Here is a 102,500-nt window from a genome sequence, read left to right on the forward strand (position 1 = left end):
CAGCGCGTCCGTCGATTTAATCTCCGATTTTATCTCTGGTTTAATCGACGATTTTACGTTCGCCAATGGCGACGTGTCAATTATTTTGTTGTTAGCTTGCGCGGTAATTTTCGCGTCTCTTTTCGATATCTGTGAGTCTTTGGACGAGCTTTTGGACGACGCGGCCTGTGTCGTCACCATCGTTGTCATCTTTGGCTCGATCGATGCCTCAGTCCTGACTTTAGCGATCGACGACGGCATTGGATGATGTTCAATCGACACCTCTGTGATTATGCTACTCGTACGCGGTTCCTCAGATTCGTACTCGTCCAACAACTTGGTGGGCGTTTCCAATGGTATCGAGACGCTTTCCGACGGCAAGGCCTCCTCGTAATTCCTATCGTCGGCGTGCAGGCTGATAAAGATTGAATCATCCTGGCGATTTTTATCCTTCTCCATATTGAATGTGAACTCTACGCGACCGATACTCTCTAGGGACGGATGTTCGATTCCGCTATGAGTATCATCAGGGTCACACGAGGCCGCGATCGCCTCGTCATAGCTCTTTTTCCTCTCACGTTTCTTGAACAGACTCAACGTAGACGAAAACATGCCTTTATTTTTCGAATCCTTTTTCAAGGTCGAACCCTTGTCGATGGAGGCTCTCTCGCGCGATTTTGAACGGCTTCTCAGACTCTCCGTGGTGTCCTTTAGTTTCGAAGTCAGACTCCGTCGTGGCTTCGTACTGGGTGACGGCGATTCCGGGCTCAACACGCAACTGTCCGTTTTAGTCTGTTTAAGCACAAATACATATAGATAATCATTCGTCTCATATTACATCATTCGGACATATTATTAGCTTGATGTTTAAAATTTACGTTACTCTCTTTTCTATCTCGAGAATCTTTGTATAAAATTAGAATTTTGAGAAATTTTCATTCATAAAAAAAGCGAATAATTACTTTGAAATTACGTTCTAATAAATCATGTGTGAGTTATATCGTAAAATATACTTATATATTGTATAATGTTAGAACAAATGACAAAATATCCTATTCTAATTTTCTTTTTTCTTTTTTTAATTTTTTTCCACATTAAATTTCTCTCCTATAAGTGTGTATTAAACCACAATGATGATTTTTGCAGTTAATTAGAAATAAAATATTTTTACCCAAAATTATGTAATATTGTACTGCTGCACACCATATTTTATATTTCAATTTCAAAACTTTTTTTAAACTTACGAGATAAATATGACAAATTTCTTTTTGTATCAAAATAATAATAAAGGGGATAATATTTTCCTGCAAAGTAGGTATACCTTGCGTACCTTGAATAATGAAGCGAAGCTGCTCTTTCTGGAAACGGATGATGGACTAGGCGTCCGTGAGCCTTCGAGATCACGTACTTTCTGATGTCTCGGTAACTTGGGACTTCCGGTGAAGCTACTCGTTGTAGGCGTTGTCTGTACGATTTCCTTAAAGTTTTGCGCTTTTTTTCTTTTATCATTGAAATCGAGCGTCGCGGGTTTCTGAACTTCTTGGACTTGAATTTTTGTTGATTGTTGTTGCGGTATCATCGTTGATCCTTGTTCGCTTGATTTTCTAATGATTGGTACCTATGATTTCACAGTAAAATAAAAAATATATATTACAACTGTTTATTCGTCATACATTATGGAATAAGTATGATAGTAAATATTTCTTTATCTTATTCTCTCGCAAAAAAAAAAAAAAAAAAAAAAAAAAAAAAAAAAAAAACTGATACATAACGTCAAACTCAATATTTACAAGTTTTTTTTTTTTTTTTTTTTTTTTTTTTTTATATTAACAGAGAAAATTTAAATAATACAGAGACTAAAAAAATAAGAGAAAACTTTTCTTTAACACACATTCACATCATCATCATCATCATCATCATCATCATCTACATGTATGTACATATCTATGTGTCTAGTGTCTAGCGTCTAGTGTCTACGTGTGTGGTTTTATACAATATTTTAATAAAATTAATAAAATTTACGTAAAATTCATTCTAATATTTCTCGATAAAAAGCTAACATCTACATGTAAAATGAAAAACTTGGTGCATAACCAAGTAACAGCCAACCTCTATGTTGGCTTTCTCCAGAAATCTCTTTGTAATTTCCACCTCTCGCTTGAAGATCTCTTTCCGTTCCTCGCGACCACGTCTTCTAGGCTTGTCCAACGGATCTGGCTTCAAGTTACCTCCAACCATCGGCACCTTGATGCTGTCGGGAATCAGCGCCCTCGTAGTGTCAGCCTCCCGCTTTAAAAGTATCTTTTCAAGATCATCGGTTTCCGGTTTCGACGGCTCTATCAGATTGTCGGCTAGCGTTGGTTTGCTTCCGCAGAACGATGTCTCCAACAAACACTTGTGCGGACTGGGAGATCTAAACAAGTATATAGAAAACAAGTAAATACAAATACGAACGTGACACAACGACAGACAAAAACGAAAGAGCTTTGCACGTAGGACCTTTTTATTATGCGTTGTAAATTTGATTTTTAGCTAAAAGCATACATTGTATATAAGCATAAGCCTGATATATATACACATATATAATGTATTATGTATTACATTATATTTAATCTCTAATCTCTAGTATTGTGTATGTTGTTTCTCTTACCTGGAGGAAGTCGCCGATACAACCGAGAGTTTGCCGGAGACGCCAGAGCCTTGACTACCGACCGAAGACAATCTGGACGTTCTGCCGCTGATGTTGAGCAGACATATTTCCGAGCAATTGCTGTCCTTGCGTTCATGGTCTAGTTGCTTGCCGCTGTAATCCGACTGGGATCCATCTACCTCCTTCCGTTTTCGTCTCTTGGACTCTCTTCTGAGATCCTGCTCATGAACAGGATCTTGTAAATCCAACTCTTCTGTGGAGGATCTGAGATCTTGGGCATCTTCTTTGTAGCCCAAAGTCAGCTTGCAGCCGGGCGGAGGATCCGCACCTGCAAATCGCAATCTTTAAGTTTTTTTCTTTTCATTTTTTTTTTCACTCGGGTCAACGCAGCTTCTAAATACATACACATATATCTCTTAAAGCATCTTTGTGAAAATCAAACAATTTTAACATTTCGAAAGTTATTTTGTTTTATTATCGATACACATTATCGATACATTACATCTAATCGTCTACATTCGATCATCTCTATCATTCGGACAAACAATGTCGCGTTTAAGCTTCGTGCCTTCTACAAAATGTATATTATAAATTATAAATAATAAAGTATCATTGAACTTGAATTCGGAACAAATCTTCCGCTCATACTTGTCATACTTCAAGTGTGTGCGCGCGTGATGCACCCTCTACTACGTGGCTACTGGCTATAACCGTTACAAGTTGTAATTTGTTTCACAAGACGTGAATTTTTGTGCGAGTTTGCTTGCAACAATTGCTTTGCTAGCTACAATCCAGGCTACACAACGAGAAACAGAAGAGGAACATTGCTTGCTGCGAGTAGCATTGCGCATGTATAATGTATGTACATATACATGTGTGTGTGTGTGTGTGTGTGTGTGTGTGTGTGTGTGTGTGTGTGTGTGTGTGTGTGTGTGTGTGTGTGTGTGTGTGTGTGTGTGTGTGTGTGTGTGTGTGTGTGTGTGTGTGTGTGTGTGTGTGTGTGTGTGTGTGTGTGTGTGTGTGTGTGTGTGTGTGTGTGTGTGTGTGTGTGTGTGTGTGTGTGTGTGTGTGTGTGTGTGTGTGTGTGTGTGTGTGTGTGTGTGTGTGTGTGTGTGTGTGTGTGTGTGTGTGTGTGTGTGTGTGTGTGTGTGTGTGTGTGTGTGTGTGTGTGTGTGTGTGTGTGTGTGTGTGTGTGTGTGTGTGTGTGTGTGTGTGTGTGTGTGTGTGTGTGTGTGTGTGTGTGTGTGTGTGTGTGTGTGTGTGTGTGTGTGTGTGTGTGTGTGTGTGTGTGTGTGTGTGTGTGTGTGTGTGTGTGTGTGTGTGTGTGTGTGTGTGTGTGTGTGTGTGTGTGTGTGTGTGTGTGTGTGTGTGTGTGTGTGTGTGTGTGTGTGTGTGTGTGTGTGTGTGTGTGTGTGTGTGTGTGTGTGTGTGTGTGTGTGTGTGTGTGTGTGTGTGTGTGTGTGTGTGTGTGTGTGTGTGTGTGTGTGTGTGTGTGTGTGTGTGTGTGTGTGTGTGTGTGTGTGTGTGTGTGTGTGTGTGTGTGTGTGTGTGTGTGTGTGTGTGTGTGTGTGTGTGTGTGTGTGTGTGTGTGTGTGTGTGTGTGTGTGTGTGTGTGTGTGTGTGTGTGTGTGTGTGTGTGTGTGTGTGTGTGTGTGTGTGTGTGTGTGTGTGTGTGTGTGTGTGTGTGTGCGCGCGCGCGCGCGCGCGCGCGCGCGTACATACATTATACAGTGCTAACAGTTTGACGAAATAGAACAAGTGCTATTTTCTGTGCATAAAGCGAAAACCTGCTCAGCTCAGCTTCACGCAGCGTAGAACGCGCAGGGCAGCACGCAACAAATCACGCATCATGCCATCCAGCATGAAAAATCACATCGTATGAAATAGGTACGTACAACACATAAATCTTTAGAATCTAAAAACATCTAAAGACAATCGTTAGCGGAATTACAACATTCCAACATAAGATCATAACCGCTATATCATACGATATATTCACAGACTCGATTTTTATATTCTATAATATCTATGATATTTCTATATTTATTCGATCTATTTCTATCAGTTCAGTTGCGTTAGAATTTAAAATTATACAATTAATAATTTTAATAGACAGAATCGTCGAAATAAATCTATTCCGTAAGACAAGCTCAATATATTTTATTTGTTATTTTTTTTTAATTTTGCGTACGTATAAATGTATTATATGTATACACCCTCTGTCCAGAATCTGGTAAAACTAATTTTTTTTTTTTTTTTAATTTTCTCTGCAGCGCACTCATTTAATTACTGGTTGCGTTATAAAACTTGATATTTCAGTTATGAATTATTATCTAAAATTTCAAGGTGCTAGCGCTAGGATGCACCTTACGTCGTTATAATTTTGAGATTAAATGTGACAGTACCTTTTATTGGCGTTCCTTGAAAAAATACCAGTAGATATTATATGTATACAATATTTATTAAATTTTGTTTTAAGCCGCTTTAGGGCTTAAGCAAAACAGCTAGCTAAACGTGAAAAATGATAAAAAAATATGTACGGTAGTGATTTGGATTGTTCCAACGTTTTTCGATGGATCGAAGAAAGTGCGCGCATATGAGAACTAGGAGCGCAGAAGAGCCGACGGCGACGATCAAGGCAACGATCACTATTTTCTTCGATTCGAAAGGCATTGCCCATGAGAAATTCCTATCGGATGGTTGAATGCTAATTATAATATTGTTTAGGTGTTCTAAAATGGTTTGTGGAACAGAGTTCTTCGAGTTCGACTTGCATATCGAGAATATCGAGAATATCGAGAATATCGAGAATATGGAGAATGTCGAGAGCAAGAGTCGATCGCTTTGCACGATAATTTCAAAAATTTTATTTTTAAATTTATTTTCTTTTCCCGCTTTCACACACAAGAAAGATCATACATATATTGTATATGTACATTGTAATGTATGTGTATGTATACCATATTGTAACTCTTGACTATCAAATATTTTTATGATATCATATTTATGTATCGTATTTGACTTATGTTACATATGACATAAACGATTAAATAAACCAATATATTTAATATTTATTTATAAAATCACCTTTGCACATAGAGTTATGTATTTGTTGAAATTGCTAAAATAGCAAAATTTGACGGTACATTTATACCGTCTATTAAAAGAGACGGAAGAGTCGAATTTCGCGACAAAAAAAGGACAATCATCACAGAGTAAGTAATTTGCCAAAAATTGATCACCTGCGAGAAGCTCCCGCTCGGGCGACGAGTCTCTGGAATTACTATCCTCATGGTGCGAGGAACTGCTCGCTCTGCTGATATCAATTCGCGGCGTGCTGGGCGTCTTGAGCGAACTGCCAGGCGTTGCCGGCGTAGTAACCTCGACGATGCCCGGCATTCGCCCCGCCGTCGCCGCCGCCGCCGCCGCCGCCGCCGCCGCCGCCGCCGCCGTCGCCGCCGTCACCGCCGTCGCCGATTCCCCCTGCATTCAAATTCGTATCCTGGTTTGTCGTGGATCGTAGCACAGTCACACAGGGTTGGTTGATTGGTCGATTGTATAATTGGTTTGTTGGTAAGCTCAGATCGCGGGCCGGCTTCTCGTAGGGACCATCGAGGAGGTGTCGATTTCGAGATCGTATACGTACATCAAGATCTGAGTCGAACAATATACGGAGGAAGGAAGAGAGAGAGAGACAGAGAGAGAGAGAGAGAGAGAGAGAGAGAGAGGGAGGGAGGGAGGGAGGGAGGGAGGGAGGGAGGGAGGGAGGGAGAGAGAAAGAGCCAGGACTAAGTGACTTCAGTCAGAGGGAACTCGGAGTAGGACTCACGTTTTCCACTTCGTCCGACAGGTCTTCGAAGGATGCTATCGGCGCTGGTCCAAGCTTCCTTTGATGAGCGCTCGGCAATCCTGACGTCATTTTCGGGTGCTCAGACCACGATGATACTGGAAGAATGTGAAAAGTTTAGTAATCCTTTCAACTTTTCGCAACTTTTATCGTATTTTATCGTTTTCGTGTAAAAAGTGTTTTAACGAAGCTTTCAATTAAAGTACACAGCACCACTCTGATAAGTATTGTATATAATTTGAAGTTTGAAGAAAGAAAAGCTGTTATCGATTATTATGCTCTCTCGTGTTTTTACCGATGTTGCACAATACTTGTAGAATATGTATTATGTAATGATGTGTCAATATATGGTAGGTACCTACATATGTATATCGTCGCGCTATGTTTCATGCCGCGATTTCTCTTGATTTCGCTTGATAAAGCTTAAAAAATTTTGCTCCTAACGATGCTTATAATAAACAATAATAGAAATTGTATGCTATCACTTTTAGTTATAAATTGAAATTTACGACATACACGAACATTATATATATATAGTATATATATAGCAATATTAAGTACTCCCCTTTTTCTTGTTTTAATACAATTTTCAAATATCTATCTCACTTTCTTTACATATTTTATTAGCTATTTTATATAATTTTAATTTTGAGAGAGAGAGAGAGAGAGAGAGAGAGAGAGAGAGAGAGAGAGAGGGAGGGAGAGAGAGAGAGAGGGAGGGAGAGAGAGAGAGAGAGAGAGAGAGAGAGAGAGAGAGAGAGAGAGAGAGAGAGAGAGAGAGAGAGAGAGAGAGAGAGAGAGACTATGGTACTTATTACATAGTCACGCTAATTGTTCTACAATAGCAAAAAGTAAAAAAAAATAAATTTTTAAAAATCTAAATTGATAAAAATTATCACTGCAACTTTGTCAATGGTTTGCAGAATCATCTGATGTATACGTATATTGGCTTTTCCACCGTTTTTGTTTATTAGCACTATAAAACGTTTGAGCAAAAAATTATTTCATTAGAAACAATACTGTTTCGCAATGTCGCCCCAACAATAAGAAAAACAGATATTTGTCACGCTCACGGCAATTGTTCAAAAGTTCAAAAGTTCAAAAGTTAACCCAAAAGCTCGCGTTTCAACGAGTCGCTAATATTGCAAAATAAACAATAAGTGCAAGAAGCAAAATACAAGGCATAGAAAGTACAAGCGCAAAATAAACAATAAACAAATAAACAACTAATATGATGGATATTAAAAATACAATAAATAAATCACAAATCTCGAAAAGTTATGACAACCACGTTTATGACAAGCACGCAACTTACTTGATTTCCTTGTGAAAAAAGAGAAGCGAGAAAAAATTGCATTTCTTACTTAATGTTGGTCAAATATGCAATTTCTTAAACTCGTTAAACATTTATCTATTTATGAAATTTCACATAATATCACAGTGAACAAAATAGGGCGAGGAAAATTAAATCAATAAACTGTGTAAACTGGCGACATAAAATTTGTATCGTTATATGTATAACAATTTTTTTTTCAAAAATTTTGGAAAATATCTTTGAATTTAACACATAATTACACATTGCACATAATTAATTGTCGAAATTAACGAAATTATTATGATTTGCAGCAAGTCACAGAACCTTCTCGATGTCTTACAATTATAGAAATATGCATCGAAGAAATATAAGAGAAAAGAATCTTACGATAAAACGGTAGATTAGATACCTAGAGAACGGTGAGGTAAATACAAATACGACAAGATTTGTTGAGATTCTTTATTCTTTCTTCCATATTTCAACAACGTTTAAATCTTTTAATAGAATAAATTAATTATTAAAGTATTCCAAAGTATCCAAAGTATCCAAAGTATTCAAATATGAAATTATTGAATACAAATAAAGCCAGTTTGCGTTTGCGTGATTTTGGCATTCAAAGTGTTGCAGGAGAATATACCATATATCAAAGCCATATGTTTTGCAGTTTGAAAAAAGTTTCTCAAGTTTATTCTTGTTCTAAACGTAGCACATGCAATGTGGTAGGACATAGAATAATTATGTTTTTATCGCATGTAAGAAAAGCAATAGACAAAAATATTCCATTGATTTTTTTCAATGTTCTATTATATAAATTGATATCCGAGTCTCTACTTTTTGTTTCAAGTATACACATATATACATACATATTATAATATAGATATCACTCTAATTAAATCAAGGATATTTTTTTTTATTAGCCCATGTTTGACTTTCAATTTGCGCAAACTTTCTAAATCTGACTAACAATTCATCTATCTCAAAGTTTGCGGATGATCAGAAGGAATATAGAATTAGAAGAATATAAATACATTATATATGATATATGATATATGTACATATGTGAGGATAATTCAAAACAAACAATGCTTTCTATAAAACAATTTTTAGTATTTGATTTTTTTTTCGCGCGCACGTTCGAGTTTTTCCGCGATATCTGTTCCCATAATTAACACTCATATCATTTAGCTGACAATGAGAATATGGTTCGTGTCAGGTGAAAGGGAGTATACGTATATTTAGGGTTACGCGTTCTGAACATTCCGTACGTTCATAAACGTTTCCTCTCCGAGGAAAATTTTACGACGGCGACGACTAGTCGAATGACGACCATTCCATCCCGGAAACCTTTCGAGCCTTTCCGATTGATTCCAATCTATTACTTGAGTAAAATTTTTCTCATTGTCAGAGAACCTAACTTACTTAATTAGTCAGTCATATAATAATGACAAACGTGCCATAATGAAAATAAAAGAAAAAGAAAGAATCGTTAATACGTAACAAACGTTTTTGCTAAAGAAAAATCAAGTTTACACCTTAAACTGATCAAAATGTTCGTAGATGAAAAATGATAATCTACGACTTTATCTACGATTTTATTGTATATAGCATCTCAACTATTTCATTTAATAATAATTATAACAGTCTCGATGTTAATATACATGTGTATCTGCGTGACTCACAAGTACAATAAATCTTATCTTTCCTCATTCGAATTGAAAATTTATGAGAAATGAGTTACACAAATGAGTTGCCTCTGGATGGATCATTTGTATCAAGTTAGATGTGCTGCAAAATTTTGATAAAATTTGATGTATTATATATATATATATACAGAGTAATAACAATAAACAACTTTAAATTTTTCTGACAATGAAATTAATGCTCTATTATACAGAATCTTTTTTGGCATACAATTCGATTCGAAATTCGAGGGCCACAAAATGAGTGACAAAAATCTTTGTTTTTATCATTTTTTGGAATAACTCTTTATTTTTTTTTCTTTTTTTGCAACAATCAATGTACAATATGTAAAAATATAAAGCTTAAGTCATCAAAAAATGAATAAAATTTACAAGATATTTATACCTTATAATAAAATATATATGATGAAAAAAAATTCTTAACTAAATCTTAACGAACGTTTTAACGAAAAGAAGTTTCATGATAGTGTTTTGAAAAAAACTATCGTAACTGGATGTCAATTACAAGAATATGCGATAAAAGAAATAGGGATTCCATTAAAAAAATTCGAGGCGACGCCGATTCAAGATCAAGCTGATAATTTATGATGAATTTTATCTTATTCCCTTCTATTTTATTTTATTTTATTTTATTTTATTTTATTTTTGATTAATATCTCCATTATTAAAGATACAGAAGATTATTAACATTTTCGTCCAAACAAATTCAAAAGTACTTTCACAATTTAAAGTCTACACATTTATCGTCACATCTGTAATTGAAACTTATCCGCGTATAGTTTATGTACGCGAATAACATTTTAATGTATAATCGACGCAATTGTGATACATCTTGATGCATCTGACAACGATACAACTCATACGTTGTACCAGTCACTTTAATAAAATTTTTGTATTTTTGTATTTTTGTATTTTTGTATTTTTGTATTTTTGTATTTTCGAAATATAATCGAAATACGCATCGAAACTCTTTCGAGAAAAAACCTAACCCCCTCAAAGTAGTTCCGGTGCGTCTTAAGTGCACATATAAGTTAACAAGATACATAATGCACATCCTTCAGTATCAAAATTATATTCAAAGATATAAATATAAGTAGAATATACATATATTGTCACAGTATCATGAATAAACGTATCATTTCGAGTAGTACTGTCCATAATTTTTATTTTGCTGATAAAATAAAAAGCTGACGAAATTTAATAAAATTGTTAAAAATAATAAACGTATATGATGATAACTCATAAAGCATTTTAATTTGCTCGATTAATTATCGATCTACATATAATTAATTGTTTAGATAGATAAAATTTATTCATCAGTCTATATCTATTAGTCAAGAAAATAAAGTACAGACGTAAAAGACATTTTACTCACGAAAAAAATCCAAAATGGACTGATGATTCAATCGGTACCTTTATCGTTCAGCAAGCTCAAACGTAAGCTGAAGCGAAACACGTATAACAATAAACGCAGATATCAACCCGGTTTCCACAAGATGGTTTCTCAATCTTACAGGCAAATTTCAAAGGCAAAGATGAAAATAATTTCTCTACATTTATACTCGCGTGTGTGTGTGTGTGTGTGTGTGTGTGTGTGTGTGTGTGTGTGTGTGTGTGTGTGTGTGTGTGTGTGTGTGTGTGTGTGTGTGTGTGTGTGTGTGTGTGTGTGTGTGTGTGTGGTGAGAGATAGAAACGTGAGTGATTAACAAGTTTTTTTATTGTATATAAACATAGAATATAAACAATGTTTCTTTCGTATGAAAAATTGAAAGCAACACGACTATTTCAATCCATTGGTATAGAGCGAGTTTTCTAATTCATCGATCGATCGATCAATCGCATAGTGCGTAAATGTATATATAGCCACGTGTTGTATTTGCGCATCATGCAAATCGATCGATCGATCAATTGATCGATGAATTAAAAAACTCGCCCAAGAATATATACCTATCAATTGCGCTCTATGCGCTACACGCGATTGTGCTGTTTCAATCCATTAGTATAAATATACATATATATATATATATATATATATATATATATATATATATATATATCATTGCGTTCTGCGCTCTATGTGCTACACGCGATTATGCCTACGTCGCATATCGATTGTACGTACGAGATGTACTCGAACGTTCATCGATATTTCTCTAATTAGAGGAACAAATACATAAACTGTACAATATCGCATAACGTGTCGCCATTACAAATTAGTTTCTTTTTATATGTATACCTATATATGTATTTGTTTTCTGCCAATCTGTCTCTTTCTGTACTTACACAAGCCAGTATATGTATATACACAATACTTTCTTTCCACCATTTTTCCTTTTTGTTTTTTATACATGGTATATAGAGGTAACAACAGGATTAAAAGAGGATAGAAAAAATTATCATAAGATGGAATAATGCGCAATGCGCGCAAATTTCGCAGGACATTCTTTCACGACTCGCATAAAGTTTCTTCGAGATAGATAGAACTATTCGCGAAATATAACGAGGTATTCGATACTATTACCATATATTATAATATATCAGCGACGAGAATGGTGAATCTTTTACCCGAAGAAAGTAAGCCGAACTCCCGGACTCCCGGACTCCCGGACTCTCGGACTACTTGTAATAAAATCAGATTTCAATACCATCAGGATATCTGGATACACAGAAATTATTTCTTCTATTTATTTGCGACAACAAGTAAGCTGACAAAAACTTGAGAGATGTAAAATGTAAAACGTAAAATTGTCTGTTTATTATTTATTTCTTTTTTTTTTTTTGTTTGCGTCAGCGTCAGATATTAAAGAATCGAGTCATCAAAATCTACTTTAATTTTTCGTACAAGTATTATATCACTCACTCAAGATTCATCCCTCTTCGTTTCTTCAAAAAACTCATCGAAATAGACGTAGATACGTAGATTAAAGATCGAATTAAGCACCTCCATCAGCATTAGCATCAGCATGCATCAACACCAACCAACGGCAAAACCAGCGCCAGCACAAGCACCTCAACTTCCTGTTTCCGCGCACCCTTCTGTCGCCTGTCGCCTGTCGCCTGTCGCCTGTCGCCTGTCGCCTGTCGCCTGTCGCCTGTCGCCTGTCGCTGCACTGTCGTCGTCGACGCGCACACCCCGCGCACACCACCGTCGAAATCTAAAATCGTCGGCATCGTCGCCATCGTCGGCATCGCCGTTCGTTCTCGCCTCACTTATCACACGCGCATACATATCAAAGAGAAGCTTGATTTACGTTTACGTTCCCGTTTCCGTTCCCAAAAGTAGCAAAGTCGAAGCGGCGACACACACACACACACACACACACACACACACACACACACACACTCTCTCTCTCTCTCTCTCTTACCTTCCCCTCCGCTACTCACGCAATATATTGTATTATATACTACTAATCACTCCCTAACCCAACGTCCTAATTTTCTTCTCTCGTGTTCGCGCTTCTTTTCAGACGAACACACACACATATATATATACATATATGTGTGTAATAAGTAATAATATACTCCGATCGTAACTCTCGATTCAATCAAGAAGAAAAGAAAAAAAAAAAAAAAATAAACGTAACTATTACTTACCCCAGTCTCGTGTCCTCCATTGCCACGTCTATCGGGCGACCGATCGATCCCTTTTGCCAGCTACTCCATTTCTGTATATTCTTCCCTCGTGCATGCGAGGCTTACTTTCTCTCCGTTTTCTCGTTTCTTTTTTCACTTTTTCCTTTCCTTGTTCGTTCGCACTATCGTGCTCTTTTTTTTTTCTTTCCTTTTCTTTTTCTCTTCCTTCCACCTTCCACCCTTTCACCCCTTCACAATCTCTCTCTTTTTCTCCCGCTTACACGTTTTTCCCCTCGTTTTCACACTCTTGCGGCCTGAGCCCAAACAGATCTTCTCTAGCGTGGCATCTTTGCGCTTTGACAGTTTACATCTTGACTAGCGAACCGCGCCAGCTGTTCTCCGCAGGAGACGCGCTCTCTGGCCCCTCCGCAGCGGCACACCACGATCCACGATCCACGACCCACGACCCACGACCCACGACCCACGACGATTTGCGTCCTACTCAATTTTATTCACTCGTGCTCGCGCGACAAGCGTCAAGTCGCGCACGCTCCATGCGGTTAGTTATCTCAGGGGTGTACTTGATGCTTGGTCGCGGCGTTCACAGACAACGACGAATGATTTGAAAAAAAAAGAACGTACGATAGATATATTTTGTCTGCCATTTGACTTGGAAGAATCCGTCAATACTTACTTTTATTACTTTCCAACGATAAATTTCATAATTGAAGCGGGATCGACTTTTCCTCGAAAAAAATGTGACACCAAACAATTTCTATATAGTTTCTGGTGTATGGTTAGATTTATATGGTTTCTTAATCTTGTTTCTGATAAATTTGAAATAGTTATAAATCTATACATCTATTGTTTTAAAAATATCGAAAAATTAAGAACATAAAATATCGATTAAATATATGTATATGTAACTTTATTAAATTTATTATATTTTTAACTATTTTTATTTTAGTTTTCTATATTTTAGAAATATTTTAAGGCTGCATCTGACAATATGAATTGAACTAAAAATAACATCAAATTGATGAAACTTTAAGAAACTCTTCCTTTGTTATCTCGACGATATACTAAATAAAATTTCAAGTGAATTTACTATAATAAATTATGGAAGAGTAATAACTCTCATTTTATTTATGACTTTATTTTATATGTGTTCTTAGGCTGCATACACAATACACACACGGGCGATCGAGCAGAGTATACCCTCATACTGATTTTTCATGGATCGATGTATATTTCATGTATATTTAATTATTATATTTCATATATATGTATATATATATATATATATCGATTACATTTATTTTATTATATATACTGTATCTTGTATTTATTTTATTATATATTATATTTTATATTAACACATCTTGCGCGGCAAGCGACTAAAGTTGTTTTGTACGGGAAAACACCCGCGCAAAATGTGTTAATTTGATTTTTATATTTATTATATATTTCACGTATCGACGATTTATGAGGACAACGCGAGATTTCTTCTAGAATGTAATGAGTAAAAAATATTGAAAAATAGTACCAACAATTTCATTTTGTTTATATACGTATAGATCCTGAATTATCAAAATTTTTTGCAAAGTTTGATTAGTTTTCACAACATAATTTCAGAAAAATTAATTACCTATTATCCATGAAAATTTTACTATTTTCGTAACCGCAAACAATACCATGTATTTCTATTAGGACGCGTTTCACTTACTTTATTCGCAACACTCGCGCGCATCATTCCAGGTAGCAAGCACACGACATTTTGACGTCAAAATATGGTCAGTTCGAACCAAATATGACATGATGAAATGACGTAAAAATGATGGACTAAGGTCACAGATCGATGATGACATTTCAAGACGTTAAAAAGACGTGACTCGATGACCATTTTAGACCTATTAGTGACGTTTTAACGACATTTCATCATGAATCTTTTCCTTCTAGCGTAAATTTGTAAAAATGAAAAATTCATTCACAAATATTGAATATTCGTTAATAAAACTTTTCACTTTTCGCGAGTTCACGCTAGAGGAAAAGATTCATGATCAAGTCTCAGGTTATAGAGGAAATTTATGTTAGAGCCCTGGGATATTAGAGAATTGTGAATATCAAAATTATACACAAAATGTTTTAATAATTTAAGATATTATAAATAATTAAATGAGTTTATAGTTAAAAAATAGTAATACTTAGGCGATTTATAATAATGACTTAAGAAATCACGATATTATGACGTTTTTTTACAACATTATTAAGACGTCACAAAAAAGATGTTTTAAATTAGATATTATTTGGTCACGTGACGTCATTGAACCAGAAGTGACCAGTTTTCAACATCAAAATGACAATGGTGCTTGCTACCTGCGATCTGTCTTTGTTTAACTTTCAGTGTACAACAACAAGCTAGGATGAAATGATTCCGCAAGCGTCAAATAGAATGTGCTTCTATTAGCATTTCCTCCCTGTAAAGTGAGTTCTGTGAGTTCTGTGATAGCCAAAATTAATTTTTCAAATTTTTTGCTTTTAACGATTGCGATAAATTGTTGGTTATCGTTGGGCTGATTTTAACGTTTGTTAATTTTGTTAATTTAATTGTTATTAACAAAATAAATATCAGTGTGAAGTCAGAGCCTATATACCTATACACGATAAAAAGTTTTGGGTTAAATTTAACACATTTCTCGTGTTCCAATTTATCCACTCTAATTTTAATGTTAATTTAACAGCAGGCAAATATGTAAACAAATAACACAGATAATATGTAAAAAATTAACACAAAAAATGTGAATTAATGCAAGATTTACTTGTTTATTGTGTTGTTTTAACTCTTACAAGAAACGGTATAAATGTTAACTCAATGCAGAAAAGTTAAAATAATAACATAACGACAGTATGTTATATTAACATAAGAGTATGTTAAAAATTTAACACAAAAATTTCTACACGAGAAAATTTCAACAAAAATACAAAATGTTTTTTACCGTGTAATAAAAATTTTTAATTTTTTTTTTTTTCAATTATTATATGTCGAATCGATAGGAAATTGACTGTTGGTCCCAATTATTTTTGCAGAGTTGATCCTTTGTGAATTATTTATTAATTATTTATTAATTATAACAAATAATTATTTTCAATAGCGCACACATATACTGCGCAGATACAGTAATGAATTTTAGTCGCCCATGCGAAGTATATGCGACTAGAAATAGAAATTTAAAATTTTTTTTTAATTATTGTATGTCAAATTCGAAAGAAAATTGATTGTTGGTCCCAATTATTAATTGTTGTTAAATTATTTATTAATTATTTATTATTAATTGACCAATGACAGTTGAATGTGAAAAAAAGTCGAATGTGATTGGTTATAATTTTTTGCGGGTTAAGACTTACTACACCTATTAAAGGGCCATCTACAATAGATATTGTCACAGTATAAGCACACAATAGCGACAGGTATAAGCAAAGATATATTTCAGTAATAATACATTTTTGAGAGAGAGAGAGAGAGAAAGAGACGACAAATAAATTTTATCAATTTATTAAATATAATTATAAAATTATTCTTGTAGTCAAATGAAAAACAGCGCGCGTGTACTATTCTCAAAATGGCGATAGGTCATGTGACCAGGCAACATCAACATCAAAGGTGCCGACGCTCACTGTCGCTACTGTGTATACTTAAGCCTCGTCTACAATAGCCGTAGAACGTAAGGTCGCAAGCAAATTGACCAATGACAGTCAGGCATTTTCGAAAAATGGCCGGCCTAAAGAACTGCTGCAGATAAGACGCGGTGCGGTAAGGCCGGGTCTACAATAGCTGTAGTAAGCCTTAAGTCGTAAGAAATGAACCAATCATATTCATTATTCTTCTCTAAAGTCAATTGTAATTGGTTCATTTCTTACAGCTTAAGGCTTACTACATCTGTTGTAGACCCGGCCTAATGACTTTTGCACCCTGCACGCAGGATGCGGCAAAGTGACAAAGCGACAAAGCGACAAAGCGACAAAGCGACAAAGCGACAAAAGCGGCAACCCGGTGACCAATCACAGTTTCGCATTCTGATAATGCTCGCTCCATATTCCATTGAAGCTGATGTAAGGACTTTTGGCCACGTGGGCACAGGACGCGGAAACGCTTGCCGCGCGGCAAGAGGCGATGCGCTAGCCAATCATTTTATATATTTTCCATAAGAGCAAAAGAGTGATTGGCTATCGCATCGCTTTTTGTCGCGCGGCAAGCGTTTCCGCGTCGTTTGGGCAGAAGCCCTAAGCGCGCTACGAAAACGAAAACTCTAGAATCTGGTATCTATGCCGCTTCAGCTTCAGGCTTTAGTAGTATAAGCTGAAGGCTCTATGAAATAACTGTTGATTTAATTACAGTTATAAATGTATCTACATATTTTTATTACTATATGTAATTATACTTAACTTTTTTTATATCTCCACTTAGGACTTATTTTATTTGTGCGAAATAACCATAAGATTAACCGTTAATTTATACGAGATAACTCCCAGGATTGCACATGCATCATCGTTATTTTAATAACCTGTGTGGTTTTACTCTTTATACATACTATCGTCTGCTACGACTTGCCACTTGCCACTTGCCACGACAACAATCGTCGAAATCTCATATCTCGTATCTCATCCGATCTTCGGAGTGAATCGGAGATATGATTGAACGCATGTAATATAAAACGTTTGTTCGTTCATTCTAGAATTGTGAGATTCGAGCAATTATTATCGAGAGAGACCATACGGCCGTGCAGGAAATACGAAAGCTACAATAATGTCGCACATACATATTACATATTTATTGTGATACACTGATATAGCATATGCAGCTCGCGAAATATTTGCGGCAAAAATGCAGTGGCCCTCGCTCAGTGTTATCCTCTCCCAGGTATTTTTGGCATACATCGTGTATTCGATATATACCCTGTCGCTACTGTTCGTGTCACCTGCTTGCGAGGACGGCAAGCCGTGTCTCAGGTCATACCTAAGCGAACGACCGCAATTGAATTTGCACATCTACAGCTCCGTTAAAAGAAATCCCACGAGTAGAGATATCGATCTCGTGTACTCGAGGCAAAATTTCAATTATAATCAAGCGCAAACCATGTATGTAATTGTTTAAACGTGTAATTGTATTCTTTACCGATCATTCCTATAAACATTTACTAAGTTTTTACTAATTTTTTTATCTCTCTTCTCTGTAGAAATAGATCTAGAATCGAGAATCTAGAATTTAAGTACACAAGTTGAGTTTAAATATTATTTATAGGAATGGTCTTGATTCTATTTAAATGACAATTTAACGATATATATATATATATATATATATATATATATATTATATGTGTATGTCTTTTTTTCTTGCAGTCCAACGATATTGAATATTCCATACGAAACGCGGCGAAATGGAACATTATTTTTACATGTACTATTAGTCCCTGCTTTTGCAAAACAGGACAGATCTTTCATTGATTTGCAAAAAGTAATTACAATAAGACGATAAAATATACATGGATGTTTTTGTAACCAGAGCTTTGTAAAATTCTAAAATACTTAATTTTAATGGCATTTTACAGGATGTATTTACTTCGTATACTACAATTAAAATGACACAATACATGGTACCTGAAGCAGAAGCATTTAAACTGTTGGGCAAGAAAAATTCCAATATCAAGAAGGCCACGGAGATTGCTGTACGCCTAATCTCGCATATTAAAAGTCGTGTGACTTTTACAATAATGACAGATAATGTTATGCTCCCTGTATATAGCATGCCTGCTGAACTCATGAATCATATAAAGTACATACAAATTTTATTGTCAAACATTAGAATATATACATATGGAATATATACAATGGATGTTACAAATGTATTATTCTGTCCACTTGTCGCAGAATAATTGGCAAACAGACATTCTTGCCCATCGTCAACTACGATTTCTTACAAACGCGACACCGGGATTTTCAACGGATTACTTTGCAGAATAATACGATGAACGTAACGATAGAATATTCGCCTGTGTCTCTAGGAAAACTACGATTGGTGCTACATGTACAGGCGACCATGGACAACCTGAAGAATCTCGGTTTCTCCGACAAGGACATCGATGAAGTAAAGAACATTTTTGCAGATACCAACATTTACTTATTAGGTGGTACATTCTTCATCGCAGCTATACACGTGAGTGTATAATAAAGAACGTCGATTATTCTTGCGCTACAAAAGAACAACGTCGATTTTCTGTCGTGTTACAGTTGCTGTTTGATTTTCTTGCTATTAAAAACGATGTCAGTTTTTGGCGAAAGAAGAATAATCTTATAGGCCTCAGCAAATGGACTGTAATGTGGCGTACATTCAGTCAAACTGTGATTTTCCTTTACCTTTGTGATGAGGGTTCTTCTTTACTCGTTCTTATTCCAACTGGTATCGGAACTGTTATCGAGGTGTGTAAATATGTAAAATAAATACATAATACACAACGTAAATATATATATAATCAACTATAATAATATAACATATTTGCATATAGTGTGTATACATAATATATAATATATAATATATTATATATAATATATATATATAATATGTACATGTGTGTGTGTGTGTGTGTGCGTGTGCGTGTGCGTGTGCGTGTGCGTGTGCGTGTGCGTGTGCGTGTGCGTGTGTGTGTGTGTGTGTATGGATTATGCATATGTATCCTTATTTCTTTGTCAATAGCTGTGGAAATTGAAAAAGATATCCCGAGTGCGGCTAATTAGCAGCGATAGGATTTTGCCAAAAATACAGTTTAAAACTGACGACATCGATGCAGCAGAAGCCAAAACTAGAGAGTTCGATACTGAAAGTATGCGTTATTTGAGTTACCTGTTATATCCGCTAATCATCGCTGGTGCCATATATTCGCTTCTGTATCAACCGCATAAAAGGTGAACGATCGATTTTATTTAAAATGATAACTTTTTATATTAGATAAATTATTAACTGAATCGTTTTGTGCTACAGTTGGTATTCTTGGACCATAAATTCGATAGTAAACGGTGTTTATGCATTCGGATTCCTCTTTATGCTACCACAATTGTTTGTTAATTATAAATTGAAATCCGTGGCACATCTGCCGTGGAGAACGTTCATGTACAAAGCGTTTAACACGTTTATCGATGATGTGTTCGCTTTTATTATAACGATGCCGACAGCTCATAGAATAGCGTGTTTCAGAGACGACGCTGTCTTTTTAATTTATCTATACCAAAGATGGTAAATATATTTTATATTTTTATGTATTTTGTGCGCGTGCGTGTGTGTGTGTGTGTTGGGGGGGGGGGATTGTAAATACATGTATGTATCAAATTTAACATGTGCATATGAGAGAGAGAGAGAGAGAGAGAGAGAGAGAGAGAAAGAGAGAGAGAGGGCGCCTGAATAATAGAACTATAATGCGATACTGGACTATTCGCGCTGAGAGCCATTGAATGCTAAGATAAGTTCAAAAAGTAATGAGAGAAAGGAAAAATCGTAGACTAGAAGAATATTTGGAGCACTACATATACAAGTATGTAATATTTTCTTGCATCACTTTTTGACTGAGATTTAATTGCTTCGGGAACAATTAGCACAATTTTTGTAAACTTGCGTTCAATTACAAAATGTCTGTTTGTATCTAATGTTTTTTTCTTACAGTCAATTGATTTCTTACGGCAAGCGTGAATCATAATCAATATCTATTTTCTTATTCTTTGTTTCCGTGATTTTATGACCTGATATAAAACTATTAATTAATTTTCGGAATTATTTAAATCCGCCCAAGTCGAAAATCTATCTTGTATTATTACTTGCACTCAGCGCGACCGCATTGCAGCTCATAGCTTTGATTGCATGTGCATCAAAATAATATTGTCAAGTACAAAAAAGATTAAATATACATTATCCACAGGTTATATCCAGTGGATAAATCACGTATGGATACCGATACGATTACGGAAGAAACTATTGATCTCGTTGACAAGACGAACAAGAAAATAAATTAATGTATAATTTCCGTTGTTTATTATCATCATTGTTCTTCATGGTCTACTGGAGAATTACGTAATTTCATACATTGATACGTTATTACGCTATTCGACAAACAGTATTTATATCGCTAATGTGTGAAAATTTCGTTTATAATACACGATATTTGTTATAAAAAAATATATATATATATTTTTTATAAATTTTATATCACCACCTAACTTTAGTTTTTTTATAATTTATTCGATAACTGATCTTCGACTCGCAATAAACTCGTAATCAGATGAATCACAATTTCAATGCGTCAATATTTTGTCCTTAAGAGAGTTAGCAGGGAACGAGTCAATTTGTCAGAACGGTTGTCAGAACATTTGTCATTACATTTGTCGTTTATTTAACAAAATTGCATGTCATCAGACTACTTCTAGATACAAGAGTTTTATAATTTACATATACGAGAGAGGAATTGTGCTATGAATGTTCTATATCCTACGAATAGTTTATAGCAAACTTGTGTTTATGAAAACACTGATTATTGTGTTCAATGTTTGATAATGGAGGTTTTGCATCTCTTCTAAATGATAATGCTAGTGTTTTTAACATATAAAATAATCTCAAAAGTTTTTTTTAGATGCTGATATTTACTTATATATATATTCTTAGTAGCGCAAATCCAGATTACCAAACCGCGATATTATACAATAAACAATAGATTGCATTATGTACATCATACAGATTATGATTTCTAACAGTCTCTCTCTCTCTCTCTCTCTCTCTCTCTCTCTCTCTCTCTCTCTATATATATATATATATATATATATATATATATATATATATATATATATATATATATGGATTTATCTTTGGTTTAACAAACGCATAAAAGGACAGCTCTTATATTATATTGATTTCGGTAAGACATTTCCAGGCAAACAGTCTCTAATTCTCGTCTTCCGTATGCGTGTTTGTTGGAATAATAATAAAACTATTTCCTCATATAAAAAAATTCATTCTGTTAATTTCGAGATAATGCAATAATTGATTTAACGAAAAATATAAATACATTTATAATTTTAAAAAATCAACTTTTTTTCTTTAGATAATTTATTCTAAAACGATGGTGGGCTCTTTATTAAAAAGCAGAACGATAAAAGTAAGTTCAAAGATGATGAAGTAATGTTCGATATAAAGAAATTCTTGAACGGAAATTCTATGCACGGATAACCAGGATAAAATTATTAAGGATGAAAATGTGAATAGTGCATAATATTCACGAATATACATTGGTTAAATTACACGTTAAAAATAAGTTAATCGCTTGTTACATACAGAGTTGCGATAATGTATCTTTCTTTGGTGCTGATAAGAAAGGCGACTCATTAAAATGAATTATAGAGGATATTACATAATAAAAGTAATCTTATCAGATGGTCGAGTTTACCTGGTGAGATTCATTTAACATGTATTATTACCTAATGCATAATAGAGAATAGACTGATATATTTGTTTGTACAGATAGATTATATTGATAAAATTGCGACAAAAGATACAAATAAAAAATAGCCATCGTCAGGTCTAAAAAATTGAATTGATCATTACAACCACGACAACGTTGGAGTTATAACGGTCACTTATAATCTCATTTGGAACCAATATCGAGGAGACACATCCAACGTGAACAATGTTTCACATATTTGTTTAAAATTTCATGTGGGTAAGAATAAATAGTTATGTGAAAAATACGAATTATAAAGAATGGCCATTGCATGCATCTCGTTTCTCAGATTTATAGGAAAGTCTTGGTCATTGGAATGGCCAAGTGACTGAAGTACTTATTTGCATGCAGACGCTTTAGCACATGAACCATGGAAAAATCTTGATTGGATGCATAAAATGTAATACTTTCTTAATATAATAATAAAAACTTTATTATTAATATAATAATAATAATAATAATAATATAAATTGCCAATCTTAACAATATATTCATGTACTATTTTTTTCTTGCAGTAAATTAACAGACCATGGTTTCGATCAATGGTGGAGCAATCCATTATCGAGCAGATAACATTCAAAGATTCAAATATGGATATATAATACACTTTATCTACGAGAGCTTTGCCAGCAACATTGGGATAAACATGAATATATTATAAATCAAACCATCACGTTTTTTGGTGTAACAAAATATGGAGCGATGTACTTTCTTGTTGTGAACAATACCAACTATATTTTTTCACAGTAAGATGATCAAACTATTAACATTGCAATAAAATATCATGTGTTTGTGTGTGTGTATATATATATGTCAATGTTATTAGTATTATTCACATCGCAAAAATATTGTATTTAAAGTTCATCTACTGAATTGAACGAAATATATACATAGTTGGAATACTTATATCGTTTTGTACTATTTATTTCCGATTTATAATTTACTTCTCGCATATAAATAACGTGAAATAAAATGTCTATTTCTTTTGCAGACGATAGTATCAGATACTCTGACGATTAATAGGAAGTTGAACAACTTTAGCCATTAAAGCGTCTCGGTGATGGTGAATAAAGGACAAAAGATATCACTGAAGGATAATGTTGTGAGGTGCACCCTTAAGTGAAACTACACGATAGGAAGATACCGATATCTCATGATAGCTCTACGATTAACTAAAATAGGATTGTATTTGGAGTAGTTTTTTTATCCACTCGACATGTGGAATGGACGGTTGTCGGCGAGCGAATTTTTCTTTTGCAAACGCGATTCATCATTACTATTAACGCATGGGGGCAGATTTCGAGTTAATGCACAAGTTAGACTCGGAGGATCCGAGAGAGAGAGAGAGAGAGAGAGAGAGAGAGAGAGAGAGAGAGAAAATGATTAAAATTTTTATACAAGAACACACAAGAAAACAAAAAATGAAATAGATGACTTACTATAGCTGTACTACACTGAAAGTTTACTCTACAATGGACACAATAAATGCAAGTATCGCAAATTTTATATTTCACTTCTGTATTCTTCACCACTGTACGATGACCGACCATATACAATATGCGTATTTAAATGTAGTCATGGAATTTTTAATAAGTAAATTAATCGTTACTTACAATACATTGTAATTGCAGACGATACTTTAGTCGTCATAAATTATACAATGGTAATACGCTCGGGATCCGCCGTCAAGTAGCGAATATTCTCCGTTCCCTCATTGGCAAGACACGATAGCTGCAGTCGCATACACGTTGTAACCTTCGATAGAAGAGCGTCTATCCGCATACGATCTTCTTTGTTTATAGGTTGAGGTATCGCATCCAAAGCTTCCTCGAAGAAATTTCTGTTTGCAACAAAAAAAAAAAAAAAAAAAAAATCAGATTCTAATATAGATTGAACGCGCAAAATTTGTTCGAAAATGAAGTCATTCTTGATTTTGTTACAACTAAATTTGTTTTTACTTTGCTCTAATCGTGCTGTAAGCTTGCAGGGCGTTCCTCAAGAGTATTATGTCTGTCCGAGCTTGAATAATTCCGGCTGGTCGAAACTGCGTAACGCACGACATGAGTCGCGCGAGCTCCTCCGCTATAGTTTCTATTATGTGGGATAGAATTCTCTGTAATAGAGCTGGCGCGACTCGGCGTACCTGCGCGAAAAAAAAACGTTTAAAAAAAAAATATATATATATATATATATGTGCGTACAGTTTTATGACGTTTTGAGACGTGACAATTTATTACCTCCGCGTGCACGGCAATCAAGTTTGCCAATATTTCTTGGGCATACGGCTTTAGATGGGTCGGTTCTGTATCAAAGTCCCACTCCAAACCGCCTAAATACATGCTAGGTTCTATTGTACCAACGAGCGGATCGCAACGGCGTTCTAGATATGCGTCCAAAACGGCGCTATCCAACGTCTCCAATTGTGTCCAATCGGAATTCCATCCGACCGCTGTGGATAATTCAGGATAACCTTGCCCTTTCAAGGTATTTTCGATTCTTGGTAAAACGATATTTAATACGTATCGTATATTGCTTAACGAGATTAAGAGACATTGCTCCCATGTCTGCTCCATAAGAAATTTACAGATATTATATGCAAAAGAAAAAAATAATTAGCGTGTTTTTTTTTTCATAAACAAGCTGAACGTCGCGCAATTTATGCTACTCACAGGTCCTTTATGTTTATTCGTTTTGCTTTTATAACCGGAAGGTGAACCGATCAATTGTGAAACCGATGTTTCGTCGTTGTCCATAGCTTCTTCGCAACCGCTAAATGCCAATTGTTGTAAACATCGCGTAAACGATGTGAATAACATTTTGACAGTACTGTGATAGAGAATCTGGTGTGCCGGATTATTGAACAACGGCCCTTCTCTTGGACCGCAAGCAACTACCGTTTCACGCGCGTGTCTCGCTATCTCCACAACTGTTTCCTCAAACAAGTATGGCTATTCATAGTACAAAACCATTATATAATGATTTATTATGTTAACGGGATATGTAATAAATTTCTAATAAGAACAAAATTCATCGATATTTAAAATTTTTTACCAGTTTTGTAACACCACCGTCCTCGTTCGAATATTCTATCTGCCAAATTTCTTCTCGACTCAGAGCTATGATATTATCTGCTCCTTGCTTGAAGAGAGCAATCAAACACTGTATCCTATATATAGTATCGAAAAAAAAAAGAAAAAAGATGAGTAGGTTGTAGACAGATAATGAAACGATTAATTGAATTCTTAAATTGTTAACTTGAGAATATACCTTAAATTCAATATAAAGAATCCGAAAATATCGAGAGCTTCACTAGGTAAATCCAAATGTATCAGAGACGCGTACATTTGTCTGACGCAACGTAATATATGTAAAAGCCACTTTGCGTCTATATCGTGACTGCATGTATTCTTCATGGCCTCCATGGCACGTTGCATACTCGATAAAACTAAATTCTGCATGTCATGGACAACATATTTAGCGGATAGTTTTTTTTTTTTTTTTTTTTTTATAAGAGGATTAAAAATAAATTTACACGTAATGTAATACACACTTTAAAATGACTTTGCTTTTCCACATCTACCGCTACATGTAGTTGTCCCGTAAAATAACTCTGTCCCAATCTCCATAGGTCTGGCAATTGTTCGACCACGATATCGCAGATTGTTTCAATGCATGAGATTTGTGGCGGTGGGTTATTCCCAGTAATTTTCTCCAAGCTTGAATGCTTCATATTTAGCGGAGCGGACTTCTTATTTACATCCTCGCAATTGACTGTGTCTAGATGCTCGGTTACAACATTGACGATACATTTTTCTAGATAATTTGCATGTGAAACTAGAAAAAAAAAAAAAGGTTTGAAATTACTTTCTTTTTACATGTGTGTATATATAATATGTGTGTATAGCTTGTCTCAAATACAAAAACCTCTTTAACAGTAGTTTAAAATAACGTTTATTTTCGACTTTTACGCACCTATTGCGTCCCATGCTGGATCACCTTCGGCATCGAGATTGACAAGATTTCTGATAATCTTTTTACGCTCCTCTAAGCTAAATGACATCTCTTCTAATTTTTTACGTAACAGTACTTTAAAATTAGTAATTCTATCGTCAATTTCTTCCAATACCTTTCTAAAGACATCCACCTCTGTGTTTTTAAACAGGTTCTTAACTCTGGCATAGTCATTGATTACAAGATCGTAGTTGCCTCGTTTGATATTTCTCTCAATGTTTATCGGCATGCAAAAGAGAAATTTATAACGTTGCATAACAGCCAACGCGTTACGAGTGGCGTCAGCTCTGTCTCTTCTCGCTAATACATCGTCAAATAATTTATTAGCCTCCGACATAGACTGGCCGATAGCTTTTTCCAATTTTTCTGTAGGATCGCTCCCATAACTCCTCATGTCCGTTTCAAACTGATCCTTTAACGACATTATCGTATCAAGTTGCTCCATTACCGCTCCTACATTAGCCTGTTAAATACTCAATTTTGATTATACGTGTGACGATATGTTAGATGAGATGATGAAAAATTCTTTTTTCGATTATCAACGATCCATGTCATTTACTCACTTTCAAAAATGACAACTGCCCTTCCTTTTGAGAATTGACTTTTCTTCTAAGGTAAGCCAAACCAGCTTTTAAATCTTCCAAAGTAGTGGCATGATGATGCTGTAATAAAAACCATCCTGGATGAAACTTTTCGCTCGTAAGATCTCCACTTCCATCTCCGAAAAGTTCGATCAACTCATCCTCGGGAAACTTTTTACTTGGAAATAAAATTTAATTTTTCGTTGCAAAATATTATCAACGACTTATGTATCGTATCGTTGCAATTTAGATATTTACTCGTTTCCCTCTACGCTAAGTCCTAAAGGATCTTCCTGTTGATAGTTTGTAGGCGACAATGCCCTTCTACCCCAGCCCAAACTCTGCATAGGAGCTTCCTCTACCCATACAGCTGACTCCTTCATAGGGCCTATGGTCTCGTGGTAACCACGAAATTGCACCGTCGAACTTCCCTGTCCTCCGCTGCGTGTTGTCACTATTATATCTCCGCGACCTTTGCAAGGCCCTGACCTCGCTATAATTTTGTTCGACGACTTCCATTCGGCCGAAAGCAGACAGTCGCATCCGCATATGGTCAATCCTCAAAAAATTAAATGACTATATTAAAGCAACCTTTAAACATTGATATTACAATAATTAATTAACAATTTTATGTTTTAAAATACAAAATGCAATCTTAAAATAGAAAAACTAATTTTCACTCTTATTCGAGTCTTCCTCAAGTTGATCGTTGACAGGCCATGGACCGAATATAGTATATTATACATATATTCTTCACTTACTTAGATATCGAAGAAATTAATGTATTAAACTTTATGATTTTATTTAAATTTATATATTATAAGTAATATTATAGATGGATTGATAGTATCAATTTTTATCATCTACTTTGAATACAAAAGTAGGTAATCATTTTTCATATAAAATTGAAAAACATTTTATATTACACACAATTTATTCACACACACACACACATACACACATATATTTACATGATTTATCTACGTGATTACATTAAAAATTACAAAAATTTTCTTTTTTTTATCTTTTAATAAATTTTAATAATTACCATTACAAATGGTACTAACCTATAAGATCTTGAGCTTTATTTCCTAAAAATTCTCCGCGCATTATCACTCGAGTGCCAGGAGGGCCTTCTTTAGGCGATATTCCGGTGACCACGGGTGGCGGTCCCATCCTAGCGAAATATGATAATAATAATGTTTTAAATTTTAAATTTAAAAAACAAACAAACACGTATCCTTCGTTATCGATCACAGAGACCACGGACCACGGACCACGGACTAAGGAAAATACTTATACCGGATGCCGAATGATGCATTCGTGAAGATGCTTTAGGGTGATTCCACAATAGCTGTCGTAAGTCGGATGTCGAAGAGTTGACCAATCACAGTTGACTTAGAGAAGAATAATCGAATATGATTGGACAACTCTTCCGACATCCGACTTACGACAGCTATTGTGGAATCACCCTAAGGCCGGGTCTACAATAGCTTTAAGGTCTAGTAAGCTTTAAGTCGTAAGTAATGAACCAATCGTATTCAATTAATCTTCTCTAAAGTCAACTGTGATTGGTCAACTATTCCGACATCCTATCCATCCGACTTACGACGCAAGAACTGTTGTTCCATCTTTGTTACTTACTGAAAATTAAACAAAGACAGAGTACGTTGGGGTCCCCCACCTCCCACCTCTCACCTCTCACCTCTCACCTCTCACCTCTCACCTCTCACCTCTCACATCTCACATCTCACATCTCACATCTCACTGACAATGAAATATATATGTACCAGATATGAGGCACTGACACTGACACTGACATTTGACATCAGGTCTGTAGCGGTCTGTAGCATCTGTAGGTGGGAAACGTGGCAATGGTAACGTAGACATGGGACATAGATGAATACAAAAAAGGGGAGCTTTCTAGCAAGACACCAAGACACGGTGTAAAGTAAAGACCCGTAGAGCGTAAAGGCCTTCGCGCATAAAATTCCGCAAGAACGTAATACTTTACAATTTACAAGTTACGTTCCAAAACGTCCTCTTCGAGGAAAATTTAAAGACCTTTACGCATAAAATTCCGTAAAGACGCAAGACTTGAGACGAGAGGAAAATCTATGATGAACACTACGTTCCTTCAAAATTAAAATTATAATAATGGAAGATGTATGTAGACGAAATGTTATGAAAAAATTGTTCTGGTAGAGAGAGAGAGAGAGAGAGAGAGAGAGGGGCAAGAAAAAAGGATTGGTATGTATTTTGCGGAAAATTAAATCTACCACAAAATTACACACGCGACATACTAAAATTGTTATCGTTAGTAAATCTGTAAAAAAGAGATTACGATGGAAATTTTATTTACAGATAAATTTACAAAGGATATTATATACAATACATATATATTCGATTTAAAATGCCAAGTTCATATTTATATGCTGTCAACAACGAAGGGCGTGTTTTTGGGTTGTCAACATCTGGGAATATGTGGCGTGAATTTATGTATCTAGGACTAGAATTTAAACAGTTATCGGCTGTGCCACATTTTATGTGGGCGATTGGTGGTGATCGACAAGTTTACGTTCACGTTCATGGTTTAGACGTACCGATCAGAATTAAGGAAGAAACTTATGAGAACGAGGTACATATACATTTGCACAAATATTCTGCAATTATACATTATAAAAATATTCCACTCTAAATAAATAATACAACGTGCTAATGAAGAAATAAAAAAAAAAAAAGATCACTAACGATATATATTCTAGCGATGGTTGCCTTTGGAAGGGTTTTCCGGAAGATTACTTCCAACCGACAGATACAACTTTTCAAATCAAGACGGTACGGTCGATCGTAGCAGAGACAAAGTAAAGTTGCCGTCAATGGCATGGCAATGGGAAGGTGATTGGCAGATAGAAACGACGTTAGATGGCCAACCGTTAGATCATGATGTGTGTAAATATAACTCCACCATTCTAATGCCATTATATTTTTACATATTACCATACTCTTTTTCTTTTCTACCTTTATATGAAAATCTTATAACTATATATTATATATAAAACTTGCGTTGTTTCCTTGTAAAATAATCGAGTAGTTTTGAATCGTTGACAACAAAGTAAATATATACGATTACCGATTCAAGCGTTCCATTCATTCTAGCATTATATTTTTGTTGTGCAAAAACTCGACCATTTTTTAATGAGAAAAATTTTTCTCGTTTACATTTCTCAATGATAATTTTGTACAGCGTTATAGGCCAAATATAGGTATCGCTTATGCGATTGCATTTTTTAAAAATATTCTATGCATATCGAGGACACAGGTCTTTTGTATAACTTTCATTTAAATCTACATAAAATTATATTAATATTTAGCATATATATACTTGTATTTTTTCCACGCGAGTGTTATATATTTTTTTCATAAGGTTTTGTTTATGTATAGATTTGTTATCAGTTGCCCACAACCAAAGAGAATCTTGATCACAGAGAATCTGATATTTTGATAGGGATGGACATACGCAATTGATTTTCCAGCTACGTATACTACAAAAAAGCAGTGGAAATCCTGCGTAAGAAGACGCAAATGGGTTCGTTATCGGAGATATAGCGCTATGAACTCGTGGTGCGCTATCGCACCTCTTCATAAAGATCCAACCAAGGTGAAAAATGGCAAATGCCAAAACAAATCTTCTCATGTGTGCGACAATATTTTTAATCGCATAATTCAAGCAAGTAATGTAATACTTTCGTCTTTAGGAACCTTTTATCGATATCGCCGTGGGTGGAAATCAAATGCCCGGAGGTAGCTCTGGAAGTTTAGTAGTCTGGGCGGTAACCGCTCACGGGAGGGTATGATTTTTATTTAGCATAGCTTTCTTTCAAAGAAAATCAAATCAATTTATTATATATTATTATGATATTGTATAGGTGATGTTCCGCGTTGGGACTAGTACAACTTGTCCCGAAGGACAAAGATGGAGCTGTATTAAATTGGCAAATGGCTATGAAGTTTGTCAAATTAGTATTGGAGTAACCGGTCTTGTTTGGGCTGTGCTTACAATAGGCAAAGCATTGATTCGTACAGGCGTAACGAGAGACAATCCAATGGGTAAATAAACAAACATGATTACGTATGGTATAATAATTATGTTGACACTGCACGGCGGACCGTATTACCTATGTATTAAAGGTGAAGATTGGTCAGAAGTGGAGCCGCCTCAAAAGGACTTGCGATTGGTGCAAGTTAGTGTAGGCACCGATGCTGTATGGGCTGTGACGCACGACGGTGGAGTATGGTTTCGAAAGGGTGTTCAAGGTGAAATAAGTGGCGTTTGCGAGCAATTGGCTACAGGTACCGGTTGGGTTGAGATGTTGAGCAAAATGGCACTGGTATCTGTCGCTCCAAACGATCAAGTAATCATTTTAATTCTTAATTTACACAAAACAAAAAAATCTTTATATTCTTTATATTCTATGTATGTGCGTGCGTGTGTTTCTTTTATGCTTATATTATACAGAAAAGAAACAAAGCACACATCATGCATATCGGTGCATTTTTATGTATTCTAAAGGTTTGGGCTATTGGCTATGACGATCGACGTTTGTATTATCGTACTGGTATCGTACGCTCCGAATTAACAGGAAAAAGGTGGAAATTGATAAACGCGCCGCTTCAATTGAGTAGAGCAAGTAGTAACGCTAGTTTATCGTCTAGCAACAGGCATAGTACTTGCGGCACGCCACAACAGCAACGTCATCAGAGTTGGAGTTCTTTGGTAGAGAAACATTTAGTGCTCTTTTATATACTTATACATTTTTTATATCTTATACTAATCATAATTATGTAATAAAATAATCCATCATACAATTATCATATACCTGATATAACTGATGATGGTACATTTAATTTAATTGAATTTCTATTATTTCTATTATCTGTCTTTACAGAATCATAGTACTAGACCTCACAGTACTGGCGAAGGTACAATGTTAATTAGAGAATGGGAAGAACAATCACGTTCGGCACCAACACCCACGTCTTTAAAATTGTGGCAACGTACCGGGGACAACGCATCCGCAAAAAATATTCAACAAACATCTTTTCAAGATATATATTTAAATGAAGAAAGAAAAAGGTAAAAGTGCGCAACGGTGATTTACAATTATAGGACGGTGTATTATAATACTACATATACAAAGTAATATAAATGCATAATGATAACGACAAAAATTTCAATGTAATTTTGTTGTTACATTAATTCCTCGAATTATTTAATTTTTATATAACTATAATAATTGCAGATCTGCAAGTTCTGTAGACACGGGTGATTTAAATGAAGCGAGCGTTGCTAGTATAACTATATCTAATGAATCTTTAGCAAAAAGTGGAGAATCGATAATTGTATCGGGAAAAGGAATGAGCAGTACCGTTAAGGTTAAAATATTTTTAGAATCATTTAGGATAAAATATATGTATATATTGATCAAATGTGAAATGAAATATTACAAATATTACAGTATAAAAAAAAAAAAATAGAAATTATACCATGTAACAAATTGTTCATCTCTTAACAGATTAATCCTGCTGCCTGGAGTCCTGTACACTCTGTCGGTTCTATGGTAGGTGTGGAAGCACATCCAGAAACAGATGGAAGTGTATTTGATCCAGATTTAACTGGAGATTCTGGTGTGTATGGTGAGGATGAAAGCGCAGACATAATATATTGGACCGAATGCGACGTGCTGTGGTACAAGGTCGAAGCTGGGGCATGTTTTGTCGATTCGACAAATCCACCAAAATGGTAAAATTTTAATATAATTTTACTCTCAGTTTTTACTTGTTTTTGCAAGGTTCTTTCTTTCAATAAGCTATTTAATATCGGAATTCAAGTAACGCTGTGAAAAAAGAAAATTGACTGATTAAATTTATAATTATTTTGATTGAATAGGATCACAGATGGTAATGGTATAATACAAGGGGAAACTGGAGAGTTATGGAGAATATGTATTTTGGATGAATTAAAGGCGAGATTAAAAAAAATGTCATTTGATTCTTCAATAATATATGAGAAAGCGGTTGAAAAGTAAGCGGAATTAAATGATTAATTGATTAAATATCATATTATACAGGTTTTATTAATTAAAATTTTTGATTTATTTAACATCACTATAGATTATCTTGGGTAAAGAGTGGCGACGCTAAATGTAAAATTAAACATGGCAGTTTATACGAAGATTGTAAGATTGAGCTAGAATGGATAAGTAGCGATACTGGCTCGTTAGATTCTGGGACCTTAATAATATTAAATTCAGATGGCATAACAAGCATAGTATGTTGATTATAGAAATTGCAAATAAATTTATATAATGCATCAAATTCTGAACATTACATAATTTTCACAAAAATAATAATATTGCAGATACAATTTCCTGTTTCGGAAATTACATGTGTCGTTTGCTGCAGTGAACCAGGTAATCCAAGAATAGCAGTTTATACTCCCAAATTAAAACGTTCCAAAGTAATTAGATTACAATTTACGAGTGATATGGAAATGGAAGACTGGTTGGCGCATTTAACTTCAGGTAAGAACATTACGGTCTGAATTCATAGTCATTTGTCAAATCTTAAGACTTGAGAATTTCTTAAATCTATCCTAATGCGATCATTTCATTGGTTGAATAGAATAGCTCAACCAATGAAGTGGTCGCATTAGGATAGATTTAAGAAATTCTAAAGTTTTAAAATTTGAGAAACGACTATGAATTCGGACCTATGACTACTACATCGACAATCAAAACAAATAAAATAGAGAATAAGCGAGAAAATACGTGCAGATATTCTTCTTTTTTTTCCAGTATCTTGCCAAATAAATAATGTATATGGTAGACCTGGTCCAAATTCTATTTGGAGCACAACTGCGTTAGGTGATGTGTACGTATTCGATCCCGCGATCGCAGAGGTAAAGTTTGAAGTATGTTTATACAAATGACAATCAAATATGAAGAATCACTCTTTCTTATTCTAGTTTTATTATGTGTAGGAATGTCAATTATCCGAAGACGAATATATGCAAGAATTTGATGTAGCTGGTAAAGACATACCGTTTGAAACTATATTACAAAATGGTTTTGGATATGGTAGTACTCTAAAAATTACAGTATGCATTCATGACGACGCTGACAGGTAAATCAAATAGCTATACATTTTTCATGTGTTTTCAACGAGAAGAAAAAGGCTATAAGAGAGATTTGGACACCCTAGCATTAATAATAATAATAATAATAATAATAATAATAATTTTGTCAGATTGTCTTTTAATCTGGTCTGTTATACTACGACATTTGTGAAGCAAAGGACTATAATGGATAGTCATGATGTAGCTTTGCATTTTAATCCAAGACTCAAAGAAAATATTATTGTACGGAATACATATCAGAATGGTCAGTGGGGAGATGAGGAAAGAAGTGGAGGTAGCCCATTAAAGGCGGGTTGTGATCTTACGTTATATATCATTTGTGAAGAACGCGGTTATAAAATCTACATTAACGGTAGCGAATATACCTTTTATAGCCATCGAATATCTTCACAAAGTATTACGCATTTGCGTATTAAGGGATTGCTGACTTTATGCAGTATTACGTATAAATCCCCATTTGTAAGTAGAGCGTTTTATTTATTATGACATTTATTGTTACGTACATGTGTCGTTTCGTATCCATATAATTTAGTTGAATATTTTGTTCTTGGACAGGTAATTATTGAACCTAGCACCATGTTTTGGAGACAAATTGGTGGACATTTGAAAAAGGTTGAAACATGTTCTGTAGGCGTCACTTGGGGCATCGGCTACGATAGTACTGCTTGGGTATATACAGGTGGTTGGGGAGGCACATTTCTCAAAGGTATTTTATCATTTTTTAATAATATGATAAAAACATGTTTTACTAAAGAAAAGGAAAGAGAAATGATAGAATTACTTCGAGACTGACAAGTATGAGACACTGACTGAGAATGAGTACGATAGCTACTTAATTTAAATTAAATTTCTATTTTTTAATTTGACACAAGGTGTTAATATTGAAAAATATTATATAGGTTTAGGAACCAGCAATACAGGAATAAATACGATGGTAGATACCCACAATTATTACGTATATGAAAATCAACGTTGGAATCCAGTAACTGGATATACCGCGCATGGACTTCCAACAGATCGTTACATGTGGAGTGATGTAACTGGACGGCACAAACGCACGCGAGAGCATACAAAGTTATTGTCAATGCACTGGCATTGGGTAAGTGGAAATAAAGAGAAAATGGGAGAAAAGGAAAAGAGAAAACTATTTATTTACGCATTTCTCTCGCCTGTTTTTGATATGAAAGATGATAGAAAAGATACGATACATAGAAATCATATTCATTATTACAACATCTTGCTTTAATTCTCTACTTTAATACTCTAATAGTCTCTACTGATATATTTTAAAGATATCGGATTGGATTGTCGACTTTCACACACCCGGTGGGATTGATCGAGATGGGTGGCAATACGCTACTGATTTCCCCTCGCAATATCATGGTAAGAAACAATTTACCGATTATGTTCGACGAAGACGATGGTTTAGAAGATGTCAATTAACAACCAGCGGACCCTGGCAAGAACTAGGAAATACCAAACTCGTTGATGTCTCTTTATATGTACGTCTTTAATCGTTTAAACTTTACATCTTTCAACCAAATAAAGCATCCTAAATGTTTCTTGATTAATTAGGCAACTGGAAAGCCTGGCACAGATGCTCCTATTCATGTCTGGGCAGTTGCCGCAAACGGCGAGGCTTTATTCAGACGAGGCGTTTCGGAATCTTGTCCAATGGTATGACCAGATAAATTATATTTATTCAGGGTATTTATAAAAGAACTCCGGAGTTTCAAAAATTCATATTTAATTCATTAAGTGAGATACATTTATTCTGTTTGTTCGAGGGTGTTCAGCAATTCAAAAAGTTTTGTTTTATAAACATCTTGTATGATAGAGGACACGCATGCACACAACGCGCGCGTGTGTATGTATTTATTATATACATACTAGGACTAAATGACTAAAATTATTTGAATCGGGTATTCCGATATCCAGCTATGTCTATTAGCCGAAATTCATTGCTAGTATCTAGATATCACTGTTTGATTCGGGTAGCGAGACCGTTCTACTTGTGTATCTGTATTATCTGAATTATCCCGTATTTGTATCATTCGCTACTTTTACGGTCTAAATAGTTGACGTTTTTATTTATATTTAATACAAAGAATTAATAATTACACAATATAACAATTGAACAGTTTAGCGCGTTATTATTATACTATACTGTTACTCTATTCATTCTTTGTATTAAATATAAATAATTCACATTATGAATTATTTGGACGATAAGAGTAGCAAACGACACAAGTACGGGATAATTCGGATAATTCAGATAAAACAGACACACGAGTAGAATGGTCTCACTATTCGGATGAGACGGTCCAGGTATTGTATTTAGGTACTACCCATGCGTTTCGGCTAATGAATAGGCACTCGAATATCCGGGTATTATCAGCTGTAACACATACATATTAATTATTAAAGTAATCAAGTAGTAGACATAGCAATACTTTATTGACAATTTTTTATAGCATTTTATATATTATAGGGTGTATCATGGGAACATATACCAAGCGACCAACCTCTAATTAATATATCGTGCGGTCCATGTGGACAAGTATGGGCTGTTGGCAAAAACGGGTCCTCCTGCTGGAGACTAGGCATCAGTGCTACAAAATCAACTGGTATCAAATTCACAGAATATTATCATTAGAATATAGATAACAATTATTTTTTTTTTTTAACAGTTTGTGCAATAATTTAACATGTTTAATATACATTTTTTTCCACTCTCTTATCTTTTTTCCCTCCTTTCTTCTCATTTTGCCTCTCTTTCTCACTCACTCATATTCTCACACTTATTCTCACTTTCACTCACTCGCTTATTCATTCATTCATTCATTCATTCATTCATTCATTCATTCATTCATTCGTTTATTCATTCACTTAAGGTAGACAATATTCTGTTGATATTGTAGGTGTACAGTGGCAGACTGTCGAACCTCCTTCAGGAGCTCAATTGAAACAAATTTCAGTAGGACATGATATAGTATGGGCTTTAGATACAAATGGTAGATTATCAGTGCGCCGAGAGATACAATCCAATGTTTTTCCTGAAGGAACCCATTGGCAAACATTACCCGCTATGCCAAACGATCCTATTCACATAGGTATACAAAATATTTTCTTTTCTCGCGAGTTTATTATGTATCATTATATCTTCAAATTAATTTACATGCTTGTAGATATGTCAGTATTAAATGCGAAACAAGGATTCCGACAAGTATCCATCTCAAGAGAAAAGGGACAAGTTTGGGCAATTTCAGGAGCTGGTATTGTCTGTCGAAGAATTGGTATTACGGATGAAAATTCAGCTGGAACCGGATGGGTAACTGGTATAGGGGTAAGTGGCAAAAATTTTTTCAGACGGGGAAAATGTAGGATAAAATTATAATAAGATCCAGAATAGAATATACAATTATGTTTTAATATAAAATATAGATAAAAATAAAGGTACATTTTCTCTTAATATTGCGAGTAATATTTAAGAATATCACTTGTCTTATTATAAAATACATATAATATTGAATTCAATTGAAACATTTTTTATAAAAACAGCCCTTCAAAATTATAAAATGAGATATTTTTGGCAGAAATGTCTTTTGAGCTATAGGGGGCTATTTTTGAATCAGTCTACCTTATATCTTGCTTTATTTTGCACAAATATTTTACTATGTTCGAATGTATGATTTTTTTTATAAAGGCTGTTTTTGTAAGAAACGCTTCAATTGATATTTAAATATTTCTAAATGAAAATTAACCAAAAAATGCAAAAGATTTTTTTAATTCTCTCTCATAATATCATATAAAATCTCATAATTAGAAAATAAAATTTCGATTTATTCCTAACAGGCAAACTGGCAACATATAAGTCTTGGAGGGTTTATAAATAAAACAAAGTGATATCGGTACTGCGCGATAATTTTACAATTATTATAGTAATTTAAAACATAAGAATTTCGTAATTGCCTTGTAAAATATGGTATTATGTGTGTGTATACATGTGCATTATGCAGAAATGTCTCTATGCCAATTTTTAGATAGTAATTATATCTATAGGATGAATTATGTATTATATACTTGACACTGATCATATTAAAAACAAAAAAAAAAACTTTTGCCAGAATATAAGAAATAATCTAAAGAAGATGAGATGACTAAAATAATATATGACACACACACGCGTACGTGCGTGCGTGCGTGCGTGCATGCGTGCACGCATAAAGATTTGATAAATTATTATTATAATGTTACTGGTAGCTGATTATTGTTTATCGTTACAGTTACTTTATTTTCTGTAACATTAACGTTGTCACGAAAATTTCATGGAATTTCTGTAATGGAAAGAAAAAACTATGTCATATTTTTTCGGTAACGAAAAACAGTTCGACAGTTTAGAAACTTTTCAAAATGATCTGATTTTCATACAAATACATATAAAGAGCATTAAATTCTTTTAAATATTAAATAAACATATTAACAATCAATCAATTTTACTTGAAACATATCGTGCAATTCTTATAAACTTTTGCTGATTAAAAATGAATTTGACTCGTAAATTATTTTCACATCAGGACTTTGAAATTGCATCAAAATTGAAGGTATAAAAGAAGCTATTGGCCGCTCTACAATCTCTTACAAATCTTGATAAAAGAAAAAACTAAAATCTTTTTTTATTTATATAAAATTTGGTGATCTTAAGCAAAAAAAGTTTGTTAGTAATTATTTTTTTTTTTTTAATTAATCAGACAAAAGTTTTTCTTATTAGAGATATGATTAAAATTCTAAATTATTATCAATTCTTTTCTATATTAGTAGTGATATATCAATAACTATATATCAATATTATAACTATGTCAATATTGAAATTATATTACTTTTGTTACATTTTTATATAAAAAATGTAAACTTTATGTGTGTATATGTATATGTGTATGTTTTATATATAACTTGTACTAAAAATTGTATTAAAAATCTTTACAAGTCGTTACTTTTTTAGTCACAGTAATGAATTTTTCTTATAAAATAAATTTTCAATTTACCACATACATACATACATACATATGACATAATGGTTTACATCATTTATTAAACTTTATTATCATCACGTATGCTTTACACTTTATACAATAAAATTACATGATAATTATTAGTTTTATAATGAATAATGATTTGTTAATTTTCTAGTATCCTCGAGATATGAAAAATAATAATGAACAGATAATTATGATAACATGTATCTCTAGTAGAATATAGCAGAATATATATACACACAAAAGTATAGTAAAATTAAAAATATTAATTTGTAATATAGGCATTCCAGTAATCGTGGAAATTTTGAATATTATCTATAAACTGTTTATTTTAATTTTTATCTTTCATATAAAGATTTCATATAGATTTATGACCGTTGATTATAATTAATGTGTCTGGTGTGTGTTTTTATAACAAGTCATTAATTTTATTTTGCGCTGCAAAAAAAACGAGTATAATTAATATTTTTAATATGTACAAAGATAGAGAGATTAAATAATAACGCATTATTGTAAAATAAGGCTTTATTTAAGAAAAGATAATTAATTATATACAATTATCTTACATATATTATATTGACTATTCCAATTATATTGTCAATGTATTAAATCGACATTATTCTATATATTAACGCATTTATTCTTACTTTACCAATGTAAAGAGCACAAGTTATTTCTATTTTATAAATAAATATCACATAATATGAAATGTGCTCTTTTATTATGTAACGCTTGCTATTATTAGTAATACTATTATTTATCATATAAATATATATATATATATATATATATATATGATTTTACTTTGTATCATAAAAATACATAAATACTGCTATATTATTTCTTTGTTGCTATGAATATGCAGACAAGATATGGAGGTTTTTTAAGTAAATATACAGACATCAATTAATTAATATATTAGATTCAACTGTCAATGAGGCATTGTAAAACAGGCAATCTCTAATTTTTATTATCCCAGTATTAAAAATGTATTATTTTATTATAGATATTAATTTATACATACATTTTAAATGATATAAGAACAACACACTTTAATCTGAAAGAAAAATTATAAAATTATCTTGTTTAGTTACGGAGTTCTAAGAAATTGGTCTCTCCTGTAAAATAGAGTCAAGTGAAGATTGCCGGTTTTGGTTCTAGACTCCTTGACTAAAGTCGTTGTTTCTTAAAAGTCTCAATCTGTTTCATATATCTAATAATAATATAATTAAAAAGTTAAAAAGAAGAGATGACATTTAATTATAATCTTAGTAGAGAAAGTAATTTGTGAAAAATAATAACTAAAGTAAAAGAATAATATTTCATAATTTTTGCTCTTGAATGATTAAGACGAACGTGTGCGTGTGTGCGCGTGCGTGGGCGGGCGGGCGTAAACACATACACACATACAAATTTAATGATCAAAACGATGTCACTATTCTAAACTTTTCCACATAAGTTTGTTGTAATTTCTTGCTATCCGCCTTATCTTTTTTACCTTGCTCACTGTGATTAATTCCATAAAATCCATAGATACAAAATCCTGTAAGGAATGGAAATTTACGTTTGATTAGGCATTTAGATTAATTATATGTCTTATAATTTTTTACATAAGATTTACCAATCAGTAACCAAGTAGCAAATCTAATCCATGTAAAGACGTCTAGTTGGAACATTAAATATATGTTTATAAAAATACTAAGACAGGGAATAAGTGGAACGAAAGGTACCTATAAACACAGAAATATATTAAATTGTATGCGTGCGTGTATCACATACATACATACATACATACACACACACATACACACACACACACACACACACACACACACACAAAGTGTCTGGTAATGATTGAAGAAACTAACGTTCGTGAGCATTAGGTAAAGCGCAGCAAACTGACTAGAAAAAGTTTTTTATCAAAAAATTTGCAATTTTCGCAATAATTATTGAAATATTAATTAAAAAAGTAGCGAATGAGCGCAGCTCTCTAAACTATACATATACATGATATACGCTCTAGTCTTGCCAGCGGTAGGTGTTGCACGGCAACAAAAAGTTTGACCAACACTTTTGTCCACTCGCTGATGATGACGTGTATTATGTATTCCGACTCTCGCCGACGCATATCTTTTTATCGCGTCTAGCTAGCTGTGCGAAACGCGCGCTCACTCGCCAATCTTTTTTAATTAATATTTCAATAATTATTGCAAAAATTACGAAATATATATATAAGGGAGATTTTTCTATTTGGTTTATCTGCGTTTTATCTTTGCACAAGCAGGTAAAATTGAACGGTTGGTTCAATCTTTACCGAACATCCTGTATATACAGGACTTTCGCCACATATCCTTTATCCTTTTCTTACCTTGAAAGATAATTTAGTCTTTTGTATTGGTTGCCTACCAATAGCGGCCAAGTTCAAGAAAAGAACAATCACAAATACAACTAGTATCACAGATATTACCACATTTCCTGCAAGCAGGTACGCGCTCATATTACTGATCAAAAACGTGATGATGCATATAACGATACCTGTAACGATAATTAAATTTTGCATATTGCAAGTGAATTCCTAGAGTTTAATACGTACATTTATATCATATATCTATAACATCACATTTATCACATTTCAATGTACCTTCTAATATGAATATTACTAATAATATATACATTAATTGCTAATGTTTTTGTTCCCGCTCAAAAAATCCCGTGCTGAAAGATCTGTTATTAAAGAGAAATTTTCTGCGTCTTTGTTCAACTTTCAATAAGTAACAAAAATAGAACGGTACAACCTGTAATCCGCGTAAACTGTAATGCGGGTAAACTTTTCTCTAATGCCGGATTAGAAGTACGCGATAATCTAATCAGTGCTCATCAACAATTAATATATATCAGTATAATTCATTTACATACAAATCTACATAAACTCACAAAGTAAGGCGATTCCGATATTTGCAATTCTATTAGAGAGTTCCGTTGGTTCCTTCTGATTATGTAAATTAAATAGTTCTTTAAATATATTTACAGATTGATAATCACTGCTCATTAACGGTATAGCAGGAGCGCTGTCAGAGTTTGTATCTTTTTGATATCTATAAAATAAAAACTTATATATTGTATAAATATTTTATATATATATATATATATATATATATATATATATATATATATATATATATATTCTCACTCGAAAAATATTTGTGTAAACGAACCATTACCTTAATATTAACACGCATATCGCTACTATTGTATATGCGAGTAAAGTGCCGATAGACATCATGTCAATCAATTGCTGCAAATTGAAGGCAAGTGTCATAAGACCTAGAACATAGAGTATAGTTTCTATCAAAGTTATTAACAGTAAATAAACAAGAATATCAAGATATGTGAGATATTCTTGTTTATTTACCTTTATTTATTTATATATATATATATATTTTTTTTTTCTTTTTCCTTTTTTCTCAAATCTAATAAGTTTTCACAAACCACTAAGTAAACCAGAGAGCAGCGTGCCATGTATAGGCGTCATAGTTTTAGAATGCACTTTGGAAAGAATCTTGAATATTATTCCGTCATTAGCCATGGCATATAATACACGCGGTAAAGGAAACATAGCGCCCAGAAGACTGGTACATAGCGCGAATACTGCGCCTATGTTGACGATCCATTTAATGACAGGCCATCCAATCTCGTCAAACGCGTGTGGAAACGGTGCGTCGGCATTCTAAACACACAAGTTTGCAAATTCTAAATGCATTCAGACTAGGTATTTTGTAAGTTTTAATTACGATTATAACAAGTTATAGCTTATAAATCATACTTGAGCGTAATAAGGCAGTATCATCGTAAGGACCGTAGAGATACCAAAATACGCTACAAATATAATAACGAGGGATAGTATGATCGCTAGAGGAATGTGACGCTGAGGATTCTTTGCTTCTTCGCCGGTGGTGGCGACGGTATCGAAACCGACGAATCCGTAAAAACATTTGGCCGCTCCGGTCATTACTCCACTGATACCAAATGGCATAAATCCGCCGGTTCCGCCATTTTTCACGGAATTTGGAATGTCCTTGGATGCGATGAACCAGTTTGATGAATCGGCTATAAGAATATTTAATGTATTTATTTTATTATTAATTATACACGTACAATCAGCGAGCATTATTAAATCTAAAAATTGTAAGGAAGAAATGTGCAAAACACTTATTATAAAAATATTATTTCCCTATCCATCCATCCGTCCATCCGTCCATCCGTCCATCCGTCCATCCGTCCATCCATCCCTCACGTAAAAGATGTGAAAGAGTAAGAATCTAAAATCTAGAGTTACAATTTAACTTACCAGCTTACCTTTTATCGACCCTGCGATAATAACGATTATGATCGTTATCAAGTTTATAACGGTAAATATATTGTTTAAGATCGACGACTCCCTTACTCCTACGCACAATAGTACTACTAGTAGCATGACCATTGCAAAGGCGAAAAAATCGGGATACTCTGACAGAAAAGATATATCTATGGGCATAAGAGAACGCAGAGTATTACCCATGACATTTCCTGTCAATGCATCGATATAATTACTGAGCCCACGAGCAACGCTCGCTGTACCTGTGAAAAATCATTCCGTGGCATATTATACATGTATGTAAATGTAAACAAAATCGGCTTTTTTTCTTTATTTCACACATACACTCACCAATTACGTATTCTAAAATTAAATTCCATCCTATCACGAAGGCAATAAACTCTCCTACTGTTACATAACTATAAACATACGCTGAACCGGCTTTCGGCACTCTCGCTGCAAATTCCGCGTAGCACATACCTACAATGTACAATACCTATATGTATCCTGCGTGTATAAAACACATATATATAAATAAATAAATACATATTTATATACAGGGTGTTCGACAACAGGACAAAATTTAAAGAGTGATTCTACATGATAAAATGAGACAAAAATCAAGAATAACAAAATTGTTATGAAGGTTTCGTTTTTTTAGTTAAATTTTGTCTCACCTGTTGTCGAACATTTTGTTATATAAACTCATCTATATATAAATATATATATATATATATATATATATATATATATATATATATATATATATATATATATAAACTCTCCTCACAAAAATGAGAGAAACACATAATTTTTCTTAAAACAAAATAGATAAAATTCAGTCTGCTGTAACTTTTAAAAATGAATAAAATTTCGATTCAAAGGGTTCTAAAGCTTTAAATCTCTACTTTCGAAAAGTCACTATTATTTTTGTATTTCTGTAAGTTTAATAATTTTTACATATAGCAAACTACAAGCTGGACAAAATTTTGACTTTGATCGCTCAATAATTCCTAAATAATTAAAACTCATCGTACCGCGATTCAAAAAATAGATTCTCAAAGCTAAAACTTTGCTCTATCGAATTGTATAATTGTCAAATTTTTAAAAAATATAGACATAATGCAAATGGATAAAAATAACGTAAAAATTATTAACAACGATATTTCCTTTCATTTTAACCGAGAAAATAATTAGAACAACAACAAAAAATTTATTCTTTGCGTTCTTTTTTGTATTTCTAACAATAAGTAAGTATTGTGAATTTGAAAAAAATTTGCCGAATAGCTATGAGATTTTTTTTCATAGATTTTTTCCTAACCACTATGTTATAAAATAAAAACGTACAAGGAATTATGAAAATGCTTAATTTAATAGAAAAAATAAAATTCAACGAAATGTTAAAAAATGAGTTTTCAGTGTATTGTGACATTTCATTGACCTCTACTAACAATAAATATCAGCAAAAATAAAAAATTTTTTTAAATTTCTGTTTACCGAAAGTACTGCGCACGGTTTTTATAGAAATTAAATTTCGGTTTCTGATGTATTCTTAATTTTTAATTTGTTTAAAATTAAACAATTTCACAATTTTTTGTACGTTTTGCTCTATAAAAGCACAGCCACTAAGAAAAGTTTCATAGCTATTCGGAATGGTGGCTGTTTTAGAACAAACATGTAAAGTTTAGACATATTTATAAATGTATTTGTAAAGGTAATTCTGAGACATTTTTTTTACCTGCGAAAGCAGACGCAATGGCAGCAATGAGGAAAGAGATACAAACGGCAGGGCCAGCTGTGTCTTTGGCCACGCTTCCAGCAAGAACGTAAACGCCTAAACCGAGAGTCGCACCTACGCCGAGTGCGGTTAAATCAAATAGACCAAGGACTCGTGCCAATTGTTCATCTTTTACCTCTTCAGGCTCTTCTACGCGCTTTCGCGACAACGTTTTCCACAACCGGCTCGTCATACTGACTCAGTTCCTGCATATATTATTTTAATCGAAAGTGCAAAATATTATTCCCAAATTACTATACCGAGTGTCCGGTAAAGATTGAATCAACGCTCGTGGGCAGCATAGAGCGCATTAAACTGAACATAAAAGTCTTTTACCATTTTGCGATTTTCGCAATAATTACTGAGAAATTAATTAAAAAATATCGACCAATTCGTGTAAGTATTAGCACGTGGCGAGAAAAGCCAGCAGCCAGCAGCCAGCTCGCTGTCAGCTGTCACGCGGTTGCTAGTCGCGCGTCGCGCGCATAGTAACACCTTGTAACAGCGGGCTGTCTCTTTTCGCAGAGCTCTAAATAATATATTGGTCGATACTTTTTAATTAATTTCTCAATAATTATTGCGAAAATTGCAAAATGGTAAAGGACTTTTCTGTTCACGAACGTTGATTCAATCTTTACCGGACACTCTGTATTTTGTATATAATAGCTCTATCTCTATAGTATGCATAATGTACGAATTAATAATCTATTAAAGATATGGTAACTGTATAAAAGTGTAAAGAGGTCAGAATATTGTGCATGCACGCACGCACGCACGCACGCACGCACGCACGCACGCACGCACGCACGCACGCACGCATGCACACATTTTTAAATATTTTTTTTTCCCCGCTATCTTATGCATAATTCAAGAACAACTCTAACAAGAATTCTTGCAAAATTATATTCTTGCAAAATGATTGGTGTTGTGCAACGATACCAATTAAAGATGAAAGCAACTATAGCCGCCAAGGAGATGTGAAATATATATATATATGCGTAATTCGAACTTGAAGAATTTTTTTCTCACTTATTAACGTTTGTTTTATATGTCCGATAGCAGAAAAACACACGTCAAGAATATGCTACTTATTATTATTAAACAAAAGAAATTTATTAATAAAAAATACATCAAATAGTAAAAATTGAGAACACAAAAAAAAAAAAAAAAAAAAAAAAAATTCCAAGTTGTGTTTATAAAAAATATATCTAATTTAGAAAGAATAATACAATAATTTAGAAAAAATCTACAAATCTCAATTTTTATAAAAGTATTAAATCAAATCACGTGCAAAGACGCAACGTTGTTGCCATTTGCACAATATTCGACCTTGATGTCACTTTCTCTATTTTCGATTTTTTTTTTTCATACATCCCATTGTTCCGTTACATTTTTTTTTTGCTCAAAACTTAATTTGTATTAATATATATATATATATATATATATATATATATATGTATATATATATATATATATATATATATAAAACTTGATATTTTTACATTATATATACTATACTACATAGAACTATTATATTATATAATATAAAAACTAAAAATACAAAAACACACACGCTAAAGTTTTAACAATATTCAAGCAATAATGATATATATGACAATGATCTGAGAATTTCTAGAATGATCTAGAAATCTAATTTGAGCAATGGAAATTTGTCTTGCAAATATTCTAACTTAATTATATGTATTCAACAAGCACAATTACGATCCTTTCTGACAATGAGCGAGTAAAATCTTATCTTTTTATAGCGGTAAGTTTCGAAAAATGTAATCTTAGTCTTTGTGTGATAGTCATTATCAAAATTTATGTCCAGATATCCTCTAATTGCAAAAGCGATTGATATTACAAGAATAAGCGGCTCTTAGGCCGGTGTTCATAGTTCGTCCTTATTTTTAACATCATCTTAAGTCGTGTTTAGGTCGTCTTAAGACTCCGTTCAGATTTCTTAAAAATCTGTTCCAATCAGATGATTGAATGAATAAATCTTAAGACTTTACTTAAGATGATTTAAAATATAAAAAAATATAAAACGCACTACGAATACCGTTAATCGTATAATGTGTAAAACACATTTGTTAGCAACTGTTAATAAAATAATAACATGAACTGGTATATGCATCACATAAAATAATAAGTGTATATACACTTTCTTCGTGAGAATTGAATAGTTTGGTAAGATTATATCTGTGTGTGGGTTTTGTAATTTTTTTCAGTACAAGTAGAAGAATAAAGTACAGTCGGACCTCTTATCCTACGACATTTTCGGTCCGGAATCTTCCCCTTAAACTTCTGATCCTACGACAAAAATTTGAAAGTGGAGGTATAATTCCCCTTTCGCGGTTGCAGCATGAGAGGATTTTTTGTCGTAGGATAAGAGGTCTGATTTTAGAGATCTGTAATTTTATAAAAAACATTATATATATTTCAAGATAAATACCGTATAAAATGAACACCTACAATATATTTGACTTTTCAATTGAAGTCTAATATGCACTCGACTGATAATCGTATAAAATCAAATAATGGTTCTCCCTCTCATCGCGTTTATAAAACGAGTTTACCTTGAATCAAATCGTTTAAGCTAGAAAGAGCAAATGTTTATTAACTGTCTCTTTGCTCATTTAGTTTCACATCAAGAGTTATATGCACGTATTCCACTCATGCAAGTAGATTATAGATATTACACTTAAGAAAAAGATGCTCTATCAATCTAAAAAGTCAATCCATAAATTTTTTCTATATTTTTTGAATAAAGTGTCACAGAAAAGTTTATTTTGTTAAAAAGAACAATTTTAAATCTATCAAGTTTAATTATTTCAAGATTAATGGTAAAAAGTAATCAGATTATTCTATTTACAAGTATAATATATATAAAAAAAGCACACATAATTTATAATACATAGTCTTTATTGATAGTTAGTAAACATCTACTTGAATTATCTGTCTAAATATGTATGTACATATATAAAACATATACAAAAGCGAAACAATTCCCTTACCATAAAAAATCTTTTGCTACATTCTCTTTCACAAGATAATATACTTATAGTATTGTTTTATCGTTTATTCAGAATATTTATTTAATTCTTTTAAAAAAAGTTCTTTATTAAGACTTTCTAATTTTTTAAAATATTTTTATTCGAAATTAGAGATTTTTAAGATACAACTTTGAAATGATTTTAGATCGTGTGTGCGTGTTTTTTAATTTTTATTCATACGATTACGAAGGAATAATGAAGAGCTATATATGTATAATAATAAGTTACGAAATAATTTAAATGTTAAATTAAAAAAAAGTAATGACAAAAATGACTTTCTTATTAAAAAGATAAGCGTTTTTCACTTGGATAAGATGTTCATTGTTTCTATTTTGTTTACCAAGAATTTTAATAATCATATTATATTAAAATAAAATTATAATATGATAAAAAAGAATAAAAAAGAATTCAAAGTAAAAGAAAATTCTCTTAAAATTCTTAATTTTTTTTTAAGGAATAGAGACAGATATATCCTGGTTTAGAAAATAATAATGTATTGCTAATAATCTTGATTCAAAGTTTCATGTAAATGCTATTGCGTTTAAGCAACAATTATCATGTACATATATATAGATGGATTACACAATTATAGAGTTCAAATATAAACGTTTTACGGAAATCATTACGTCAAGTTTTTATAGCTTTCCTGTCACAATTTGAACGGACCTTGAGTTACTTAACGTCTCTTATAAAGCGGCGATAACCACCGACAGTCATATATATCTGCTCAAACATCGACAAAAAAAAAAAAAGATTTTCTTTGTTCATATAATTAATCTTTTTCAATATATTTGACTATAATATGTAAAATTCAACTGTCGTGAATATGTTGTGAAATGTCTAATTTTATTCAAATTATGTATCCGAAAACTTACACTGTCAATAAATATACGCATATCTGTCTCACACACACACACACACACACACACACCACACACACACACACACACACACACACACACACACACACACACACACACACACACACACACACTCACACACACGAGCCACGCGCATAAAAAATGCAATCGAGCTAAAAGAATATAATGAATAACGATTATATACTTAAATAAAATGTATACCATTATTGATCATTCTTTCAACTAAAAAAGAAAATGTAAAAAATAGCATTTATCGTCAAATCAGTTATCTCTAATTTATATATACATATAATGCTATATATTTATATACTGTTAGTAAGTATATATATGTGCATATATTATTGTGTAATAAAATAATCATTGTGATAATATCTATACTTATTGTTTGCTGCTATCATCATTATATAAATTATATAAAATATAAAATATTAGAATTATGGAAAGAGAAAATATATATGATTACAGAGGGATATAACATGCGTTTTACTTTATTTTGACAAGATATATTAATTATTGCAAAAAGAGCAAAAAGAGAACATTATTATTTTAGATATCAACTAATTTTAAAGCATTACAATAATTTACATTTTTAATGAAAAGTAACGTGCAATGTGATCAAACATATAGGAGTATATATCTCATCATATATATATATATATATATATATATATATATATATATATATATATATATATATTCAATATTAATATAAATTTTCGATATACTCGATATTTTAGATTGTTCTTCAACAAGTACGTATGTTATACATTATTTATCCCTGCCCCGTTAACTTTCACAAAATATTTATGCGCAAAACATGTAACAATCTATATGTTTACATTCCTATTAACATTGTCACATCCATGCTCGTGCGTGATATAGTTTTGTTTTTTTTTCCTTTTCTCTATTATAAGAATCTTTCAAAATAATATATATCTTATTCATAACAAGCAAAATGCAATTAATAGAACAAGTTTGTTTTGACATTGAAATTCATAAATAAAAACACATAACAATAATATATATATATATAAATAGGCTTACCTATTCTGAAGATAAAATGAAAATATCTGAATAAATTGCACAAAATAATATACGTCGTACACGGTGAAACTTGATCAACTATAAATATAGATCAATATATAAATGAATGATGTGAATCAAATTACGGATGCGGATCAACGGTTACAACCAACAATCACGTATCGCTGAACGATCGCAAATTAATAACGTACTGTAATCTCACGATACTCACTTTCCACCTGCTTGAGGTCTGCGCACAGTCAGTAAGAGTAATAAGTTTCAATATTCCCCCCACCCCCACCATATCATTGAAGTAGGACTTTTGCATTACGTTATTTGAAATTGGATGCTGCCGAGTGGCAGATACTCTTGTTATCGCAAAATTCCAATCACGTACCAACAACATTCGTATAGATTCGTATTATATTATTTTTATATATAATAATTATATTAATATATATATATATATATATATATATATATATATATATATGTATATATCGATTATACAGAAAATACATATATCTTTCAAATTGTTTTGCAGGATTTTTATGTAACTTTTATTTCGTTTTATTATTCAGATTAATTCTGTTTTATCATTCCATCAAAACGATAAAATCATAAATCACATATATAGAAGGATATACGTATAATATATGTATATATACATATATAATGTACACACAGGATATTTACATAGGATAGACATATATAATGTACCAAGGATGTTTTAAATAGTTTTTAATAGAATATTTTACTTGCTGGGCGTGGTCGTGCACACAAAACGCAGACAAATGCTGTATTTAGAGACATGTATTTATATGTACATAAATTTTTTTATCAGTAAAAATACTTGTGTAGACATTTATAAAATGGTTTTTTTTAATTCGGTACATATATATATATATATATATATATATATATATATATATATATATATATATATATATATAAACTGGCATTAATTCTAGAGTTTTTGTTTATTTTTAATTACTTTTATTTATTTATAATTTAAAAAACTTACTTAAACTGTCTTACTAAAAATCAAAAAAATATGTTTCCATATATTTTCATTCTTATTTACCATTTTGCAAATTCTAGCACGTTAATACTATTAAATTAATTAATACATTATTCTGTTATGTAGTATTATTTTTATTGCTCTTTGGCAACACTTATCTACAATTTACTAAATAGACTTTTTAAAATTTTTCTGTAGATTTGTACGTTGCAGGATTTGTTGCACAACCAGGACACGTGTGTAAGACTTCATGAATAAATATCTCACAGTCTAAACAAAACGTTTGATCACATTTTTCACAAGTATAGACCTAAAAGTAAAAATACAAATGACACATTATTCTCTCTTTGAAATATTTAAATATTGCATTGATTTCTTTCGAAAAAACTTTAAAATTTTTTTCATTTCAATTATATATAGATATCTCTTTTCACTTTACATTCAACTTTTAATATATATATATATATATCACAAAAATTTCCAATTTTAATAAAATTATCTTGTTATTATGAAAATTATATAATTCTGCAACGCAATTTATGAGAGAAACGATACCTTTTTATCCTTTTGCATAAGAGTTTTTTGACAACCAAAGCAGAAGGAATGGTTGCCTTCAAACGCAACTTCTTTAAAAGGTTCGACGGGAAATAGGTAATGATACGATCGTGCTAAATGTGGAGCAGATACTAAAGTAAGACCGCAAGCTCTACATTCGACAGGAATCTCACAATGCTTACTAAAGCACTGAGGACAAAGATAGCCAGTACTCATAAGTTTTACCGATTCATCAGAGTTCTCTGCATGGCTGAAAAAAATAATGAAAAAAATAAAGAGAAAAAAGTAAAAAATAAAATTTTAATGTATAATATAATGTATGATGTATATGTATATCAGAAAATTTTTAATACTATTAAAACTGTTATATTAAAGAGTACCACTTATAACACATACATACATACATACGTATAGAAAAATAGAGACACATATCATTATAAATTGTGCACTTACCACATACATACTGTCATAGATGTGTCCGATGCACTAGAGTGTAAGGCATGATGAGGAAATCCCATTTTTACAAGCGCTGCATCTAATCGCGTTGCTGCAGGTGGAGGATCTATATGTGCGTTTAATTGCTCTTTGTAATGCTTATCATCTAGCGCAACACCGTGTTCGCCACCAGTAATGTTTGCCATTCGTTTACAAATATATAATTCGGCGGCCAATCCTATTACGTTGCATCTGATACCATCCAATTTCATATTCTGAAACAATCTTCATGTTAAGAGAAGCCTTAAAGCAAATAATATCATATACAATAAAGCGCATACTTGTATTGTTTCATTGATATCTCCTGGATCACAAGTAGTAAGAGCCCCGATAATTATCAATATCTCTTTACTAGCATGAGATGGTAATAATTTCAATGACTTCATAGCTAATTCCAAAGAATTTTGCAAGGAAGGTTCACCAGTTACCACAGTTTGTTGTAAAGCTCGTAATTCCTACAATAAATTTTATATATATATATATATATATATATATATATATATGCACACATACATGATACAATCTAAAACGAGATATTTGGAATAGGAAATAAAAGGTAAAAAAATTAAGATGATTACCTTAACGTGCTTTTTTGAGTTGCCAGCTAAATCGCTAATCTTCTCAGCCCTTTTATTTCTAGTTATAATAACACCTAATTGACTTATAGGATTTTGATAGAAGAATTCTTCGATAAAGTCTTCTAGAAGCTTTGGACAAATATTTAACAATGTGCATATAAAAATATACATTTATATATTATAAGTAAATAATCGATAACCTTTTGTCATACCTTTAAAGAACATAGGAATCGAGTTGGTTTTAAATCTTGATTCGACATTGATTCAGAGGCATCTAAGATGACATAAAGATGTCTCATCATTCCTAATCGAGTACCCTGCTTTCTTTCCAACTGACGTTTTCTCTTGGCATTATGAATAATGTCTGCGACAGATGCTTCCAATAATCCATGATCATCCTCCTTGATTGCTTCCCTAAATTAAAAATATATTAATTAGATTATTGGATCAATGTAAATATAACATTTTTATTTACATGTTGAAGACAAGAGAAAGAATATCAACGTTAAACATAAATAATTTTTAATGTGAAAACATACCATGTCTTTTCATAACCAGTCTCCCAACGATATTCCTTTTCCTCAGACTCTTCTTCTGCCATAATTTATTATACAAAATAAAATATTTTATGGCAAAAAGATGGAGAGATATTATTATAAGCAAAAAAACAAAACTTTCTACGCATGTGGTTATAATAATTTTTTTTTTGCTGGTTTTAATGTTTCCAACAGTGCACGCAGGCTTTCTAACAGCTTTAACTTTAGTCTTCTGAAAAAGAAAAAAATGTTTTTTTTTCTTCCCCTCTCTCTCTCTTGAATTATTGTTATTCGTATTTACTAATAAATAAAAGATAATTTTCATATTCTATTTCCACTCTTGTATTCACTTCCATACATACACCACATCTACATTACAAAATAAACGTTAAATCCTTTTAATTCATAACATGTCGTGTGTGTTATTAATACAGTTTTTCTTAATTAAAATAATATTTATATACATTTAAATTACAATGATTTGCCCTTAATCAAATAATGAATTCTCCATATTTGTTTATATGCCATTAAATGATGGATAGAAATCTTTTTTGTCATATACAAATTTTTAAAATAAAGAGTACGTACGCCTTTATAAAATTTCCTTTCCTTTCTACTTACTTTACTTTAGTGTTATCAAACATTGTCGATTTAAATTCGCTTCTTAAATATATCAAAGATAAACAAATGTCACTCGAAAAACTATAGGTTAATGTTTATATATATCGTGTGATAATCTAAACGCACATAAGTCTGAAAAAAATCTCACCCGAGATGATCCGTATGATAAATTCTGTATGTGTATATAATACGGATAGGTAAATATATAAGAAAAGCTAAATAAGATATATATTTATTTAGAAATCACTTTGATATTTGTAAATTTAATGGACATGGTAAACATTCAATTTCTCGTACATACTGTACAATCCGTACACACATACCTTAAGCCGGTTCTACGATAGGTGGGAGCTGGAGCTGGGTGCGTGCTGGGTCGTAAGACCGGGTCTACAATAGCTTTAATAAGCCTGAAGTCGTAAGAAATGAACCAATCATATTCATTATTCTTCTCTAAAGATAAAATTGATATAAAATTGATTGGCTACCGCCAATACCGTCGGAAAAGTTTTCCGTTGTACTGCTTACTACCAGCACGAGCTCTGATTGGCTGCTGTTTTTCTGCTTTCTGCTTTTTCGCCAAAGTCTGAATCCGGCCTAAAGTCAACCGATTGGTGATTGGTTAAGTCTTTCGACATCCGACTTATACGACAGCTATTGTAGAACCGACCTAATGGATTTTATACGACAACTGCGAATAAAAACGATAAAAAGAGTGAAAAATGTAGAAATAACTAATTGATAATCAAAGTCTACCGTATTGTAACTTGTAGCGCATACTACAATTTCCCTATGAAGTCCTTTTAAGGGACTAGGTTTCCTTGTCACACGCGTGATCAAGTATGTCTGTCTCTTTCTCGTAACTCGACACAGCTTAAATTTAAATAATGGAATAATGCGCAGTCCGCAGTCCAATATAGTATATGGTTTATGCAGCTGACAGCTGAGCTATAAACAGAGATTGCACACACATCTCTTTCTCTTTTGCACGATTCCGATGAAATATGGCGGAACTCTTCTTACGACATAACTCGGATGAAAACTTTTCTAGGCCGAATAGTAGATATAGAGTATGATAATATGTAAGAAAATAGGAGATCGGTGGCGGCCAACCGCCAGCCACCAGCCGCCAGCCGCCAGCCGTCAGCCGCCACTGGTCGCCACAGGCCACGGTCCACCATGGCGCTACTGTCGGCCGACGCGGTCGCTGGTCGCTGTTTTCGTCTTGCCTCACACGACGACGAGCAATTTTCCAGACTGAGGAAAATCTAGCCGTTCGCCGGCTTCGCCGTGTGTAAGTGAACATCGTTGATCTTCTTCCATGATCATGTCGTTATTAATCGCGTTAGCGCGCGCGTCACGGTGTGTTCGAAAAGTATTCACGTAAAGACAGGAAGTGAGTAACTCTTGTAGAAAAGTATCGGCCACGAGAGCCATCTTTGACGAGCATCGGCTTGCTCGTTAAAGACAGAGGAGACGTCGAGACCTTATAGTTTGCCATTGACGACGACGACGACGACGACGACGACGACGACGACGACGACGACGAATAATAATAATAGTAACGATAAAGAAAACAACGCCGAGATATCGCATCGGCATCGTTATCAAATGCTTTTTATATTTCTATCTCGATCATCACTGTATCTCATATACATCTCGGCAAATTATTTTCTCGCTTGATACATAAAGTTCGTAAGACAAGCCGCGCTGCGGAGCTGCGGGGCTGCGGGGCTGCGAGTTGTGGCTGCGGATCGTGGCGGGAACAAGTGCATGTGAGTGTTCTTTGTTCCTTCGTTTGTAATATTTACCCTACAACTGGCTGCGTTTACAATAGGATCGCACCTTGTCGATCCTACATATTTAGAAGCACTGTGCGTCCTTATGCGGGAAAATTCGTTTAATTTATAAACATTGGTAAAATATAACAATGTAGCTGAACACTCTGGGTCATCAGCAGTCGCGAACGTGATACGTGATACGCGCGACTCTCTTGTCTCTCGTCTCGTGAGAGGTGAGACGAGAGACGAGAGACGTGAGCGCGCCAAGTGTAAGCGCGCGCGTGCACAAGAGAATCGCCATGCTATCGGTGTTCGGTGTTCGGTGCTCGGTGCTCAGTGCTCGGTGCTACACATTAAGATCAGGTATGGCGCGACTGTCTCTCTTTAGAGAGAGAGGGAAAAAACACTCCTCACCGTTCGATCGCAGGTTGCCGGCATACTCCGAACGCCGAGCTGTGTATTTGAATTTTTCTATCGCTATCGTGAAACTGACAGCGCGTACTCGTCGATCGCTTCAGTTTTCTTTTTTTTTTTTCGAAGAAACTAGTGAAAAATCTCATGTTCGAGGTTTACAAAGCTCGTTTGTAGGCGCCGGGTGTCGCGCGTGAAAAAGACAGCTCGAACTCTGTTTTCAATCGCGCGCAATTTCGATATATTATACGAAACAAATATTTCTGTGCTATTCTTCTTACGTGCGCTCCTATAGAGTTGTGACCATTTTTTTTAACGGTACTACTTCATTTTTAGAAGAAAAGATTGCGGAACAAACATATACACAGAATGGAAGGAGACGATGGCCCTTCGGCTATCAGTAGTAAACCTACCGTCATCAAAGGTAATTACTCTCTGCCAGCATTGAGATTTACGCATAACTTTCACATCTTTATGTACATTTTTTTTTTGTTTTTCTTTTTGTTTGTTTTCTAATTGTTACTTATTTGAAACTTTATATATTTAAAGTAGAATATTTTTTAATATTTTTTTGACAACAACTTCCTTTTTCCATCACCGTCTGTTTATCTTTCTTATTTTTACCTACCTCTTTTAGCGGCACAAGAGCAAATGGGACGATTAGACGTATTAGTATGCGGACAGTGTCATTCTGTCTTTCACTTCATTGAGGAGTTTCAAGAACATCGTGCAAAAGAGGGAGCTTGCTCCAAAGTGTCACATTTTCGTGAAAATAATGACGTTTGTATTTTCATGTTTAAAATTTCCTTACACATTTGTAGTTAACTTAGCTATATCTTCTTTTTTTTTTTTTTCTTTTCTTTTTTTCTTTTGCAAAATTAATACGAAACCTTTACAGAATGGACAAAAAGCACAAGTTTGGGCATTCTTGTTATGGAAAGATTCGCAAATCCAACAAGAAGGTTCGGACAAGGATGCGACTAATGCTTGGAAACTCTACCAAAAATGGTGTAAAATGGATACGCATGTAAGAGATTCATGGATCACAGCGGGAAAGACTATACAAACTTTTACAAAAATTAGTAATGCAAAGATGCAGGATACACCGATACAAGTTCAAACAAATACTAATATCGAAGGTAATATAATGTATATATATTTATTTACACGTCATTCATTTACACATACATCCGTACATATACATATATACATATACATACACACACATATGTGTATATATAATGTGTATACAGGGTATACTCCAGGCAATAACTCCTATGTATCATTTCTTGTGTATGCAAATAGAGCAGGTCGTAATTTGTAGAGCGTTTCTCCCAAAATTTTGACACGCACTTAGCGATCATATAATGGAGAGTTGTCTTCTCTTGTGTGTCTAGCAATTGCAGAAATAGACTGTCTTTTTTCGTTGCGTGCCGATACTCGCGCGAATTGATCGATCTTTTTTAATCAATTTCGCAATAACTTTTACAAAAATCGTAAAAACCTTTTCTTCTCGATTTAACCTGCTCTATCTGCACACATCTGAGAGGTGATGTGGTTACTACCAGACATCCTGTATGAAATCACTGCATATATAAAATTATTGTACATATTAAAATGTTTATATAGTAATTGAAAAAGGATTGTGTTTCCTTTCACGACTATAATTAATATACATATTATTAGCGTTGTAGAATTCATAGTGCGCATATTCTAATACTTAAGTCTGGTTTTGTGTCCTCTTAAGACTCTGTTTAATCAATCAGATGACCGAATGGAATCTTAAGACCTTAAAACGATCTTAAATATAAGAATGGACTATACTTATGGACATATGTATAGACACACATATATTTTTAATACATGAGAGTATAACGAGAGAGATACTATATTTATAATTGAATATATTCATATTATCTTGTATTCCTTTATATACACTTATAGGTGCCAAACCGATAATAGTACGCAAAATTATTAGAAATGGACAACCAGAAGAAACGAGTGAAGCCAAAAAAGATGCCACTAAATTACTAGACACGAAAACACAAAAGAATGAATCTATAGAAATGGAAACAGATAAAAAAGAAAAACCAAAACTGAAACCTTCAATTAAGCCTAAGGTCTTACCTATCATTTATATAAAAAACAAAAATTATATGTTTTCGGATTTGCTTAATTTTTTTATATTTCTGTAGAACAAGTCTGGCAAGCCACCTACCGAAGAAGATGCGGAATCAAGCAACGAAGAATATATTGTCGAGAAGATTTTAGCTAAACGTTTTAATCCAAAAAAGAGATGCCCGGAATTTTTAATCAAATGGGAAGGCTACGCACAGTGAGTGAATCCTATCAATCTTTATTATCTTTCTCTTCTTCTTCAAGAGTTTCTAATAATGAATTCTGAATATGTAAAACTTTATAGTGAAAATAATACATGGGAGTCTGCAGAGGCTGTAGCAACTTGCAAAAATATGTTGGAAGAATTTGAGCGGAATCTCGCTAAACAAAAAGAGCTTAAAGCAGCTCAACAACAAACTAATGTAAAAGTCATAGGACGTGCAAGTTTACCAGCACAAAAACCAGTAATGAAAGTTGAAGTCAAGCCTGGACCGAGTACGGCTACTCAAGCGGGGTGAGACGGCTTTGCTCTTTTATAATTGTTGAAATATGATTACAAAAAATTCAATTTTATCGATAGGTACCCAATAATTTGTTACTTTGTATATATAGGCGCCCAATGCGATCTAGTAAATCAAAAGCAATGGATCAAGTGAAGCAATGGTGTGGCTCGATGAAAGAGGAGGATAACGAACGTATGTATATATATATATATATATATTTATTTATTTATTTATTTATTTATTTATTTATTTATTTATTTATATACACACGAGAGGAAGTTTAAAAGTAAAATTTTCACCACGTACTTTTTTTTTAATACTAAATTGTGGGGAAAGTACTTTACATCTTTCAAATATATCCTTATTTGTCTAGGCAGTGGTAACTTGTCCATGCATTAAAACTAACCGATCATTTTTTATCTCATGCTCGACATTATATTTGAAAGATGAGTACTTTATCAAAATCAAGTATAAAAAAAGTTGGGAAAAAATTGGAAATCTTACTTTTTGATTTCTTCTCATATATTTATTGAAATAGTAAAATTTCTCTTAATATTAAACTCTTTAGATATTGTCTTAAAATTAATATATTTATATGTACATAATTATGTATGTAATACTATATGTAAAAATATAGTATTAGGTAAAAGGAGAATCGACGATTCGGAGAGCGACTCGGAAGATGGTGGAAGCAGCGCTGCAAAAAGGGCTAAAGCCGATACAGGCAGCGATGACGAATGGACTGGAGAATCGGACAGTGATTCGAGAATGGGTCGTAGCGATATGATTCAACGTGCGTTCAATCGCGCTAATGCGCAGTCTAATGGATCCAATAGAGCGTCAGTTTCATCCACGGACTTGGCAACCTCGTTGGGATTACAATCTCCCGAAGGAGCGAAATCTAACCAGCCACCTGTTTTAGTAGCCAACGCTAAAGGAGTTGTTAAAGTCGATCCCAAACAGATGCCAAATTTAACTTCTGGCGTTTACGTAATGTCGCGAAAAGATGGTATCATTAAGTTAGATTCATCGCCTAGCGGCAAACTGGCGGTTAAAGGATCCCCGACGACCCAAGGTGTGTTAATGGTCCAAAATCGGGATAATATAGCGAGGAAACAAGTAATCTCGACATCGCAATCGAATTCAATGACTCCTGCGATGAAAGTTGTTTCAAAGATGGATGGGAATCAAGTAGTAACGCAGATGAAAGTGGTCACCTCCAAGCCTATTACGGCGAAAACGTCGGCTGGCGTACAAAAGACGGAGCCTATAAAGATACAGCCGAAACCAGATCCATCGCAATTACAACAAATACATGTTGTTACTGCAATGTCAGGACCGATAGCTTTGCAACCGAGAATAACTACAGGCATAAGACCCGCTCCCGTCACGCCTCAGCGAACGGCCGACGGGCGTCCTCTATTACCTAGACCGGCATTGCGCGCAACAACAGCAACGAGCGTTCTCGGTACCATTCGCACGCCCGTCAGAGCACCAGCACCGAGACAGATTCAAGCGCAACCGACGCGTCCTGTATTGCAGAAGCGTGCTACGACGACGACGACGGTCATAAATACGCAGTCGGTTTCGCCGAGTGCCATCGGCACGCCGGTCGCGCAAATCAGGCCGAAATTTACAGTGCTTACAACACCCGCGCAATCCAAACAGGTGATTAAAACTGGAACTAGTCCAGTGCAACAACAAGCACAAACGAAACAATCTCCGAAGACGCCAGTGAATAAGGCACAGTCGTTATTATCTCCGCAGCAAAAGTTACTAATGGCAAAGAGGAAGGCCCAAGAGGCAGCGGGTATAATTAAACCAGGTGCTCGTGGACTTTTGGCGGGTGCGCGTACAGGTGGTACAACCGTGGGACGAGGCAGGGTGAAAGTAGGCGAGACACCTTCGGCAGTTGCTCAAGCAGGAACAAAACTCAAGGAAAGCAAACTAGCGGAAGGTGATGGACTTCATATGGAGTTTCATGAAGTCGGTTCGGAAGAGAGCAGCAGCGATGGCGAGCCTGACTTACCGCCTCCTTCCGAATCTGACATCGTTACAGCTCCCGAGCCTGACAGTCCGCCACGTCCATTTACATTGTGCCCTCTTACGGGACGTATAATCGGTCCGGACGGCGAGCCGATTGAGCAAACGGCGGAGCAACCAGAGTCCGAATCGACTACATCACCTTCGAATACCGCAACGTTATCGACTGCGATGAAAGCAACCACTACTGTGTCTGAAACTATGACCGCAACAGACGCCGTTACTGCTATCACTAATACCATCACCACCACCACCACCACCACCACTACCACCATAACCACCAGCACTACAACCACCACTACTACCGTCCCCGCGACCGCCACCACCACCACCACTACCACCACCACCGCCGCCGCCGCCGCCGCCGAATTGGTCTTACCTTCTCTTGACTCACTCACAGAAAGCGGTATTATGAGAGTCGAGATGAGTCCTGGCGGAACAACCGGTACTATTGTCCAAACTAGCGAACCAACAGCGCAAATTAATCTATCGAATGTAACGGTACCTGCACCGGATTTACCATGTTTGGACGATACCGTTTCTACAATACCAACCACTCCCGCATCTACCCCTTTGACAGAGAACACGAGCCCCGTTGAAACAGCCATCACTACGGCACTGTCGGCTGTTACAGTAGCTACATCCACCGTTACCATGTCAGTAACGTCGGCTGACGCCAAGATTGAAGATAAGATATCGGAAGAAAGAAAAGTGACGACAGACGACGCATCCAATCTGGTTACTATAGCGGAACACGGTGTCGTCTATCAAGTCACAGGCCAAGCAGAGGACGGACAGACGCTCTTGGTTACGCGCGGTGCCGATGGTGAACAGCAATGCGTATATGTAACTACTGAACAGCAAGGAGACGATGGTTCTGTCTTGACATTGGATCACGCGGTTGCCGAGGCCGTAGCGCAGCTAATCCCTGACCAGGTAAATCTCACTCCCCAGTTTTACGTAAAAGAGGATGGAGCGGAATCGACCGAAAATTCGATGGTGATGTCTATAATGGATAACGCGAACGCGACCGATGTAACTGGGGCTCAAGAGGATAATGATGGACAGGCACAAGTTGTAGCTCAAGTAGTACAAGCTGAAGAACCTACTCCAGGTAAATGTGACATTCTTGACTCTCACTTTCTCTATTTCAAATAAAAACTAGTTACTGTATATATTTATCCAAGTTTACATTTGTAATTGTCTGATTATTCAGGAGGAACTAGGAGAGTAGTACTACTCTTACCGGATGGAAATTTAATGATGACCGAAGTTGACGAAGAACAATACGCTGCATTGGAACTTGACAAGTGAAGACATAATTTTGACACATGTTAAAGAAATATCACGGCAATGCATCGAATTACACGTTATACGCAAATTCTACGTTAGAAACGTGATCGTGAATTGTGTGTATATATATATACATATATATATATATATATATAGGAACGTTCACTTCTCATAAAATTACACATTGGTGACGTCTTATAATAATCAGCGACTACAAACTAGATATTATATGTAAAGTGAAGAAATAAATAGCTAACATACTGTAAAAAAAATCAGCATTAAGAAAAATCTAAATTTTAGATCAGAGTACATTTTAGAAATATATGTTTCAGTGTAAAACACACTTTACTGATATCTCCATTTTCGTGTTTAACTTTTCTGGCATGAAATATAGCGCGCGCGCATACACACACACACACACACACCCACACACACACACCCACACCCACGTGGAATATAAAAATAAAATTACTTTCAATGGAGTAACGTCATTATAGTACGTATGAAATAAGCATTGTATTTGTAGGATAGTAAAATATAATATGGGGTTTTATATTTTCCAATCAAATAAGCTTTGCTAAAAAAGAAAAAATCTTATTCCATGCATACAAAGTCCAAAGGCGATGATATAAAACATTTATCATGTCGGACACATCTGTCTAAACTTTAGAGATTTATTTCACTGGTAAAACGTGTGAAAAAAGAATAGCAAAGTATTTATCAGAATTATTATTACTTTTTTTTTCTTCTTTTTTAAACTTGTACCTGTGCATTGAATATGGCTAAGATGGAATATTCTTGTATGTATTTTTGTGTCTGCCCTTATCTTATATTCATTATATGATTGTGACACATGTCTTATAATGGATTCAATTGGGTGCACTAGTATACAAATTAAAAAAAATGCAAGATTTAAATCGGCACACATACTTTCTAATTTACATAAAAAACATATGTGTGCTTTGTAAACTCAAAATATCAAATATATAGAATTCTACTAAATATAATTAATTACTTACGATGTCAACGTCTGAACAGTTTGAACTCGCTTTATATATATATATATATATATGCCATTACATACATATATATTACATTAATTTACGTTAATATATGGCAGTTTTAAATGTGCTCCAGTGTATATTACTGGTATATTTACTGGTGCATCCAATCGAATTCGCTATTACATTACATGGACTATGTATGCTTATCTGTAGAATAAATAAATGCACTCTAACAAAACACTTATAATTTCTGAATCTATATAGCTTAAAATATAATGTTGTTGAACGGAGTATCAACTAGCCTACTATATTACTAAACCTGTTCCTTTAATTAAATTAGTTGTAGATAATTTTAGGATGTGCAAACTATTATAATACTTGGTATAGCGATAAATATTCAACCAACATATTGTTTACATTATGAAATAAATTGTCAGTTATTTATTTAAACATTTATAAAAAAAATTTGTGCGATGGAAATGACAGTAATTCTATTTCAATTTTTTTATGCCATGCTATACACACACACACACACACACACATATATATATATATATATATATATCGATGATGTTTTATTTTCGTATATTTACAATACATTTTGCAATATGTCATAAATGTTTCTCGCAAGTTTGTACTTGGTTCACAAATTTGTGTTCTACAGTTTTACACACACACACACACACACACACACACACACATATATATATATATATATATATATATATATATATGAAAAACATCGCTTTTAATTATATAATAAATGTATAATTTTTTTACAAGACAATTCATATACATTTAAAAATTTTTACAAATCCTATTATCAAGAACATATTATTAATCTTCATGACAAAATTTCGTACCAGGTATCTATTTATCTCGGTTAAAGCTTCTCATCATTTTGATATAATTTAATACATGTATGCATATAATTCTATTAGAATATACTACCAACATATATAGTATTTTATTAAAAATACCGTAATGCAGTAACTATAAAAAGTATTATTCATGCCCTTTGGCATTCTCAGAAAAATTGAATCAATGGTCTCGTTGATAAATCAACCAAAAAGAAATATTTCAAAGACAGGATCACCAAAGACGATATTAATTGCAGTTCCTAATTCTGTGGAATTTCACAATTATGAATTGAATAAATTATATCGGGTAAGTAGAAAAGTGAGTAGATATTGTAAAACAATTTTCAAGTGATAATATTCTCATTTTTCATTACAGAAAGTTGTCATGCTGCAAAACGTGAGTACATCTTCCGTCAGATTTCAATTAAAAGCAAGGCCTATGTATTCAAGATTCACTGTCATGATTGAATGTAAAAGACAAACAGGTGGCATTTCCCCAGGAATGCACGTAAAATTGATTATTTTCTTTCGTTGCGATATTTTGGACGAGCCTGAAGAAGCGTTAATAATAAATGTACAACAAGGACGTTCGGTGATTATTAAATTGCGCGGATATCGAGATTCACCAATATTGCGAAGTAAGTAACTTTATAATTGTATACAAATTAATTTGTCCAATAGGTTTATAAAAATTTCCTATTTGCAAAAAAATATATATAAAATTGAGCGCTTAAGTCGAGCATAAAAGTGTGCAAAACAAAAATAATATAGTCATACTCGTATGTCAAAAAAAAAAAAAAAAAAAAAAAAAAAGAAATATTATCTTTGTATATCATCCCTTTTACTATTGCGAATTATCACAGTGATTACTATCCCGTATTTTACATATCCGCAAAAACAACCGCAAGTAAAAGCCGTAGTAAAAGATAAGAAGTGGATTGCTAAAACTCCATTCAAATTCCAAACAAATTCTTACGAAAAGGTATAAGAAAAAATTCACATTTTCTATTTTTTGATAATATCTCGGATAATTTGCACACTTCTTTTCTCAAGAGAAAATAAATTCACAGTTTACTGGTACAAGTAGCAATGCATCAAGCCTATCTGAAGAGAGTGTACTGTACTGCAAGAAATTAAAAAGTTTTGAATGCGGAAAGTGTCTTGTAGGTCAACAAGTCATTTTATCTCTGATGATTAAAAATGTCGGCGGCGAGGGAAGCTTCTTCATTATGAGCGAAATGGATTGGTGCTCAATGGATATCGAGGTAAAAATATATAAGTGCAATCATAAATATATTATTATTAGATGTATTATTAGATCTTATTTCAGGATGTGACTAACGACAATATGTTGATTCTACCATCTTTTGCTATGTGGCCGGCATATTTTACACTTAAGCAGGAAGAATATATATATCTACATATCTATTTCTTCCCTGATACTCACGGAATGCATGTAAATGTGTATGTGTGTGTGTGTGTGTGTGTGTGTGTGTGTGTGTGTGTGTGTGAGAAAACAGTATAAATTTTTATATCTTTTTTTATTAAATAACTCTCTCATCTTTTTTCCCTTTCTCTTTATTCGCTCTAAACTTAGGTAGAAACATTGTATGCAATTAGCAACAACTGTTCCGTAATAATGACGGAGGTCATTGGAGATGGAGTCACGTATACACAACAATAATAAAATTCAAGAGGTACATATGCATATATATGATATACACCTCTACTTGTTTTATTCGCGCGCGCATGCGGGCTCACACACGCAAAATATATTATACTTTTCTTCTTTTAAATCAATTGTTATCAATTATCATAAAGGGACTGATAAAGATAAAGGTAACAATTTCATTTTTAGATTCAAGCATGTTACACAAATTTATCGAGCCTATCTTTCCATCTTCAAGAGAGAGAAAGAGAGAGGGAATTTATTTTCCAATAAAATAACTTTAGATATACATATAGCGTAATGTTTCAAGGACACTTAATCGTTTCCGGAACATTTTTCGAAGCATGCGATAAAAAATCCAATAGAATCGGTACTTTCAGTACCAAATCTACATACTTTTCTTGCATTCTCATTCGTTAGACCATCTATTGTGTATCCTTGACTGCCATATCTATCTGTCTTTATTCGAGCTGTAACGGATTCTAATTTTAACTCTGGAAATTGTTTCAATGCCCAAGCAATGATTCCTTCATTCTCTGCTATTGTAACAGTGCACGTACTATACACCAATGTTCCATTTTGTTTCAAAAGACGAACAGCCTATACATATATTTACTTTTATTAGAGTAAAAAAAAATTTTATATATATACTATGGATGTACGTTTGCATGACAATTTGTTGACTTACGGCAGAAAAGAGACTTCGTTGCAAAGGAATATAAGAACGAAGTTGCGCCAACGTGATTGTATTGTACAATTGTGGTCTTTGACCTAATGCGCTGCATGGAGTATCTAAGAGAACACGATCAAAGTGATTTTGTTCAAATGGGGGTCCATCAGTACAGACGAAATTACTGTCTTGTTCGATAACAGCCTTTCTAGCATCGTAACAAAATATTTTAATGTTTTTGTCATCACATTTTTCCTTAAATTGTTTCACTTTACCTGCATTCTTTTCCAATGCTATTATCTGGCCCTAAAAATTATGTTATTAACGATAATAATTAAAAGAGCAATAAATACATTATCTATATGGCTGCATTCTGATATTGACTGCCAGTACTGAAAGTCTATAGTTTGTATCACGTACGTATCACTATGAATTTCGATACTGGCAGTGAATATCGGAATCAGCCCTATATATTTTTTCTACATTCGTTTTCTCTTTCTTTTATTATTTCAAGAAGTAAGCATACTCAAGTTCCAGCTTGAAAAAAAGATAACTAAAAAGCACAGTTGTCTGTATTGTTATTGTTTATACAATAAATTTTCTTTTCTTCAAGTATTTACCTGTCCTTTCATAAGAAACGAAATATGCGTAGTTTTGTTACCAGGTGCAGCGCACATGTCCAAAACTTTCTCACCTGGTTGAGGATTTAAAACTAGGCTACAAATAATAGATGGCAAATTTTGCAAGAGTGCATGTGGTCTCAGAGATTCATTATCTGTATTCAATTGTGGAATTCGTGAAATTACATCAGTCATAATTATTGCAATACCACTGCAAGATAATTTACAGCATTATTTGTTGCTATATATATATATATATACACGTATATTATGTATGATTTAACAAAACTAATAATGACACAGGATTTTGTAGTAATGAAAACAACTATATATGCCGAAATAAGCAAAGGGGCGTTTGTATAGCTAGATGAAGAAATTCTACAACTACGATGTAATAAAGAGAAGTTTCTTCTCTCTCTCTCTCTCTCTCTCTCTCTCTCTCTCTCTCTCTCTCTCTCTCTCTCTCTCTCTTTCTCTCTCTCTCTCTCCCTCCCCCCCTCCTCGCTTTCTTTTATATTATTAATTGTTTCTTACCATGGATTTTTTGCAGCAAATATCTCTTTCCTAGTTTGTCGAAGAATGCCATTACCCAAGTACATCTTCTTACTATCTGGATATGGTTTAATTAAACCCTTTCTACAATGACCGGTGACGTCGGCGAATACGCTGACCTTACAATTAATAAGTAAACCTAGGGTGAATTTAATCAAAATTGTTATGAATATATATTAACAGAGAGAAATCTATACACAAAAATTACCATTTGACATTCCAGTAACGCCAGGAGCATAAATATGAGATCCTCTTAGTACAGCTGCGCCGCATATAGCATCGACAATAATCTCCCTTGGATATCTCTTTAAATCGAGAGATACCGATGAATCCCAACTGTCAACAGCGACAATTTCATTTGGAAGATCCGGTAAAAAGTTAATAGATGGATCTGGTTTATCAACCTAATAATATATGTAAAGCTTTTTTTATGTAAATAGATATAGAATTATAGCTTGAGTAAAAATATGTATTAAAAAAATTTTTTTTTTTTTTTTTTTTCATAATAATAAAGTCTTAAAGAATAAAAAAATTAAATATTCAAGTATAATGCAGTTTGATTGAAACAATATTGAAACATATACTATTGCTTCTTATAATTTTATTTATAGTAAAAGTGCACTCGCAATCGCTATTAAAATTATTATTCCAACTATTGCACAAACATACCTGTTTCAATGCTCTATATAGTTTCTGCAGATTGTCTGTTTGATTAGAAAAATAATCTAATCTATAAATACTTTTTCTAGGTGTTGTACACATCCATTTGCAAAGAGCATTTACCTTTTCCTATATTTTATCGTAGAAAAAAAAAACACGTTTTATTTTGTATAAAGACAAGCAAGGAAAAAGTTAGAAAACGCGACTATATACCTGAATTTCACATTTTTGTAAATATCCATCATTAATGATAACTTTTCCTAAATCTGCTATCAATTCGTCATGTATTTCAGATTTATTTTTAAACGGCGTTTCTCCAAAGTCATATGATTGTGTTAACATTATATATGTATATATATATATCCTTTTCTTTTTTTCATGTATATGTTTAGCAACATATATTTACGGAATCTGTATAAAAGATGTAAGACCAGTATATATAATTGCTCTTCGACTGTTGCACAACGTGTTTGGCATAGAAATTTTATTGTTGAGAGAGAGAGAGAGAGAGAGAGAGAGAAAGAGAGAGAGAGAGAAAAAATAATGTATCCTTAAATCCAATCTGACCACCGATCTTCATACATATACCTGATACATTCAACGTTTGTATTCATAGTTTTGAAAAAACAAAGCAGAGGACGAGAAGAGAGAGAATCTGAGAGTGAAAGAGAAAGAGAAAAAAAAATAAAATTTCTTGTTGAAAACCTTTTATGGGAAATAGATAACTAAAAATTTTTTATTTAATTGTTTGAAAAAAGGCAACTAATTTTATAACAGAAACTGTTAACATCTTGCACGTAAAATAAGTATCTGTTTAAATTCTCTTTTCCAAAAATGCTCTACATAACTTTATATTTGTTATTATAATCGATATATTTACGAAACAATATAATGATAATGTCATCTCTGGTGAGCAACAACGAACTACATGACGGTTTGTAAATCTTTCTTTCTTACATGTTGTTGTATATGTATATGTATATGTATATGTATATGTATATGTATATGTATATGTATATGTATATGTATATGTATATGTATATGTATATGTGTATGTGTATGTCAATATAAAATAATGTTTAAAATTAAGAAAAATTTTATATTAAATATATCACACAAAAAGGATGTGTAATTAAATCAGTTCTTTATATTTTTTTATGTATAAGTATATATTAGAGTGTAATGATATGGTATATATATTTTGTTATAAATATTTAATGCAGTTTCTACTAATGTGCTACAAATGAAATGTCCATCTTTGCAAGAATACCAACAACTTTGTCTAGATTTAGACAAAGCTCACCAAAGTATTGTGAATCTTAATCAGAAATTATGTCACGCTAGAAGAAACTTGGAGGATGAAAAACGTAAACGTCGAGTAGTTGAGCACTATAAAAATTTATTGGTAAGTTAATTACTATAAAAATATAAAATTTTGCCATCGATATTTGTATGTATAAATATATGTCTGTTTAAAAGGAAAATCAAATTAATGCAACTAAAAAAGTATTATTCAATGATGAAGAAGTGAAGTTGGATGAATTAGTAAAGAAGAAATTACAATTTCTTATCAAACCTATGTTTGAATTCAAGATGTATAATAATCTACATGTGCAAGATAAACAGCCCGATGGACAGTAAGTACACCTATTTTGTAAAGTATTTGATGTAATATCCAATTTATATTTTATAATTTAATAATTTAATAATTTGCAGTTTGGCCACAATAGTAGAAATGGATTCAACAGGTTCAATATTGAGCGACTTGAATTGTTTATCAAAGTCGGAAGATGATTTGGATACCGATGCTATTATACAGGCTCAAAGAGAGAAAAAATGGAGAGAGTATAAACTTAATGATGATTATTCCACAAATGAACAATGCAGTACGTTAGATAAAGTTGCAGAATTTAACTCACCCGATGGAGTGACAACTACAAAAGTTAAGACAAACGATGATACATATACTGTGCCTTTTAAAAACCAAGTTACTTCTAATAAAGAAAATATCGATTCTAAACTATTGAATAGAGAAGCCTGTGCAAATCATAACTTTGTATCAAAGATAGTCATTAAGCCAGAAACATGTACTTTGTGCGATAAAAGGTAATATTGATTAAAAGTAACTTGCGACATATAACAAAAGATAATATGAAACTTTCTTGAATTTTTCTTCCGTTTTTCATGTCAGAATCAGGTTTGGAAAGATAATACTAAGATGCAGAGACTGCTCCATCATGTGTCACGTAGAATGCAAGACGCAAGTTCTTTCGCTTCTGTGTTCGTGAAAAGACAGCAATATTATAGAGTACAGTTGCAAATGTAGTAACATAATAATAATAATAATAATAATGTAATAATTTTTTAAATTTAATATTTTTATATAATTATTGCAAAATTTTCACATTGTCAAAAAGTAAAACCAACACTTTGAAACTTGCTTAGCAGTGGAGCAATATTGAAAAAAAAAAAAAAAAAAAAATAAAGGACTCAGTGTTTTACAATTTAAACAGATTAAATCTTATTAGCTGTATATTTCATTTTATAAATGTACGTATAATCATATATATTGTAACATGTTTATTTTAAAACTTTATATATTATGTTAGGAATAGTTAATAAACGTTAATAGCACTTTTACATGACTGTTTTTATAATTGGTTTAGATGTACTAAATATAGATATTGTATATGGAGCCTGTAGATAATTGTCAGGTATCACCTCATTTATACTGCAGTATTTAAAGAGGAAAATAATTCATTTTGCAACATTAAAATTCTTTCTTCTTGTTGTTACATGACTATAATCCAATAAAATTTAATTGTACAAAAGAAATATAACATTTGTCATAACAAAATTTATAGAATGACAAGTTGTTTGATGGATATATCGCGCGGCTATTGAATAATTTGAATTTCTAGAATTTTGAAGATTCTTTACAATATTTAATAAGTCATGCAAAATACATGCGACAAAGTTTGTACAACAAATGCAAAATATATACAATAATATATATCCTTATTAGAAATTTATTTTATATAATATATACTAATGTATAATAAATAAAGCATATTCAGTTATATCACGCACGGTAAGAATACGCAAACATACATTTATATGCATATATATATATATATATATATATATATATATATATATATATATATATGTATTTATATTCTTCTTTTGATAAATTTGTTACAAAGTTTAAAATTTTCATCTCCTTAATGAATTAAGGCGCTAATCAAACGTTTCTATTTATGTTCAACATTTCGGAATATTTGTCTATACAGACTTATATATTTTGCTTCATTTCTCGCTCAGATTTTCCGAGAAATTACCTTTTCGCAATCTGGGATTGTAATCGCAAATCGCATCCGTTCCGTTTTCATTCGGGATTTGTTTGGCTTGGTTTGACTTTTAACTTTTCTTTTTCTATTCTTTTTTCTTTACTATTCTTGATATGTATACAAACAGAGAAAAGCCTGAGGGACTGAGAACTGAGAGACGCCAGACGTCACGCGCCACGGCCCAGTTTTACGTGATCCGTGATCCCTTAAAGTCACTAGATTATAATTTAGTGACTTTATGATCCCTGAAAGCGATACGCCCTCTGTGGACATAAAAAACGTGGACATTGAACTACATAGCCAATGTCCACCAATGTTCTCAATGGATAACACATAATGTGCACAGTTTTGGTTGCGATCCGTGCTATATCCACAAAATTTAATAACACATTTTGCTTATTCACTTTCACCTAAAAATAATTTGTTATTTCTCCACACTGGCAATAATTTACTTTTAATATCAAATAACCATGTATATATTGTCAATATTCTAATTTTGCCAATAATATCTTAATTTTTGGTAATTCTTTTTCTTTTATTAAATGCTATTTTTACATTCTACATTTTACAAATTAAAACTTATTTTATATGAAAAAAAAATTTTCTTTTAACAATTTAATAATTTTGGAGTATTATATTGTTCTACAAATGTAATAATAAACTATTAGATATCGATAGATTCAATTAAATGAAATCAGATATATTATATGTATATGTATATATACAAAATTTTTTTAATTAGAGAAAAATGTTAATTTTTTACTTATTTAAGTAAAAATAGTCCGAATTATATCGTGTTCGCTGTCATAATCGTAAAAATTTCAAGCATTTTAATTTATATAGCTAAAGCATTAGAGTTCCCCGCAAAAGAAGGTCCCCGCTAAATATTTAATCGTATAAATTCTTGTATTACTAAAAAAGTTGATGCGAGACACTTTCTGTAACAACTAATCGTGATTTGAAAAAAAAAGGAAAATTACTTATCAAAATTAATTAACCCAGATCATTGTTGCAAGAGACTCTTATGTAACTATATATATATGATATATAAATACATATTTATAATATAATTTTATTTTATTTAATTACTGTAATTCTATTCATCAGTTGACTCATTTAATTCATCTACTTGTCGCTTTGACTTTACAATTTTAATCACAGGACGTTTGATATATTAATTTCGGGAAAAGAAACTTTATTAATTAATGTTAATTAATGCCGATTATCCAATTGGCATACTTATACGCGATTAGTAATATTTAATTCTAAACTTTGTAATATTTTACTTTAGAATATACTTATATTTTTGTACCATCGATATATCAATATCAATCGGCGAATGTCGCGGGGTTATGCGCGCTTCGATGGGCGGAAGGCCCCGACCGATCGATCTATGCCGGCGCGTATCGATTCGCGGGTATAGATCCGCGGGTGGATCGTGATTGGCGGCTTCTCGCGGGGCGCGGTTTCGTCAGCTCGTTCGGGTGGTCAACAAGATGGCCGGGAACGGAAAGGACCGCTTTGCTCGAGGCTCGTAGAGCGCTTGGATACGATTAAAAAATGAGCGCTCTGCGCGTCTGCCCATTGTCCGGCGGGTGTTGACCGGGTAACGAGGCCAGTATTTGACCACGTACTTTTCTAGCCAGTTGGACCTACCTTTGTTGCTCCTGGCCATATTCATTCTGACTCGATTTTTAGCCAGAGATCAAAGAAGAAAAATAGAGCCTTCCTATTGCCGGTTAATCATTATCGTCGGCAAATAAGACGACCTATATTTGTTTAGGATCGTACGATATTATAATCGTTTTCTAGACGCGATGTACGTCATTCAGTCGTTTAAAGTCGCAAAAGATAATATATAATTATGTATATACCGAAAAAATTATATTCTCGAAATATATACTTTCATAAACTCTCCTTATAGATATATTCTTAATAAACGAGAATATTTTCTTTTTTACATAATACTTTTTTGACATATCTTATATATATAAATTAAGTAAAACTATGTATATATATATATATATATATATATATATATATATATATATATATATATATATATATATATATTTAACTTGTCAAAGTTTTAATAAATAGCCAATGTCAAAAATTTATAAAATTGTTTTTTTGTAATTATTGAAATTAATGATCTCAAATAATATAATGGTAAAGAAATATCCATTTTAGTATACATTCTTACATGTTAAGAATATCTAAAATTACTCTATTCTGTAGAAGATTTCTCCCTTAAACTAATATTGAGAAGATTCTTTTAATATCTATTTCAAAAGAAAATATTATAAGTAAAGTACTCTTAAAATGAGAATATAATTTTTTCGATGCATATAAAAAATATTAGCATGTATGTTAGGTACCCCTCTGTCGGCAGGTCATTAACATCTGTATCTTTAAAATTGTTTTATAAAACTCATATTACAAATATATAATTAAAATTAATATTTTATCTATATTTCATTCATCATATTCATCATTACATTTTATAATACGTGTCTTGCATAAAATTGGAATAAATATTACATATTCTTATTTCTAAAATATTTTTCCTTTTCTTTTAATTTATATGTATAACTTTTCTATTTTAACAAAATTTTCTATTAAAACAAAAATGAATAAAAAATATAAAATTTTACCTTACATATAATAAAGATACAAAAGAAATTTTTCTATGATTTAAAATTGACTCAAAACTCACTAGAATACGTTATCCTGCCGTCTGAGGGTTAAAGCAAAGGATTTATCTACAATCTACATCTCTATCTACCAGAATATCTACATAAATTCGTTGCTTTAAAATGTAATAAAAGCTTTTTGTCACTCACCGACACTGATGCGCAACAGCGGAGTTGTCGATATTGAAGCTATGTTATCTGTAACATACAAATATAAAATCCAAATTATAGCAGCGCTTAAAATAATTAATATTTGAGAATTTCTTATCGTACTCATTAAATTTATATTCGATGCGTACAAAAATAAGCAGATATCTAAGTATTAAATAATTTTGTAAATTAAAAAAACTTTTTTTTTTAAATAGAAACTTTTATAAGATTTATACAAAAATCTTTATCTCTGAATTCCTTTTGATTAAATCATTCAACTAAAAGAATCGAATTATTTCGTATAAGGCATTTATTTATTATTAATTAATATACAAATAATATTTACCCTGGGGTTGCTCCGCCGATGCAGGATGCCTCTCTTAGGCCGCCTCCTCCTCCTCTCAGATTGTAAGGGACGTCAGGAACTATTGTTTTATACGCACGATATACTTTTTTTAATTTGTTGAAACCGCACAAAAATAAAATCGCGCAATATTTTAAACCGTACAAAAGTAAAAACGCGCGATAATTTGACGGCACTCCCGCACTTTTACGCGCGATACTTTGACGGCACTCCCGAATTTCGCAACGATCGAAAATCCCATTTCATCACGCGCGAGAATCATACTTGAAGTCGACAAGTTGGGCACGATCAAACTCCGAGCAAGAGTTAAGTCCGAATCGAGTTAAATCGGAAGAGGACGGAAGATCGAGGGAATCGATCGCGAATGGGGTACGCTCGATTCTCGTTCGTGCAGTTCCGCATCTCAGACCGACTCAAACTCATTAGGCACGATTTCGGATGAGCATATGTGTCTATCATACAGACAGTCCACATGATACGTCATAGGGCTGATAGACGGATCAAGAGGAACACCCATTTCATGAATGTTCAACAATCTGAACATTTATCAACTGGATTGGACCTCTTTACTGAGCGTAAATCATGACCTAAATCCTCGAGTCGACGTCCTCAATGCGATACGTCGTATTGCCGGTACAAGAAAAGGGGCCCATCAACGATTTATTCCAACAATCGACCGACCTCTAATCGACTAGGACCGAAACCCGTTGCCGAAGCAGAGACCGTGCTCTCAACAACCGATTATCGAGCGTTAGCTCAATATTAACCGCGCGTTCATGTATCTCTCTATACTGAACGTACGTTCTACGCGGCCGGCATTCGCCTCAGCCGCGATACTGAGGCGTGTAAACGTTGTTGCCCGGTAAGAAATGACGATTGAAAAAATGCAAATTAAACGATGATAATCGACATCCATTTGGCAACATCTTCCTCAATCAATCATTTTTCACTGGAAAGCAACGCTGAGAGAATCCCAGTTAGTCGGCATCAAATACGATCCCCGACAACATAATTTCGTGATCAAAATCAGGAAATATGAACGAAAACATGACCGCGATCGCGATGAAGCCGAGAGCCGAGACGAATGTCAAAAACAATAGCGCGCTATATGTCACCAAGGTCGAATGTTAATATTTTATTTCAAAATCATTTTAGACGTATTTTAACACGTTAAGATTTATCGTAATATTATTGCATATTATTCGTATTATTATTACGTATATTATCGTCGCGAGAAACGTGTACGGCGCGCTCGACCTCGAGGTGACCGAACGCGAGGCGCACGTGCCGGTGCCGGCGCCGGCGCCGGCGCCAACATCGTCGCGTAAAAACACGTGCGCACACTACGCCCGCCGGAGTAAGAAAGAATGACTCATGGCTGTCTCTAGTCGCGTACGCCGTACGCGCCGGACTCCCCTCTCTTACCTCTAACTATGGATGCGTGACGTCAAAGACAAGGTCGAGTATGCTCATTCTCTCTCTCTCTCTCTCTCTCTCTCTCTCTCTCTCTCTTTCTCCTCGCGCCAGACAATAACAAATACGCACTATACTACGTGATATAATTTAACCCGTTGAAATATGTACAATCAAATGATTTTAAAATACATATAAAATTCCTTAACTAAAATAATATTATTATTCGATTTAATAAAATAAATTATTCGATATATTTAAAATACATGAAACGCGATTACGAAATTTGTAAAATACTTTAATGAAAGCAATTTTATGACTACTTACTGTATGACTATTATAATTGCACAATTTATTTATTATATTCGTAAAAAATTATATCAATGATGTGTGTGTGTGTGTGTGTGTGAACAATTATTTGTAAAAGCGATAGAAATTTATATTATAGATACACACATATATTTATAGACGTATAATAATTAAATATAAATTAATAATAAAAAAATATGCACAAATTTACTGCCTGTACTTATTACATTTACTAAATATGTATAACTTTCTGTAATTATAGAAATTTGTCATATTATATTAAATAAATGTTCTCTCTTTCATCGTAACTATTTAATTATTCATTTATATATATTACGTATGTTTGTTTTTTTTTCTATCAGAAAAAGAAAAAGAAAGAGAGAAAAGAACAGATATTCTATCACTAAAAATTAATGTATTAAATACAATTTATTAATATTTTAATATTTGTTTATTATAAAAAAGTTTTTTATTAGATGTGCCTGTTTTTATTATAGCTTATACTATTTAATTTATTCGATTAAAATATGAATTTTTATTAATAAAATATTTTACATAAATATCGGCAATGTACTTCACGAGCAATAATGTATCTTAAAACGCTCGAAAATTCGCTTCTGAATGATTAAGAAAACATGATTCGCAAAGAAGGTATCGCTAAAATCCGCGAAAAAAACGATACCTTCTTTGCGAAATATGTTTTCCTATTCATTCAGAAGCGAATTTTCGAGCGTTTTAAAATACATTACCGCTCGTGAAGTACATTGCCGATATTTATGTAAAAATATTTTATTAATAAGAATTGAACTTTCGAGGATATTAGAAGACACACATTACTAATCGCACAAGCTACCCCAAACCGCCCCATTTTTAATCATATCCAAGTGCTCTACGAGCCTCGAGCAACGACTAAGTCCTTTCCGCTCCCGGCCATCTTGTTGGCCACCCGAATGAACCGACGAAACCGCCAACCGCGATCCACCCGCGAATCCATACGCTAATCGATACGCGCCGGCATAGATCGATCGGTCGGGGCGTCCCGCCCACCGAAGTCGCGCAACCTCGCGACACCGATGGCCGTCAGCCCGCCCCATTAACGAGCCACGATCAGCGATACACACGACACTTGTAGTATATCATAGACATTTATAATAAATTAATTTACACACCAACTACTACTCTTGTCTCAAAACCAACCCTGTGATCCCGGCTGCCCGCTATTCGCGCTCGCGAAGACGCGCTCGCAAGAACGCGTTACAATATTATATTTATGTTATATTTTAACATAAACATAAATATAAATTTTATAGTTTGACATAGCTTTTTTGTGAAAATTTAACGAAAATAGAATGTTAATGTAACATATTAATAGTTACTCTTATATTATAGAATAAATTCAACATTTCTGTAAATTTTAACAGATAAATTCTGCCACTAATAAATAGAAACATATTTGTAATGTAAAATTAAATTAAAAATACGTGCATATTGTGTTATTTACACTCTTTTTCATGAGTTATTTTAATAATTTAACAGTTGACTTGAATTAACAAAATAGTAATATATTAAATTAATAAGTAAATGTGTTAAATTTTAACACATAAATTTTAACTATCAAAATTTTTAACAACAAAACACAAATTTTCTAACTGTGAATTGTTTTGTAGACGCATACCGTCATCAAAAGTTGTAAATGATAAATACAATGTATATACCGAAAAATGGTACTCTAAATGGATACTTTATAAGTTCTTTTAATAAATATTTTTAATAATAAAAAATAACTATTTTTTTATTTGATATTTTTTGAAACACCTTATTTATAAATTAAATTAAAACTATTGTATATACTGTATATATTTAACTTTTCAAAGTTTTAATAAGTAGCAGATGTCCATTTGTAAAATTGTTTTCTGTTATCATTGGATTAAAGATTTGAAATATTAAATAATATAATGGTAAGAAAATATTCACTTTAGTATATATTCTTACATTATCTTAAGAATATCTGAAACTATATTAACCTTCAGAGAATTTTTCTCTTAAACTAACAATAAGAGTATTCTTTTGGCGCCTATTTTAAGGAAAGATGTTATAAAAATAAGTAAAATATTTTTGTAGTAAAATGAGAATATAATTTTTTTCGGTGTAAGTATAAAGTATATTTACATGCATATTAACCTCTGTCGGCAGATCATTAAAGATTTGTATCTTTAAAACTATTTAAACTCATATATACGTATATATAGTCGAAATAAATATTTCACGTATATCTTATATAAAATTAGAATAAATATCATATTTTTATTTTAAAAATATTACTCCTTTTCCTTCAATTTTTATATACAAATAGATAATAAATAATCTATAACTGACAATAAATAAATAATGACTCAGAATTCACTAAAACGCACTATATCTTGCCGTCCGAGAGTTAAAGCAACGAATTTATCTACAATCTATATCTCTATCTATCAAAATCTCTACATAAATCCGTTGCTTTTAAATAAATATTTTTTTTCGGTCACCGACACTGATGCAAAACAGCGGAGTTGTCGACATTAAAGCTACGTTGTCTGTAACGTACAAAATAAAATCCAAATTATAGCAGCGATTTTAAATAATTAATATTACAGAATTTATTAATATATATTATACTTAATAAATTTATATTCGATGCGTACAATAATAAGCAGATATATATAAATATGGAATAACTTTGTAAATTAAAAAAAAATTTTTTTAAATAAAAGCTTTATAAGATTTGTGTAAAAATCTTTATCTCTGAGTTTCTCTTGATTAAATTATTCAAATAAATGAATCGAACTCATTCGTATAAAGAATTTATAATATTGTAATTAATATACAAATAATGTTTACCCTAGGGTTGCTCCGCCGATGAAAAATGCCTCTCCTAGGCCTTCACCTCCTCTCACAATCAGATTGTAAGGGACGTCAGGAACCATTGTTTTATACGCGCGATATACTTTTTTTAATTTGTTGAAACCGCACAAAAATAAAATCGCGCAATATTTTAAACCGTACAAAAGTAAAAACGCGCGATAGTTTGACGGCACTCCCGAATTTCGCAACGATCGAAAGTTCAATTTCATCACGCGCGAGAATCATACTTGGAGTCGACAGGTCGGGCACGATCAAACTCCAACGAAAGAAAGATCAAAATTAGGATAAATAAACGAAAACACGATCGCGATCGCGACGAAGTCGAGACAAATGTCAAAAACAATAGCACTTTATATGTCACTAAGATCGAATGTTATTATTTTATTTCGAAGTCATTTTAAACGTACCTTAACACGTTAAGATTTATCGTAATAATATTATTACATATTATTCGTATTATTATTACGTATTATCGTCGCGAGAAACGTACACGGCGCGCTCGACCTCGAAGTGACCGAACGCGAGACGCACATGCCGGCGCCGACGCCGGAGTAAAAACACGTGCGCACACTACGCCCGCCCAAGTCGGAATGAATGACTCACCGCTGTCACGAGTCGCGTGTCGCGTACGCCGTGATCTCCCCTCTCTTACCTCTTACTATGAAATGCGTGACGTCAAAGACAAGGTCGAGTATGCTCATTTCCCCCCCCCCCTCTCTCTCTCTCTCTCTCTCTCTCTCTCTCTCTCTCTCTCTCTCTCTCGAAAGACAAACAATTTATATTATAATATTTAATCTTATAAATTCTTGTATTATTAATTAGAATGCAAGACACTTTCTGTAACAACTAATCGTAATTCGAAAAGATAAGGAAAATTACTTATTGAAATTAATTAACCGAGATCATTGTTGCAAGAGACACTTATATAACTATATATATGATAAATAAATGCATATTTATAATATATAATTTTATTTTATTTAATTACTGTAATTCTATTCATCAGTTGACTCATTTAATTCATCTATTTGTCGCTTTACAATTTTAAGAGCAAGACGTTTGATACATTAATTTGGGGAAAAGAAACTTTATTAGTTAATACCGATTATACAATTGACATACTCGTACGCGATTAATAATATGTGTCTTCTAATATCCTCGAAAGTTCAGTTTTTATTAATAAAATATTTTACATAAATATCGACAGTGTACTTCACAAGCGGTAATGCATTTTAAAACGCTCGAAAATTCACTTCTGAGTTATTAGGAAAACATATTTCGCAAAGAAGGTATCGCTCTTTCCACCGATTGCAGCGATACCTTCTTTGCGAAATATGTTTTCCTATTCATTCAGAAGCGCTGCAATCGGTGGAAAGAGCGATACCTTCTTTGCGAAATATGTTTTCCTATTCATTCAGAAGCGAATTTTCGAGCGTTTTAAAATACATTACTGCTCGTGAAGTACATTGCCGATATCTATGTAAAATATTTTATTAATAAAAATTGAACTTTCGACGATATTAGACACATATTACTAATCGCGTACGAGTATATCAATTGCATAATCGGCATTAATTAACAGTAATTAATAAAGTTTCATTTTCCGAAGTTAATATATCAAACGTCCTGTGATTAAAATTGTAAATTTAAAGCAACAAATAGATGAATTAAACGAGTCAACTGATGTATAAAATTACATTAAGTAAATAAAATAAAATTATATTATAAATATACTTATATAAGACTCTCTTGCAACAATGCTCTCGGTTAATTAATTTCGATAAGTAATTTTCCTTATCTTTCCGAATTACGATTAGTTGTTACAGAAAGTGTTTTGCATCAACTTTTTTATTAATCATACAAGAATTTATAAGATTAAATATTATAATATAAATTGTTTGTCTTTGAAAAAAGGAAAAGAGAGAGAGAGAGAGAGAGAGAGAGAGAGAGAGAGAGAGAGAGAGAGAGAGAGAGAGAGAGAGAGAGAGAGAGAGAAGGATTAAAAGAGAATATAATTCATCGTTGTGTTTTCTCAATTTTTAATATAATTGTTATATATAAATTGTTAATGCTAGATATGTACATATATAAGAAACTTATCTTTACATTTGTTTAAATATGAAACATATAATCCAACATATTATATTCTTCTATAGTAACTTTATATATATATATATATATATATATATACATATTAATAATTTAATTATTATAATATTATTCATTAGTTTAACACGTTTAATTCACCTATTTGGTTTGTTACAATTTTAACAACGGAATATGTTTTATACACTAATTTTGGGAAAAGAAACTTTATTAATTACTGTTAATTAATGCCGATTATGCAATTGACATACTCGTACGCGATTAGTAATACGTGTCTTCTAATATTCTCAAAAGTTCAATTTTTATTAATAAAATATTTTACATAAATATCGGTAATGTACTTCACGAGCAGTAATGTATCTTAAAACGCTCGAAAATTCGCTTCTGAATGATTAGAACATATTTCGCAAAGAAGGTATCGCTCTTCCTACGGATTGTGGCAATAGCTTATTGCGATATATGTTTTCCTAATTATTCAGAAGCGAATTTTCGAGCGTTAGCTCAATATTAACCACGCGTTTATGTATCTCTTTATACACGAATCTGCGTCTACCTACGGCGGCCGGTATTCACCTGAGCCGCGATACTGAGACGTGTAAACGTTGTTGTCCAGAGAAATAATGATTGAAAAAACATCAAATAAACGCCAATAAATGACATCCGTTCGACATCTTCTTCAATCAATTATTTTTTACTGGAAAGCAAGAGAACACTGAGAAAATTCCATTTAGTCGGTGTTAAATACGAACTCCGTGTAACAGTTTCGTAATCGAAATCAGAATTACATGAGTGAAAATACGACCGCGATCGCGATTACGATATACAAAGCCAAGACAAATGTAAACAATAACGCGTTATGTTACCGAGATCAAATGTTATTATTTCATTTTACAATCTTCTTAGACGTATTTTGACACGTTAAGATTTATCGAATAGTATTATTATATGTATTATAGTTGCGTGAAACGTTTACGGCGCGCTCAACCTCGAGGTGACCGAACGTCAGGCGCACGTTCCGGCGCCGGAGTAAAAGCACGTGCGCGAACTGTCACTACGGCCGCCCGACTCGGAATGAATGACTCACAGCTCACAGCTGTCACGGGTCACGTACGCCGGGCTCTCCCCTCTTTTACTACTCAATGTGTGACGTCAAAGACAGTGTGCTCTTTCTCTTTCTCTCTCTCTTCCTCTGCCATACTGTGTGACGCATTGAAATACATATATCAAGTAATTCTAAAATGCATATAAAATTCTCTAACTAAAATGATATTATTATTTCATACATTTAACGCATTTTAAAGCGTGTAACGCGATTACAAAATAATTCGTAAAATGTATTTTAACTAATTGTAAAATAATTTTATGTAGTGCACAAACGATTCTGTTTTCTTGTTACATTTATTAATTTATAATGAACAAACATGTAATAAAAATTATGTCAATAGTGTTAACGATTATTTCTGAAAAAATAGAAGTTTTCTAACAATGAGGTATAATTAATTTATAATAAAATTAATTTATCTTGTATCTTAGAGATTTATTGTATCAAATAAATAATATTCTTTATGTACGCGTATATACATATTAAGTTCAATAATTTTGTAAAAAGTATTTCAATAATAACATATACACACACATATACACGTATTATATATATGTTTAAAATTATTATTAAAATATTTTTTAATACAAAATATACGTGTATATGTACAATTAGTTGTATCTTAGAAGATTTCTATTTTATATATATATAATAAATATGTAAACTTATATATTACACACACATATATATATATATATTTAAAATAATTTTAATAATTTCTCTACCAGTATATATAGCTATATTGTTATCTATGATATGTATTAAAATGAAAAAAGATGTGAGATAAAATAGCAGATAATGAAATATATATTAATAAATATAGATTTATTAATAATATTATAAGATTTCCGTGTATCTTCCCTATCTACAATTATAAATCTAGCACGGACGCGAACCAATCGGTCGTTTTACCGTGACATCGAAAAGTGGATCCAGCCATGTAGTTCCGCCGGCTATAAAATAAATCCAGTTGCGCCACTGTCCCGGGAGAAAAACGGGCTCGTGGCGTCTCTCAGGTTTCTCTCTGATACAAATCTACACTCTACACCTACATCACTGAACCACAGGGCTTGTTTACACCGAGCACTTGATACGCGTACCAAGTAATATACTAGCCAATCATAGGCATCTTTCTAAAGAATGTAATGGCTGTGATTGGCCAGTAGTACTTAATACGGGTATCAAAGTATGTCGATGTAAACAAGGCCACAGACTGAACTAGAGAGCCTTTAATCAAAGTGACGCTATGAGGCTTTCATTTTTTATCAGTTCGCCATGTTTCATTCGTTTGCGCCAGATTTTAAATGAAAATGAATAGATGTATACGAAAAAAATTATATACACATGTATTGTGTTATTTATCGCACAGTATTATTATTTGCATTACATTTGAAAATAAATTATTTCATTTTAATTTTTTTTTTTTCAAAATGCACCTATATTAACAGTTAATATCTATAAATCTATATTAATGCCTATACATATATGTGTATATAATTATAAAATGGTATTGTATAGTCAATCAAATCATTTGTTTAAATTAGAATTTATCATCACCAAGATAAAATATTAATAAGATATTAATAAAATTGCTAATTTCGTCGACTTAACAGCTGACACATATATCCTTTTCTCTTTCGCGATCTCCCACATGATCGATGAAATATGACAGAACTCTCCTTATGGTGTGTTAGGTCACAATGATAGAATGGACCGAGCATCTTATTGGTTATTTTCATCGCATATAAAAAAATAATATCAATGATATACTAGCGAAAGAGAAACATATAATATAAAGCTCTCAGGCCGATATTACACTTTTGTACGACAAATGTTTTTAGCGTGTGATTGGCTTCAGGATAGAAAATTTCTAGAGTCCGAGAATTTTTCTATTCTACAGCCAATCAACAAGCTCGAAAAAATATAATATACATATAGACAAGGCCTTGCCTTTTAGTATATATGTATAGTTACAAGCATATTTAAAAATGTTGAGTCAGTCACATGTATATCTTTCTTTTCGTTTGCTAATCTAATTTCGATTGCAATCATTGCTCTATTTTACAAGCATCGAGTATAATTATAGGCACGCTCGCCTAATTCGAGTTTGAGTTTCCAATTTCAATATCTCTCGTTTCGTCCGAATTTAAACTAAATCAAAGGTTGGAACTAGATGGAAACTAGACCTATATACATATATATATATATAAACTCGCTTAGGAGAATGGAACGAATTATTGGCACAGTTTAACTGTGTTATTGGGTGCATCCAGAGGCACAATCGAGTGAGCTGTTATTCATGATTGGTGTAGAATATAAAAGTATATGCCAATCACGAACAATTTCTCACAATTACTCACTGAAGCGCTCACTGCTCGCTTGCGTTTCTGGACGCACCATGCACCGGGCACCGGGTGCATTATCGGAGCAGTGTGTATGTGTTGTATGTATATACACACACACACACACACACACACACACACACACACACACACACACACAGAGAGAGAGACGCGCGCGCGCGTAGTTACAAGTTATTATAAACTGTCTTCCGACGCGGTCCACATGCACATATACTTGACAACAATTTGAAAATTTCTAATTTAAAATCGCCATCTATCAGGGTACTCGTGTACCAATATTAATTTTCATCGTCACGTGGCCTCATCAGGCCAATCGCGACAACTCGATGACTCTATACGTGGCATAAGGTATGAATCCTTTCCACGTCCGCCATTTTGACATACGGTACTTTTCGAGAGAGTGTTGGTTTTATGTTTTATCGTTTCTCGTGAAAATAATCTTTTTTACTGAAACGTAAGTAACGCAAGTGGCGTATATGTGCAACGTGGCATTACCAGAGAACTCGATAGTAAGAGTAAGTCTCTGGGTAATGGATCTTTGAGCGGGGAACTCTTGACGATTCGCTGGGGAGTAGGTCGAAGGTGACAGACAACCGGGTGTACGCAGTGGCTTCGCAAACCGCACAATATCCTCCGCTTCGCTCGCAGTATTACGCTCCACTGGCCTTTTAAATAGTACGAACATCCTTTAAAACTGCATAGATCGTCAGCAAAGAAGTCTATAGTGATCCCCGAGGGTATGCTAGTATCCGATAATCATAGCGATGTATTAAAATGAGAATCGATAGCGCGCAGCGTGAGCATCTCGTGCGTGCATGACCTTTTTTTCTCTCATCTATTTTTTTTTTTTTTTTCTCTCCATCTCTAGGAGATCAGGAGTCGAGGGTATTTTCCGTTCCGATTGTATCGAAATTCATTCGATCGTTTCGTCTCGGATTTTTTAACGCGATCAGGTTAGTTTGCGAGGCTTTTGCGAGACGCCGAACGTCAAATTGCCGAACGGCGATTATTATATGCGCTATGCGCGGTACGCGCCAAGGTATGCCGCGACCGAAGAGAGAGAGAGAGAGAGAAGACTCTTGTATTACATGTATATTATATGCATATGCCTGTTTCGAAAGGCGCATTCTGTGTTGTTGCGTCGTCGTCGTCGTCGTCGTCGTCCTCGTCCTCGTCCTCGTCCTCGTCCTCGTCCTCGTCCTCGTCCTCGTCCTCGTCGCTACCACCGTCACCGTCACCGTCACAGCTACAGCCACAGCCACAGCCACAGCCACAGTACTCCGTGTTGATCGACCGCGGTTTCTCCTCATTTGTCCACGTGCGATCTCTTACTCTTTCAGATTTTTTTTATCTACTAAATTTCAATCATTTTTTCCTTCGACTCTTTTCTTATGCATACATATATATGGAGAGAAAAGAGATAAAAAGAAAAAATAGAAGTAAAAAAAGAAAAAAAAAAGACATTTGATGACTTTTTTTTTTTTTTTTTTTTTTTTTTTTTGTGACTTATAATCGCAATTATTAGAGCACACTCGTACCTGTATATATACATATGTGTGCGTGTGTGTGTGTGTATGTATGTATATATGTATGTATGTATGTATGTATGTATGTATGTATATAAAATATATATAGATCTTTCTCTCTCTCACACACACGCTATTCACGCAGTATGCGCAAATATTATATTATCCAATGTGAATGCAATTTCTTATTCCACAAAACGAAATTTATTTTGACAATTTACAAATTGCATATACATACCTCTCTTGATGCAAAACGATATTATATACTTGTGTCATATTTTATATCGCTCAATCTTAACTGCATACATGCATATTTAAAGTGACACATAGTACAAAGAGCAATGAGATAATTTAATTTTTATATATAAAGCTATAATATTTTGTTTTTGTAAGAAAAAGACAATTGTATATTGTAATATTTCATAAAAATTACATGTGCGTCCTATCTTTTAATTGTATTATAATTTATATATATTTTTCAGATCCTCTGACATAACCAATACCAACCATGGGGAATATGTTTGCAACATTATTCAAAGGCCTCTTTGGCAAAAAAGAAATGAGGATTTTGATGGTGGGTCTTGATGCAGCGGGTAAAACCACAATACTGTACAAATTAAAATTAGGGGAAATCGTTACTACAATTCCCACTATAGGTAAGTACATTCATTTTTCATGTCTTTGTATAATTTAAATAATGTACAGTAATGGTCAAAAAAGAGAAAATAATGTTATATATATATTTAATTCATCTACAATGTGTTTAATTCATGGCGTCGATGGATAAAAATGGCATCTCACAATAGTAATAAATAATGAAATTTATTTATTTATTTATTGTAAAGTTAGTGACATATTTTGTAACTTTTTATATCAAACAGTGTGATAATTCACAAAAATATGAGAGTATAACGGTATATATATCATACGTGTAAATGTTTTGTGTTTTTTTAGGTTTCAATGTAGAAACAGTCGAGTATAAGAATATAAGTTTCACCGTATGGGATGTAGGTGGTCAAGATAAAATAAGACCACTCTGGAGACATTATTTTCAGAATACACAAGTATGTATTTTATAAATGTAAACAAAGTCATGTTGGATTCTAATGTATCTAATATATTTACCAAACAAGAATACGCATTCATTCCTTTTGATTATTTTTATTAGCTAGTTGATTTGTATCATGTATCATTATATATAATGCGTATATCAATTTTATTTGATTTCTATGTTTTTCAATGTTACATTTGCTGTAGGGTTTGATATTCGTCGTTGATAGTAATGATAGGGAACGTATTGGCGAAGCACGCGAAGAGTTGATGAGAATGCTTGCGGAAGATGAACTGAGAGATGCGGTACTCCTCATATTTGCTAATAAACAAGTCAGTAAATTGTCGTTGAGCGTTAAAAAAAAAAAGATCTAAGCGAGAGACGATATTATAATAAATGAATGACATTTCAGGATCTGCCAAACGCAATGAACGCAGCAGAAATCACCGACAAGTTGGGGCTACATTCTCTACGTAATCGTAATTGGTATATCCAAGCAACGTGTGCCACAAGTGGAGATGGACTTTACGAAGGCCTCGATTGGCTTTCCAATCAGCTGAAAAATGCCAACCGTTAATTGGGAAATTATTCTGTCAACATTCAGTTGCTATATTAACATCATACAAAAACAACTGCACACCTGTCCCCCCCCCCCCCTCTCGGCTCTTTGCGATGAATGAGTAACATTATATGAAAAACAAACATAATATAAACTGCAAGATCTCTTTGATGGTGGATATAGAAAATTTATTACTGAGAATTATCTGTGTCGGAGCAAGTTTTTTGGGGGGAGAGGAGTGAGCAAGCGGGGCCGCAGGCACACAATCGAATGGCCACACCGGACTATTGCCTTGCGCAAATCTTATTATTATTATTATTATTATTATTATATTAGCATTATAGTTACACAACTTTTTACACAGAGATGCCACGAAAATGTGGAGAACTTGGAAGTAATTATATTAAAGTACCTAACTTTGAAACATACGATACACATTAATTAATGAATAATTTAAATGCTACCTTCGATAAGAAAATTCAAAAACATGAAAAACGAGAATAAAGTACCCACAGTGTTATCAGTTTTCAATGCGTTGGACATACCGATTATCATAATGTAGCTGCATATTGTACATTACATTATATAAATACGATAAAATGTGATCAGTAGACAAGAGAATGTTGCTCTGTCCACACTACATTTACAAAAATCGCTCTCATTTCGGCCCAGGACGGCTGATAACGCAGAAAGTGATTGCAGCAAATGGTGCAATGACCTAACTCTATATTTCCTAGTTATATGCAAGAAAACTTTTTTTTTTTCTTCCCTCCATTTTTTTTCTCTTTAAGTTCTCGGCGATAGAAAACTTGGGAAAACAGAAACTGGATGAATATCGATGATTATTTTACTAGTTGATCGCGGCAGGTGTGAATCCTCCTCCTCCTTTTGTCACCTGTCCGCCCCATCAAACTTATAGTTATCCAACTATGTATATCTCACTATAAAGGAGATATCATATTTATTTATTGCACCTCGGTAAGATAAATTAGAATATATCCTCGACACATTCCGAAATTGTACAGTGAATGTGACGGAGAAATTCAGAGATTTCTAAAACTAACTTAGAAAAGTTAAAACTGTCAGCCAAGAGATTCAGGCCTTGCAACTATGGAATCCAATACATACTTTGGACTTGGGGCGTTATATACGCCAGCAATTACGATGCTAATTCGCAATCGTTCTTCTATGTCCTAACGTTTTTCCTGTCTTTGAGATACATTGTTTTTACGAGATAATCCTTTTCCCCTAATTTCATTAAATCGCATTTTCGTCATATGCGAAAATTCATATAATTATGTATGAATGTTTAAACAATTTGTGAAATATATTGTAATTGTGCTTTACTTAGTCTACGTATTATTTGTCAACGAATAGTCTTTTTAATCTTTATTTAAATTTTAAATTTATAAATTCTTATCGAAGATTTCACGCATGTTTGTATAGAAAAAAAAAAAAAAAACAAGGGAATGACTACCTAACAGGGTAAATGAATATTTTTATAATGTAAGCTGTCCTTTCCTTAATTATTTTCACATCTTAACACGAAGGTACATGCCGTTGAGACTTGTGTATCTAATTAAAATATATACTTTGTGAGCCCTATTATTTCCCGTGTAAACTGTAAACTAGTGAAGTCGGGAGAACTGAGAGAATGTGAATAGAGCTCTTTTTTTGTTTTTATCACACGTCATGCATTGTTTTCTTTTTCTTTCTAGTCCACATAAAAAGAAATAAAACAGCTAATCTTCCATCTAATCTCTCTCTCTCTCTCTCTCTCTCTCACATAGTTTTGCTGAATTCACTTCCAAGCTGTCATTTGGGAGTCCATATATGATATGTCCATGGACTACTTATATTACTTTAGTTACAAACACGCGCAATCAGTAAAAAATTTAAAGATATGAACCTATTCACTAGCAGGAACGGCAGCTTAGAGGCTCATTGTTCATTTTATATCAAGATTTCTTTTTTTTTTTTTTTTTTTTTTTTTTTTTTTAAATTGTGTAGTTTAATCACGAAATATATCGCTCAATTACGTCAATACAGTTGACTTTAACTAGCAGTCTGTTAACTAATTGTTAGTATATATGCATATATATATCCGTATACGCATATTTATTTACAGTAAAATAAATCTTTCCAAAAAAGCAATAATATAATCTACATACTTATTGTATCTGCGATGTCAAGAAATTAAAATGAAAAAAGACACAAAAGTTTCTAATAAAAATGAAAAAAATGTTTAAATATTGACATATAATAATCTGTAATAATACTCGGCTATAAAAAGTATGTATTCTATTTATAATTTATATGAGAGGTTGAAAAGTATTTCATTGGAAAAAGATTAAAAATTTTATACAGGCACTACAACATGCCGATTATATATACTGATTCGCGGTGCAGCGGTTGATCACCGTTTTCTGTCTCTTTCGCTCGGTAACATACACGTATGGTAACTGATGAATCACAAAATCTTTTACCATCCATCAGTTTTATATAGATGAGACGAGACTCGTTATATACATATACATTATATATATAATATTATCATTTAATACAGTCTCCGGTAACATATGAAAATCAAATCCATCTATAATATATGACTACGCGAGCTTGATCAAACGTGATGCAATCTAGCGCATGTTTTAACCATTGAATTTATTTTTGCTAGCTGTATATATTTTGTTCACAGTCACGCATGTGACATTTAGGGAAAAGAGAAAAATATCTTTATAAACTCCAGCACATTAAAATTAAAAAGCGGCAACATTGTATAATACACAAACTCTGTGCAATTGATTTAAATCACCCGGTAAAAAATTTCTCATATATAATTATATATAACAGTATGAAAGTATATAGAAATATATAAAATTCGGTATATAAGTTATGTATAGTATGCATAATTTTGTATTATTGTTGACTGACATCTAGCCAACATTAATATATAATTTTATATGGTCATATATCATATATGATTATACATAACAAATTTTTTACCGGGCATTTAATAATAAATATTACAATAGTAAATATAACAATAAATATTACTGCCATAATAGTGACATTTAGTATGTATAACATTAAGGATATATGTATGTTCATCGACATGTTCCTATAACAACGAAATCAGTCAATTGAGCAGATCTTGGGGTAATTTTCTTTTAAGCCTACGAATCGTTTTATCTTTTCTTATGAGAGCTTCTTATGTAGCTGCTAGTTCATTAGGATAATTCTCCAGACGGGATCTCTGTAGCCTTGGCTTAGTCTTCTCACCTCGTCCTTGACAAGAGGGACATTAAGATCTCGATGTAGTATATATACATATATATCATTGAAGACGCACTTGTACCAAGGTGCGTTGACAGTTGTGCGAAGAAACTTTGATTGAAACTTTATTTAAAGTATTTCTATACCTATTGGACTTTGAGGCAGTACATCATAATTGGATTTCGTAGGTCCAGATAGGTTTGAGAATAATCTTATATAGAAGCAGCTTGTTTTCGGTTAAAAGCTAAGAATGTCTTATTCCTACCAGCCAGTACATCTTCCTAAATAAAAGTCCAAGTTGTTTGCATTTGGTGAAAATATGCTTTCTCCAGTTTAGTCTTCGGTCAAGATACAGGCCTAGATATTTAGCTTCGTCAGTTTGCGGGATTTATTGGGCATTCATAATTACGGGTGGACAATCTTTTATCCTTGTTGTGAACGTCACATGAGCTGATTCAGATTCGTTAACTTTTATTCTCCATGCTTTAATCCAATTTTAATTTGTATTTTAATAAGATGGCTCTGTAAACATTTAGATGCGATTGCAGGATCGCTTGATGGACCGCGAGAATAGCCGTGTCGTCTACAAAGGTTGCAGCCAACACGTCGGGGATGTTTGCGGGACGTGCGCTGTCCGCTAGAGCAAATAGAGAAGTGGTCCCAGGTCCCAGAACGTTTCCTTGGGGAACACCTGAATGAATCTGATAGAGTTGTGTATTAGCTTCGCCATGCTTAACTGAGAATATTCTATATAAAAGGTAAGATTGTATGGCAGCATAGTAAGAAGGTGGCAGGCTTCGCTTAATTTTGTAGAGAAGGCCGGCATGCCAAACCTTGTCAAACGCCTGTGTAACGTCGAGAAAGACCGCGGGGTAATATTTTCCAGTTTCCATTGCATTGCTAATCCTCTTAGATTGGCAGTTTGGCAGATTGACAGAATAATTATCGTTACAACACGACTGAACATGTAGTTAGGTGTTAGATTAATAAAAGTAGATTTTTTTAATGAGATGTCATTTGTCATTTCAATTTTCAATTGAAAAAAATGTAATATTATTTATTGATTCGTTGATCCTTTAGAAATATTATCTAATCTATAGTTGATTTTTGTAAAAACAATTTTGCATAATAAGTAATCCTGACGATTGTAGGGCTCGGCAACGTCTAGCAAATAATATTGTATCAATTTTATACACTGATGCTGATACGTTATTACGCGTAAAATTTTTCCTCAACGTACACGCAAAAACAAATATGCCTTATTCCTACTTGTCACATGAATCCGCATGCACATATATGTTAGAGTATATGTCTGACATTTAAGCCAGATCTATAATAGGCGTAATAAGTCTTAAGCCGTAAAAAGAACTGATCAATCATCTCACATAATGTCACATTGAATGTGAAAAGAATACTATTACCGATCTGGCTTTAAATTCATGTGAGAAGACCCCTTATTTAGTATAAAGAATAAAGAAAAGAAGCGTAAAAAAAGGAGCGTGTTGTTTCTCTCTTCTTTCGGCATACATTTTTCTCACAATCAGTTTTTTAATGATTCTCAAGATTTATCAAATGGCTAAGATTAGTATATCTTTGCAATGTCGCGATTATTGCAAATATTGCGACTATCGTGGCGCCACGATCATCATATAATTAACATAAATTCTAATCGGAAAAAGCTATAAAATTTAAATATCAACAGCATATATGTATACATGTGTACACACACACACATATATATATATATATATATATATATATATATATTTACTGAGACGAAGAAAGATGCGGTTTTTTTCCTACTGTGCGTATCAAGAAGCCAAGCTTAATCATATTCGTGTTACGGCTATCCGGCATAAATTATAATGACTGATTATGCGGCATTCCTGTGAAAACATTTATTGAAAGCGTATGCTCTTTTAGTATATATATATATATATATATATATATATATATATATATTTATATACATTTTTGTTTAAGTGTGGCGACAAATGGCATTTCTATCTTCAGGCCGCATTAAATTAGACATGTAATTATCTGCGTGCAGTCTTGTGTGCAGTTTGTACGCGTATGTATATACATGTATATGCATCCGTAATCCGTATACGTATATATATATATATATATATATATATATATATATATATATACGTGCGTGAGCGCGAAGAAAAGTAAAAACGCTCGCATTGGTCTCAGGATGTTTTATAGTAGGCGCATGCATGTCGTTAAACGATGGGAATGTTGGCGCCACGTTGCATGACTTTACACAGAACGTAATATTTACAACGTAGTCCACGCGATAGAGATGATGTAGCTTTGGTCTGATAATGAGTAATAATGCAGTACGAAGACGAGGTACGAGCAGAACGCGCGTCCAGCCTTGTTACGTCCAATCTAGAATCTCGAGTACGAGTAATAAAGTGAGAAATATATTTCTTATTAGGCTCCTTATCCCCCCCTATTCCTTTCTCGTTCCTTTACAACTTTTTATTTATTGTTCTGCATTACCCACCCTTGCTTTGCGACAGATAAAACGAGACGTTGGCGCATCATAGGAATGTTTTCTCTCTTTCTCTCTCTCTCTCTCTCTCTCTCTCTCTCTCTCTCTCTCTCTCTCTCTCTCTCTCTGCAAATATTATTAATTTTTCAACTCATTGCGTCACGAAAAAGATATGCCGTTATTGTTGATGACTACGTGCAGCGCATTGCGAGCTAACTTTTGCTAAATTCTGTAGTAAATTTTGTCGTGACGTGAAATAATTGGTGAATATGCAAGCTTTCAAAAAATCTTGTAACAGATATGAAGAATGTGAGAGAGAGAGAGAAAGAGAGAGAGAGAGAGAGAGAGACTGCTTAATTTTTACCACGCGTAAAAGAGATAATATACCTACTAATTTAATTCAACTTTATTTGGTCCAAGAGAAAATCATAACTATGGAATTGCTCGTCGAAACGATTGAGTGGATTCAAAATCATTTTTTGTCGTACCACAAATTTTCTGATTGAGAAAATTTCGCTTTACACCTTTTTTTAAGCAAGACTTTTTGTCCATAAAATTCAATCAATCAAATAGGTTTGCAAACATTTTTCAAAATTTAATTGGGAAAAAATAGTACTGTGGAATTTTGTGTTTAACGCAACATCTAGCTTCTGCAGTTGAAATAAACTTTTTTCCAATGACGAATTAAAATTAATAATCATGATTACGGGTTAAAGGAAAAACACAAAGAGCTGTTGCTACATCACACAAACTTGCGATTTAGCGTTTAACTTGTATAAATCTTTTGGTAATATATTTTTTTGATAACTGCAAGAGAGATTAGTATTAAAAAAAAGAGTTTGTAGGTACTTACATATGTGTGTTGAAACGATTTGATCAAGAATTAGTCGATTGAAATTTACAGACATATCATGTGTTTCTTATTGACTGCGGTAGGTAATACGACGTGGATGCAAATCGCACACTTTATAAGTTCAATTAAATTATTTACAACGATACAATTAATTTCTGTTTCATCTGTTTTACTTTTGGATTTGACAAAGGATAGAGATTAATTTCGCGCATTTTGACGACATATTTCTCTCGTGCAAATTATCGTGCAAGTAATCTTACTTACATTTATATAATATACAAAATGTATAATATTTGTTTAGATAAGTTTTAGTATTTCCTTCACTTTCCCAATCTTGTCCATCCAATCTATTTTTTCAGTATCGACGTTACTATTAATAAAAAAAGAATCGAAACCTCTCGAAAATGTTTGCATGTGCGTTATTGAAAAAAAAGGAGAGAGAAAGAAAGAAAAAAAAAAAGAGATGAAAAATAATCGAAACCGTGTCAGTTACAATGCGCAGTATCGCAATCAAAATCAGTTCAAGAAAGCTAATCACGCACGCACACACGTATATATATATAGACACAAAAACGTTGATGCACGAGAGAAGACGAATACGATAAATCTATATAGAACTATCGAAGCAAAAGGAGCAACACGACACAATAAAGAAGATATCCAGTAAACGCTAGATATTCCGGAAATATTTATAAAATGTTCCTAAATTTCAAAATTAACATCCCAAGCATATTGCAAAACATTCCGGATTATTTAAAAAAATGTACAGAGGATATTCAAATAAGCACCAAATGTTTTGATTTTTTACCATTTTGTATACTGTTTTATGCTATTTTTTTATTTAATTTTTTTATGTTCGATACACATATCAAAATTTATACTGAATGTTCCTTATTACACATACAGGTAATGTTGATAGAATATTGTGAATATTTCGCAATTATTATTTGAACGTTCCATGAACATTTCTCTATTATTCCAGGATATATAGAACTTTTGGGACACGAATGGAATATTTCATGAATATCTAGTGTTTACTGGGTACAAATGGAGGGGGGGGGGAGGGGGAGGAAAGGGAAGAAAAGGGAAAGATATCGTATTTCGATAGTTCTATATAGATTTTAAATGAGATTTCGTGTTATTTCGCAATCACTTTTAATTTCTAGCGAGAGCGAGAGCGAGGAGGGAGAGAGAGCGAGAGAGAGAGAGAGAGATCATTTTTAGTCTCTATGCGTGACAGTTATTAAAATATTTATTAAATCAATTAGATATCGCCCGAGACGCTAAAGTATAATACGAAATCTCATTTACAATCGATAAAACTATCGAAATATAAGCAGCATTTAATGTGGCAATTTAATTTAATATTCTAATAATTTTGACGTATAAAACTTTTTTGTAGAATTACCGTGAAACTTTTAAGCTTAAAATCTTGCACAAGAAAAGCTAAAAAAATCGTTGGCGTGCAATATATATTATATATGGATATGAGAAATTATCACTACTTTTTAAACTTTCTCAGTAATTTAAGGTGCTGCATAATATTGAAAACCTGAGTAAACGTATTAAAGATACTTTAAAAAAGAGAATCGAGTTTAAATAAAAATATGATGATAAATCAAACGTAAAAGCGAGATATCGAGATATATTATATTGATTGAAATGAATGAGTAACGAAATCTATCGGCGCGTATTTTTACAGATCTGTTGATTAGAATATTCATAAGGAATAAGCGAGCTGGATATTCGAAAGTATAGAGAGAGAGAGAGAGAAAGAATACGTACACAGGACGGACGGACGTGTAATGCCTCGAGCGTATGTAATGTACAATGTACAACGGCCGGTGGCCGGTGACGGCGGCGCGGCGATGACGGCGGGGTGGCGCCGCATCATTGTCGGCGTCGGCGCCGGCGCCGGCGCCTACCGTGCACGGTCTCGCCATCGAGATGTGTGTGTATTTATAGTGTAATATTATTATAGTCTGTTTATATATACGCGAGAGAGATTCGTATATATGACACCGTATTCTTCACCACATATGCTTACAATTAGAAATTTATGTGGCTACAGCTATACAACGTTAAAAACTATCAGCCGTCTAATCGCCATCGTTTATCGTTATTGACAACATCAAATATTTTGTTATTAAAAACATGAGTTTGAAGGGTGAAAAATCTATTTATGGAGAAGTGATAGAGGTATAACCCACACATATTGAGATAAATGAAAATATTTCAATTAATTCTAAGATATATATTTATGAAGAAATTAACAAGTTTTTAATCTGTTTTCACGAATTTTCAAAATACTGTTCTCTCCAACACTCTCATCCGAGTCTTTTGTATCATACACACACACACACACGCGCGCGCGCGCGCGCGCACTTGCTTGTGCTTGTAATTTTATTTTAATTAGTTTAAGGTTTTTCAAACTTTTAAATGTTCCTCTCTCTTTTCTTTTGCTTTTTATTAAATGTTTACTGAAAATGATATCTCTTTAGCTCTTTTAATGTATACGATTTCAACTCTTGACAATTGTAAATAAATTTTTATCAGAAAATTATATATTTATTTGACGAAAGTGAAAGTTTGCATCAGTTTTTGTTGAGCAAATCTTTCGAATCGACGGATCTTCTTCTTGGCAAAACTGAAATGTGCGGCGACTTTTAGAATTATACACCGACATAACTCTTCTCGCTTCCCCCATGTAATATACCCCATACAATATATACGTATACATATGTCGCAGACTTTGTAAAATCCACCTCTTTAATAAAAGTGCCGAACCTTTACGGGTATTTAAAAAAAGACGTAGATTCTTTGTATAAATGTAAAATTTTTTAAAATAAAGAACTTGCGACGTACAAATATAACATGCTTATGTTCAAAAAAAAAAAAATGAAAATAATACGCGCAAACTCATTATTTCAATTTAAACCAAAAAGAGCTCGTTTTGCAACATATTTATTAGATACGAATAAACAAAGAATAGACTTGACAGCAACGAAAAATTATATATAGCTGATGTATCGAGTTCTCTATATATATAATTATCAAAATATATAAAATTACTTGCTGAAATGTAGAAAATAACTTATTATGAAAACAAAAGAAAAATAGTTTCTTTTTTTTTTCTTAATTTATAAAAGATATTAACAGTTAGACGGGGAAATAGGAAAATAGTTCCATCAAACTCGTAACTCGTAAATATCAGAGATATCTCTATACAGAAAACTCGAATGAATAGGAAGAGTGAGAAGAAGAGCGCCATATCCGTCGTCTTGACAATAAATAAAAAGTAAACTCCACAAGAAAAGAAGGGATTTGTAAAGGATCCTTTTCTTTGTATGCGAAAGTTTAAGAAAATTACGAAAAAATATAAATGTTACGTTATAAATTTCATTTGCGTGTCTCGGCATAATAACGATCAAAATCTTTCCTTTGACAACATTTGTAAGTCGCTCAAAAGTTTTGGAGTACTTGAAGATTGAAATGTGTCTTTGCATCCGTTACAGAAATTATGAGAAGACACTAAAGTTAAGTCTAACAAGGGAACGGTCGGAAATGTCCCTCACCGATTTTAATGCTTTGGATATGTTGTAAATATGTTGAACATAAAAAGATATTAGACCCATATTTTTTTTAGCTACGTATCTCAACGTTTAGGAATTGAAACAACCCCTCGAAGAATAACGAATTTTTCGTTTTTAGCAAATATCTTTGAAAATATAGGACATATGAAAAAATGTTTTATACAAAAGTTTTATGTTTCGAGGGGTTGTTTCAACCCCTAAACGTTGAGATACGCAGCTAAAAAAAAAATATGGGTCTAATATTTTTTTATGTTCAACATATTTACAACATATTCAAAGCTCATTAAAATCAATGAGGGACACTTCCGACCGTTCCCTTGTAAGTGAGAACAATAACGCTTTATTCTAAAAAGAAAAAGAAAAAAAAAAAAAAACTAAAAAACGTAAAAAGTGAGTGCGCCGAATGTCTGTTTAGGAATTGTTGTAAAGATTAATGGTACCGGATGGCGCGGCCGGTGGGCGTTATGGCTCCGGCGTTACTTGTTCCGCGAGAATATACTGGCCGAGGTCCGGCCATACTTTTTCAAGTAAAGCCAAGCGTTCTCATTAATTGCATCGAATAAGGTGCATATGTAGCGATCAGGTGATGTACACACGGAGCTAGACTTTATCTATTGTAGATATTGGATAGGTTAGTACTATAATTTAATGTGTATATATATATATATATATATATATATATATATATATATATATATGTCTCTCTCTCTCTCTCTTTGAATTATTTAATAAAATTAATGCGGAATAATTAATGTGAAAATCAATAGCGAAATGTTGAAGAAAAGAAATAGACAGGGATGATTTTAAAATGACAAACGAATTTAACGGCGAGTAAGTTTCTCTTCTCCTTCTCGATCGCGCAACAAGTGTTGAAATTGACACGAGACGAAGCGGAGAAGAGGTCGATCGCATGCGCGCGCGGCGAGTCCACATCGCTTCCTCTCTTACAATCTATAGGACATGCTCTCGATATATCGCTGTCTGAAGTCGAGGTGACCTTAGGTTTAATTTAACGCGACGATACGATGCGATGCGCGTCGCGCGTCGCGCGTCCGCTCGCATTCGCGTTTGAAAAGCACACGTTTCGCAGCATTTGTAGCATTGTAGCATTGTAGCATTGTAGCATTGTAGCATTGTAGCATTGTATAATATTATCTCGTCGCCCGTTGTCGACTTGAGATGCTCCATTATTTTTAATTATTTAAATATTCTTGGAGAATAAAGAATCTCGTTGTTGTTTAAATAAATCAAGTAATTGTGAGTGAAAATATTGCGCTTTTATCTTATTAATATCACGCGATATACGCTGAATTACATATTCTTCTCACACATATTCTCACGGCGAGTATGTAATAAATCTATTTACATTATATCTGTCTTTTTTTTTTAAGAATTGACAATAAAAATACAATCGGACAAAAAATACCTCGTTAATTCGTAAACCTCTATGATTCGATTTTTAATTCATTCCCTAGAGAAAACCTCTATAAGAGAGTCGAAGAAAGATAGGAGATTAACTCGAAAACAAAAAAATTTTTTTAACGTACCAGTTACCTTAGTTCGCTTCTACAATTCGAATTATTTCAAATTATTTCAATATTATGAATTGACCTCTATATTTTGAAATTTAATCGATAAAACCTCTAAACTCGAAGCAAAAAGATTCTTCGTCAGTTTCTTCCTCTTTTTTTCTCCCTTCATTTCTTCATCTGATCGCTAAAACAACTAAAATTAAATATGTAAACAAATGACAATAACGAGTCTTACTGTCAGTAACACTGCTATATATATATATATATATATATATATATATATTAACGCTTCAGGGAATCGGCGTTTTAAATAACACGACGAAAAATTAAATTCCGTCAAAACCTCCAAGTCGAATCTTTTTTTTTTTTTTCATCTTTATAACTCGAAAACTTGGTAACTTGAAACATTGAATTATTTTCTGTTCCCTTAAGATTCGAGTTAGCGAGGTTCGACTGTGTGTATCAATTATATAACCGCGTTACTAGAGGAAAAAAAGATTTTCTCTCTCTCTCTCTCTCTCTCTCTCACACACACACACACACACACACACACACACACACACACACACACACACGCACGCACGCACGCACGCACGCACGCACGCACGCAACAGGCACACAAATTTAGTTGATGTATAATTTGATGCGTAATTTCGTGTAAATTTGGAAAAACTAAATTACTTGCAAATGCTACATCAAAGTTACACCGTAATTTATTGCAACTGAAAGATGTAAAAAAATTTGTAAATTTTTAAAAATTTTAAAACCAATTACGTGCATGTAGATATATTCCATCGATCAACGATTGGTTCAGTCAGAATACCTCTACTACACCTACATCGACTTGATAGCGATAATGCAAATGCCTACACAACGGATAATTGAAAAACGTGTGAAAAATGTTGATTGAGGTATAACCAACAACTCGTATTCGCGTCAACATTGAACAGTTACGGTTAAATTTTCGACTCTTTGAAAAGATTGAAATATATATATCGGCTCGCTTTTACATCCATAAATACATAACAATACGTACTCTCTCTAAAATCTTCCCCCCACATTCCGTTTCGTCGCGTCAAGTCACGACAATGAGTATTGTGCGAGCGTCTTTGTCGTAGACGAGTTTGACTTGAATCGTGTCAGGTCTGTTTCGCAGCTCGCCAAGAAAAGATATATATTATTGTTGAGCACGCCAGTGCTGAGAAAAGGACTTGGCACGGTCGAATTCGATGAAACGTTACATCCGTTGCTTTGAATAAAATTCTTATTTTTGTCCTCTTTATTTTGTCGCTTTTTCTTTCTCTATCTCCATTCACAATTCACACCACCTAACCACCGCCCTCCAATCCGCCCCTCAACCCTCAATCCTCAACCCTCAACGACTCGCGCGACCAACGACGCGGCGATCCATTAGAATTGTCATTCTCGATTATGAATAGTCAACGCGACCAGAGATGGTATCGTACTTTCAACTTCGATCTAGGCTCCTCTTTCTCCCTTTTCTTTCTCTCTTATTTGCTCTTGGTTATATATTTATCTCTTTCATTCAATGCGTTCGTCTTGTTTGTTTGCCCTATGCGTTTCTTTCTCTCCTGGCCGCGAGAGATATATACATATTTCAGCTATATGAAAAACGCAACAATGCACCGTCAGAGATTTCATCACGTCGGTACAGTCTTACTGAAGCGCGATCGCCATTTCTTCTTATTTTACTCTCCGTAATCTAACGCTTCGTACAATCACCACGTGACGTGCTAAACGAAATTCAAAGTCGCATCTTTCCAGATCCAAGTCATACTTTTTCTTCGCATTCCACGATCCAGAGACATCCCGAGTCCCGAGTAAAGATGAAGAATGGAGTTCTTGTATATATATATATATATTGGTGGACAATGGTGAGACAAATGGATGATCTAACGGTGAGGGAGAGTGCTAATATTTCATCTCTTATTGTCATGTGATGCGCATAAAAACGTAATAAAAGCGCCGCTCAGAGGCTGTGACAGCACAGGCCCGACATACTTTTATCCACTTTATCTTTGAAATCGTCATCGAGCACAACTGGCATAATTTTTTTTTTAAATAAATTTTTTTTACAAACATGTGTTTAATTAACTGACGAAAATAAGAATTTCATTCAATGAGGGAAGAGATGTAAATGGAAATGTGAAGATTATACACACACACACACACACCCACATTTATATTTATGAATAATTGAATTAAATTATTATTTTCGTCAGTTAATTAAACGGACGTTTGTAAAAAAATTTATTAAGAAAAAAATTATGCCAGTTGTGGCGTCGATGACAATTTCAAAAATAAAATAGATAAAAGTATGTCGGGCCTGTG

General features: G+C 33.2%; 11 protein-coding genes across 33 annotated transcripts in view; 6 read left to right on the forward strand and 5 right to left on the reverse strand.

Moving 5' to 3' along the window:
* LOC140667451 (uncharacterized) overlaps positions 1-13,590 on the reverse strand; it is a 19,906-nt gene extending 6,316 nt beyond the window's left edge. For both annotated transcript variants that reach the window (XM_072895406.1, XM_072895407.1), the window contains exons 1-7: positions 13,086-13,590; positions 6,459-6,574; positions 5,872-6,112; positions 2,630-2,957; positions 2,089-2,392; positions 1,310-1,597; positions 1-771 (exon numbers count right to left, since the gene is read on the reverse strand). The exon at positions 1-771 is cut by the window's left edge and continues 485 nt beyond it. In XM_072895406.1, the coding sequence (XP_072751507.1) occupies positions 1-771; positions 1,310-1,597; positions 2,089-2,392; positions 2,630-2,957; positions 5,872-6,112; positions 6,459-6,548 (2,022 nt within the window). In that variant the 5' untranslated portion in view covers positions 6,549-6,574; positions 13,086-13,590. The remainder of the gene's footprint in view (positions 772-1,309; positions 1,598-2,088; positions 2,393-2,629; positions 2,958-5,871; positions 6,113-6,458; positions 6,575-13,085) is intronic.
* A 3,822-nt stretch (positions 13,591-17,412) lies between these two features.
* Positions 17,413-22,337, forward strand: LOC140667545 (lipid scramblase CLPTM1L). Of its 3 annotated transcripts, XR_012047046.1 has the most exons (10): positions 17,413-17,493; positions 17,798-18,200; positions 18,462-18,576; positions 18,671-18,894; positions 18,990-19,275; positions 19,350-19,538; positions 19,813-20,021; positions 20,098-20,349; positions 21,026-21,177; positions 22,202-22,320. XR_012047046.1 is itself a non-coding variant. In XM_072895602.1 (8 exons), coding segments are annotated over exons 1-8 (1,530 nt in total). In that variant the 5' UTR covers positions 17,500-17,946; the 3' UTR covers positions 22,203-22,337. The 3 variants fall into 3 exon arrangements, 2 of the variants coding, with proteins under 2 accessions (XP_072751703.1, XP_072751702.1); XM_072895602.1 differs by lacking the exons at positions 17,413-17,493; positions 21,026-21,177 and having other exon boundaries at positions 17,500-18,200; positions 22,202-22,337; XM_072895601.1 differs by lacking the exons at positions 17,413-17,493; positions 22,202-22,320 and having other exon boundaries at positions 17,500-18,200; positions 21,026-21,288.
* On the reverse strand, positions 21,473-28,482 carry Sec5 (exocyst complex component secretory 5). The gene is made up of 11 exons (XM_072895600.1): positions 28,257-28,482; positions 27,448-27,748; positions 27,172-27,367; positions 26,570-27,071; positions 26,148-26,431; positions 25,865-26,049; positions 25,649-25,763; positions 25,267-25,545; positions 24,835-25,161; positions 24,556-24,740; positions 21,473-24,437 (listed from the first exon to the last, which is right to left on the reverse strand). Exons 1-11 carry the CDS (start codon positions 28,363-28,365, stop codon positions 24,251-24,253), a joined length of 2,670 nt encoding a protein of 889 aa, XP_072751701.1. The 5' UTR covers positions 28,366-28,482; the 3' UTR covers positions 21,473-24,250.
* A 442-nt stretch (positions 28,483-28,924) lies between these two features.
* Pex23 (tectonin beta-propeller repeat-containing peroxin 23) lies at positions 28,925-39,256 on the forward strand. Of its 3 annotated transcripts, XM_072895584.1 has the most exons (25): positions 28,927-29,439; positions 29,554-29,827; positions 29,955-30,137; positions 30,698-30,850; positions 30,948-31,040; positions 31,119-31,299; positions 31,381-31,604; positions 31,763-31,966; positions 32,139-32,326; positions 32,493-32,625; positions 32,766-32,992; positions 33,140-33,274; positions 33,364-33,520; positions 33,611-33,773; positions 34,047-34,150; positions 34,232-34,374; positions 34,498-34,846; positions 34,943-35,093; positions 35,287-35,486; positions 35,680-35,889; positions 35,963-36,064; positions 36,879-37,014; positions 37,309-37,500; positions 37,576-37,733; positions 38,243-39,252. In XM_072895584.1, the coding sequence occupies exons 2-25, from the start codon at positions 29,603-29,605 to the stop codon at positions 38,291-38,293; spliced, it is 4,062 nt and encodes a 1,353-aa protein (XP_072751685.1). In that variant the 5' UTR covers positions 28,927-29,439; positions 29,554-29,602; the 3' UTR covers positions 38,294-39,252. The 3 variants fall into 3 exon arrangements, with proteins under 3 accessions (XP_072751684.1, XP_072751685.1, XP_072751686.1); XM_072895583.1 differs by having other exon boundaries at positions 28,925-29,439; positions 37,309-37,733; positions 38,243-39,256; XM_072895585.1 differs by lacking the exons at positions 28,927-29,439; positions 29,554-29,827 and having other exon boundaries at positions 30,000-30,137; positions 30,634-30,850; positions 37,309-37,733; positions 38,243-39,254.
* A 930-nt stretch (positions 39,257-40,186) lies between these two features.
* Slif (cationic amino acid transporter slimfast) lies at positions 40,187-50,789 on the reverse strand. Of its 9 annotated transcripts, XM_072895591.1 has the most exons (13): positions 50,747-50,789; positions 50,536-50,613; positions 48,010-48,153; positions 45,516-45,760; positions 44,129-44,257; positions 43,780-44,040; positions 43,247-43,530; positions 42,913-43,150; positions 42,645-42,747; positions 42,358-42,518; positions 41,792-41,958; positions 41,045-41,153; positions 40,189-40,966 (listed from the first exon to the last, which is right to left on the reverse strand). In XM_072895591.1, exons 4-13 carry the CDS (start codon positions 45,745-45,747, stop codon positions 40,845-40,847), a joined length of 1,806 nt encoding a protein of 601 aa, XP_072751692.1. In that variant the 5' UTR covers positions 45,748-45,760; positions 48,010-48,153; positions 50,536-50,613; positions 50,747-50,789; the 3' UTR covers positions 40,189-40,844. The 9 variants fall into 9 exon arrangements, with proteins under 9 accessions (XP_072751695.1, XP_072751692.1, XP_072751690.1 ...); XM_072895589.1 differs by lacking the exons at positions 48,010-48,153; positions 50,747-50,789 and adding an exon at positions 47,816-47,965 and having other exon boundaries at positions 50,536-50,740; XM_072895590.1 differs by lacking the exon at positions 50,747-50,789 and having other exon boundaries at positions 48,010-48,133; positions 50,536-50,740.
* Positions 50,790-51,645: 856 nt separating this feature from the next.
* Positions 51,646-54,791, reverse strand: Ssl1 (general transcription factor IIH subunit 2 Ssl1). 5 transcript variants are annotated; one of them, XM_072895307.1, is made up of 8 exons: positions 54,644-54,791; positions 53,703-53,931; positions 53,376-53,577; positions 53,164-53,292; positions 52,867-53,040; positions 52,544-52,800; positions 52,091-52,340; positions 51,646-51,845 (listed from the first exon to the last, which is right to left on the reverse strand). In XM_072895307.1, the coding sequence occupies exons 2-8, from the start codon at positions 53,762-53,764 to the stop codon at positions 51,717-51,719; spliced, it is 1,203 nt and encodes a 400-aa protein (XP_072751408.1). In that variant the 5' UTR covers positions 53,765-53,931; positions 54,644-54,791; the 3' UTR covers positions 51,646-51,716. The 5 variants fall into 5 exon arrangements, with proteins under 5 accessions (XP_072751408.1, XP_072751406.1, XP_072751409.1 ...); XM_072895305.1 differs by lacking the exon at positions 54,644-54,791 and adding an exon at positions 54,469-54,637; XM_072895308.1 differs by lacking the exon at positions 54,644-54,791 and adding an exon at positions 54,447-54,637.
* A 680-nt stretch (positions 54,792-55,471) lies between these two features.
* Chro (chromodomain-containing protein chromator) lies at positions 55,472-63,708 on the forward strand. 3 transcript variants are annotated; one of them, XM_072895302.1, is made up of 10 exons: positions 55,472-55,611; positions 56,846-56,933; positions 57,147-57,289; positions 57,408-57,648; positions 58,454-58,629; positions 58,705-58,844; positions 58,932-59,141; positions 59,240-59,322; positions 59,768-62,287; positions 62,390-63,708. In XM_072895302.1, exons 2-10 carry the CDS (start codon positions 56,879-56,881, stop codon positions 62,485-62,487), a joined length of 3,666 nt encoding a protein of 1,221 aa, XP_072751403.1. In that variant the 5' UTR covers positions 55,472-55,611; positions 56,846-56,878; the 3' UTR covers positions 62,488-63,708. The 3 variants fall into 3 exon arrangements, with proteins under 3 accessions (XP_072751403.1, XP_072751402.1, XP_072751404.1); XM_072895301.1 differs by lacking the exon at positions 55,472-55,611 and adding an exon at positions 55,622-56,092; XM_072895303.1 differs by lacking the exon at positions 55,472-55,611 and adding an exon at positions 56,306-56,461.
* Positions 63,709-63,845: 137 nt separating this feature from the next.
* Positions 63,846-65,667, forward strand: LOC140667405 (deleted in lung and esophageal cancer protein 1 homolog). Its single transcript, XM_072895312.1, has 4 exons — positions 63,846-64,637; positions 64,707-64,968; positions 65,194-65,312; positions 65,401-65,667. Exons 1-4 carry the CDS (start codon positions 64,482-64,484, stop codon positions 65,665-65,667), a joined length of 804 nt encoding a protein of 267 aa, XP_072751413.1. The 5' UTR covers positions 63,846-64,481.
* LOC140667401 (tRNA (cytosine(72)-C(5))-methyltransferase NSUN6-like) lies at positions 65,627-72,057 on the reverse strand. Its single transcript, XM_072895304.1, has 8 exons — positions 71,843-72,057; positions 68,715-68,912; positions 68,511-68,630; positions 68,050-68,245; positions 67,824-67,980; positions 67,290-67,500; positions 66,688-66,975; positions 65,627-66,599 (listed from the first exon to the last, which is right to left on the reverse strand). The coding sequence occupies exons 2-8, from the start codon at positions 68,841-68,843 to the stop codon at positions 66,315-66,317; spliced, it is 1,386 nt and encodes a 461-aa protein (XP_072751405.1). The 5' UTR covers positions 68,844-68,912; positions 71,843-72,057; the 3' UTR covers positions 65,627-66,314.
* Positions 68,912-71,393, forward strand: LOC140667404 (uncharacterized). Its single transcript, XM_072895311.1, has 5 exons — positions 68,912-69,435; positions 69,725-69,906; positions 69,981-70,138; positions 70,218-70,607; positions 70,693-71,393. The coding sequence occupies exons 1-5, from the start codon at positions 69,393-69,395 to the stop codon at positions 70,787-70,789; spliced, it is 870 nt and encodes a 289-aa protein (XP_072751412.1). The 5' UTR covers positions 68,912-69,392; the 3' UTR covers positions 70,790-71,393.
* A 13,507-nt stretch (positions 72,058-85,564) lies between the features above and the next one.
* Arf79f (ADP-ribosylation factor 1) lies at positions 85,565-89,737 on the forward strand. 4 transcript variants are annotated; one of them, XM_072895875.1, is made up of 6 exons: positions 85,612-85,992; positions 86,124-86,208; positions 87,264-87,437; positions 87,736-87,845; positions 88,039-88,164; positions 88,245-89,737. In XM_072895875.1, exons 3-6 carry the CDS (start codon positions 87,290-87,292, stop codon positions 88,407-88,409), a joined length of 549 nt encoding a protein of 182 aa, XP_072751976.1. In that variant the 5' UTR covers positions 85,612-85,992; positions 86,124-86,208; positions 87,264-87,289; the 3' UTR covers positions 88,410-89,737. The 4 variants fall into 4 exon arrangements, with proteins under 4 accessions (XP_072751979.1, XP_072751976.1, XP_072751975.1 ...); XM_072895878.1 differs by lacking the exon at positions 86,124-86,208 and having other exon boundaries at positions 85,565-85,709; XM_072895874.1 differs by lacking the exon at positions 86,124-86,208.
* The last annotated feature ends 12,763 nt before the right edge of the window (positions 89,738-102,500 follow it).

Source organism: Anoplolepis gracilipes, chromosome 7, assembly GCF_047496725.1.
Source record: "Anoplolepis gracilipes chromosome 7, ASM4749672v1, whole genome shotgun sequence".
Lineage (NCBI taxonomy): Eukaryota > Metazoa > Arthropoda > Insecta > Hymenoptera > Formicidae > Anoplolepis > Anoplolepis gracilipes.

What these genes read in the sequence shown, in the direction of transcription:
- Arf79f (XM_072895878.1), top strand. Translation starts at nt 87,290, where the DNA reads ATGGGGAATATGTTTGCAACATTATTCAAAGGCCTCTTTGGCAAAAAA. An exon ending in ATTATTTTCAGAATACACAA is followed by an intron (nt 87,846 to 88,038) that starts GTATGTATTTTA and finishes CATTTGCTGTAG; the next exon opens with GGTTTGATATTCGTCGTTGA. An exon ending in TCATATTTGCTAATAAACAA is followed by an intron (nt 88,165 to 88,244) that starts GTCAGTAAATTG and finishes ATGACATTTCAG; the next exon opens with GATCTGCCAAACGCAATGAA.
- Pex23 (XM_072895583.1), top strand. Translation starts at nt 29,603, where the DNA reads ATGCCAAGTTCATATTTATATGCTGTCAACAACGAAGGGCGTGTTTTT. An exon ending in CTGTCGCTCCAAACGATCAA is followed by an intron (nt 31,605 to 31,762) that starts GTAATCATTTTA and finishes TGTATTCTAAAG; the next exon opens with GTTTGGGCTATTGGCTATGA. An exon ending in TTAAATGAAGAAAGAAAAAG is followed by an intron (nt 32,327 to 32,492) that starts GTAAAAGTGCGC and finishes TAATAATTGCAG; the next exon opens with ATCTGCAAGTTCTGTAGACA.
- LOC140667545 (XM_072895601.1), top strand. Translation starts at nt 17,947, where the DNA reads ATGCAGTGGCCCTCGCTCAGTGTTATCCTCTCCCAGGTATTTTTGGCA. An exon ending in TATAATCAAGCGCAAACCAT is followed by an intron (nt 18,201 to 18,461) that starts GTATGTAATTGT and finishes TTTTTCTTGCAG; the next exon opens with TCCAACGATATTGAATATTC. An exon ending in CTTTCATTGATTTGCAAAAA is followed by an intron (nt 18,577 to 18,670) that starts GTAATTACAATA and finishes GGCATTTTACAG; the next exon opens with GATGTATTTACTTCGTATAC.
- Chro (XM_072895302.1), top strand. Translation starts at nt 56,879, where the DNA reads ATGGAAGGAGACGATGGCCCTTCGGCTATCAGTAGTAAACCTACCGTC. An exon ending in AACAAATACTAATATCGAAG is followed by an intron (nt 57,649 to 58,453) that starts GTAATATAATGT and finishes ATACACTTATAG; the next exon opens with GTGCCAAACCGATAATAGTA. An exon ending in AGCTGAAGAACCTACTCCAG is followed by an intron (nt 62,288 to 62,389) that starts GTAAATGTGACA and finishes CTGATTATTCAG; the next exon opens with GAGGAACTAGGAGAGTAGTA.
- LOC140667404 (XM_072895311.1), top strand. Translation starts at nt 69,393, where the DNA reads ATGATAATGTCATCTCTGGTGAGCAACAACGAACTACATGACG. An exon ending in CAACAACGAACTACATGACG is followed by an intron (nt 69,436 to 69,724) that starts GTTTGTAAATCT and finishes TATTTAATGCAG; the next exon opens with TTTCTACTAATGTGCTACAA. An exon ending in TGTACTTTGTGCGATAAAAG is followed by an intron (nt 70,608 to 70,692) that starts GTAATATTGATT and finishes TTTTCATGTCAG; the next exon opens with AATCAGGTTTGGAAAGATAA.
- LOC140667401 (XM_072895304.1), bottom strand. Translation starts at nt 68,843, where the DNA reads ATGTTAACACAATCATATGACTTTGGAGAAACGCCGTTTAAAAATAAA. An exon ending in TATATAGAGCATTGAAACAG is followed by an intron (nt 68,246 to 68,510) that starts GTATGTTTGTGC and finishes ATATATTATTAG; the next exon opens with GTTGATAAACCAGATCCATC. An exon ending in CGTTACTGGAATGTCAAATG is followed by an intron (nt 67,981 to 68,049) that starts GTAATTTTTGTG and finishes AATTCACCCTAG; the next exon opens with GTTTACTTATTAATTGTAAG.
- Ssl1 (XM_072895307.1), bottom strand. Translation starts at nt 53,764, where the DNA reads ATGGCAGAAGAAGAGTCTGAGGAAAAGGAATATCGTTGGGAGACTGGT. An exon ending in GATTCCTATGTTCTTTAAAG is followed by an intron (nt 53,293 to 53,375) that starts GTATGACAAAAG and finishes ATTTGTCCAAAG; the next exon opens with CTTCTAGAAGACTTTATCGA. An exon ending in ACTCAAAAAAGCACGTTAAG is followed by an intron (nt 53,041 to 53,163) that starts GTAATCATCTTA and finishes AATTTATTGTAG; the next exon opens with GAATTACGAGCTTTACAACA.
- Sec5 (XM_072895600.1), bottom strand. Translation starts at nt 28,365, where the DNA reads ATGGGACCGCCACCCGTGGTCACCGGAATATCGCCTAAAGAAGGCCCT. An exon ending in CGAATAAACATAAAGGACCT is followed by an intron (nt 25,162 to 25,266) that starts GTGAGTAGCATA and finishes CTTATGGAGCAG; the next exon opens with ACATGGGAGCAATGTCTCTT. An exon ending in TACAGCACGATTAGAGCAAA is followed by an intron (nt 24,438 to 24,555) that starts GTAAAAACAAAT and finishes TGTTGCAAACAG; the next exon opens with AAATTTCTTCGAGGAAGCTT.
- LOC140667405 (XM_072895312.1), top strand. Translation starts at nt 64,482, where the DNA reads ATGCCCTTTGGCATTCTCAGAAAAATTGAATCAATGGTCTCGTTGATA. An exon ending in AGATTCACCAATATTGCGAA is followed by an intron (nt 64,969 to 65,193) that starts GTAAGTAACTTT and finishes GAATTATCACAG; the next exon opens with TGATTACTATCCCGTATTTT. An exon ending in AAACAAATTCTTACGAAAAG is followed by an intron (nt 65,313 to 65,400) that starts GTATAAGAAAAA and finishes ATAAATTCACAG; the next exon opens with TTTACTGGTACAAGTAGCAA.
- Slif (XM_072895591.1), bottom strand. Translation starts at nt 45,747, where the DNA reads ATGACGAGCCGGTTGTGGAAAACGTTGTCGCGAAAGCGCGTAGAAGAG. An exon ending in AATTTTAGAATACGTAATTG is followed by an intron (nt 44,041 to 44,128) that starts GTGAGTGTATGT and finishes GATTTTTCACAG; the next exon opens with GTACAGCGAGCGTTGCTCGT. An exon ending in ATATGCGTGTTAATATTAAG is followed by an intron (nt 42,519 to 42,644) that starts GTAATGGTTCGT and finishes TTTATTTTATAG; the next exon opens with ATATCAAAAAGATACAAACT.